The sequence below is a fragment of the Molossus molossus genome, unplaced genomic scaffold (genome assembly GCF_014108415.1).
Source record: "Molossus molossus isolate mMolMol1 unplaced genomic scaffold, mMolMol1.p scaffold_m16_p_2, whole genome shotgun sequence".
NCBI classification, from domain to species: Eukaryota; Metazoa; Chordata; class Mammalia; order Chiroptera; family Molossidae; genus Molossus; species Molossus molossus.
Genome location: NW_023425355.1, coordinates 97,338,682 through 97,478,603, shown reverse-complemented (window position 1 = coordinate 97,478,603; position 139,922 = coordinate 97,338,682). Strand labels below are relative to the sequence as shown.

The 139,922-nt window shown below is 38.1% G+C and overlaps 1 protein-coding gene, 2 non-coding genes and 2 pseudogenes across 3 annotated transcripts; 2 read left to right on the top strand and 3 right to left on the bottom strand.

Moving 5' to 3' along the window:
• Positions 1 to 21,362: 21,362 nt before the first annotated feature.
• WNK3 (WNK lysine deficient protein kinase 3) lies at positions 21,363 to 125,992 on the bottom strand. Its single transcript, XM_036271444.1, is given in 22 exon segments — positions 21,363 to 21,692; positions 26,891 to 27,093; positions 34,781 to 34,995; positions 37,344 to 37,966; positions 39,104 to 39,234; positions 39,768 to 39,858; positions 45,413 to 46,353; positions 46,955 to 47,092; positions 48,377 to 48,428; positions 48,510 to 48,665; positions 49,689 to 49,805; positions 52,835 to 52,982; positions 57,529 to 57,593; positions 93,763 to 93,900; positions 93,997 to 94,199; positions 95,940 to 96,234; positions 100,911 to 101,130; positions 105,298 to 105,386; positions 107,479 to 107,636; positions 108,341 to 108,561; positions 109,578 to 109,750; positions 125,468 to 125,992. Coding segments are annotated over 22 exon segments (5,232 nt in total).
• LOC118636886 lies at positions 27,911 to 28,082 on the bottom strand (annotated as a pseudogene).
• LOC118636854 lies at positions 63,603 to 63,725 on the bottom strand. The gene has a single exon (XR_004960819.1). It is a non-coding gene; the product is annotated as a small nucleolar RNA SNORA26 (small nucleolar RNA).
• LOC118636797 lies at positions 70,411 to 70,514 on the top strand. Its single transcript, XR_004960778.1, has one exon. It is a non-coding gene; the product is annotated as a U6 spliceosomal RNA (small nuclear RNA).
• Positions 82,890 to 82,974, top strand: LOC118636695 (annotated as a pseudogene).
• Positions 125,993 to 139,922: the final 13,930 nt, after the last annotated feature.

Sequence of the window (139,922 nt, the reverse complement as noted above, 5' to 3'; positions counted from 1 at the left end):
GCCTGGAGAACTGTAACGGAGGTACGTGCCCTTGACCTGAATCAAACCGGAGGCTCATTGGACCATGGGTCGAAGTGCTAACCACTGAGCAAACAGGCCAGGGCAACAGTGAATATTTTATTTTATTTTTTTAATATATTTTTCCTGCCCTGGCTGGTTTGGCTCAGCGGTTAGAGGTTAGCCTGCAGTCCACAGAGACTCGGGTTCGGTTCCCCCTAAGGACACTTATCTCAGTTGCGGTTTTCCCCGGCCCTGGTTGGGTCGTGGGGGTGGCAGCCACTTGATGTGTCCCTTTCACATCAATGTTTCTCTCTCTTTCTCTCTTCCTCTCTCTCTCCCTCCCACTCTATCTGAAAAAAAAAGAAAGAAAAAATGTCCTCGGGTGAGGATTAAATAAATAAATAAAGGACTAGCTTTTTTTTTTTTTTTTTTTTTTTTTTTTGTGGTACATGCCCCTAGCAGGAACCAAACTGGGGACTCTCTGGTCCGCAGACCGACACTCAACCATTGAGCCAAACTGACCAGGGCAAAAGGGGTTTCTTTTTTTTGTTTGTTTGTTTTGTTTGTTTGTTTCATCCTCACCTGAGAACATTTTTCCATTTTTTGTTCAGACTGAGTGGGAGGGGGAGAGAGAGAGAGAGAATATCTACGTGAAAGGGACACATCAAGTGGCTGCCACTCGCACACCCCAACCAGGGCCTGGAACAAACTGCAACCAAAGTATATGCCCTTAGTGGGAACCGAACCTGGGTCTCTCAGGACCGTAGGCCGACGCTCTAACCGCTGAGCCAAACAGGCCAGGGCTAAAGGACTAGCTTTAAAAAAAAAAGTTATTTTTCCTTTATTGATTTTAGAGAGGGAGAGAGAGATAGAAACATTGATGAGAGAGAACATCGATTGGCCGCCTCCTGTATGCCCCCCACTGGGGATCGGGCCCACACCTGGGCATGTGTCCTGACCGGGAATCGAACCAGCAACCTCTTGGTGCATGGGTCGACGCTCAACCACTGAGCCACACCGGCCGGACAACAGTGAATATTTTAAATATGTTTAATATTTTTGTTTTGGTTTTTTTTTTTATCCTCACCTGAGGACATTTTTCCACTTTTTGTTCGGGTAGAGTGGGAGGGAGAGAGAGGAACAGAGAGAGAGAGAGAGAGAAACATCGATGTGAAAGGAACACATCGAGTGGCTGCCACCCGCACGACCGACCAGGGCTGGGGACAAACCGCAACCGAGGTACGTGCCCTTAGCGGGAACCGAACCCGGGTCTCTCAGGACCGCAGGCCAACGCTCTAACCGCTGAGCCAAACCGGCCAGGGCAAAATATGTTTAATATTTTTTAATTGATTTTAGAGAGGAAGGGAGAGAGAGACAGGTAGAAACATCGATGATACAGAAACATGAATCTGCTGCCTCTCCAACGCCCCCCACCAGGGATGGAGTTGGAAACCCAGGCATGTGCCCTGACAGGAATTAGCCAGTGACCTCTCAGTGCATGGAACATGCTCAATCCACTGAGCCACACTGGCTGGGCAGGACCTCTGTGTTTACACCTCATTGTGAATTAATCTGTCAGGGAGGTCTAGCAAAATAATCACAAGTACTCTGATTCCAGATGTACAGAATCAATATTTTGAAATATATATATGTTTTTTTCATTATGTTTTCCAATTGATTCAGATGCAGCACCAGTCTTCTAACTGGCTTTTGGGGCCTATTCTTTCAGCAGGAGAAGGGCAAAAAACAAAATCTGTAACAGTGAGCAGTGACCAAATCTGGCTTGGAATTTAATGTAAGGTGGGAAATAATGGCAGGCAGCGTTAAAACCCAGAAGTGCAGAACCCAAGAATAGTCAAGATGAATGAAGTCTGAGGACAGTCTAATAGGATGCAAAAGCTGAAAAAGCTTCAAACTCAATAAAGGAGTTTATCATAAAAGAATAGTGGAGAGCCCTGGCCGGTTTGGCTCAGCAGTTACAGTGTCGGCCCGTGGACCAATGAGTCGTGGGTTTGATTCAGGTCAAGGGCACGCACCTCAGTTGAGTTTAGGCCCTGGCTCTGGTTGGGTCATGTGGGAGGCAACCAGTCAACGTGGCTCTGTCGCATCAACATTTCTCTATGTCTGTCTCTCGCCCTCCCTCCCACTCTGTCTGATAATAAGTAGAAAAATATCCTCAGGTGAGGAATTAAAAAGAAAAAAGAATAGTGGCGATAGAACAAGTCAGACTGGCAAAGAATAAGTAGATGGTGAAGCAGTACACTTAGGTAAGTCGTTTGAAAACTAGCAGTGAGCCTGGCTGGTGTGGCTTAGTGGTTGAGCATTGACCCATGCACCAAGAGGTCACGGGTTTGATTCCCAGTCAGGGCACATGCCCAGGTTGTGGGCCAAATCCCCAGTGTGGGGGCATGCAGGAGGCAGCTGATCAATGTTCTCTCTTATTGGTGTTTCTGTCTCTGTCTCCCTCCCTCTCTCTCTAAAATCAATAAAGAAAAAATGATTAAAAGAAAACTAGCAGTGAAAAGCAAGGATGAAGAATGGAAGGAATAGAGAGGTTTTTCTAGCATAATAAATTGTCTGTCCAGCTCTCCTTTTCTGGGAATTGACCCTCCACCAATTTACAGAGTTACAGCAAAAATGTCATATTCCTATAACCATGAATGATTGGGTCAGAGTTGAACAACTAAGCTAAACTGGATTGGTAGGAGTTTCATTCCCTAGAAATTTGGAATTTGACCAAAGAAATCCGTTTTCCTCTAAGTGTAAAACTTGGAAGCTGTCACCAATTTTCCCACCAGAGAGACAGAAGTAACAGATGCTGGTCTGTACAAAGAGAGGAAAAATGCAGCCTCTCAGAGCAGAGATGAGAGATAGAGTCTTCATTGTGTTTAAGTCCCAGGTCTAGATCATTCCTGAGGCATTCTTTTTTGTTTTTATCCTCACCCAAGGACATTTTTGCATTTATCTTGAGATAGAGTGGTAGGGAAAGAGAGAGAGACATCGATGTGAGAGAGACACATTGAGTGGCTGTCACCCACATGACACCAACTGGGGCCGAGGACAAACTGCAACCAAGGTACATACCCCTAGCGGGAACCGAACCCGGGCCTCTCTGGTCCGTGGGCTGACGCTCCAACTGCTGAGCCAAACTGGCCAGGGCTTCTGAGGCATTTTTGTCCTTGGTTTCCCTGTAGGTAACCCCACATCCTTACTATTACCAGTTTTGTGTAAGATAGAGTTCGATTAGAAACTACTCAATGACAAAATACGCTAACTCAGAAACTGGTACCAGAAATGGCTTATGGCAAATTGCAGACGCTCAAATAGACTGGCAGAGATCTCTTAATGGAAAGTTGGAATCAGCCCAGCCTGAGTGGTTGTGTCATCCTGTGCACTGAAAGGTTGCCAGTTTGATTCCTGGTCAGGGCACATCCCTGGGTTCCTGGGTTGCAGTTCAATCCCCTCAGTCAGGGTGCATACAGAAGGCAACTGATGGATGTTTCTCTCACATCCACATTCATCTCTCTCTCCCTCCCTCTCTTCTTTCTAAGCATATCTTTGGGTGAGGATATTTTAAAAAGTTGGGCCTGGCAGGTGTGGCTCAGTGGTTGAGTGTTGACCCATGCACCAAGAGGTCATCAGTTCAATTCCCAGTCAGGGCACATGCCCAGGTTGTGGACCCGATCCCCAGTGGGGGGCATGCAGGAGGTGGTCAATCGACGTTCTTTCTCATCAATGTTTCTCTCTCTCTCTCTCCCTCTCCCTTCCTCTCTCTCTCAAAATCAATGAAGAAAGAAAAAAAGGATGTATTTCCAAAAAACAAGGATATTAAAAAACATTTTTAAGCTGGCATTCCATGTTATTTGGCAGTAAAGCAGTTGCTTATTGTTCTTGGGACTCAAAACAGCAGCCCTTCTGTCTGTAGTAAGAGATATGCAGTTGCTGAGGGTCAGATAATCGTGGCTTTGCTGACTTACAGTAAAACTCTCACTTAAAATGTTTCACTGATTAGGAAACTGGCACAGGCAATTGGAATAAGGTTATCTGTATAAACCTCCATAGTATTCCTTGTTCTTCAACTCCCCCAAATGTGACAATGTCTCCCTCTGTAAAGGCAGTCAGCTGAAATGCAAGGAGGCGAGGGTAAAGTATAACATTCTGAGAAGATCAGAAAAGAGAGGCGTCCCAGCCTTGAACTCAGCCTATTATGTCCTGTCCACGCTCTAAACTGCAGACGTGGAGCAGGAAGCTGGGGAGAATGAGCCAAGTCCTCAGGCAGAGTGCTAAGAAACAGAAGCTGAAACAGGGTGAGCCAGGTTATTCCCTTTAGCAGATCTGAAGATGCAAAGAGCATAATTTGACAAGATTCATGGTGCTTGTTATTAGCACTTTGAATCCCCTCAAATGAATTATACGGGCAGTCAAATGAAGTGTCACTAGAAAATCATATCTGGTAAATAGGGACTATGAGCCAGAGTGGTGATTCTCCCTTGACCAGCATGTCAGCCTCGCTTACAAACTGTTGGAAATGTAAATTCTCAGGCCTCATCCCAGACCTCCAGAATCAGAAACTGGCAGTGCAGGCAAACTGTGGTTTAAGTAGTGTCAGAGATAAACAAAGGTGGATAGTAGTTAAAGCAGTGAAGACATATTTTATTCAGTCTCTACTGACAGTAGGAGAAAAGCTGAGCCCCATTCCCATTTGTGCAGGGGTGACTGGGCGTTTAAATTTTTTTTTTCTTTATAGCTTTTCTTTTCTTTTTTGCATTTATCTTCACACAGAGTGGGAGGGAGAGAGGGAGGAAGAGAGAGAGAAAAACATCAATGTGAAAGAGACACATCGACTGGTTGCCACCCACACAATCCCAACTGGGGCTGGAAACAAACTGCAACCAAGGTACGTGCCCTTAGCGGGAACCCAACCTGGGGCACTGGTCTGTGGGCCAATGCTCTAACCACTAAGCAAAACTGGCCAGGGCTCACATTTTTTCTTATTTTTATTTTTTGTTAATCCTCACATGAGGATATTTTTCCATTGATTTTTTTTTTTAGATAGAGTGGAAGGGAAGGGGGGGCGGGAGAGAGAGAGAGAAACATCGATGAGAGAGAACATCAATTAACCACCTCCTACATGCCCCTGACTGGGGACTGGGCCACAACCTGGGCATGTGCCCTGAACAGTAATTGAACCTGCGACCATTTGGTGCCTGGGTCAATGCTTATCCACTGAGCCACACCGGCTGGGCATGACGGCGTTTTAAAGGAGGGAGAGGAGCCTGGCCGGTGTGGCTCAGTGAATTGAGCATAGTCCCGTTAACTGAGAGGACCCCGTTTGGTTCCTGGACAGGGCACGTGCCAGGTCGCGGTCTCAATCCCCGCATGTGCAGGAGGCAAGCCGATTGATGTTTCTCTTTCACATCAATGTGTCTATCTCTCCCTTCCTCTCTCTCTAAAAAAAAAAACATATTTACAAAAAATAAAGGAGGGAGAGGAGAAAGCAGAGGCTCAGTAGAGTCAGGGAAGTGACAAATTACAAAGGGTCAGTGTAAATGCAGTTAGGCCCGCTGTGTCTGCTAGCTGTGGGTTATTGAAGTTGGGAGTCTATCCTCCCACAGAGATCAGGAGATAGAGGCCCTGGGCTTCCTGGTGGTTGCATTTCAAAGGAATGGTCCTTGAGAGAGACACAATGGAGTTGTAGGAGATACATCTCCATCTCAAAGGGACAGGGGAAGAATTCACAGTTGAAAGCCCCTTTTATTTATTTATCCATCCATCCTCACCCAAGGACATTTTTCCTTTTTTTTTTTTTTTTGTTCAGATCCAGTGGGAGGGAGAGAGAGGAAAAGAGAGAGAGAGAGAGAAACATCTACGTGAGAGGGACACATGCCACCCACACTACCAACCAGGGCCGGGGACAAACTGTAAGGGCAAACTGTAAGGGTTCCAGCCCTTAGCTGGAACCAAAGCTGGGTCTCTCTGGTTGGTAGGCCGATGCTCTAACCGCTGAGCCAAACTGGCCAGGGCTGTGAGCCCCCTTTTAGTAATGCTTTAAGCAAGGGATGCCAGGGACCTATGTCAGGTGTTGGCTAGAACAAAAGGTAAAAAAAAAAAAAAAAAAAAAAGTCTGTCTTTTGACACCCTTGAACTTTTCCAGATGGGAATTCTGCCTTAGGCTGCTAGAAGCCACACGGAATTTGGTCCTCTCTTAGAGCAGGTGCTTGAATGGAGTGTTTGTGTCAAGATTATGCAGGTCTCACTAACCCTCCAGGTGATTCTAAAGCACTCTCAAGTTTGAGAATCACTGCTCTTGTAGAGCAGGCCTTGGCCCAAGTACAGACTAGTTAAGCAAGAAGGTGCATCAATTAATGGACTCCCATACATTTTTCTATGCCTGTAATATAGTTCCTTTATTCCTAAACAGGTGGAAAAGGTGCATACTCACACCTGGTGGCTGATAATGGTATGCTCCTCTCCTTTCTTAAAAGAGAATTTTTATCATGGTTAATCTAATTAATTCTCTGCTGTTGCATGTTAGATCTATTGGTGGCAGTTAAGTTTATCAAATGTTTTAGGATCAAGAGAAGCCACATTTATTTATTTTTCCCTTTATTGATTTGAGAGAGGGAGGGAGAGACAGAAACATCGATGAGAGAGAACATCAATTTGCTGCCTCCTGCATGCCCCCCACTGGGGATTGGGTCCACAACCTGGGCATATGCCCCGACTGGGAATCGAACTGGTGACCTCTTGGGGCATGGGTCGACACTCAACCACTGAGCCACACGGGCCAGACAAGAGAAGCCACATTTAGATTGTCACTGACTCAGACGAGGAAAGGGCATGTCCATGCCATGCTGATGCTTCTGGATGCAGTAGTTGCATGTGACTTGCAGTTGTCCGTGGGTTATGTTAGATGTGGGCATTTTTGGAATTGTAGATAAAGGTGAAATGGCACATGTGTTTATGGACTATAAAGAGGATGACAATAGGTAAACAACTATTGCTTTGTCTCCCCAGAACCCCTTTTCTACCACCTTCTCTACCTTATCCTCATGGTTGCAGCAAGAGCTATCCTTCATGTACTTTCCAGAGAACTTGGGATTGAGCTGGAGGAGAGATGAGAAATCCTGCTGCGTTCAAGTATCTGGTTTACTGGTTCCTAAAGTCCATCTGCATTATCCCTAGCTTTTGTGACATACCGCCATCTTTATAATAAATTCATCTTTTTGCTTAAGCTTGTTTAAATTGGGTTTTATTACTTACAAACATGAATCTTAACATAAACACTCCAGGAGAAACTGATGCTGGACATAGGCCCCAGGAAGGGTGGAGATAACAAGCTGAAGCCCGGAAAGCAGAGGGGATGGGCGATGTCACGATGAGTGGTTGAAAGTGTTGGGCTTTGCTTCTATGTGTAATTTAATGAACAAAATAAACTGATGAACAAAATAGGTCCAGAGGCATGATCGCATGGAACAGACTGAGAGATCTCAGTGGGAGGGGATGGGGACAGGAAGACAGTAACCAAAGAACATATATGTATAACCCATGGACACAGACTAGTATGGGGAGGCCTGGAGTGGGGTAGGGGTGAAGTGGAGGGAAGCAAAAAGAGAGAAAATTGGAGACATCTGTAATATTGTCAACAAAAACCAAATTTTTAAATTTATTTTTTATTTAATAAATTTATTTTTGTTACAGATGTTTCTCCTTTTCCCCCCACTGATACTCCCTTCCCCTCTACCCCCTCCCCCGTACCCAGCTTTGTTGTCCATGTCCACTGTTCATGCATACATGCATATAAGTTCTGTGGTTTATCTCTCCTCCATGACCCCCTCTTCTGGGGATTGTCAGTCTGTACCCCACTTCCACATCTCCGGGACTACCCTGTTCCTCAGACTGTTATGTTCATTATATTCCACAAATAAGTGAGATCATGTAATATTTGTCTGTCTCTGCTTGGCTTGTTTCGCTTAGGATAATACTCTCCAGGTCCCTCCATGTCGTCTCAAAGGATAAGAGATCTTTCTTTCTTACAGCTGCGTAGTACTCCATTATGTATATGTACCACTGCTTTTTTATCTATTCGTCTACTGATGTACATTTGGGCTGTTTCGAGATCTTAGCTATTGTAAATAGTGCTGCTACAAACATGGGGGTACATATATTCTTTCTGATTGGTGTTTCAGGCTTCTTAGGGTATATTCCTAGAAGTGGGATCACTGGGTCAAATGAAGTTCAATTTTTAATTTTTTGAAGTAACACCATATTGTTTTCCATAGTGGCTGCACCAGTCTGCATTCCCACCAGCAGTGTATTAGAGTCCCCTTTTCTCCACACCCTCGCAAACACTTGTTGTTTGATGATTTGTTGATGGCGGCCATTCTGACAGATGTGAGGTGATACCTCATTGTTGTTTTCATTTGCATCTCTCTGATGATTAGTGATGTTGAGCATTTCTTTATGTCTCTTAGCCATCTGTATGTCCTGTTTGGAGAGGTGTCTATTTAGTTCCTCTGCCCATTTTTTAATTGGGTTCTTTGTCTTCCTTTTGTTGAGTTGTATGAGCACTCTATGTATATTGGAAATTAACCCCTTATCTGATGTATCATTGGCAATTATGCTCTCCCATAGAGTGGGTTGCCTTTCCATTTTGGTGGTTGTTTCTTTTGCTGTGCAGAAGCTTTTGAGTTTGATGTAGTCCCATGTGTTCATTTTCTCCTTTGTTTCTGTTGCCTTAGGTGATGTATCAGTGAAAATTCTGCTGCATATGATGTCTGAAATTTTGAGGCCTACATTTTCTTCTAGGATTTTTATGGATTCATGAGTCACATTGAAGTCTTTTATCCAGTTTGAGTTTATTCTTATGTATGGTATAAGTTGATGGTCTAGTTTCATTTTTTTGCATGTAGCTGTCCAATTTTCCCAACACCATTTATTAAAGAGGCTGTCCTTACTCCACTATATGGTCTTGCCTCCTTTGTCAAATATTAATTGAGCATATTGCCTTGGGGCCATTTCTGGGTTCTCTGTTCTGTTCCACTGGTCTATATGCCTGTTCTTGTGCCAGTACCAGGCTGTTTTGATTACAGTGGCTTTGTACTATAACCTGAAATCTGGTAATGTAATCCCTCCAACTTTGTTCTTCTTTTTCTTTTCTTTTCTTTCTTTTTTTGTTGTTACAGATATTTCTCCTTTTTTACCCCATTTGTTCTTCTTTTTGAAGATTGCTGTGTCTATTTGAGGTCTTTTTCGGTTCCATATGAACTTTTGAAGTATTTGTTCTAGTTCTGTGAAGTAAGTTGTTGGTATTTTGATGGGGATTGCATTGAATCTATAGATTGCTTTGGGTAGTATGGACATTTTAATGATGGTAGTTCTTCCAATCCATGAACAAGGTATGTGCTTCCACTTTTTTATATCTTCCTCTATTTTGGTTTTCAATGACCTGTAATTTTCTGCGAATAGGTCATTTATTTCTTTGGTTAAGTTTATTCCTAGGTATCTTAATTTTTTTTTCACGATGGTAAATGGGATTTTTTTTTTAGTTTCTCTTTCTGTGAGTTCATCATTGGTGTAAAAGAATGCTGTCGATTTCTTTTTTTTTTTATCCACACCCAAGGACATTTTTTCCATTTATTATTCAGATAGAGCAGGAGGGGGAGAGAGAGAGAGAGAGAGAGAGAGAGAGAGAGAGAGAGAGAGAGAGAGACAGAAACATCGATGTGAAAGGGACACATCGAGTGGCTGCCACCCACACAACTCAACCAGGGCCGGGGACAAACTGCAACCGAGGTACATGCCCTTAGCGGGAACCGAACCTGGGTCTCTCTGGACCACAGGCCGACGCTCTAACCGCTGAGCCAAACTGGCCAGGGCGCCATTGATTTCTTGACGTTAATTTTGTATCCTGCTACTTTGCCAAATTCATTTATTAAGTCTAGTAAATTTTTGATGGTGTCTTTGGGGTTTTCTACATATAGTATCATGTCATCTGTGAATAATGAGAGTTTCACTTCCTCCTTTCCAATTTGGAGCCCTTTTATTTTTTCTTCCTGTGTGATTTCTGTGGCTAAGACTTCCAGTACTATGTTAAGTAAGAGTGGCAAAAGTGGGCATCCTTGTCTTGTTCCTGTTCTTAAGGGAATTGCTTTTAGTTTTTGCCCACTGAGTATGATGTTTGCTGTAGGTCTTTCATATATGACTTTTATTATGTTGAGATATGATCCCTTATTCTCAGATTGCTGAGCGTTTTTATCAGAAATGGGTGCTGGATTTTGTTGAATGCTTTTTCAGCGTCTATTGATATGATCATATGATTTTTATCTTTCATTTTGTTTATGTGGTATATCACAATTATTGATTTGTGAAATTGTACCAGCCTTGCATCCCTGGGATGAATCCCACTTGATCATGGTGAATAATTTTTTTGATGTATTGCTGGATTCGATTTGCTAGTATTTTGTTCAGGATTTTGGCATCAGTGTTCATCAGGGTTATTGGCCTGTAGATTTCTTTCTTTGTAGTGTCTTTTTCTGGTTTTAGAATTAGAATTATGCTGGCCTCATAAAACGAGTTTGGAAGGATTCCTTCTTCTTGAATTTTTTGAAATAGTTTGAGGAGAATGGGTATTAGTTCTTTGAATGTTTGGTAAAATTGCCCCGTGAAGTTGTCCGGGCCTGGGCTTTTGTTTGCTCGAGAGTCTTGATTACATCTTCAATTTCTTTTGTTGTTATTGGTCTGTTCAAGTTTTCTATCTCTTCCCAGTTCAGTTTTGGGAGACTAATGTTTGTAGATATTTGTCCATTTTGCTTAGATTGTTGAATTTGTTGCCGTATAATTGTTTATAATATTTGTTAACAATCCTTTGTATTTCTTTGGTGTCAGTTATTATTTCCCTCTTTCATTTCTGATTTTGTGTATTTGGGTTCTCTCTCTTTGTTTCTTGGTGAGTCTAGCTAAGGGTCCATCAATCTTGTTTATCTTTTCAAAGAACCAGCTCTTTGTTTCATTGATCCTTTGAATTGTTTTATTTTGGTCTCCATGTCATTTATTTCTGCTCTGATCTTTACTATTTCCTTCCTTCTACTTGCTCTGGGGTTTTCTTTTTCTTTGCTTTCTAGTTCTTTAAGTTGTGAGGTTAGATAGTCTATCAGAAATTTTTCTTGTTTCTTGAGGTAGGCCTGTAGTGCTATGAACTTCCCTCTCAGAGCTGCTTTTGCTGCATCCCATAGATTTTGTGTTGTTGTGTGTTAATTTTCACTGGTTTCCAGGAATTTTTAAATTTCTTCCTTGATCTCCATGGTAACTCATTCATTGTTGAATAACATGCTATTTAGCCTCCCTGTTTTCAAATGTCTTTGCATGTTCTTGTTGCAATTAACCTCTAGTTTCATGCCATTGTGATCTGAGAAGATGCTTGATATGATTTCAGTCTTCTTGAACTTGCAGAGACTTAGTTTGTGCCCTAACATGTGGTCTATTTTTGAGAATGGCCCATGTGCACTTGAGAAGAATAAAAATCATTTTTATTTGAAAATATATTTTTTCTTTATTGATTTGTGAGAGGAAGGGAGAGGGAGAGAGAGCCAAACATTGATCGGCCCCTCCTTCATGCCTCCCACTGGAGATTGGGCCCATAACCTGGGCATGTGCCCTGACAGGGAATCGAACTGGTGATCTCTTGGTGCATGGGTCGACACTAAATCACTGAGACATACCAGCCGGGCCAAAAACCAAATTTCTAAGAAAAAAAGTGTGTGCTTTGGAGCTAAGATCTGGGCTCCAATACCAGTTCAACTCCTTATTAGCTATATAGCTTTAACAAGTTACTTAACATCTTGATCTCTTACTAGAGTGGTTCTCAACCTTCCTAATGCCAAACCCTTTGATATAGTTCCTCAAGTTGTGGTGACCCCTCAACCATAAAATTAATATTGTTGCTACTTCATAACTGTAATTTTGATACTTTCATGTCTTTTTTTTTTTTTTTTAATCCTCATCCGAGGACATTTTTCCATTTTTTGTACAGACAGAGTGGGAGGGAGAGAGAGGAAGAGAGAGAGAGGGAAACATCAATGTGAAAGGGACACATCGAGTGGCTGCCACCCGCACAACCAACCAGGGCCGGGGACAAACTGCAACCGAGGCACATGCCCTTAGCGGGAACCGAACCCGGGTCTCTCCGGACCGCAGGCGGACCCTCCAACCGCTGAGCCAAACCGGCCAGGGCTACTTTCATGTCTTAAGCAACCCCTGTGAAAAGGTCATTCGTCCCCAAAGGGGTCGCGACCCACAGGTTGAGAACCGTTGCCTTACTGTATCTGTAAAATAGGGACTCATTAATTCATTTAACATGTTTATTTGGTCCCTACTACATACCAGGAATAAAGCTGGGCACTGTGAGAAAGCAGTTTTCAAGACAGTCAAGGAGCTTAGACAGGAGAGATAGCAATGATAACCACAGAAGCTTATAAAGATTAAATGATATAATAAAGTGCTTGGCATAATAACTGGCACAGTAAGCACCTAATAAGTGTTCATTCTTATTATGAAGGTTGGAGAGAAGTATAAAGAGGTTTCATGGGGAGTTCACTTTGGACTATCTTCTGACATCTTCCACTTAAGTAGTAACTAGCTGTTAAGTTTCTGCAAGGGGCCCTCTAAACTTTCTCTATTGCTCATATCCTTGGAGCCTGTTTGAGAGGCTATAAGCTCATATCGTTATAGAAAATAATTAATTAGAAGGTCTAATGAGACTGCCATATTGCTTGAGTTTCTTGAATCAGCAACTGGCTAATAACAGAGCGGGCATTTAATTATTAAAGGAAACAATAATATACCTTGGGCTCTTAACCCTAGGTATAATATATATGTATGACACTAATATATCACCTGGGTAGCTTTTTTTTTTTAATATATTCAATCCATGGGGGTTAGACACATTGATCTTTATTTTATTAAAATTTTGTTAGAGACAGAAGAAGGGAGAGGGAGAAAGAGAAATCTCAATGAGAGAGAACATCGATTGGCCACTTTCTGCATGCCCCCCACTGCAGATCAGGCCCACAACCTGAGCATTGTGCCCTGACCAGGAATGGAATTGGTGACCTCTTGGCAACGCTCAACCACTGAGCCACATCGGCCGGGCCTGGGTAGGTTGTTTTTTTTACTGAATTTATTGGAGTGACTCTGGTTATTAAAATTGTATGTTTCGGGTGTACAGTTCTATAATACATCAGCATATTGTATTGTGTGTTCACTACCCCAAGTCAAGTCTTCCATCACTATTTATCCCCCCTTTACTCTTCTACCTACCCCACCCCCTTTCCCTCTGCTAATCACCATATTGCTATGAGCTTTTTTTCTTAATCCCTTCACCTTTACACTGAGCCTCCAACACCCCACCCTTCTGACAGTTCTCAATCTGTTCTCTGTATCAATGAGTCTGTTGCTATTTGTTAGTTTATTTTGTTCATTAGATTCCACATGTAAGTGAAATTGTGTGGTATTTGTCTTTATCTGACTGGCTTATTTCACTTAGCATAACACTCCTCAGGTCCATCCATGCTGTTGCAAAAGGTAAAACTGTCATTATTCGCAGATGACATGATATTGTACATAGAAAACCCTAAAGACTCCACAAAAAATGTAGAACTAATCGCCCATCCGGTGTGGCTCAGTGGTTGAGCATCAACCCATGCACCATGAGGTTGCTGGTTTGTTTCCCCTTCAGGGCACATGCCCAGGTTGTGGGCCAAATCCCCAGTGCGGGTCATGCAGGAGGTGGCCAGTCAATGTTCTCTTTCATCGATGTTTCTCTCTCTCTCTCTCTCTCTCTCTCTCTCTCTCTCTCTCTCTCTCAAATCAATAAATAAAATACAATAAAATAAAAAAGGTTAGAACTAATCATCATGGAAGCATATACTGTGTTCATGGATAGGAAGAATTAACATTAAAAATCCCTACATATAGGTAAAGTACTATCTGGGAAAATATATAAGGGATAAAATTTATACTGCTTTTGTGGTTTATACTTATTTTCTAAAGAAGGAAAATCATACTGTGGCTGGTGTTTCTCAGTGGTTAGAGCCTTGGCCCATGCAACAAAAGGTCATGAGTTTGATTCCTGGTCAAGGGCATGTACCTGGGTTGCAGGTTTGATCCCTGGCCCCGGTCAGGGTGCTTATGGGAGGCAACCAATTCATGTGTCTCACATGGATGTTTCTCTCTCCCCCTTCCCTTCCACCCTTCCACCCAATCTAAAATAATCAATAGAAACATATCCTCAGGTCAGAATTAACAAAAACAAAGAAAAGGAAAATCACTTTAATTTCACTGACATTTTCTCATATTTGAAATAAAGTACCAATTTTTAGTAAAAAAATATCCCTACCTAATCTTATTTCTGATAGGCCTCATTCTTCCTTCATAGCTGTTTCCATAAACATATGAATGATTTTTCTACCTAAATTATCAAATGAAGGAGTGATCCGACATCATTTGTTAGTCTCCTAAGTCACAGTAGTGTGGTGAATGAGATGTGGGAGATATCACATGCACTTTTCTCTAAAGGTGGACCATAATCATTGTCAATAATGAAAAGAAATACTCCTTAATAACTATATGCAGAGGGCACATTTTGAATCCTTTCTTGTACTATAAACATCTACTGCTGAAATTATGAAACAAGTACTAGATATAACCTCATGTAAGATATGTAAAAAGAGTATATACTAGCCCAGCCTGTGTGGCTCAGTGGATTGAGCATCATCCCATGGACTGAGGGGCCCCGGTTCGGTTCCTGTTCAGGGCAGGCGCCAGGGTTGCAGGCTGCTGGCTCAGTCCCCGGGGGGGGGGGGGGAGGCTTCATGAGGCGGCCAATTGATGTTTCTATCTCTCTCCCTGTCTCTCCAAAAAATCAATGAAAACATTTTAAAAAAAGTATATACTAATCCTCTTAATTTGATGAAAACCTATTGTAAATGCATTTGGATTATTTTTCATGCAATACATCTGAGAGTATGACAGGGGTTTCTTCCATGAGCTCTGGAGTCAGACAGACCTAGGTTTGGATCCAGGCTTCACCAAGTACTAGCTGTGTTACCTCGGTAAATTCTCTGATCTCTTTGATCCTCAAATTTTCTCTGTAAAGTGTAGGCAGTGACAGACCTAGCTTATAGGGCGTTTTATGAATTAAAATATCACAGATAAAAGCCTAGTTAACACAGTAGGTACTCAGTAAATCATCATGACTCTGACAATTACAGCTCATTGACAAGTGTGGAAAAGAGGTCCAATTCAAAATTTGTTGGGGCTATAAATCAAGAGGCAACACACAGCTTGGTTAGTTTATTCAGCCAGCATAATCTATAGGACTAAACTTTTTAAAATCTGCCAAATTTGTCCTGGCCAGTTTGCTTAGTGGTTAGAGCGGTAGCTGCAGACCAAAGAGTTGTGGGTTCAATTCTGGTCAAGGGCACATACCTCGGTTGCAGTTTGATCCTGGCCCTGGTTGGGGTTGTGCAGAAGGCAACCAACTGATGTGTCTCTGTCACATCGATGTTTCTCCCTCCCTCCCACTCTATCTGAAGATAAATGGAAAAATATCCTCGGGTGAGGATTTAAAGAAATAAAATAAAATCTGCCAAATTACCTTTGGTAAATGAAGAACCAGTTTAAGCCAGATGACTGCAGTGATTACAACAGCATTTTAATAAGATGACATACTCATTTTTAACACAGCCTTTATTTTCCGTTTGAAAACAAAATTTCCAGGAAACAAAATACTTACAATGGTTGGGTACAAATGAAATTAAAAAAAAAAATCACAGTTTCAAAGAACCAAAATAAGACAACTGCTTAAAGGCAGATCACTTGGTTTACCCCAAAAGAGAAGGAAAGAAAAAATGTTAATGTCAAGAAGGATTAAAATTAAGTTTAACAACATTCTATATAATGCTACATTCCCCGTTTAAGAAAAGAGAGTTCAGCCCTGGCAGGTGTGGCTCAGTTGGTTGGAGCATTGTCCCGGATACCAAAATGTTGCAGGTTTGATATCTGGTCAGGGCACATACCTAGGTTGCAGATTCAATCCCCAGTTGGGGCACATTTAGGAGGCAACCGAGAGATGTTTCTTTCTCTCTCTCTCAAAAAAAAAAAAATTCAATTAAAAAAGAGAGTTCACATATACAACTAAGTGTTAAACGTAGAGAAGTGACTGAAATTCTGCATACTTCATAGTAAATTATGCATGAAAGTTTATTAATTGCATAAACTTCCTGAGTGGCTCTCATGCTGCACTAGGTCTACATGCTTAATATTCATATCAAACAAAGCTTTATGTGATTGAGCATGACAGACCTTGAACAACTGCACTTTCCGATCAGTCACTATTTCTGCTGAGGGTATGTTCTGGACCACAAACCTCAATCTGAAACCTTAAGATATAGTGAAAAACAAATGCAAAAACAAACAAACAAACAAAAAACACAAAACAAAACTGGATGACAAGCACACATTTAGGAGTTTATTTTACCCTGGCACATTTTTTTTCTCAAGAGCCCAGTTTCTCTCTTCCCTTCTTGCTTGACTTTTTGCCTTTTTCTTTAATTTTTTTAAATAAAAGAAAATCTTCCAGAATGGGAGCTGGTGGTTATACTCTTTTAGCTATCTCAGTTAAAAATAACTTCAGTGTAACCTAGTTACTATCCCAGGCTGCCGCTTATGTTGGCTGTCAAGACCTGACCAATGTTTGTGTTCATCCTTCACGTGTAAGATTATTTCCAGGGTGACCTGAAAGCATTTGGCTCTGAAAACAATTCATGCTAATTTCTCTTCAAAAGATTCTAGCAAATTTGACTGTCACCATTTTATAGTCTGTATTGTTTTTAAAAATTTCAATCCCAGAAATTACATTCACCAAATCAATGGCCTTTTCTATATCACCCCCTTTTCTGGTTCATCTTCTAAACCAAGGAGGGTGGGGACACAAGTCCCTAGTTCACTATAGAATGAAATATGAACAATCTATTCCAGAAAATAGCCTACACATCATCTCAAGTATCTCAAGTTTTTCTGAACCAAAAAGATTAAAAAACTGAATCCCAAACTGATGACAAATATACCTCAGGAATGTACTTGTGCATGAAGCCTGAAATACAGTATTAATTACCATTAAATATGCTGTAGTGTTACTGTAAACATGTGAAACAAGGAACATGTGGTTTACAAGCATTTGCTGAGTTTTTTTGGAAAAAAGGAATGTATCATTTTCATCACTCAGAAAAGACAGCAAAGAAGAAAGTCAGTGCCTCCAATAAACTCTAGAGATTGGCTCAAGTTACCACCAACTAAAATTCAACTGAAAGCATACAGCTATTTTCAGGTAACAGGATATCCCTGCAAATATCTAGCAGTAGCTAATATGCTGAATGACAGGCCACTGCTGTAGGATTTGTCAACTGTTTCACTGTGGTAGTTAAAACAATTTCAACCCATAGCCCTTTAGGCACACAGATAAGAAATGCATCTCTCATAAAAGATGCAAAGTTACAGGCACTAGACTGTCTAATTTAGGTACTTTCTTATCATTTGTTTATTTTACAACTAATTCCTAAAACTAAGTCTTATATTGCCACCCGCTGGATCTATTTCTCTGCTCTCCATCCTCAACTCCCCAAAGCTTATTTCACAGAGGCATGTGGCTCTCATTGCTTAAAAACAGATTGGTGGCCGAGTGATGGCCCCTCTCATCACAAATTCATAGTTAACACTGGGACAAAGAGGCAGGCCAGGTTTATAACCTGAAAGAATACTGAGAATCAGGGGGGAAAAAAGCAAGTTTCACAGGCAGTGTTTACTTGTGCACCCCAAAACAGCACTGAAAACGAGGTAGATAAACAAAAGTAACTGGACTGGAATTAAATCTGGAGTTCTAAAATGATACATCCCATCATACTGCACACTCAATACACTCTACAATCAATCTAAAAATTGCAGCGGAAAAGTGCGTTTTAAACTTTCACAGATAATTTTGCTGTCAAACCATTAGAATTCATGCTCAATATAAAATTGGTAAAAAAAAGGATGAGAAACAGAATGGATATTTGTTATATTACAGCAAATTACCTTAAATAGGGATTCAAGACTGCTACAAATATACATAGGGTAATTTTCATTAGATTTACACCAATACTGGTTTCATATTCTTATGATGTTACACCCAACTTCACAAACATAGCAGCAGGTAATTCATGATGATATGCTCACATTACCACATATGGAGATACAGTACTATTCATCAGACTTGCACTTCGAGAAGTAAACATGGTGGTTGGACATACAGACTACCCCCCAAATAAATTTTACAAGCAGGATAACTTAATACAACCCTTTTCTCTTCTACAAGAAGGAAAATGAAAAGGACAGTTTGTATGTTTTTTGGAAATGGATAAAAGGCCCTTGTTATACAGTAGGCTCTTTGTTAAGTAAGAAGGGAATTTCTGAGCTTTACCCTCAAGAATTAATTATTTCTGGGTTGGAAAAGTACCTCAGCAAGGATGCAAATAGCACTATTATGTGATTTAGCAAAAGTTATGAAATAATGCAAAATCCCTAGGTATAAAACTAGCCAATATTTACAGTCAAAGTGACTATAAGCTGAATCAAACATTTAAGTAATGGAAAAAATAACTTAAATAAAAACCCACAGTGATGTGAATAACACTGTTTTCTTCATTTTTGCACAAACTCACTTTTTCTGTATTTTTAAACTTACACATGTTACATATACACAATGTATACATAACATATATGTTAACCCAACTACTGCGGTCAGCATGAAGACAGCAGTACACTATTCACCATCTTCAAACTTTAGAAGACTACTTTTCTTTCCAGAAAAAAAATCTGAAAAGATTCTAAATATTACAAGGCACTGCAAAAGTCTGCAGGCAAACAAATGATGAATTATACATAAAACAGAGGTGGTAGCAAAATAGGAGATACATGTGATATAGAGCAGCCATTAATAAATCTAATTGTGCATGTCATCCATGGAGCTTTTCTCATCTTGGGGTACACTGTTTAAAAGGATTGTGACTAGAGCCCTGGCCACTGTGGCTCAGTTGGTTGGAGCATGGTCCTGGACGCCGAAAGGTGGCGGGTTCGATGCCCAGTCAGGGCACATACCCAGGTTTCAGATTCGATCCCTGGTCAGGGCATGTGCAAGAGGCAGCCAATCGATGTCTCTCACTCTCTCTTTCTCCCTTCCTCTCTCTAAAATCAATTTTAAAAAAAAGGATTGTAACTAGAGAAGAAGGGATCTTAAAACCTGCAGTATTTTCACTTTATAGGTTATACTTCTCAATGTAATCACACAAAGCCAACTCTTATAATGAAACACAAGCAGTTTTAAAGAATTACGAATTTTAGGCACATTGTTTTGTATACATGGTAAACATTGCAATGCAAGCAATTTGCATTACACTAATGTCCTAAAATCACTTCAACTTGCAAACCAATACTGTAGAAGAAATTTAAAGAATCTGTACATAAGATTTAGGAAGACTCATCCAAACTAGAGTGTTATATGTAAAGAAACTTTGGCTTTTACCAACAGCAATTCTCAAAATGCTGCCCTACATGCCCCAAATGACCGTGACAGAATCTTCACGATGGTGAGTGTGATCCTCACATAAGCAGTATAAGACACATTTTTTTTGTGGGGGGGGAAGGGTACTGAATGTCACAAAGTAAACTGCAAAAAAAAAAAAAAAAAAATACACTCATTCAGTTTTATTCATTACCTGGCAAGCTCATGGGGTAAAATTTTTAGTGGAATATGGAGGAAAATCTTTCAACAGAAATATTGAGTGATAATTTGGAATGTTTACCAGTAGACAGAACTCGTTATTAAGGTATATGTGTACTAGAAACAACCTTGAAATTGTCTGAGTGAAAAGTATTTTAAACATGTATATGTGGTGGTCAATAAGTACCATTTAAGAATTCTACTCGGGTTTCACAGACTGAGCATTAGGTAACTCTGTGACCAGCCTTTCAAGATTATTATAGTTAACCTTCTTGAAAACCAAAAGTGTATATTTTGACATTGCCTCCCCTCCTCCTAAAACTGGATAAAACCCAGTAAAGTGCAACTTGACAGTGATCTCTCTCCGATTCTAAAGAGGCTGCCAAAATCATCTAAGATCTAAAAATAAGATGCTATAGATACTAAAGAAATTATAACAACTAAAAAAAAAATGGCAATCCAAAAAAAAAAAAGCTAAGGGCAATTAAATAGTATACTTCAAGGGTCTACTATTTCACTGCAGGACAGTGTATACCCCACATCTCTTAGAACCCTGTAAAGCCAGTGTTTCATGTGTAAGTCTTAAAACCTACAAAACCTACTATGTCAAGTAAATTTCACTTCAGAAGAATGGGTCAACAGAGGTGTAACTTGAATTCTCTTTGTTAGGAATACAAAGATTTCCCCCCAAATGAGATTCATATCAACTGCAATATATCCCTTGCAAAAGAATGCAAGCCAAACCAATGCCTCTCAGATGCTCAAAAACAATGTAGTGTGCACATGAGAAACAAGGAGATAGCTGCTTTGAATTACTATCGAAATCCTAAAACAGCTATATTATCTGCAGAATCAAGGAACTGTTACAGTTCTGTTTTTTTCCTTTCTTTCCGCCTCACCTAAAACAAGGCTTCACTCCTACAGCTGTGACGACGGGAAGAAAATCACATTAAAAAGGGCTCGTGTTCTATATTGGTTGACAAAAGTTATTCTAATTTTATACATCAAAACATCTCCTGCAGCATTACCCTGCCTTCTGTGAAAGGTAAACCTAAGACAAACATGTGAAGAATCCCATAAGACTCCGGCTGTTGGAGGATTTCACTTCATCCACATTTGGGGAATATCAATTTAAATAGTTTTTATACATTTTAAAGAAAAGTATCATCCAGCTGCAGATGGCAGCAGTAAAAAATGGAGGCTTTTCAGCAATTCATGGAAAGTGTCCTGGAAATGGTAATGCTCAAGCCGAGCTTATTTAAAGCATTCTGAACAGTATTTTTAAAAAATCAAGTATCAAAGAGGATAGGATTTGAAGTGAAAAAACATTTCTGTGCACAGTGTTCTATGTACAAACTGCACAGTTCTACAGAATGATGAGCTATATCAAATACTACATTGGAACAAACAAACAAAAAAATACAGTGGAGAGTAAACTCAAATGAGGGAAAATATGGCAGAACCCAAGAAGAAGAAATTTTAATATCTTAGGTGTCCCAAAAATAATTCTGAAAAATTTCCCTTTTCTTCATTCATCATCTACTCTGATTCATTTGGGACCAGGAGGGATCGTGGATGGATTCTGCACTGATGAAGCTGGAAACGCCTGCAAATTCATCCCTGGCTGGAACGGTCCCCCGGGTTGGGTAGGAATCACTACAGACTGTTGTGGTGGTCCTGAAATTCCTACCCACTGTACTGGGTACCCTGGCCCCCCTACAGCATTATACTGACAAACATGGGGCATTCCGTACGATGGCAACGGCCCGGGAAATGAAGGGAGTGAGAGTCCTTGTGGCGAGGAGGTTGGGACAGCTCCACGGATTTGGGACAGAGAAGAAATCCATGTTGGTGTGTAGCCCAGAGTAGATGGAGTATTCTGACAAAAACAAAAATAAAATCAAAAGATCAGTTTATTTGGTAGATGCTTTTACCCGTCTATATTCCTTCCGATTCTTTTTGGCTTACTACTCTCATGATCACTCGGAGCGGCTACCGTTTCTGCAGCACCTTTCTGTGCGCTAAGCATAGTTACACGCCTTGTCCACTTCATCTTCATAACTGCCCTGCAAGGCAGGCCTTCTCAGACGAGGAAAAAGCAGCTCAAAATTGGTTAACACCGCCCTGGCCGGTTTGGCTCAGCGGTTGGAGCATTGGCCTGCGGACCAGAGAGTCCCGGGTTTGGTTCCCGCTAGGGGCACGTACCAATAAATAAATAAATAAATAAATAAATAAAACCTAGTAAAAAAAAAAAAAATTGGTTAACACCTAACACACTAAGCAAATTAATAGTGAGGCAAGGATTTGAACCAAGTTTCAGCTAACTCCAATGTGCCTGCTAAATCTCTGTTCAGTTTAGTGTCTCTTTTCCTCACGTTAGCGCTACTCTTCCATTTTTACTTCCTTCTGCCCATCCCAGGCATTCGCTTATTCAGCACCAGACACAATAGCCCATGTTACTACATTACATCATTCTCTGGAGACAGAGGAGCATGATTTAGTGTGGCATGGGGGAAAGAGCCTGGAATGCAGTAGGTGCTCAATAAATGTCACCTCCTACCCCCTTCTACTCATTAGCTTAAATAAAGCCTGACATTTCTGTTAAATTTTTGAAAATTTAAACTCAATTATGTTTTTGGCAGTATTGACAAAATACATTCCTGTCTGACTCTTTTTTATCATATCGTACTGTGATTATGCATATGTATAAAGATTACTGAAATCTTTTGCACAGGGGAATAATAAGTCTAATGGAAGTAAGTAATTCTCAGTTAAAGGAGAGCTTAGTATCAGTCCCAAATTCTTAGTTCTTCTAAATTGAATGGTCAAGCTAAAACCCTTTCAACTAAACTGAAAGTTTCAAATTCAAGTTAGGGTAAAGGTTTTGAGCTTGACTCAAGAATAAATGACAATACCTCTTGAGGTAAAAAAACAAACAAAACAAAAACATTATTTATTTAAATTTCAGCAATCCCGTTTTCACATCAGTGTTTTTGTTCTGTTAAAATAAAATTGAATTTAATACTTCTGATTCAAAACAGCACCTACAGTATGATTGCATTCTTATAAATTTATTTTCATGAATCCATATACAGACATAGAAAGATACCTGAAATGATGTTTATCTAAAATTAGTGACAATTACTTTTGGGTGGTGGGATTTAGAGACAGTATTTTAAAATTTGGCCCTGGCCGGTTTGGCTCAGCGGTTAGAGCGTTGGTCTGCGGTCTGGAGAGACCCGGGTTCGGTTCCCGCTAAGGGCACGTACTTCGGTTGCAGTTTGTCCCCGGCCCTGGTCGGTCGTGTGGGTGGCAGCCACTCGATGTGTCCCTTTCATGCCGATGTTTCTCTCTCTCTCTCTCCCTCCCACTCTATCTGTACAAAAATTGCAAAAATGTCCTCGGGTGAGGATAAAATAAATAAATAAATAAAATAAAATAAAATTTGTACTTTTCTGCATTGATTAAATTCTATAACAAACATTATTTAAAAAATAATAAAGTGACTGAGTTGGAGATGACCTATTATACTTAATCTCTTGGATATTTCAAAAGCATCTCAGATTCAAATGACTAAAACCAAACACATGCTCTTTCCTCTATCAAAACACACTGCCTACTTATATTCTCTACCTTGGTGGTCAGTATGCTGGAATGATAGCCAGTAACACCAGCTAGAAACCTAGCCTTGATACCTCCCCTCTGCCATACATTCATTCCATCACCAAATATGGTCCATTTTATCTCTTAAAGATTTCTTGGAATCTGTTCATTCTCTCTATCTCAATCTCTCTTTATCTGAACTACTATTAGTAACTTAATTCATCTACCAACATCTACCCTTACCCCCAATTCCTGCTTTAAGTCAGAGCGATCTTTTCAAAAAGCAAATCTGATCATGTCAACCCTAGGACTTCAGTGGCTATCCATCTTCCTTAAAATAAAGACAAGTTCCTTATCATCACCACGTTTAAGACCTCTCCTACCTCTGCTCTCTTCACTTCAGCTAAACTGTCCTACTCTTAGTCCCTTGATGCTCCCATTCCCAATACAAGGCTTTGCTCATGCTGTCCTTTCTGCTTGGAATCATATTCCTTCCCCCTTCCACCAGTTAACACCTACTCGTCCTTAAGAGTTAAGATCTCTGCTCAGTCATCACTTCCTCAGGGAAGCCTTCCTTTACTAGCTCACATGTCCCTTACTGTATCTCCGCTGTAGGCCTTATTATAGCTGCAATTTTATGTTTATTTACACAACTCTATTCATGTCTAATGATCCCACTGAGTATAAGTTCCATAAGAATAGGGACCATACTTGTTTTTGCTCACATAATTGTGACAACATTTTCTTTTTTTTTTTTTATTCTCACCCGAGGACATTTTTCCATTTTTCACTCAGATAGAGCGGGAAGGAGAGAGAGGAAGAGAGAGAAACATCGATGTGAAAGGGACACATCGAGTGGTCGCCACCCACACGACCCAACCAAGGCCGGGGACAAACTGCAGCCAAGGTACATGCCCTTAGCGGGAACCGAACCCGGGTCTCTGTGGACCGCAGGCTGACGCTCTAACCGCTGAGCCAAACCGGCCAGGGCGACAACATTTTCTAAGTAAGGCAACAGAACAGTAACATGCAAGAACATTAGATAGTGAGATGGGCTCTTCACACAAAGATATAAGCAACTGAACCTAAAAACAGTTACTGTGTGTGTGTGTGTGTGTGTGTGTGTGTATGGTAATATGTGCTAGGTACTTTATAGGTATTATATCATTTTTTTAAAGAATAACTTTATTTTATTTATTGATTTTTAGAGAGAGAGGAAGGGAGAGGGAAACAGATAGATAGAAACATCGATGAGAGAGAACATCAATTGGCTGCCTCCTGCATGCCCCCTACTGGGGGTTTGGCCCACAACCTGGGCATGTGTCCTGACCGGGAATTGAACTGGCGACCTCTTGGTGCCTGGGTCGACGCTCAACCACTGAGCCACACCGGCCAAGCAGGTGTGTTATATCATTAATCCTCACAGCAATCCTGCAAGGCAGGCAGGTATTATCCCTGTGGTAAAGACATGAAAACTGAGGCACAAATGACTTGTCTAAAGTTACACAACTAGTAAATGACTGAGCTGACACCGGAACCTAAGTCTCTTTGAAGACCTTCACCACCTTCATTCATACTCCATTTTCTACTCACTCTCCCTTCAAATATAAACCTACAGGTCAACAAAGCCTCCATTCACACAGTACTCAGAGATACCTTACTGGCAGCAAAATGCATTTATGCCTTGAACTTTGCCTCTAAAGGCTTCTGATTTTTACAATGGTGATACTATCTGTGTATAAATCGGTGTCTGGAGTAAGATAAATATACAGAGCCCCCAAGCAGATACACTGCTTACTAGTTTGGGAAATCTAGGCTTTTGAAAATTTTTATTCAACATTAACACTAAATGTATTTTCAGACTTTTTTTTTACCAAACTATATGCAATGACTATATATACACACATATATGTACACAGACATAACACACAAACACACAGATATATCTCTTTCAATAATGAGGGTTCAGATTCAAAGCCATGATTCATTTTGAAAAAAATGACACTTCAAAACTTCAAACACAGAAAAGGACAAATTAAATAAGGCCCAAATTCTACCATCCAGCATACTGTTAATGGCTTTTCCTACATCTAATATATACAATTATATACAAATACTATGCAGGGGTGGGCAAACGTAGGTTTACAGTTGTTCATATGGAAAACAAGACAGTAATTAATAAATGATAATAAAAGAATAAACTTTCGTGTACTCACAACTGTAAACCTACTTTTGTCCCACCCTGTATATATACTGTGCTATAGGCCTCTATTCTATCCACTCCAGAACGTATTGTGGACATCTTTTTGCATTTCCACTGCTTGAACACCAGCCTGATTAAGGCCATATGTAATTAACTAGGCATCTTGTCCATAGACTTAAGGCATCGTTGATAACATTCTAGCTTAGAGAACTTTACAATTCTTTTTCATACTGAATAAGGTAACTTATTGGCTCTAATACTGATGTATAACATAAGATAGCTTTTTCTCAAAATCCAAACTATTTTTTCACCGTAAGATGGAGTTAAACAACCCTCACTCCAGATGCTTTTTTAAAAAAATATTTGATTGGAGTTTTATTTTTCAGATATATAGTCTAAAATGAGGGTCAGCAATCTAAGACCTGCCACCTCTTTTTGCAAACTGAATTTTGATGGAACAAAGCCACACCCATTATTATTATTATTTTAAATACTTGGAATATTATTATTATATTTTTTATCCACACCCGAGGACATTTTTGCATTTATCTTCACACAGAGTGGGAGGGAGAGAGGGAGGAAGAGAGAGAGAAAAACATCAATGTGAAAGAGACACATCGACTGGTTGCCACCCACACAACCCCAACCGGGGCCGGGGACAAACTGCAACCGAGGTACGTGCCCTTAGCGGGAAATGAACCTGGGACTCTCTGGTCCGTGGGCCAATGCTCTAACCACTGAGCAAAACCGGCCAGGGTGACACACCCATTATTTATGTATTGTCTATGGCTGCTTTTGCACTAAAACAGGAGTTGAGTAGTTGCAATCACAAGGCTTGAAAATAATTACTGACAAGGTCCCAGAAAAAGTTTGCTGATCCCTTGTCTAAAAGATAATTCGTTTAAACACTTAATGGATCTAGACAAGGATAAAAGTCTGTATGTTGTCAAGTCACATCACTCTCTCATGGTAATTGTAACCACAGGTATAGGTGAATCAATTAAAAAATGTTTTTATTGATTTTAGAGAGAGGAAGGGAGAGGGAGAGAGAAACACTGATGTGAGAGAGTAACATCAGTTGCCATCCGCATGCTCCGGGACCAAGGATCAAACCTCTAACCCGGGCATTTGCCCTAAATAGGAATCGACCGAGGACCCCTCCGTGCACGGGACAATGCTCAACCAACTGAGCCACATTGACCAGGGCTAGGCAAATCAATTTTATGGTTTTAATTATTGTAAATAAAGAGGATTGGGTATAAACAACTTACTTCATGCATTTTGTTCCAGTTGTCTGTCTCTAATTTGTGTTGACTCTGTTTAAGTTGATTTAAACTTGGCTTAATAAGAGAATTCCCTACTGTTTCCTTTGCCCAGTCATCCACCAGTTTGTGTAAGTCATCTGTGAACATCCCTTTTTTACTAGCTGGAGATTGCTGGCTTGATGCTGTATTAGTCTCCACACACAGTGAATCTATAAGGAAAAACAGGAAAACCATGAAAAGGAATTAAAACTGATAAATACCCTCGTTTGAACAGCAATGCAATTGACAGATAAAGTAACCAGACATTCTCATTTTTCTGGGGCAGTTCTGGTTTAAAGCTGTTGTCCTGAAATAATCACTACCAGTGCTCCCTCCTTTCACTCTCAAACACTTCCTCTTGTTTGGATGGCAAATTATATGGTCACTGTAGGTGTAATTCAAATAAAATAAATAGTAGTATCTCTAAAAAAGTTAGCATCAACCCTAATTTTTTCATCAGTTTCCTCAGATAGATACTTAGAAGAGTTAAAAAACCATCACAGAATGTTAAAAGTAAAAGAACCTTAGAAGTTTAATCCAAACCGGTTGTTTTATAATGAGGAAATGAGGTCCAGAAAAAGTAAACTCACATGCCTGAGTTCTTGCAATTAGTTAGCAGCAGAGCCAGGCCTGGAACTCTAAAGCCGAGACAAGGACTCTCTTTCTTTTCAGTATACCATACTGACTTGCAATAAGCTTCAAAACACTAGAATATCATTTAATTAAATTTTTTTTTCTTTATTGATTTTAGACAGAGAGGACGTCGATTGGCTGCCTCCTGCATGCCCCCCGCTGGGGACTGGACCCACAACCTGGGCATGTGTCCTGACCAGGAAATGAACCGGCAACCTCTTGGTGCATAGGTCGACGCTCAGTCATTAAGCCACACCGGCCGGACTCATTTAATTTTTTTAACTGATATTTCTGTTTGTTAATGAAAAAAAAGGATGTGTATCTAGATAGCAGAAACAAAGATGCAGCCAGTTTGTGAGCTTCATGGGGTCTGGAGGACAAGATGTCCGAAAACATGAGAGAAATCAATTACAGATATCTCCTCCACCAGCAAAGAAAAGTTTCCTAATCTGAACATCACACTAAGTCTTTAAACTGATAAGAACAGATACTACACTTGATCTTAGCCAAAAGGCCGAGAAGCAATCACACTAAGTCTTTAAATTATTTAGTACTTATTAACCAATGTTACCTCCAATAAATTCAATGAAAATATTTTAGTACTATTATACAAGCCTACTAAATCATTCTCATAGAAAAGATTCATGAAGTTCCCATTCCTCTGATTGATTACAAGCCAATATCAGAGTGGGTCTAAAATAAATTTTAGGAAATACATTTGTGAAATTTAAGCACAATAACATTTCCAGGAATTTATTTAAATAAGCAAGTGAAAAGTTCTTGTACATTTGTTATGGTACATTTTTTTTAATTGTGAAAAAAATACAGAAAATGCAAAGGATAATGCAAGAAGCCTCCACATTAACACTTTCAAAGGACTTTTCTTTACCTTCTTTGACACTTGTAACAGGTCTATGATATAGGCTGAGCAAGCATCACTGTTTTTTGGATGGAATGACTAGAATCCAGAAGGTAAACAACTAGGGTTATATACTGGGGCTGGAACCCAGGTATCCTGACTGTAAGGTCAGTGTGCTGTCCCCTGTACCATGCCAACCCATCCAATAAACTGGGAAATGGATGCGGAAATTGCTGAATACGGAGGAAATGATAACCTCAATGATTCCTTAGACATAGTCTGTAATTCTCTATGAACCTGCACTACTGAAAGCTTACACTGAAGGAGATTAAATATTAAATAGAAACATAATAGTAAAAACTGCTTAAGAAGAGTTTAATGAATTAATTGGAATATATTCACATATACAAAAGAGTTTTATAACAATAATGTATAGTAATTTGGGGCAACCATGATATACCAAAATGACATACCAAACTGTTGGAATTCCTAAGACTTAAAACCCAAGACAAACAAGTCAGCCTATAATAAAAATATCACTTTTTCCTGTTATCTCTCTGCACATTCATTTAATTCTCTGCCAACTCCAGTGAGGAAACAAAAGCACAACAATGTTGGGGAGACTTTGGAGCTAAAGCTTTTATACTGTCTTCCTACCCTGGAAAGACGCAAGCAGGTAGGAGTGAAAGGAGAAGACAGGCAGAAACACGGACATACATCAGTGCCAGCATTTGTGCCCGCCCAGTATTTTCGTGCTCATTTCCTTCAGTTTCTAAAAAAACCCAAACTGTTGCATAGAGCTCTTTGAATGTCATTCATTTAAGCACACCATGGACAAGATACCTAAGCTCATCAGTAAAATGCGGGTAATAACAGAATATTCCTCAATGGTTTGTTATGAGGATTACATGGGTTAATGTGTATAGCATTCTTAGAGCAATGCCTTTTGCATACTAAGTACTGTATAAATGGTTGCTAAATAAATCATTTTTAAAAAGAAAAAAAGAATATTTCTGCACTAAGGGAAAACTCAGTATCAGGATTCTTGTGCACAATTCTGGTGGAACAAGTGATCTTGAACACTCAGTTGGTGGTTAAAGAGGTGCAGCAATAGTGGTACAATAGCCAACAGTGGAGGAAGAAATAATTAACAAACCAAAACAAGTATTTAAATGAAACAGGGCTGGCCAGGCAGGTGTGGCTCAGTGGTTGAGCATCAACCCATCCACAAGAGGTCGCCAGTTTGATTCCCGGTTAGGACACATGCCCAGGTTGTGGGCCAGATCCCCAGTGATGGGCACGCAGGAGGTGGCCAATCAATGTTCTCTCCCATCAATGTTTCCATCTCTCTCTCCCTCTCCCTTCCTCTCTCTCTAAAATCAATTAAAAAATAAATAAATAAATGAAACAGGGCTGAGGCAAGACTCCTCCTAAATCGGCAACAGAAAGATAGATCTACATACATATACTTTCCATTAATTACCAAGAACAATGTGCCATATTAGAAAAAAAGGTGTTATTTGAATGTTACTCAATGCCTAACTATGCTTTACACATGGAGAAAACATTTATTGATTTCAGTTAAAAGTTATTCCTTTCGTACTATAAAAGACCACTTAGTTTAAATTTCACAAACCAGAAAATACCCAATCAATGCACATTAAAAGAAGTACTTCACAAACGTGTTTTATGATAGGTAGTAATATTACTTATTAACTTCAAAGGTGCTCTTCAATACTCACTTCTTATTGCTGAAATGAATAAAACCTGAGTTCAGTCCTTGGTGTTCTTTTTTTGTTTTTCCCCCCAGATGATGTCTACATTCAGATAGTTTCAGTGATTACCCAACTGCAAAGGTTTCCATCTCTTATCTCAAACCTTGACCTGTCTTCAAAGCAATTTCACAACCAACTCTCATATGTTTTTCTAGATGGATGTCAATAAACTATTCAATTCAATATACCTAGAGTGAAACTATCAAGGTCTTGGCATGACAATTCACCTAAATGTTCTTTCCGTTAAATTTTCTCCAAACCACCCAGATTCACAGTTAGCTTTGGGTCTCCCCACAAACACATGACAATTCATCCTATATATCTCTTGTCTGTTTTTATTTCCACAACTCTTTAAGCTCTTAATAATCTCATACATGGACTGCAATGATCTAAATAGACTCACCTCCTGGCTCTAGTGAATACATTTTTCACAATGCCACCAGATTAATGTCAGTTAAATGCTGTTTTTAGCATTTCACTCTGCTCAAAAATAAAAGTGTTTGCCCTGGCCAGTTTGGTTCAGCGATTAGAGTATCAGCCCACGGACCAGAGAGTCCCAGGTTCAGTTCCCGCTAAGAGCACGTACCTCGGTTGCAGTTTGTCCCCGGCCCTGGTTGGGGTCGTGTGGGTGGCAACCACTCGGTGTGTCTCTCTAGTATCGATGTTTCTCTCTCTCTCTCTTCCTCCCACTCTCCTTCCCACTCTATCTGAAGATAAATGCAAAAATGTCCTCACATGAGGATAAAAAATTAAAAAAAATAAAAGTATTGAATAGTTTCTTAATACTAACAATGATGAGTTTTCAACTTATTTAGGAAGCAACGTCCTTGGTAGTCATGGTTGTCTTTGCAGAACAGATATTTATTATCTTTATTATTTTTAAAATTTTATTTTATTTATTGATTTTAGAGAGAGAGGAAGGGAGAGGGAGCGTGACATAGAAACATCGATGAAAGAGAACATCAACTGGCCGCCTCCTGCATGCCCCCCACTGGAGATCAGTCCCACAACCTGGGCATGTGCCCTGACCAGAAATCAAAGCGGTGACCTCTTGGTGCCTGGGTCAATGTGAAACCAGAGCCACACCAACGGGGCAAGATTTTCTCTTTTGATGGTCACTTTGTACCACCTATAAATAAACTCAAAAAACACCTTTCTGCCCTAGATTTCAGTGAAAACACTAATAAAGAACATTTAAGTAAAAAACAAAAAGATTTTCTCTTTTTTATTTTTTATCCTCACCTGAGGATATTTTTTCCATTTTTTTGTACAGATAGAGTGGGAGGGAGAGAGAGGAAGGGAGAGAGAGTGAGAAACATCGACGTGAAGGGACACATCGAGTGGTTGCCACCCGCACGACCAACCAGGGCCGGGGACAAACTGCAACCGAAGTACGTGCCCTTAGCGGGAACTGAACCAGGGTCTCTCCGGACCGCAGGCCGACGCTCTAACTGCTGAACCAAACTGGCCAGGGCAAAAGATTTTCTCTTTTCTTGTTTGTGATTTTATAGAAATCTGACCCTTTCATCTAAGTTATCTAATTTGTTGGCATACAGTTGTTCATTATTATCCTATAATTCTTTTTACTTGTGTAAGATTTGTAATGATTTCTCCTTTCGTTTTTTATTTTAGTAATTTGAGTCTTCTCTTTTTCTTGGTCAGTGTAGTTAAAGGTTTGTCAATTTTGTTGATCTTTTCAAAGAATCAACTTTTGGTTTCATCAATTCTCTATTGCTTTTCTCATCTCTGCTTCATTTATTTTCACTCCAATCTTTATTATTTCCTTCCTCCTACTTGCTTCGAGTTTAACTTACTCTTTTTCTAATTTCTCATGCTAAAGATTCATACCTAGATACATTCACTTTAATCAATTTAATTATGATATGTGTAGTGTTGACATAAGAAATGTCCAAACACGTAAAGAATTTTTATAAGAGTTTATTTGAGCCCAAACTGATTACAGTTGCTGGGAAGCAAGATCTAAAATTCTCCAGAGAATAACTGTTTTGTAGTCTCTTTTATGTATTTGAAATTAAGGAGGGAACATAAGGAAGATTCCATGAAGGTGGGAGAAAGCAAGGCAGATATTGGATTACAGGATAGTTAAGATTATGTGCTGTCTTGAGGGTGGTTATGCCTTAGAGGGGTATGCATTCTGACATTTCAAAACTGTGTTCATCTAGATGCATAAGAACAATGGGTAAAGCTTGCTTAAAAACCTTTCACTAAAGAATTTATAGGCCTGGCGTGTGACTACCCACCATGACCTGCCCAGAACACATTTCAAGAAGCACTGCCCTAACATATATACAGAGATCCACAGCCATCCTTCCCTGCCCACAATTATGTCTGTTCTGTGAGAAACTTGAACTGATTCATGGTATTGCAATGTAATGGTATCCACAGTGTAGGTGAATAGTCACCTTATAACATGAGCACTGTGCTAAGCTGTAACAGAAAAGAGAACATAGCAGGCCCAAAGACTGCTATCTTTAGAAAGGTCTGCTTCCAAGGTTTGACCTTGGCTGGTGTGCATGAACTAGGTTTCACTCTCCTCCCTGATAAATATAATTCACTTTGCAAATTGTTGGTACAAATAATGTGATTTATGCTGAATACCTGCTTTCCTTCATAGTCTGGAATTTTGGTACATGCCAGGTAGAAGGTAACTACATGACTAGTCCATAGTAAAAACAACAACAACAACAAAAAACCTTGGGCACTGAGTCTCTAATGGGCTTCCCTGGCCAGAAACTTGCACGGATGTTGCTGCATTTGTTTTGTTGCTGAGAGGAGTATGCTCAAGTGTGTCCCTTCATAATAGGAAGAGAGCATAATGAAGTCTATGCATGAATTTCTCTATATTCCTGTGTCTTTTTCCCTTGCTAATCCCATTGTGCATCCTTTTCCTGTAATAGCCTTAGCCATGACATAAATACAACTATATGCTAATATCTGTGAGATCTTCCACTGAATTCATGAATCTTTGTGTGGTCCTGAAACATAATCACATTACATAAACTCAGTCCTCTAAACAACTCTAAGGTTGGTAGAAATTAGTACCTGTCTCTTATAAGCAAGGAGACTAAAGTTACTGAGGTTAAGCAACTCCCCTAGGAACTCCATTCATAAGATAGGGAATCCAGATCTGTTTCACTCCAAAGCCTTAGCTCTTTACTATTATACTGCATTGCCTCCCAATGCCACAAATTGTGTTTACAGTGGGTTGAGAGGAGGCAATGGAAGATCATCCAGGGTGATAGTGGACTGCTTAATATAGGAGGTAGGATTTGAGTTGGTCTTGAAGGATAAATGGACAGCATTAAAATTGATGAAGTGGCCCTGGCTGGTTTGGCTCAGCAGTTACAGAGTCAGCCTGAGGACCAAAGAGTCGTGGGTTTGATTCTGGTCAAGGGCATGTACCTCAGTTGTGGTTTGGTCCCTGGCCCTGGTTGGGGTCGTGTAGGAAGCAAATTGATGTGTCCCTCTCACATAGATATTTCTCTGCTTCTCTCTATCTGTCTCTCTCTCCCCCTCCCTCCCACACTATCTGAAGATAAATTAAAAAAATATCCTCGGGTGAGGAATAAAAAAAATTGATGAAGTGAAGTGGGAATAATATCATTAATAGAGAGAAATGCATGATATAAAGGTATGAGATGGTAAAATGCAAGAGTTATTTGGGAGAAAAGAATATAACTGTTGAGTGAAATGGAGGGTTTACATTAGAAGGTTTTTCTTCCATACTTAAAAAAAATTGACACCTGCCCCAGATGGTCTGTGCTCACAGTTTGGTGTAAGGTTATGTATCTGATCTAACACATGATTATATATATAAGTCTAATAAATGAGTAATATGTTTGTTTAAAGATAATAAATATCACCCAGCCAGTGTTGTTCAGTGGTTGAGCATCGACCCATGCACCAAGGGGTCACTGGTTCGATTCCTGGTCAGGGCACATGCCCAGATTGTGGGCTCGATCCCCAGTGGGGGGCATGCAGGAGGCGGCCAGTCAATGTTCTCTCTCATCAATGTTTCTATCTCCCTCTCCCTTCTTCTCTCTCTAATATCAATAAAATAAATAAATAAAATTGAAAAAAGAGAAATCTTAATAGACCTATAACAAAGAGACTGAATCAGTATGTTTTAAATTTCCAACATATACCACCAAGACCCAGATGGCTTAACTGTTCATTTATTTATTTAAAAAATTTTTTTCTTTATTGATTTTAGAGAGAGAGGGAGAGAGAGAGATAGAAACATCGACGAGAGAAAACATCAACTGGCTGCCTCCTGCTTGCCCCCCACTGGGGATCAAAACAATTTTGGGGATTGAAATTGTACCTTCAGGTGTTTGTTTTCCAAATAAAAACATGAAATACACTTACCTGCTCTCCAAAATCTCTCATCTATCCTAACCATTATTCCATAAAAGAACATTTAACACCAAAAAAGGTTTTAGAAAAGAATCTCAGAATGTGCACATCTTCAAATCATCTTAGCTTAATAAAAAAAATACATTATCATTAGTTTTCTAATTTTGCTGATCTTTGGCCAGTTTTTTTAAAGCACTTTTAAAATTGATTTACCTGTAGCAACTGCACCACTGTCCACATGTGTCAAGGACTGGGGGCGGCTTCGAAGCTTGCTTTTGAAAGATCTTGGTCTACGTGGTGGTGATACAGACGGCAGAGCAATCTCTGATGACTGGACTTTGCTATCTTTAATTGCCCGGAGGCGTTCATAGAGCTCCTGCAGCTCCTTATTCTGCTGGGTTTGAAGATTTACCACCTCCTGAATATGTCTAAATAAAAATGATGCAGAAAGCATTTTAATGGTACTGGTACCATACAGAGGAGCTAAAAAACTCTACACTAGTACAAGTAAAATTTAACAAGAAATTTAGATTAAGAATGTGAATATAAAAAATAAATCTAAAAAAGAATGTAGATATACATAATTTTTTTTACAATTTTAAAATGGGAAATGCCTTCTTAAGCATACCATTAAATTAATCAGACATAAAGAAGAAACCTCAACAAATTGATAGGAACCAATTTCTAAAACTTCAATATAGTGAAAGACAGTAAAACAAAATTAAAGTCACATAGCACTGGTAATATTAACCTTTTATTTATTATATGCTGCACGTATAAACAAGAAGTATTTACATTACATAGTAAAAGATCAATATTTAGAATATCTAAGTAGTTCCTAAAAAAATCAGTAAGAAAAAAAGAAACATCCTTATAGAAAAGAGGAGAAATATAAAAAGGAGACTCCAAAGAAGAGGAGATACAAATAGCCAATAAATACGAGGGATGATGCATAACCTCACTATTAGTTAGAACACAATTTTAAAAAAATTGATTCAACCCTGGCCAGCATGTCTCAGTGGTTAAGAGTATCGGCCCATGCACTGAAGGGTCACAAGTTTGATTCCCAGTCAAGGGTCCGTACCTGGGTTGCAGGTTTGATCCCAGGCCCTGGGCGTGTGCAGGAGGCAACCAGTTGATGTATCTCTCTCATATCCATGTCTCTCTCTCTCTCTCTCTCTCTCTCTCTCTCTCTCTCTCTCTCTCCTCCCTTCCACTTTCTCTCTAAAAAAACAAACAAACAAAAAACAAAGGAAAAAATTGTCTCAGGTGAAGATTAACAACAAAAGAAATTAATTCATCTGATTGGAATACAACTAAAATGATCAATACTATCCAGTCCAATGTTGTTAAGAAGTGAAAAAACAGGCACGTCATATATTTTTGTTTGGTGTGCAAAATGGTATAGCTACAATTGATAACATTTTTAGCAATATCTATCAATTTAAAAGGAACACATCTTTTAACCCAGCAATTCTACTTTTAGGTATTGATCCTACAAAAATACATGCATAAATATGTAAAAATAAGGATGTTCACTTCAAGCAAAACATGGGATAAAACTGAAATGCCTATTAAGGAGAGATTAAATCAACTTTAAATGGCTACATACTATTTTAGTGTATGGAATAAAGATTATTTATGCAAACATGAATATATAGGTGACACCGGTAAGTAAAAAAATTGTAGAATAGCATGTATATTATCATAACACTGTCAAAAGCAAAAACTATACATTTGTAAATGCACAGAAGAATGATAGGCAGTATATACACCAAACAGTTCATAGTGGTTGCCTCTGAGAAATTAGAATAGGTCATGAGAAATACAAGATCGTTTTTTGTGATTTTTTTACTGTTGTGATATTATGATTTTAATTTAAAAAAATATAAGGTCTTTGTTCCTGTTCCTAGCACATAGCCCCTGAAACTCTTGTAATTTCCTAAGTGATACGAGCAATGGGAGAATCTTTTGTTATATTATTTGGTCTTTTGTCCTCAAATAGCTTCGGTTCCTGAAATAGCTCCAGAGTGATAAAGGTGAAAGGAATTTCATTATTTATAGCAAGAAACGATGCACAACCTCACATTGGAGTCTAGGTTAATGGAAGTGACTTTTGGAAAAGTCCCTAAGGATGGGGGCTGGTTGCCAGGGGAACCAACCACGTGATTACAAGGTGGGAATTTTCAGCCACTCCCTTCCACCTCTGGTGAGGGGAGAGGCTGGAGATTGAATTAATCACCAATGGCCAGTGATTTAATCAATCATACCTATCAAGATGAAGCTTCCATCAAAATTCCTGTATTATGAGGTTCAGAGAGCTTCCAGGTTGGTAAACACATGGAGGTGCTGCGAGAGTGGCACTCACAAGAGGGCATGGAAGTCCATGTTCCTTCCCCTGTACCTCGCCATCTGGTTATTCTTGAATTGTATCCTTTTATAATAAATCTATAATCTACTAAGTGAACTGTTTTCCTGAGTTCTATAAGCCACTCTAACAAATTAATTAAACTGAGGAAAGGTTCGTGGGAACCTCCAATTTATAACAGGCTAGTCAGAAGCACCTGGACTTGTGACTGGTATCTGGGGGGGGGGGGGGCAGTCTTGTCAGACTAAATTCATAATCTGTCAGATCTGATGCTATCTTTGTAGTTTTCAATCATAAAATAGTTTTCCATTATTAAGATGTCACCAGTCCTAAATGAGCTAACAATCTAACACAGTTCTATAAAACCCAGGGTAACTAGATAGGTGACAAAAGAGAAACAATTCTTACTTTTCTCGTAATTTTTGAAGCTCCACCTTTAAGTCCTCATCCTCTATTTCTGATTCATCATCACTGCTCATTGGGGAAGATGGTGAATAGATGAGTGAGGTCTGTGTTTGAGCACAAGCTTTTTCTTCATGGAGTGATAAGCACTGATCACTCTCTGGATGAGTCTTTGCCACTGAGTTCCCTCTGCCAGGAAGAGTGGCTAAAAATTCACTATCAGAGCTAGGTTGTCTCCCAACAGTAAGACTCTCTCTCTCTTTAAGCAAAAGTTCAGATCCAGACTGCATGCTACTTCCTGCTGCTGAATTTTCTTCCAATTCCTTTTCTGGGGTTATAGAAGATACATCAGTCTCACAAGCTGTGCTGAAAGATGAGAAGTTGTCACTTTGTTTAGGAATTCTTTTATCTTCCTTAAAGGTTTCATGAAGAGCTTGTAACTTCTGAGGAGAAAATAAAGTTTGTGGATTGTGCGTGGCAGGTTCCATTTCTACCAACTGAACCTTTGCTGTTTCAATAAAGGCTAGAGCTTCTTCACTAGAATGGCTTGTCATTTCACTGAAGACTGGCCTGTGTTCTATTCCAAAAGATGTCACTTTCACTGACTGCTGCTGAGGAACCGTAATCACCTGAGATACAAAAAGGCAAAAATGGCTGGCTCTGCCTAACTAAAAGAGTAAACCCACAAAGAAATCCAACATCAATATATGGCACAGACAAGTGGATGTTCAGCTTGTGATATATACATATCAATAATACCAAAGCTTAAAAATCCCATCTATATTCCCCACATTCAATCTTTGTCTTTTTAATTTTTTTACTTGTTGATTTTAGAGCGACAAAGGAAGGGGAAAAGGGAGAGAGAAAGAGAGAGAGAGAGAGAGAGACTGACAGACAGAGAGAGAGAAAAAAACATTGATTTGTTGTTTCACTTATTTATGCATTCATTATTTGATTCTTTTCCGTGCTCTGACTGGGGATTGAACCTGTAACCTTTGCGTATGGTGATTACGTTCTAACCAACTGAACTACCCAGCCAGGGCCTCAAAGTCTTTCCATTGGTCCCTTAGGTAAAGAGGGTTGGCTTCAATTGCTCAAATAAAATTTCATAGTTAAAAAAAAATTCTGTAATTAAAGATGCTGAGATTCTAAAAGACAAGAAACAGATTTATAAAAAAGATGACTTAACCTCTTACCATAAAATAATGATCCCTTTCTGTGCTCTCTTCCAGCTACTAAAATCCCCATTTCTTTTTTAAGGGATGCCATTTATTTATTTATTTACTTATTTATTTATTTCCCATTACCATTTATCCCCCTATATAAAATCTCCATTTCTTTAGATACTTTTACTAGATGGCTTCAAAAGGTGACAGGATGCGCCCTGGCCGGTTTGGCTCAGTGGTTAGAGCGTCGGCCTGCAGTACAGAGAGACCTGGGTTCGGTTCCCGCTAAGGACACGTACCTCGGTTGCAGTTTGTCCCCGGCCCTGGTCGGTCGTGCGGGTGGCAGCCATTCGATGTGTTCCTTTCACATCGATGTTTCTCTCTCTCTCTCTTCCTCTCTCTCCCTCCCGCTCTATCTGAACAAAAAATAGAAAAATGTCCTCGGGTGAGGATGAAAAAAAAAAAAAAAGGTGACAGGATGCAAATTAAATATGACAATGATCTACATTTAAAATAACTATCACCTACAGACCAATGTCTTCAGTGTTGTTACCTATATAATACCCTCACACAGATAAAGATTTAACCAAAACCACAAACCTGGAACCGACCCCGCTGAAATGATCCGCTCATTGCTTTACATCTACTCAAAGTCCTGGTGTCAGCTGTGGACTCCCCGGCCAGAGGAATGGGATCGGGAGCAAGTGCTGATCTCGTATCTTCTGTTTCCACTGCAAGTTTTGCCAAATTGTAAACAGAAAAGAGAACATTGTTTAAGACTAAATTTGTTTACATTACCAAAACTGAAGTAAAGTAGAAAAAGCTTAACTCTGGCTAGACAATTAAAAAGTGTTAATGTAATAAGCAACACTGTAGAAATCCCTAACTCTAAATCAGACATTGCAAGATTTATCCCAAGACTTAGTATCTATATGAAATGAATAATTATAAAATCAAATTATTTATAAAAGGAGAAATAAAATGGCAATGGCATTAATGGGATGTGTCACATACATGGGCTACGTGGAAAAAGTGGCAACACTTGTGTATGAATAAATAACAAAACAGAAGTAAATGAAAAGTGATGTTACCTAGGCTATGTCCCTGACTGTAAGCACACTACCTTGACGGACTTTTGATCTCTTGAAAAAGCTGGATGACTGCCGTAGCCTGTATGCCCAGCTTTTTAATTTGCGAGTCCAGGATTTCTTGCTAATAGGATTTTTGAGACTAGGACAAGTAAAGCTTAGGCCAAAATATCCACCTCCTGTCTGCAGGCGAGTGGCTCCACCGCTTGACACAGCAGCAGGATAGGCCTCTGGATCCCCTGGAAGTGAAGCATCTGGGGACATCTCCTAATGGAGACAAAAAGAGAAAAACTCAAAATGATAATAATTTAAGTAAAGTGTAGCAGTTTGTTTATACCAGTGCAGTTTCTTGTATGGACTAATCAGTAATCAAAAATAGAATGCCATGTATACTTGCATTAATAGTACCATTCCAGACTGAACCTAAGTATTCAACTTGTAAGAATTAAGCCTTCCCCTTTCTTAAAAAAATATTTAGACATCAGGCCCTGGCTGGGTAGCTCAGTTGGTTAGAACATTGATCCCATACACTAAGGCTGCAGGTTTAATCCCAGGTCAGAGCACATACAAGAATCAAACAATGAATGCATAAATAAGTGGAACAACAAATCGATGTCTCTCTCTCTCCTCCCTCCCTGCCTCCCCCCTTTCCTGTCTCTAAAATCAATCAATTAAAAAAATATATTATTTAGACTTCAGATAAATAAAAGAACAAATTATTAATCTTCTACCCTAGAATATTTTTCCAATAAAGCAATTTTGAAAACTAAATATTAAAATTAAAATGATTTCCTTCATATGCACCAATTTACTAAAAAAGGTTACTGAAACTCTATATTCTTAAACTGAACATTTTTATTTCTGTTTGTTATTTAAGGGAGTTGAAAAAGGCTGACATAAATGAGAACATAGAAAGCCAAGATAACTAGACATTTAGATTTATAGGGAAATATTACCAAATCAAGTTTCTTACTTTATGTAAGCACACAGAAATTTACAACGGATCTCAAAATTATTTCAAATTCATGCTCTAAAAATTGTTAACATCAGGCCATGGCTGGCAATAAAATCACTCTTCCCTCTTCTTGACCTTCCATCCCTCTCCTAAAAAAGCCAGAATTAACTGTTATATTCTAAATGGGTACTTTAAAAATAAATTCTCTATAATAATTAATACAAAAGTTTAATATATACAATTAAAAATACTTTGGGAAACATGAGAATGGTCAGTGCTAATCTAGAAAGTTAAGAGTATTTGAAAGCACAAGGACTGGGCCCAGCTGGTGTGGCTCAGTGGTTGAGCGTTGACCCATGCACTAAGATGTCACCAGTTCGATTCCTGGTCAGGACACATGCCCAGGTTGTGGGCCTGATCCCCAGTGGGGGGCATGCAGGAGGTGGCCAATCGATGTTCTCTTGCATCGATGTTTCTATCTCTCTCTCCCTCTCCCTTCCTCTCTCTCTAAAATCAATAATGAAAAAAAGAAAAAAAGAAAGCTCAAGGAATGGGATTTAGTATTTTCTGAAGAAAGACAGCCCAAGTGGCACTAAGAATTATTAACACTTAGGGCAGTTATTGAAAATAAAACTCTGAACAATTAGTTTTTATTTTCTAAAGCCCCATTTTGGAATAGTAATAATACTACCTTTATGAAAAGGACAAATATTCTCAATAACATTACAATTTAGAAATGTTACATTGTTCCCACTGAAATTACAGAAAAGATTTTTCATAATAACTGGATCAATGTGGTAAGTTAAATACAAGTTCTAGACTTCTTTACCAATCCAAATTTATAGACATGACAGGAGAAACAGATGTAGACTTATGTATATATAATTAAAGAAGAAAAAGGCAGCTCATGAAATATGCAGAAACTGTTTCAAAATGCTGCAAATTTGAGTAGCAGATATGGGCAATGGTAGAGAGTCCTGGTCAAACAAAAAGATGAGTGGTTGGCTAGAATGCTTATAAAGTTCTACATGATCTGTCTTCCCTTTGCCTCTTCAACATCATCTCATAACACCCTCATACATACTGGCCTTCTTTTGATTCCTTGAACAGGTCTCCATCTGTGAATGTCACCACCAAATACAAGACCTTCCCTAACCAGCCTTCATAAAGTAATCCCGTAGTCTTTCTATCATAGCCCTTTACTTTACTATAATTACTTTATTTATTTTTTTAAGGTCAATCTTCTTCTACTAGAATGTGAGCTCCACGAAAACAGAGATCTTGACTTATTCACAGCTCAGCAGATAGTCACTGAGTGACAGAGTAAACTGCTTGGGGTACCAAAAAATGAACAGCCAGGCAGTTCTGGTCCTTCCCTCCCTACCTCCACAGCAAGCAAAAGACAGCAGAGGCATCTGCTCCCATGTAAGAGTGGTAAGAGGAAAATGTCTGTGGCCAAGAGAAAGGTCAGCAATGTAAGAAGGAGACAACATCCAGGAGAAAGGGGAAGCTCTAGCCATTGGGTCCCTTCCAGGCAGCATTAGAGACAAAGTACAATCCAGTGCCAGGAAACTTGTCCCATGCCTTTCTTGAAATTACTGGAGAAAGGCTACAGTAATCATGTTTAGTTTTTACAAAATGACAAAAAAGAAATCTTATGGGGGAAAAGATGAGTATACAACTAAGAATCACTAAACACTTATGGGAAATCAACATAATAAAAAACAAACAAACAAATAAAAACACTAGCCCAGCTGGTGTGGCTCAGTGGTTTGAGCACTGTCCCATTGACTGAGAGGTCCCAGATCGATTCCCAGTCAGGGCACATGCCCAGGTTGTGGGCCAAATCCCAAGTGGGGGGCATGCAGGAGGCGGCCGATTGATTTTTCTCTCTCATTGATGTTTCTGTCTGTCTCTCTCTCTCCCTTCCTCTCTCTTTAAAATCAATAAAGAAAAAAAAATAACACTAAACTCAACAAACAGAATAGCCAAGGAAATAGCATTAATAACATAGAATAAAACTTTAATATCTTCAAGAGATGTGTGAATATACAACATCCATAAGAAAAAACAATAAACTACATACAGTTATTAGACATTAAAAATATAATCATTGACATTAAAAAATAGCTGAATAGGACATTGCAAACAGCTTAAAAATTAAGAAATTCTCCCAGTACAAAAAGCAAAGGGACAGAGATAGAAAGCATAAAATGAAAAGTTAATAAGAAAAACAGGAAATGAAGAAATAAAACAATTTCTATTCACAGATGATATGATCTTATGTACTATATAGAAAATCCTAAATAATACACCAATAGCTGTTAGAACTAATAAACAAACTCAGCAAACCTGTAGAACACTCAAAAATCAGTTGTATGTCTATACACTAGCAATGAAAAATGCTAAAAAGAAAATTAAGAAAACAATTCCATTTGTCATAACAACAAAGAATAACAAGTGGTTCTGGAACAAGTGGATAGCCACACACAAAGTAATGACTCTGGACCCTTATCTAATACAATATACAAAAATTAACTCAAAATTATCCTACCATATGTACTTAATCAAATGTGAAGCAAAATACAGGCATTTTTGGACATTAAAAAAAACATTATTATTTTTCAACATGGTTTTGTTTTTTATTTTAAAAAAGTTTTATTGATGTATGTTTCACACACTCTCAAGTTCGCCCATTTAAACTATACAGTTTAGTGGGTTTTCTTAATTGAATTTATTGGGGTGACATTGGTTCACCAAACCATACAGGTTTCAAGTGTACAACTCAACAAAACATCATCTGCACACTGTATCATGTGCCCATCGCCCAAAGCAAACACACACACAGTAGTCTTCCATGCAACATATTTTAAAATATTACTCATAGAAACATTTTGGAGGGGCAGAAGGAATTTTAGGACACCAGAAACAATGGCAGGTAAGTTTTATCAAGATGTAGCTATGGACACTTGAAAAAAAATCCATTTGACCTTGACACTTGGAAGAAGTCTCCTTTGAACAACAAAGTTTAAATGACATAGAATTACATTTCATTTTTTATGGTTCTAATCACATTATGTGATCATTAGACAACACATATGATCATAATACAAATGCTTTTCATTTATTTTCAATTCTTTGAATCAAACTATAGACAAAGCACAATCAATTTTTGCAGGAAAAAATGCAGATGTTAACCTTTACCAATGTTATCAAGTAATATAATTAATAAAAATTAGAAGATGTACAGGGAAGAAAAGTGGAGGAAAGGAAGAGTATAATTTCCTCACCCTTCATAGCAGTACGTAAATAGGTATTGTCTGAAATAACTAAATAAAAAAATAGATGAATAAGTATATTATCTATAAGTTATTAGTGGCAATGAGCACAAGAATTAAAATAGGAACTTAACAGTGTTTGGGAAGTGCAGTGGGGTGTGGGAAGGTATTAACAAAACAATTACTTTAAAATTTCTATCCTTCTGAATTGCTTTCATGTTTATGTATTAATTGAATAATTTAAAATTACTAGTTTACCAAAAAATAAATATTTTAACTATATCTATTCAAGAAAATATTATGTCATTGTTTAAGAAAGTTAAGTGAGCCCTGGCCAGTTTGGCTCAGCGGTTGGAGCATCGGCCTGCGGTCCGGAGAGACCCGGGTTTGGTTCCCGCTAAGGGCATGTACCTCGGTTGCAGTTTGTCCCCGGCCCTGGTTGGTCGTGCGGGTGGCAGCCACTCGATGTGTCCCTTCACGTCGATGTTTCTCACTCTCTCTCCCTTCCTCTCTCTCCCTCCCACTCTCTCCCTCCCACTCTATCTGTACAAAAAATGGAAAAATATCCTCGGGTGAGGATTAAAAAAAAAAAGAAAAAAAAAAAAAAAGAAAGTTAAGTGAGGTGAAACTATATGTACTGACATAAATAGCACATAATAAGTGAAAAAAAATGCAGACCAGGGCACATATATAAAGAAGTATATATCAATAAATATATAACATGTATCTATGTCTTTGCAAACATATAATACATATAAAGAAACATATCTAGATAAATATGTGTGTGTTAATTAAAACCATGATTGGAAAGATTTATTAACAGTTACGTCTATAGGTTTGGAAGTGGGATGGATTTTACTCTATATAAATGTAAATACTACTTATATAATACTAATAAAAGATTTAGAAAGATATCTATAAAATACTGTAAACTGAAAAAATAAAGTTCCAGATCAATATGTATATAGCACAATCCTATTTTTGTGAATAAAAAGTTGCAGGTATGTAAATAGATCTGTGTTAAGCTTAAGTCAAGAAGGGTAAGTACAAAATAGTAGAAAAACACCAGATTGTGGTTACATCTGTGATTTGAAGAGACAGAAAAGGGAAATTAAATTTCTACATTATATAACTTAAAAAAGAAAGTTATGAGATTGTGGATGATTTTTATTTTGTTTTAAAATTTTCAAATAAAGTAAAACCCATGAAAACAAGATAAAATTGAAACCATAAAATTCTTGAAAAGTAAACTTATAACAGGCATTTTTAAGTAGAAATCTCAAAGTAAGTTCTTCCTACCCACTAAAACTGAATCTATAAGTCAGTCCTGTTCTTGTCATTAATACAAAAACAGACATTGTTTGCAAGTTCCTAGCTAATTCACCAGAGGGCTCTCTTACCAAAGATAGTTCTGCCATCTCTAGTGAGAAGTTCTGGGCACCTTCAACTAAGAAGGCCTTCTGAAATACCTGTGACCTCAGAATCTTGTGACACAGACAATTTCATTCCAAAGAATAGAACTTTAAAAAAGAATGTATTTCTTTAAAAGCATAAGGACAAGGAATTGGTTAGAAAGAATTATACTTACATGTAAACATAATTCGCTGGGTACAGAAGTTATCACATTCAGGTCCCTTTTGAACACTGATACGTTAGCAGGCTGACTGGCAGCCACATTGGACAGAATCTTAGAGCCTGTCTGCTGAAAATTAGGGGACTGTGCAGGACTGTCTTGAATTCCACAGTGACTGATGGCTATGACTTCTGGCACTGGACATGAGACTGTATCTTCAGCACAGGAAGAAAATGGAGAGTCTATGCTTTGGGTATCCTTCTGGCTCTCAGGATAGCTAGTTATGCTATGCTCCTGATAGAGCAAGTTTCTTAATTTTTCATCTAGAGTTTTAATTCGGTTATCTGCAAACTCCATTTTTGGAGGTCTTTCCCCATCTGATTCCAGGACAGTAGTGGGTAGAAGCGTAGTTGGTTCAAGGCCGGGGGTCTGAGTGGGAATGCCCATCTTAGGAGAACTTGCTTCAATGTTCACTGTGGATTCTCCTTCTTGGGAGGTAAACTCTGCATCCATAGTTGGATGCTGCAGTGATGAGGATTGAGGCTTCTGATCAGACATAAATGCTGAAGTTTTAAGAGAGTTACCAGCAATCTGAGTTGATTCGTCAGGAGGTGCCATAAGTACATTAGCCTGACTGGCAGCTTGGTGACATGGATACACAGGTAGAAATATTCCTGGTTGGCTGGTGAGTCCCTCACATTCAACTGGAACTGTATGAACTAAAGTAGCAGTATAAGTGGAACTACTAGCAACTGGTGCCATCCTATGCCTGTCATCTTCCACCTCATAAGGTACAGCTGACTGCTTAGTTTCTACACTGGCACATTCAGAAATCTTACCATCAACTAAATCCTTGTGTGCTGACTTGGAGGTGAAAAGTGCACGCTGGCATGGATTGTTTTCTAGAGTGAGCAGTGTGTCCTGTGATATTTCCTTATTATTTGTTTTTCTTGGACCTGGAACAATAACAAAAGAACAGCTAAGCACGTATTGGTAAGTACAGAGCATGGACTACTACCCAAACTCAAAATGGACAGGAGGAGCAAGGGGCAAATGAGAACTTTGTAAATAAGACTCAAAATACACAGAATTCAACCTGTCAAGGAAAAAAAAAACCTTTTCTTTTATTCATAAATATTAAATAAAAACGGCATGTTACACCCTAGTATTAACATCTAAAAAATGCTTATGAAAATGCTCATAAGCACAAAATACCAATGAAAACAAGTTAGAGGTATGGTCCAGCTCTGGCTGGTGCGGCTAGTTGGTTAGGCGTTGTTCTGTGCACCAAAATGGTTGCCGGTTCGAGTCTGGGTCAGGGTACATGCCCAGGTTGCAGGCTCGCTCCCTCACAGGGGCAGTGTAGGAGGCAGCCGATTGATGTTTCCCCCCTCACATGGATGTTTCTCTTTCTCTTTCTCTCCCCGCCCCCCACGCCCTTTCCCTTCCTCTCTCTCTAAAAATCGATTTAAAAAATCTTTAAGAAAAGGACATGGTCCATATTTTGCACCCCCGTCCTCCAAGTCTGGATAAAGTTGGCAGAGAATGAATGCTTACTAGAAAGTGGATATAGCCCAGGCACTGCAGACATGGACTGCTGAAGAGAAGGAGGAGATTGAGCCTCACGGTTTCTTATTGTCTGATTGATACAGAATCGCCACCGACCAACTGGGGACGACTGAGGAGCAGATTCATCTGTAGAAAAAATTAGCAAAATTTAATGTGCAAAGCAATTGTCAGTATGTTGACCCTAATGACTAAGGGAACCAGGTTAAAACATCAATTTTTCTTGTATCTCCATTTACAACACTAGCATGTGTGTAATTTATAAGACCTGAACCCCCCAATCCTGACAAATACCCTAAAAAATTAAGCATACGATGTCTTTAGAGAAAGATTTTAGATTTTACAGAAACAAACATATCAACAGCAGTTACAAGCAGGCACTTTGCGGGGGGGGGGGGCTGGATAGGAAGGAAAGCACTTTTACCATTAAGACCTACATTTCCTGTTCTGTATCCTAATTATGGTGATGCTTACAGAAATCTACATGAGTATTACAATTTACAGAACTGTACATTAAAAGAAAAAAGTCAATTTTACTGTACGACGACTTAAAAAATAAAATAAGCCCCTACATCTTTACTCCCACTTTGTAAACGTATTAAAATGAGTAATTCTATTTTAAACATTACCCTATTTGTCAGCCAGAAATCGGCTCAGACGCCTGCTACTGAGAAAAAGATAGAGGAAGACCCTGGCATTCTAACACAAACTCCATTTCAGGGTAATTGTATCTGGTTCCATGACTCGCACACCACCTGTTGCTTCTTCATGTCATTATAATTCCTTCAGAGTCCTCATTCGTCTATGCCTTTTCTCCCCCTCCCAGATATTCTAAATATACCCATGACCAGAGCTGAGAAGAATGGAGAGATAAAGTAGTGAGAAAGAAAACAGAGGACCACGTTTTTAGCCCCTGGAAGTTTATCTGGTATCTGATTTATAAAAACTTAGTGATCAGAGGAAGGAGAAGCACATCACTGGTGGAATGAAATCACAATATCAATGATAATTAAAACAAGAGGCAAACTTAGAACATAATGATTTTAGTTAGGAATGTTTCTGTCCATCTCACATCAGGGGGGGAAATAAAACTTACCGGTCAAGTTCAAACAGTAAAGCATTAAAGGTCATCAGTACTGTGACTACTTTTCTGGTAACATACCGTGCGGCAACTCAGAAATAAATTAATCAGATAAAGAAGAACCAACACTTGAAGGAAATTTGGAGAATGGTTTTACTTCTTATACTTTCTTCTGGGCTATGAAGTCCTTTCAGAGTGTGGGAAAACCTACATTAGCAATTTCTCAAATTCCTTTATTGGCTAACATCTTTCCCAATGAAGATGTGTAAATTAAAGTTTCCAAAATGTCTTGCTTCAAATGCCAAATGGTAAATTTTATTAAATATACTTACTGCTGGTTTGAGTGGATGCAGAATTTATCTGTACTTGTTCAGATGATCCTGTCTGAATTAAAAATGAATAGATAAATAAAGAAGTTCCTGATACATATCTCAGAAGACCTATTTGCTAAACAACTGCTCTTACTTGACTATTGTTGGATTCCACGGTAATAGAGTCAACTCCTATGGCTCTTTCTGCAGCAGAGTGGACATGAAGAATCTCCTGGGCTTGACCTACGATAGCCCTCAATTCTTCTACAAATTTTTCTTTCTCACTATCCAGCACAAAGTTATCTTCAACCTGTCAAAAAGTAAAAGTAAGTCTACTCAAGAGAATGAATTCAGTTTCTTCAAAATTATAATAGTATATCAATGGTGATTACCCTAAATTAAAATTATTTATTTAGATCCAAATGCCACAAGAGAATTAACAAAGACCAGCAATAAAATGCAACATAGCATATTGAAATATTCTTTCTCTATTGAGACCACTGACATTTGTCAAGTGGGCAATACCTACAAGAGAAGAAGCCAGGATTTAAAAAACTATCTGGCATTCTACAAATTGACTGGCGTGCCTCATAACTGAGGCAGTGTTTATGTTTAAAACTAGATGTCCAAACCCAAAAGCTTATAAATCACAAAACGAAGCATCTCTAAAGATGATAAAGTATGGACTGGAGACAGTTCAGAAAACACTATGTTCACTAAGAGTAAAACTGACAGCATTTTTATCTTTTAAAATGTTTAGTCCTGCTTGGTCAGGAATGTATGTCCAAAGAAAACTGGCAGAAACAAAAGCACTATGTACTCTAACCGCCGCCCCATCCCGTCTCCATTGTTTAAAAAAGGAAAAATACTAGCTTAAGCCTAACAATTCAAAGAAAATATGAAAACAAAATGAAATCATGAACATTACTTAAACACTTAAGTATAAGATGTTATATCAGTAGCTAACACATTAGAATTACCTGGGGAACTTTATAAACTATTGATATTTAGGCCTTACCCCCAAAGATTCTGATTTAATTAAGGACCTAGAAGATTGTTTAAAAAAAACCTCTTCAGGTGATTTTAACATGCAGCTAGGGATAAGAACCACTGGCCTAGAACACCTCTCAATGAAACACCTTCATATTTTGCAGATAAATATAATGAAATCAGAGGAGGTGCATCGACTTCCTCTTGATCATAACCAATTTAGCTCTGTACAAATTTTAAAACAGTACCCTAAAAAAAGAGGGCTCTGAATCAATGGGGGAAGAGTTACAAGGGAAAGAGAGAGAACACTAAAAGGAAAATAATTTGGTTTTACTGTACTTACCATATAGTCTGCAATATCCTCTGGTGCATCACCATCAACATCAAACTTGAAGGTGACCATCTTGTTATTGTGCGTCTCCAGTTGACACTCTACCATGTTGTCTCCAGAGGTTGACACCTGGGCAAACATTTCACCAACAGATTAGGAATCAATCATTGTCAGAAGAATCAACATAGTTAAAATGCCCATCTTACTGAAAGCAATACACAGACGTAATGTGATCTCCATCAAAATGTCAGTGGCATTTAAAAAATTTTGTTTCTTTATTGATTTTGAGAGAGAGAGAAGAAGGAAGAGGGAGGGAGAGACAGAAACATCAATAAGAGAGAATATTGATCAGCTGCCTCCTGCATGCCCCCCACTGAGGATTTGACCCACAACCTGGGCAGGTGCCTTGACTGGGAATCGAACTGGTGAACTCTTGGTGCATGAGTCGATGCTCAACAACTGAGCCACATCAGCCGTGCAGTCAGTGGCATTTTTAAAGGAATCATTTTCCCTCCAGATTAAGAATCAATAATTGTACGAAGAATCAACATAGTTAAAACGGCTATCTTACCTAAAGCACTATACAGATTTAATACAATCCCCATCAAAATCCCAATGGCATTCTTTTTTTTTTTTATCCTCACCTGAGGATATTTTTCCATTTATCTTCAGATAGAGTGGGAGAGAGGGACAGAGAAAGAGAAACATTGACGTGAGAGAGAAACATCTACTGGTTGCCTCCTGCACAACCCCAACCAGGGCCGGGGAAGAACCGCAACCGAGGTACGTGTCCTTGGCCAGAATCAAACCCATGACTCTTTGGTCCATGGGGCCGGCACTTTAACTGCTGATCCAAATTGGCCAGGGCTCCAAAAGCATTCTTTAAGGAACTAGAACAACAACAAAAATCATCCAATTTCTATGGAACCACAAACGACTCCAAATAGCCAAAACAATCTTCAGAAAAAAAGAACAAAGCTAGAGCAATCACACTCCCTAACTTCAAATTATACTATGAAATGACAATAATCAAAACAACAAGATATTGTACCCTGGCTGGAGTGGCTCGGTTGGTTGGGCATTGTCCCATGCACCAAAAGGTTGCTGGGTTTGATTCCCAGTCAGGGCACATGCCTGGCTGGATTCCCCAGTGTGAGACATGCTCAATGGATGTTTCTTTCTCATATCCATGTTTTTCTCTCTCTCCCTCTCCTTCCTGTCTCTCCAAAAATCAATAAAAATTTTAAGAAAGCAAAACAACATGGTATTGGCAGAAAAACAGACACACAGACCAATGGAATAGGATCAAGAGTCCAGAAATAAACCTACATGTATATGGGCAAATAATTTTCAACAAAGAAGCCAAAAACAGCCATGGCCGGTTTGGCTCAGCGGTTAGAGCGTCGGCCTGCGGTCCGGAGAGACCCGGGTTCGGTTCCCGCTAAGGGCGCGTACCTTGGTTGCAGTTTGTCCCCAGCCCTGGTTGGGTCGTGTGGGTGGCAACCACTCGATGTGTCGCTTTCACGTCGATGTTTCTCTCTCTCTCTCTCTCTCACTCTCACTCTATCTGAACAAAATATCGAAAAATGTCCTCGGGTGAGGATAAAAAAAAAAAAAAAAAAAAAAAAAATAACCCAAAAACATACAATAGAAAAAAAAAAGCCTCTTCAATAAATGGTGCTAGGAATATTGGAAAGTCACATGTAAAAGAATAAAACTAGACTTCTATTTGTCACATTACAGAAAAATAAAGTCAAAATGAATCAAAGAACTAAATATAAGACTGGAAACAATAAATTACAAACAAACAAACAAAAACACTAGCCCGGCTGGTGTGACTCAGTGGACTGAGCGCTATCCCATGGACTGAGAGGTCCCGGTTTGATTTCCGGTCAAAGCACATGCCTGGGTTGTGGGCTCGATCCCCAGTAGGGGGCATGCAGGAGGCAGCCAATTGATGTTTCTATCTCTCCCTTCTTGTCTCTAAAAAATCAATAAAGCCCTGGTCCGTTTGGCTCAGTGGTTAGAACGTCAGCCTGCGGACCAAAGAGGTGTGGGTTTGATTCCAGTCAAGGGCACGTACTTTGGTTGCAGTTCGTACCCAGCCCTGGTTGGGGTCATGTGGGAGGCAACCAGTTGATGTGTCCCTCTCACGTAGATGTTTCTCTCTCTCTCCCTCTCCCTCCCTTCCTCCCTTCCACTCTATCTGAAGAAAAATATCCTCAGGTGAGGATTAAAAAAAAAATCACTAAAAACATTAAAAATTTTTTTAAAATTATATCTCTATACAAAGGACTATTTTAAATGTTATTAAAATTACTTAATGACACAGTAAAGTATATATAATACATTAAGTTTTTAAAAGGCAATATATAAAATTATATATAAGGTTTAGCATCCCTCCAAAACATATACTATATTGATTAGAGATATGTGCTTTAAAGTCTGATCTGGATTCAGATCTGACTATTGCTTACTAGTTGAATCACCTTAGGCAAATTACTTTACCTCTCTAACTCTGATTTATAAAGATAAGTATACCACCACCTATCATACAAGGTTATTAACAGATTAAATGATAAAGCAAATGTATAACATTTGGGGTGTCTACCACAAAATAATTCAATAAATTTCCACTATTACTACTATAATCTTAATGTAAAATAGGACAGTAACATACAGAATAAAAGAGATGAAACAAATTAAAACATTAACAGGAACTATATCTGAGAGTACAAGTGATTTTTATTTTCTTCCTTACATTTCTTAAGTCTAACAATTAATACATAATACTTTTATCAGAAAAAAATTTTTCCCATTGATTTTTCTTTTAGAGTGGGAGGGAGTCGGGGGAGAGACAGAGAGAGAAACATCAATATGAAAGAGACACATCTATTGGTTGCCACCCCCTCGACCCCAAGATGGGCCTGGGAATCGAACCCACAACCAAGGTATGTGCCCTTGACAGGGACTCAAACCTGTGACTCTCTGGTCCACAGGTGGATGTTTTAACTGCTGAGCCATATCGGTCAGGGAAGAAAAAATGTGTAATGGAGGAAAAGTTAATTCACAATACCCTACTTCCACAGTAATATCACCCCTCTCTGACCCCCAGACGTCTACTCCCACTCTTAACCCACCCATATTTACACACTAACCTGAAGGACAGTAAGCTGGAATTTAGTCCCCTTCTCTGGTCGAGGACAGGAAGCTCTTCTCTGTTTGATCCGATCTTGTTTGCCATTTCCACTTGGGTTGTCAGGAGTATTGGTGTTTTCCTTCACAGCTGCCACATCATGATGCAAACTACTAATTAAAAACACAAAAGCAACTTCTATTCAATTTCTCAGAGCAGACATTATTCTGTGATTCTCAAAACCCAATATTTAACTCAAATCAGAGTTAACATACAAAATTCCTTCATGGCTAGAATCATTTCATCCTGATATTAAAATTCTAAGAAAACCAACTATAAAATCATAAATAATGAGTTTATGGAAAATAAATTAGTAATAAAATATCTTTTAAAAAGTTATGACTTCACAATTCTGCAAATACACTAAAAGCCAATGAACTGTAAGCTTTAAATGTGTGAATTTAACAGTATGTGAATTATATCTCAATAAAGCTATTTTTAAAAGTTATGGAAAAAAATTGAAGCCATATTGTATTTATTTGACAAACATCTCACAGTAGTAGAAGAGAAAGAAAAACACCAGTGATAGGCCTCACTGGAACATTTTATCAGAGGACCCTCTTGATCAATTCTTTTTTGTTTGTTGTGGGGTTTCTTTTTTTAAAATTTTTATTTCTTTATTGATTTTGAGAGAGAGAGGCAAGAAAAGGGAGAGGGAGAGGGAGATAGAAACATTGACGAGAGAGAACATTGACTAGCCACCTCCTGCATGCCCCCTACTGGGGATTTGGTCCACAACCTGGGCATGTGCCCTGACCGGGAATCGAACCGGTGACCTCTTGGTGAATGAGTCGACGCTCAACCATTGAGCCACACTGTCCGAGCCATTTTGGGGTTTCCTTTTTAAAATGTTTTTATTGGTTTTTTAGAGAGAGGAAGGGGAGAGAGATAGAAATACTGATGTGAGAAACATTGATCTGCTGACTCCTGCATGCCCCCCACTGGTGATCAAGCCTGCAACCTAGGCATGTGCCCTGACCAGGAATCAAATTGGGACCTCCCAGTCCATGGGATGATGCTCAATCTACTGAGCCACACCAGCTGGGGAGTTTTGGGGTTTCTTATTAATACATTCAAATAATACTTCCAGAAATCAATTCTCACTCAAAATACACCTTTTAATGTAATGAACTCAATAAGGGACAGACAGACCAGGTGTGAAAGAGGAATAATAGTGCAGTAGGGAAGAACAAGAAATGAAAATAAGATAAAGAAAACATGCCCTGGCTGGTTTGGCTCAGAGGTTAGAGTGTTGGCCGTGAATCAATGAGTCACAGGTTCAATTCCAGTCAAAGGCACATACATACCTCAGTTGCGATTCATCCCTGGCCCTGGTTGGGGTCATGTGGGAGGCAAGCCACTCTATGTATCTCTTTCACATCGATGTTTCTCTCTGTCTCTCTCTCCCTCCCACTCTATCTGAACAAAAGTGGAAAAATGTCCTCTGGTGAAGATTAAAAAAAAAAAGATAAAGAAAACATGGTGTGTATCATACAATGAAGTATCATCCTGCCATGAAAATGAATAAAATCTTGGCATTTGCAACAACATGGGTAGGCTTTGAGGGCATTATGCTAAGTGAAATAAGTCAGAAAAAAGAAAGACAAATACATATAATTTCACTTATATGTGGAATCTAAAAATAAAAACAAAACCCAAGGTGGAGAGCGGAAGCCCCGGCCGCTGCTGGGTCCCTGCGGCGCCCACGGAGTAGCTGGAGCCGCTGGTTGGCTCTGCTCCGGCCGCGTCGGGGTTCACCGGCCCGAGGCCGGGTTCCAGAAGCTGGCCTCCCGGAATGCCGGTGGCCTTCGCTCCCGACTGGCTGAGAGGCAAGGCGCAAGGCAACCAGGACACGCTCCAGCGGTCCTGGAGGAGAATGACCAGCTAATCGCTGTATCGTGGAGTATCAGAACTAAGGCCGGGCGAATGTGCGTCTAGTACCAGCATGTGTTACATAGAAACCTCATTTATTTGGCTACCATTGCAGATGCGAACCCTACCGTCCTTCAAAAGTAATGGAATAACCTTCCGCCTGGCTGTTGTGAGGAGTAATTGAATGTAATCCACTTCGTGTGGAATGGAGACAGGATCTTTACCAACTGAACTGCTGAAAATATGAAGGAAATCTCTGGCTCTTTTTAAAGGAAATGTGAAGAAAGCTACTAAATTAACTGTATTTCAGTGTAAATATTTATTTTAATGATTAAGCAGATTGCCTCAATTAAGTTGCCTCCAGGTATTTTCCTTCCTGAAACGCGTGTGTTTGGAGACCAGGTTTCATGGCAGGGAAACTAAGCCTGCTTTCTTAGTTTCAACCTGAAGGGGAAACCGAGCAGCTGCCTGGCAGTCAGGGACCGGCGAGGCTCCCAGGGGAGGCCCCGCCAGCTGAACACGTAACTGCTTCTCCCTTCGACCAGTTTGGAGTTCTGGACCCCCGCCTGCTCTTTTCAGGTTGCTTCAAAATAAAGTTTGTCTTTCCAGAAAAAAACAAAACAGAAACAAAACCCAAGCTCATAGATACAGAGAACAGATTGGTGGCTGATAGAAGCAGGGATGGCCAGGGGGATGGGTGAGATGTGATGGGGGGTGGGGGAGGTAGGAGGTAGACAAAAAGGAGTAAAAAGGTACAAACTTTCAGTTATAAAATAAATGTCATGGGAATATAATGTGAAGCATGGTGACTATAGTTAACAAAACTGTATTGCATATTTCAAAGTTGCTAAGAGAGTAACAACTATGTGAAGTGATGGATGTTAACTAGATTTATTGTGGTAACCATTTCACAATATATGCAAATATCGAATCATTATGTTGTATTCTTGAAATATAACATTATATGTCAGTTATACCTCCATATCAATCAATCAACTACATCAAATTTTGGGTTAAAAAATTAAAATGAATGATGTGAAAAAGGATCAACACGAGTAATTCTAAGTAGTTGTATTTTGCAGGTTCAAATCAATATGATTATGAAAGAGTAGACTAACTTTCAATTTATCTGTGTCAAGGGCATTTTTCAGTTTTCTTTTTCTTTAATAAGTTTAAAGAAGATATTTCAATAAATACAAAAATTCCAATAAATACATTTGAAACTCAAATGAGAAGATCTGTAAGCACCAAACATATATTTTAAATTAATGTTTGGGTAAAGTCCTCCTAAAAACTACTCATGAAGTATCTGCATAAAGATATATATAAAAAGACATAAAAATAATTCTGAAAATGTTTTCTATGTTCACATGAAAAAACATTTTGCATAAATACAAGTGGTGGTAGAACATGCATCAACATTGCTCTTAGTTTTTTTAATACACAAAGAAATAGCAATGACAAATAACACTTTCAGCATATAAAAGGGATATAATTCTAATCAGTGGGGTTAGATCATTTTCATTACAGAGTTACCTTAAAAAAACTGGTTTAGGCCTTGGCCGGTTTGGCTCAGCGGTTAGAGCGTCGGCCCATGGTCCAGAGAGACCCAGATTCAGTTCCCTGCTAAGGGCGCGTACCTCGGTTGCGGTTTGTCCCCAGCCCCAGGTGGGGTTGTGCAGGAGGCAGCCACTCGATGTGTCCCTTTCACATGGATGTTTCTCTCTCTCTCTCTCTCTCTCTCTTCCTCCCACTCTATCTGTGCAAAAAATGGAAAAATGTCCTCGGGTGAGGATAAAAAAAAAAAAAATTTAAAAATACTCTTGAAGCACATGAAAAATATATCTCAGAACTTACATACTTATATGCATAGCCCAAGGACAAAAGCAATAGTGTGGTGAAAGCCTGGGGTGGGGTGGGGGCTGGATGAACGGAGGAAGTGGGGAGAAATTAGGGGGAATCAGTAATAATGTCAACAATAAAAAATAAACTTAAAAAAACACAAAACTAAAAATAGTCTTGGCCGGTTTGGCTCAGTGGTCAGAGCATTGGGCCTTGGACCAAAGAGTCTCGGGTTCAATTCCAGTCCAGGATACCTTGGTTCCTGGCTCTGGTCAGGGTCATGTGGGAGGCAACCAATCGATGTGTCTCTCTCACATTGATAGATCTCTCTCCCCCCACCCTCTTCCTCCCACTCTATCTGAAAATAAATGGAAAAATATCCTCTGATGAGGATTTAAAAAATAAACAACTAAAAATAAATAGCAGTTTTTTTAAAAAAACCAAATGGAAATGAAAGAACTGTAAGTATAATCATTGAAAAACAATTCATTGAATGGGCATAATAGCAGAATGAATAGGACAAAGGAAAGAATCTGTGAACTTGGAAACAGAACAATAGGAATTATGCAATCTGAATAACACAGAAAAAAATTAGTTTACAACTACCAACTAATAATATAATTATATATCTGGTTATAATTTATTTCTTTAGATTAGCTGGAATTTTATTATAAATGACATTATTTCTTATTTCCTTTTTAAATTCTAAGCTTTTCTTAGAAACAGAATGTTATAATGAAAACAAGAAAATGGTCAATAATTTCACAATCCATATGATCTTTATTAAAATAAAAAATAAAAATAATACCTATTATTTTAATTGAACATACACACAAATACAAGAACACAAAATCTTCCCTAGTCATGATATGAGAGCCCCTAATGAATGTAAATATTTCAACATACCCTTGTTTCCATGGTATTAAATAGGAAGATACTTACCTTTGAACTAAATCCAGTTTTAGAAGAGTTGCTTGCTGTTCAACTCCAACTGGTTGGGATACAGGCTGTAAACAATATAAAAATAAAAAAACTTATAACAGCAAACTTCAGGCTAAAGATGAAATTTGTTATTATTTCAGAAAACACACGTTACATTTCATATTTTGGTTAACTCATAAACCAGGCAGAACATCTACCCTACTGAATGTCTTCATCAATCTTATTATTGATTTTACTACCAAAGATGAAGAAAAATAAAATGTAGTAATATTCATCAATCAATATTTCTCATTAAGAAAAGAGAACATTGTTTTATATGTTTTTTATCTTTATTGTTGACAGTATTACAGATGTACCCCCCTTTCCTCCCCTATTGCCTCCTCCTCCTGGTTTCAACAGAGAACACTGACATTCAGCTTCCAGTCTTGATTGTAAAACGACTCCTAAAATTAATATTCATATTAAATCATCTGGACTTGGTCATTGTATTGTGATTAAGAAAAATGTCCTTATTCTTACACAGAAATATTTAGAGGTAAAAGGGTATCATGTTTGCAACGAGCTGCCGTTATACAAACAGAAAAATCAATGACTCAAGCTTTAATATGTTGTATGGTCTCTCTTTCTTGCTCTCTTTTTCACAAAACTACAGCCAACTATCTCTTTGCGGCGTTAGTATTGGGGAGCTCCAATACTGATTTTTAGGAGGAAAGTATAGCCCTCTAAGAAGGCAAATGCCAATTCCGCTGGAAAATTATTTTAAACATTTATTTTAAACATATTATTTTAAACATCCTATGCATTGCCACTGGTGATAGTAGAGGGACCTTAAAAATGCAAGTCTACCAAAAATGATCACTTCCCTCCCCAGTTTAAACCCCCTATGATGGCTCCTCTTCTATAAGGTGAAGTTCTTTTGGATGGTAAATAAAGTCTTCATTGAACTAGTCCTGGCCTTATTTTCTAGCCTCTTCTCTGCTCAAAGTCACACTGAACTCTCTCTCTTAAGAATGAGTTGGACTTTTCCATATACTGTGACTCTAATTATGCTCCTTCATCTCCCTGGACTATTTCAACTCCTCCTAGTCCTGTCTATTTAGCAAATATCTGGACAGAACTCTTATATTTATATCTTTATTTATTTTTCTTTATTGATTTTAGAGAGAGAGAGGAAGGGAGAGGGGGAGATAGAAACACTGATGAGAGAACATCGATTGGCTGCCTCCTGCGTGTCCCCCACTGGGTATTTGGCCTACAACCTGGGCATGTGCCCTGACCAGAAATCGAACTGGCAACCTCTTGGTGCATGGGTCGATGCTCAACCACTGAGCTACACTGGCTGGGTGGAACTCTTATATTAAAAAAGCTACTACTGCCCGGGCTGGTTTGGCTCAACGGATAGAGCGTCGGCCTGCGGTCCAGAGAGACCCGGGTTCGGTCCCTGCTAAGGGCACATATCTCAGTTGCAGTTTGTTCCCGGCCCTGGTTGGGTCATGCAGGAGGCAGCCACTCGATGTGTCCCTTTCATGTCGATGTTTCTCTCTCTCCTTCCCACTCTATCTGAACAAAAAATGGAAAAATGTCCTCGGGTAAGGATAAAAAATAAAAATAAATAAAAATAAAAAGCCACTATTACAGTGGGTTCTAGACAGCAATAAACTTACCTTGGGGACTCTAAAGAACATATGCCTTAGCTCATATCTTGGTTTCTAAACTAAAAGGGATAAAGATTCCTTGGAGAAATGGCTGATTCCAACACTTAGGCAAGGAAAGTACAGGATGAACTTGGATTATCTTGCTATACCAAAAAGTATAGAACCGCTCAAAGAATGATGGGAACATATGAAAAGCAGACAGGAGCCAGCTTGAAGGGGTTCCCACTGCCCACAATTTGGCCATCAGAATAAATAATGATAGTAACAGAATATAATCCATTTAGTAAAGTAGGAATCCTTAAGGTCATACCGATATAAACAAACAAAGGAAAGGTCTGACAGTATAAAGCCAAGTAATAAATACAAGGAGTGATGAAGTTAGAAAAATTACCAATGAATGATAAAATTGATGGGTGAAAGTTGGATGAGGAACAGGATATTTACAGTTTTAAGATATCGCCTCAAAGATTGCTTATTAATTACAAAAGCAAAAATGATCACTTTACAGTAGAAGAACATGGCAGGCCCTACCATAATCAAGTAATCAAATTTGACCTCAGCAATATTGGGACAAATTGATATCACATGCCTCCTAATATAACACGATGTGCAAAGAACACAGCATTCCTTACATGTTATTCTTGACAAAAATGCATGATCTGAACCTGAACTTGAAGAACATTCTACAATTGACCTTTAGTCTTCAAAAATACTAATGCTATGAAAGACAAAGAAAGGCTGAGAAACTGTTCCAGATTAAAGGAGACGAAAGAGACAAACAATACAACTAAAGTCAATGTGTGATCTTCAATTAGATCCTGGATTAAGCTGAAGGGGTGGTGGGGGTTATCATTAAGGGGCAATTGGTGAAATTTTAATGTGAACAACAGATTAAATAATAGAATTATATTCATATTAAATCACCTGTACTTGGTCATTATATTGTGGTTAAGAAAACTGTCCTTGTTCTTATACAGAAATATTTAGGGGTAAAAGGGTATCATGTTTGCAACTAGCTCTCCCATGCTTCACAGGGAAAATCATATGTGGATGAATAGTAGATGGATGGATGGGTGGACAGATGGATGGATACACCAACCAACTGATGGACTGTCATCCAGTAATGTCTTTTATCATGTCCCTCTTTATTATATATGTTTAATGTCTGACTCCAGGGATTCTGTATAATTTATTTTTATATTCTCAGTGCCTCTTAATACAGTGCCAACACATTTTAGGCTTCCAATAAATGCTTGAAGGTAGAAAAAAAATAAGAAAATGGTGATGTAAGAAGAAAGGCTGTGCTGTAAAAATGTCTGTGATCCAGTATTATCAATCCTGGACATTCATCTGAAAGAAATACAAAGGAAGAAAAAGTACGTAGTATAAAGTTTGTTTCATAGTAAATGGCAAGTATGTCTGTTTTTATTGTGACAGTACATATAATAAATATTACTGAGTCATAAAAAAAATAAGGAGCCCTGACCTGTTTAGCTCAGCAGTTAGAGCATTGGCCCATGAACCAGAGTCCTGGGTTCGGTTCCTGCTAGGGGCGTTTACCTTGGTTGCAGTTTGTCCCCGGCCCCGTGGGATTGTGTGGGCGGCAGCCAGTTGATGTGTCTCTCTCACATCAATGTTTCTCTCTCTTCCTCCCTCTTTCCTTCCCACTCTATCTGAAGATAAATGCAAAAATGTCTTCGAGTGAGGAAAAAAAGAAATAAATAAGGAAATCTTACCATTTGCGACAGTATGGATGGACCTAGAGGATATTATACTCAGTGAATACGTCAGTCAGAGAAAGACAAATACCATATGATTTCACTTACATGTGGAATCAAAAGAACAAAATAAATAAACAAACAGAACTGAAAATGACTCACAGATACAGAGCAGACTGATGGTTGCCAGAGGGGAGGGTGGTTGGGGGACTAGGTGAAAAAGGTGAAGGGGTTAAGAAGTACAAAATGGTAGTTACAAAATAGTCATGGGGATAAAAAGTACAGCATAGGGAATACAGTCAATAATATTGCAATAACTATGCATAGTGCCAGTTGGGTACTGAGGAGAACAATATGCAAAGTATATGATTGTCTAGCCACTAAGCTATATACCTAAAACCAATACAAAATAAAATTGAAAGAAATGAAAAAGAAAAAAAAAACTGATAGTGAGTCAGTTGTCCAGGAACAGGGGAAGAGTCAGGTAATTATGATTACTTACTGCATTACTGTGTGACCATGGAAAACTAGCTGTGAAGTCTAAGTGATGGCAGAAAAAATTACTTAACAATGAATAAAAAATCAGAAAACAATATGTATATAATTACAACCACTTATGCATATGACAAAAACCTGTAATGCTGTAACAAATATTATAATCACTGCCATGTAAAGGAGATAGCAATCTAGGTGATTTTCCCCCATTTTCCTACTTTTCATAATGACAGTACGTACATTTTATAATTTAAAACTTTCAAAGAATAGCAAATACTAAATGTACATGAAAATAGGTACTTTCATAAACCACTGGAGGGATTATAAACTGGTCAGACCTTTCCGAAGGGTAATTTAACAAGTCTTAAAATGTCAAGCAATTCCATTTCTAGAAATGTATCTCAAGGAAATAATTAAGAGTGTGCACAAAGAGCCCGGCTGGGGCGGCTCAGTTGGTTAAGCATCGTCCCATGCACCGAGCGGTCTGATTCGATTCCTGGTCAGGCAGGGCACCTGCTCCACTTGCAGGCTCTACAGTCGGCCCTCGTTTATCGCGGTTAATCAGTTCCAGACTCTACCGCGATAAATGAATTTCCGCGAAGTAGGATTATTAATTTATACAGTTGTCCCTTGCCACTTTGGGCTTCGACTTTCGCAGCTTCACTCTTACCATGTTTTTTTCAAAACCGTGAAAGTCTAAGCGCGAAGTGGTGAGGGACGACTGCATTCCCAGTAGCAGGGGTGCAGGAGGCAACTGAGAGATGTTTCTCTCTCACATCCATGTTTTTATCTGTCTCCCTCTCATTTCCTCACTTTCTAAAAAAATCAATGAAGACATTTTTTTTTAAAGGACTGTTCACAAAGATTTAGGTACAAGAACGATCCTCACAACATGGAATAGTATAGCAAATAGCAAAAAAATTAGACACTTGTTTCCTTCACTTGCTCCATTAAATAAGAGTACATCCATACTAAAAGATATTATACAGCCTTTAAAATGTATTAAAACATATAAGATAATGTTATAAGGGAAAAATATTATAAAAGAGCATGCATAGTGCCCTGGCTGCTTTGGCTCAGCAGTTAGAGCGTCGGCCCGCAGACCAGACAGTTCCAGGTTTAGTTCCCGCTAAGGGCACGTACCTTGGTTGCAGTTTTTCCCCCCGCCCTGGTTGGGGTTGTGTGGGTAGCAACTACCGGATGTTTGTCTCTCTCTCCCTCCCTCTCTCCCGCTCTATCTGAAAATAAATGCAAAAATGTCCTCGAGTGAGGATTAAAAAAAAAAAAAAGAACATGCACAGTATGATTACAATAAAATTACACATATGTATCAGTATATGAAATGGTCTGGAAGAATATACACCAAAGTGTTAAACAAGCTTATCTATATTCATCTTGCTTTGTTAATAGGAACAAAAAAACATATTTAACTTTTTATAGATTTATCAACCCTCAAATCTGGTCATCTCAGGGCAAGTCCCCAGTATTTCAATGTATAACATTATAGTAGTTTTAGACAAAAGTAAAAATGAAACATTCCACTAAAATTGAAAGACATCTATAAAAATGGTCCGGCATCTATTTGTAAATGTTAGTTTTGAAACTCCTAGAAATATTATGACAGAAGTTGATTAGAAACTATTATATAAAAAAGCAGATGAACCAAACCATTAGCCATGATTCTGAGGGTTAACACAAGTAGCATTAATAGTCCTGTTAATAATTACAAGTGGTTATAAACATAATTCCAGATTGTTGTCATAACATCTACGTTTTGTTTCTCTTTACTTAATACACAGGCTTTCCTCCAGATTTATCCATCAGGACACCATGTTACTGCTCTATCTTGCTAGGACCCACCATAATTCTTTTAAAATTCTATAATACAAACATTTGTTATGTTGGCTACACTTTGCTGAATCTTGGGTGTACACACACACAAAAGAAACCTCTTTGTTCAAGTATTTTCTTTCAATGTTTAAACAATGATTATATTGAAGAGCTAACTACCTAATCTATAATTAGAAACTAATCTAATTTATGCACAAAAAAACCCCAAAAAAACCTCAGTATGGGTTGACTAGGTTGGAAGAGGAAGTAGAAGGTAGGAAATGATAAACTGTGTTCATCTCCCCACCCCCCATCCTAAAATCCAAATAAAAGACAGGAATCAATCCTTTTTCCTAATGAGACTTTTTTTCCCTCTGCTTGTGATTCCAGACAGGATCCAAAGAGGAGTTTTACCATCTCTTCTCTGGGTTTTATGGAGACTTTCTGTACCCTTCTCTGTTAGCCTCCTAAAGGCACTGCGTCAACCTTAGAAGGGCACAAGAAAGGGTGACTTGAGATTTTTTTACAGGGTTCCCTAGTTTCCTGTACTCCTCTTTCCCCAATACCCAGTGGATCTCAGCGGTTTAACAAGTCGGAACCCGCTACACGCAGCCCTGCCCAGCAGAGCCGAACCGCGCGGTTCCTTCACAGCAGAGCAGCTTCCTCTGGCCGCCACTGGCCACGTGCGCTGGGCACCGGGCCATTTCATTTCATCTCAAGGACAGGGACATACCTGCGCTTAGAACTTGGGCCGCTGCGCCCCAGCAGGCGCTGGAGACAAACTCTGCGGCCCCAAGGTCGGTCTAGAACCGGCTCTTGTCCCCACAGACCGAGTGGGCCCGGAACCCCAACCCGCTCCGCATCAACAGCTGTGCCCCCCCGCGGCGGGAGATGAGAGGCACCGCAATGAGCCTTTGTATCTGGACATCTGAGACCTCAACAACTTGCTAGCAAAGTTCAATAAAACTCAAGTACCTCTAAACACTTGCAGGCTGAGGACAAGGCCAAAATGAGAAGCAAAACTAGGCCTGGATTCCATGGGCCACACCATTGTCTCCTATCTACCTTGGTACTTACAGCTCTCTCTTGAACTTGTTTCTATATCTTTCGCATCCATGATTCTGTTAGTTCTGGGAGGGAAGACACCACATCTGTAAAATGTTATCGCAGTATTCCTAATGCCTTACCAATACCTAAATCAGAAATGGCTGCTCAATAATATCTTTCACTATAATAATGTTCTCATTTTTATTATTGTTTTTATTTTTATTATAGCAACAAAACAACCACTATTTTTAGTGTTTATTTAGTGCTAAGCACTTCATAAACATTATTTAACTAAATTCATTTCTTAATGACAACTCTAAGCGGTAGGTATTATCTTCATTTTACCAATGAGGAACCTGAGGCTGTAAGTGATGGAGGCAAAAACCGAGTCAGTAAAATAAAATGAATGAATAAACTCCAAAGGGTACTGAAGCATAGAACCCCTATGGTACTCCACACACCATAGGGACTTTTCTGTTAGTCTCTGTTAGTTCCTAACCCTTCTCTCTCCTTTACCATTATTTGCTATCCTCCCATCAGTGGTTCTCTGCCCTAGATGTACTTTATAATCTTGAGGAAAGGAGAGGAGGAATGGAGAAATGGAGGAGGGAATAAAGAAAAAGGAAAAGAAAATCTAAGCTCATGCACAACATTCCAGACATTCTTATTCAGTTATTTTGGAGTGAGGGAGACAGTAAAACTGGAAAGTATTTTTAAACATTTCATAAACTGCTTTACTGTATTGTCAACATTACAACACATGTCTCTTCCATGAAGTGCTATTTAACAACTACTATTTATTGAGTACTTACTATGTTCCAGGCATTCCTCACATTTATCTCATTTAATCCTAATAAGCCTGCAAGATAGGCATTTTTTCAGACAGAAAAGTTGAATAATTAATTGTTCTATATTAATTAATTTTACTATATTTGTATTATTATGTATATCCATCAATCCATCTTACTTCTTATGCTTTTCAAAGTTGCAAATACAAGATAGGCAATTTAAAACCTCACTTTATAAATTAAAAGAGGCAAAGCTAAAATGAATTAATACCTTTCAAACAGCCAGAGTTGAAACTCAGGTCTAACTAAAGGTATAAACTGGTTCAAACCTGTGTGTGTGTGTGTATTATATATATATATATATATATATATATATATATATAATGAAAATATTGCTTATTTAATTAAAGAAAATTATCACTGTGCATGATGCCCACTTCCATAGTTTTATATTTATAAAGAACCCTTCATCTATAAAGTCGCTGCCTATTTAAGCCCAATTCTTAGGCAACCTTAGATTCTGAATAATGTAATTTACCCTAAGAAATAACTGTTCCACAGCATACTTCCTTGCATACACTAACATAATGACACCCAGGCTATTAAACAGGCAGAGAAAGAAAAGATGAAAATACATCAGCATCACAAATACTGACAGACAAGAGGGACAGAAAGTAGAAAGAAATTTCATTAATTATAAGGCAGGAAGAACTGGATTGAAAAAAAATTTACCTTTGCTTCACTCCAGGTCTCCCTAGGGATCACCTCATGAAAGGAAACCTAACTGAAGGGAGATTTATACTCCACACTTTTCCCCTAATATCTCCCCTCAGTTGAGTTAACAAGGGTCTGTAACAACCAGAACATTGATAAGACATTGCTCTGGTCTCAGCCCTCTAAGCTTTTTACAGCTATTTAGAGAGAGCAACTAACATTGTTTTGTTTTGATAAATATTTTTTAAATATATTTTTTATATATTTTAAAAATTTTATTTTAGAGAAAGGGAGAGGGAGAGAGAGAAACATCCATGTGAGAGAAACATCGATCAGCTGTGCTCAACCAATTGAGCCACACCAGCCAGGGCTTAAATATGTTTTTCTTGATTTTATAGAGAGATGAAGGGATAAGGAGAGAGAGAGAGAAATATCAATGAGAGAGAAACACCGATCGGCTACCTCCTGTATGCCCCCTCTACTGGGGATCGAGCCTGCAACCCTGGCATGTGCCCTGACTGGGAATCAACCAGTGACCTCTCATTTCATGGGACAGATGCTCAATCAAGGGCCAGGGCTGTCTTTTGTTTTGTTTTGTTTTGTTTTGTTTTCAATGGCAGGAGTGAGAATGCATATTAGAGATGAAAAAGAGGGAATTAACTCAGCCATTTGGCATTCTGGGAAGTAGATTCCCTACAAGTAAAGCCAAATTACCAATAAAAAGGAAATTCTTTTAAATGTTAGTATGATCTAATTCTGATTAAACAAATACTAAAACCATTTATGTGCCCTGGCTGGTGTGGTTCAGTGGATAGAGCATTGGCCCATGCACCTAAGGGTCACAGGTTTGATTCCTGCTCAAGGGCACATAGCTGGGTTGCAGATTCAATCCCCAGCCTGGATAGGGCTGTCCAGGAGGCAAACAATCTATGTGAGTCACATCAATATTCCCCCCACCATGCCACCTTCCACTCTCTCTTAAAAAAAAACAATCAATGGGAAAAAATATCCTTGGGTGAGGATTAACAAAATAAATAAATAAATAAATGATCGTTGTTTTTTAAAAAAAGTATTTGTGTACATGAATGCATAGAAAAATACTATCTGGAAAACACTAAAGGTTTTGTTTCTGAGAAGTGGGATAACATAATTTTAACTTTCTACTTCTCTGTATTTTAAAAAAGTATTTATAAGAAGTAAAGTTTTATTATTTGTTTTTTTGTTAATCCTCATCTGAGGATATTTTTTCCATTAATTTTGGAGAGTGGAAGGGAGGGAGCGGGAGAGAGTGTGAGGGGGAGAGAAACATCGATGTGAGAGAGATACCTTGACTGGTTGCCTCCCGCACACACCCTGACCAGGGCTGGGGACTGAACGTGCAACTCAGGTGTGTGCCCTTGACAGGGATTCAAAACTGCAACCCTTTTCAGTCTGTGGGCCGAGATTCTAACCACTGAGCAACACTGGCCAGGGCAAAAGTAAAATTATTTCTAAAAGCTATTAAAAAAAAAAGCTATTGCTTGGCCAGTGTGGCTGAGTGGTTGAGCCTTGACCCATGCACCAAGAGGTCTCCACTTTGATTCCCAGTCAGGGCACATGCCCAGGTTGTGAGCCAAATCCCCAGTGGGGGGCATGCAGGAGGCGGCCAAGTGGTGTTCTCTCTCATCGATGTTTCTATCTCTCTCTCCTTTTCCCTTCCCCTTCTCTAACATCAATATAGAAAAATAAATAAAAATTTAAAAAGTGCTATTTTCATAAGAGGAAATAAAATATCCATACCAATACATAAAAGATATACACCAAATCTTTCACTTAGGAGGATAATAAATTCCACCTATAAACACTTAGGAGGAAAAAGGAGCCAAAAATATGACTGGCTTTAGTCTTCTCTTCTGTAGCATAAACTAGAAGTCAATAGAACAATATATCATTTTTTGGTAATTAAAAAATGTTATTTATCAATTTTAGAGAGAGAGGAAAGGAGAGAGGAAGAGGGAAAAGAGAAAGAGAGAGAGAGAGAGAGACATCAATTTGTTGTTCTGCTTATTTATGCATTCGTTGGTTGATTCTCTTTTTTTTTTTTATCCTCACCCAAGGGCACTTTTTTTTTGCATTTATCTTCAGATAGAGCAGGAGGGAGAGGGGGAGGAAGAGAGAGAGAGAGAAATATCAATGTAAGAGAGACACATCTACTGGCTGCCACCCACACGACCCCAACCTGGGCCGGGGAAAAACTGCAACCAAGGTACATGCCCCTAGCGGGAACCGAACCCGGGTCGCTCTGGTCCGCGGGCCGATGCTCTAACCGCTGAGCCAAATTGGCCAGGGCCATTGGTTGATTCTTGTATGTGCCCTGACTAGGGACTGAACCCACAACCTAGGCATATGGGGACGACATTCTAACCTACTGGGCTAACTGACCAAGGCAGAACAAAATATCTTGTACAGTCTTGGCCAGTGTGGCTCAATGGTTAGGGTGTTGGCCTGAGCACTGAAGGGTCACAGGTCCGATTCCCGATCAAGGACATGTACATACCTGGGTTTTGGCTTTGATCCCTGACCCCAGTTGGGGCACGTTTGGGAGGCAATATCCACATCTCTGTTTCTCTCTCTCTCTCTCTCCCCCTCCCCTCCTTCCACTCTCTCTACAAATCAATGGAAAAAATATCCTCGGGTGAGGATTAACAACAACAAAAATCTTATAGAAGGAAAGAAAAGTTTGCAAACATATTTTTTTCTACTCAGTCAAATTATATTTTATTTATGAATGTAAATGAAAGGTAAGTTTCATATACCCAAAGAATAAAAAATAGCACACAAAAGTAACCTTGAAAAATCACACAAATCCACTTTCCAAACTACAGAGGCACTTAGCAAAATTTAAGAATCAAGGATAGAAAGTTGTGGTATAGCTCGGCCAATGTGGCTCAGTGGTTGAGCATCGACCCATGTACCAAGAGGTCGCCAGTTCAATTCCCAGTCAGGGCACATGCCCGGGTTGTGGGCCCGATCCCCAGTGGGGGGCAAGCAGGAGGCGGCCAATCAATGTTCTCTCTCATTGATGTTTCTATGTGTCTCTCTCCCTCGTCCTTCCTCTCTCTCTAAAATCAATAAAGAAAAAAAAGAGTTGTGGTATAAAAACTGGTTGTATACCAACAATTAGTATTAAGTCCAAATTGTTAAAACTGTGTTTCAAAATTGACTGTACACATAAAAACTGAGAAGTTACATGTATAGTATAATAAAATAAAAAATACCTTTCATGCTATCGCCCCCCAAACAAGTTTGCCTTTTCTTTTTCTTTTTTTTTTTTTTTTTTTTTTTTTTTATCCTCACCCGAGGATACTTTTCCATTTTTTGTACAGATAGAGTGGGAGGGAGAGAGAGGAAGGGAGAGAGAGAGAGAAACATCGACGTGAAGGGACACATCGAGTGGCTGCCACCCGCACGACCAACCAGGGCCGGGGACAAACTGCAACTGAGGTACATGCCCTTAGCGGGAACCGAACCCGGGTCTCTCTGGACCGCAGGCCGACGCTCCAACCGCTGAGCCAAACTGGCCAGGGCTGCCTTTTCCTTAAATACCTTATAATAGTAATTCACAGATAATCAGTCTCTCTCTCTTTTTTTTTATCCTTACCTGAAGATATTTTCCATTTATCTTGGTATAGAGCGGGAGGAAGAGAGGGAAGAGAGAGACAGAAACATCGATGCCAGAGAGACACATCGAGTGGTTGCCACCTACACGACCCCAACCGGGGCCGGCAACAAACTGCAACCGAGGTACTGTATGTGGCCTTAGCGGGAACCAAACCTGGGCCTCTCTGGTCCATGGGCCGATGCTCTAACCGCTGAGCCAAACTGGCCAGGGCGATAATCAGTCTCATCTCATTCCACCAACCTCCCAAACTGAAGATTTCAATTGTGCTGCTATTTCAGAGGGTGGTTCCTTCCTGGAGAATGAGATCAACCAGAAAGGTTCCCATTCCTTCAATGTCCTCAATGCTTTAAATAATTTATATTCAAAAGGTAGAAGGCGAATAATGTCCCTGTAAATCAATCCAAATGATGGATGTCCTTGGATATTATGAAGCTATACTAAGCAACATGTGCCTTTGGGGAACATTTTTTGACAATGTTCAGCAAACACACCCACTAGTTAGATCAATTTCCCTTAAATTAGAATAAAGTAATTTCACATAAAACCACTATTATGCTAAATAGCATTTTTACATAATTGGTCTAATACCCTAGAAGCCAGAATCACTCTCTCTAGAGAAACCAGACATAACTTGAATGCTCAATTTTTACACAAGATTTTCATTTAATGGAGTTAACTACTTTATAGAGGAAGTTACAGTGAAGATTAAATGAGGTGGTTGCTTGGTCCTCAGTGTCAGCTCCCTATAAGATTTACTCCTTTAGAATGCCTCAGAAAAATGGTCGCGTGATACATGAAAACTGTCTTTACCAGAATTAACTTGATTGTTTTAATCATATTCACACACAGTAAGTCCATGGATGTTTCTCAACAAACTGATCGTAGAGATTCTTTTGCCAACTGATATCAGCATTATACACATGAACAAATTCCATTCTTCATGTAGTTTCCGTACTATCTTAGAAACAGTAAGAGTGCTCGCTTTGGCAGCACATACACTAAAACAGGAATGACACCGAGATTAACATGGCTCCTGTGTGAGGATGACCCGCAAATTCATGAAGCGTTCCATATTTCTAAAGAAGGACCTCTTACCCTTTGAGACAGCATAAACGAACCTGGAGATGATTATGCTAAGTGAAATAAGCCAGTCAGAGAAAGACAAATATCACATGATCTCACTTATTTGTGGAATCTAACAAACAAAACAAACTGACCAACAAAATTAAGTTCTAAGGCACGGAGGCATGGAACAGACTGACATCTCAGAGGAGGGGAGTTGGGGACAAGAAGAGATAAACAAAAGAACTTAATATACTTATATGCACAGCCCATGGACACAGACAATAGTGTGGTTAAGGCCTGGGGGGGTAGGAGCTGGGGGCAAAATGGGGGACATCTGTAATACTGTCAACATTAAAAAAAATTTTAAAAATACAATAGAAGAATAGAAACATAACCAGAGACAGAGTAAACATCTCAAAGGCACTGGTATCTTCAGTAACTACCCTTCTGGGTCTTAAACATACTATGGTTAGAATTAAAATCACCAAGTCTGAAGTGTAAAGATATTAATTACTTCACTGATTAAGAAAGTGGAGCGGAAAATTAGATCAGCTATGAAACAGTAGTAAAATAGGAATTGCTAATAAGAAGCACAATTTCCAGCCCCGGCAAGTTTGACTCAATAGTTAGAGCATCAGCCCATGGACCGAAGGGTTGTGGGTTCAATTCCTGTTCAAGGGCACGTATCTGGGTGTCAGGTTCGATTTCCCGCCCTGGCTGGGGTCATGCAGGAGGAAACCAATAAATGTGTCTCTCTCACATCGATGTGTCTCTCTTTCTCTCTTTCCCTCCTTCCATTCTAAAAAAGTCAATGGAAAAAATCCTCAAGTGAGGATTAAACCAAAAAAAAAAAAAAAGCACAATTTCCAGAGTGATCTTACAAATACATAACTTAGATATGCTAATATACAGATTTATCTGTGAAAACAATTAATACACGATAACATTTTATTGACTCCTGATGCATTCAAATTCTGAAGTCTGGACAATCCTGTCTCTGCTTCTAAAAACATATAAATAAAAACCTAAAGGAAACCTCGGTTCCTGGTTGTCAATGCTAAATGTTAGCAGCAACAAAAATCACTCAGTCATCTTTCCCTTATAATGTTAATCCATATTTATGTAGATAAAAAATCCTAAGAGATTGAATCAATATGATAATAAGGAATATATACATCTATTATAATAATTACAGCAAAACTAAAGAAGAGTGCCATCCACAAACCACTAATTGTGGAGAATCTCCAAAGGAAAAGAATCCAATAGATCACATCCATAGGGAAACAAAATCTATGGAAAAACTAAAGCTTAGAAAAAGATCAGTATCGAACTCAACAAAAAGATTAGGTCTTTAGAACAATGAACTTTAAGTAGGTACTTAATGCTACTTGGCAATCTTACTACCATTCCTTCTACCATTCTCCTAGAAAAACTACTTTGTAACTTTACCTCTTTCCTCAAACTTTTAATACCCACTTCCTTGCCCAAACTCATGCTCAGATGATGGCCTTGGATCTATTTCAATGAGAAAATAAAAAGCAACAAAGATAATTCCACTACCACATTTGCTCACCTAATAGCATTTGTGCCCATACTCTCTGCCTTTTCCTGTATTACGGAAAAAATCTGTTTGGGCTCCTATGCTAAGGCCAGCCCCTCTATTTAGAAACTGAACTTGAGCTCCTTTCAACTTCTCAGGGACATCACTCCAGTAATTCTCCTTTCTCCTATCAGTATTTTTTCCCTTCCTAAATCATTCCTCTTATAGATATGAGATTGTATCTCCATTAAGACAGACCTTCCCAACTAGGGCTTATCGAGATATGACTGATTATGAGGAATAGGACATGCCTAGAACATCTTGTGTAAAGATAAGTTCAAAGAATGATGGGGACATGCCAAAAAGACAAAGGAACCAGCTTGCAGAGGTTCCCACTAGCCAAATCTGAGATAGTTGGTGCATCAAAATACATAATGATACTAATGAATAAAATAAAATCTATAATTGTATTTTAATTAATTAATTAATTAATTAATTAATGGGGAAGAATGGAAAGCTCTATTCCAAATAATAAATATAGGATTAAAAAATCACCATTTGGCAATCACCAAAGTAACTGTTATAAGACAAGAATTTTCAATGGTTGTCTAAACTATGGGTAAAAGCTTTATGATAAACATAGTCTCAAAGTAACTCTCCACAAATTACTTAATTACAAAGTGAAAAATAACTTTTCAGTGGAAAAACCTCATAGATACCACCTTAACCCAGTGATCAAAATTAATATCACCACTAATTAATAAGAGTGGACACCATGTACCTCCTGATATGAAGCACTAAAAAGAACCCAACATTTTTTTGTAGTATTCCTGCAACAAATGTATAACCCGAATCTAACAATGTGGAACATCAGATCAAACCATTTTGAATAATACTTTACAAAGTAATTGGCCTAGACTCATCAAAAACATCCAAGTCATGAAAGACAAAGAAAGGCTAAAAAAATTGTTCTAGATTAGAAGAAACTATTGAGGAAGCATAACAATAAAATACAACCAGTTATCCTGGATTGGATCCTAAACCAGAATTTTTTTTCCTTTTGATATTAAAAAGAGTATTGATACATTTAGAAGAAATCTTTGGAGAGCAGTTAAAAATGAAGAATCTGTCCTGGCCGGTTTGGCTCAGCGGTTAGAGCGCTGGACCGCAGGTTCAGTTCCCGCTAAGGGCGCGGACCTCGGTTGCAGTTTGTCCCCGGCCTTGGTTGGTCATGTGGGTGGCAGCTACTCGATGTGTCCCTTTCACGTAGATGTCTCTCTCTCTCTCTCTCTCTCTCTCTCTCCCTCCCTCCCTCCCTCCCACTCTATCTGAACAAAAAATGAAAAAATGTCCTTGGGTAAGGATAAAAAAAAAAGAAGAATCTGAGAGACTTTTAGAACACCCCTTAAACATCTCACACAACACTACTAACTACAAAAGATCTCATTACTACTGCAGGAAAAGTCACAAAGCTTACACACTTTAATTAAGAAAGTTCAACTCAGCTACCAGTATTGACCAATCAGACCTTCATTTAAGTATTAAGCAACAACAAAAAAATGACTAAGCATGTTAGAAAATTTAGTAACCATCAAATTAATAATACATACTCTATCCCAAAGGAATGAGCCAGGAACATAGGAATAAAGAAGTGAATGGGCCCTGGCCAGTTTGGCTCAGCGGTTAGAGCGTCGGCCTGCGGTCCGGAGAGACCCGGGTTCGGTTCCTGCTAAGGGCACGTACTTCGGTTGCAGTTTGTCCCCGGCTCTGGTTGGTCGTGTGGGTGGCAGCCACTCGACGTGTCCCTTCACGTCGATGTTTCTGTCTGTCTCTCCCTTCCTCTCTCTCCCTCCCACTCTATCTGTACAAAAAATGGAAAAATATCCTCGGGTGAGGATAAAAAAAAAAAAGAAGTGAATGGAACAAACTCAATTGTATAGTAATGGGATAAAGGAAAAATAAATGAACTAGAGCTACATACATCAACATGGATGAATCTCATAAACAATGTTGATTTTTTTCAATTTTTATTAATTTATTTTTGTTACAGATGTTTCTCCTTTTTCCCCCCTTAGAAACCCTCCTCCCCATCCCACCCCCCACCCCAGCATTGTTGTCTATGTCCATTGGTTATAAACCAATGTTGATTAAAAAATTTTTTTTTCAGAAGAATGCAGATGCTAGGATATCATTTACATGAACTTTTAAATCTTGCATAAAAAAATTACAGGTATCCAGGGGACTACAAATACACTGATAATTTTTTTCCCTTAAGCCAAGTGATAGGTATATGCATGTTCCTTGTATTATTCTTGATATCCCTGTATACATTATAAAGATTTTATTATAAATATTTTAAGTCAAGAATGCAGGTTAGTGAAATATTTTAGCAATATTCAGTCATGTTCTACAGAGTTTCTACTCATACCAATGACGTAATCCTTAATATAAAAAAATACACCCGTCTTTTTATTATTATTATCATCATCAGAGAGCATGGAAGAGAGGGAGACACACACACACACACTGATTGGTTGCCTCGCACATGACCCCAACAGGGGCTGGGGATCAAACCTGCAACCCAGGTAGGTGTCCTTGGCCGAAACTAAACCCATAACCCTCAGGTCTGCAGGTCCATGCTCTAACTACTGAGCGAAATTGGCCAGAGCTACACTGGCCTTTAAATAGAAAAGAAACTATCAAACTAGCCTCATCAGTTTAGGTGAAGTTTGCTGCCAAATGAATTTGGCAACAAATATAGGAAAGTTCTTTTAGTATCCAGAAATGTTTCTTTTTCTTTCTTTCTTTTTTTTGGGGGGGCAGGGGTAATCCTCACCTAAGGATATTTTTCCATTGATTTTCTAGATAGAGTGGGAGGGAGGGCGGGAGGCAGAGAGAAAGAAACATTGATGTGAGAGAGACACATCAATTGGTTGTCTCTCGCATAACTCCAACTAGGACCAGGGATCAAACCTCCAACCCAGGTACGTGCCCTTGACCGGGAATTGAACCCAAGACCCTTCAGTCTGAGGGCCAATGTTCTAACCGCTGAGTTAAACTGGCCAGGGCAATATCCAGAAACTTTTAGAATTCAGGCATTAAGGACCTACAATAATAAGAAATAGAGAAATCCACAATGATAGTTGAATACTTTAATATATTTTTTTCTCAGAAAGTGAAAGAACAATCAGACAAAATAAGTAAAGATATTGAGCAGTGGAACATTATAATTAAGAAGCATGATGTAATAAATATACAGAGAACTTGGAATGCTCCTCCCAGAATAGAAAATATAAATCTTCAGCAAATAGAGCACAAAAATTCCAAAAAGTAGAAAGCATAGGCTAAAAATAATACTATAAATATAGAAATTAACAATAAAAATCTATCCAGTTCAAAATCAATAATCACTTAAAAATAACTTTTACGTAAGATGAAATCAAAGGAAAAATTTTAAATTTCTTATAAATACAAATAAGGTAATTAAAATACTGGAGCTTGGTATAAGAATAGATAAAAGTCAAAGGAACAAAACAGATAGTTGAGAAATGACCCAAGAATGTATAGTAACTTGAGATATGATAGAGATGGCATTTCAGATCAGTGTGGAAATTATGGACTGCTTAATAAATATGTTGGGAGAAATGTCTATTAACTTTGTAAAAACAGAGCTAGATCTCTACCTCATACAGTCCACACACACACACACAAATCCAAATGGCATATAGAGCTAAACAAAGACAAATTTCTCATAAATAAAGATAAAGTAATTAAAACACCGAGGAGAATGGTATAAAAATAGTGGTCAAAGGAACAAAACAGTTGCAAAATGACCCAAGAATGTATAGTAACTTCAGATATGATAGAGATGGCATTTCAGATCACTGTAGAAATGATAGACTGTTTAATAAATATGTTGGGAGAAATGTCTATTAACCTTGAAAAAAAAAACCAGCTAGATCTCTACCTCACAGTCCATAAAACACAAAATCCAAATGGAATATCAAGCTAAACAAAGACAAAATATTTTAAAGTATTAGAAAAAAATACAGAAAAATATTTCATGTTCATGATCCTTCTTAAGAAAGATGTAAGATCCAGATGCAAAAGACAACAAAAACAGACGAGTAGATTTGATCTTATAAAGAATAAACACTTCTGTGTGACAAAGGACACTATAAGCGAATTAGAGACACATGGGAAAAAGTAATTGCAATATATTTAACAAAGGATTAGTATCAGAATATATAAAGAAATCAAAGAAAAAAGAGGAAGACCTCAATAGACAAATAGATAAAGAATATGAATGGCATTTGCAAAGAATAAAAACAAATATTCAATAAACATATGAAGAAGTAAAAGTACAGTACAACCATAAAACAGAATAATATTCAACAATCAAAAGTAAGGAACTAATGTCTGGCCAGTCTGGCTCAGTGGTTGAGCGTCGACTCATGCACTAAGAGGTCACCAATTGGATTCCTGGTCAGGACACATGCCCCGGTTGTGGGCCAGATCCTCAGTGGAAGGCATGCAGGAGGCGGCCAATCGATGTTCTCTCTCATTGATGTTTCTATCTCTCTCCCTCTCCCTTCCTCTCTCTAAAATCAATAAAAGAAAATTAATTAAACAAAAAAAAAGTAAGTAACTAGTGGAGATGGGCAAAGTGTGTGTGTGTAGGGGGTGATGGAAACATTTGTAATAGTGCCAACAATAAAAATAAAGTAAAAAAGCCCTGGCCAGTTTGGATCAGTGGTTAGAGCGTCGGCCATCGGACCAAAGTCGTGGGTTCAATTTCAGTCAAGGGCACATACCTTGGTTGCAGTTCATCCCTGGCCCCGGTAAGGGTCGTGTGGGAGGCAACCAGTCCCTCTCAGATCAATGTTTTTCTCTCTCCCTCCCTCCCACTCTATCTGAAGATAAACAGAAAAATATCCTTGGGTGAGGGAAATAAAAAGTAAGCAGCTACTGATAAACATAACAACTTGAATGGATTTCAAGTTAATCTCAAAAGGTTACTACATGTTGTATGATTTCATTTATATAACGCTCTTGAAAGGACACAATTATTGTGATGGAGAACAGATGGGCGATTGCCAGGGGTTAGAGGTGGGGTTGTGTGATTATAAATGTTCAAAGGAGTTTTGGTGGTGATTGAACTGTCCTGTATCCTGATTGTGGTGATTATTATATAAATCTATACATGAAATAGCCCAGCTGGTGTGGTTCAGTGATTGAGTGTCAACCCATGCACACCAAGAGGTCGCCGGTTTGATTCCTGGTCAGGGCACATGCCTAGGTTGTGGGTACTATCCCCAGTAAGGGGCATGCAGGAGGCGGCCAATTGATGTTCTCTGTCATTGATGTTTCTATCTCCCTCTCCCTTCCTCTTTCTCTCTCCTCTCTCTCTCTAACATCAATAAAGAAAAAATTTTTTTAATCTATGCATAAAATAAATTCATAGAAATACAGACACACAAAATAAGTGAATGCATGTGAAAACTGGTGAAAGCCAAATAAGGTTTGCAGTTTTGTTAATAGTATTGTACCATTGTCATTTTCCTGGTTTTGATTACTGTGCTATGGTTATGTATCCATAATGGGGAAAGCTGAGTGAAGGGTACACAGGAACTCTCTATACTATTTTGTCAACCTCTATATAAGTCTAAGATCATTTCAAAACAAAAAGTTAAAAATAAATATATGAAGCCATGCTCATCATCTCTAGTAATTAGGAAATGCAAATTAAAATAAAATATTATTGTCTGCTCATCAGCCTATCAAAAAATATCTGAATTATCAAATATTGACAATAAGAGTATACTACTGGCTGATGAAAATTTAAACTGGTTTAGTGTCTTGGAAAAGCAATTTGGTAATATGTATTAAAATAAAAAATGTGCAGCCAGGCCAGTGTGGCTTGGTGGATGGAGCGTTGTCCCCTGGACTGGGAGATCCTGGTTTGATTCCAGGTTAGGGCACATGCCCGGGTTGTGGGCTTGATCCCTGGTGGGGGGGAGTGTGTGGGAGGCGGCTGGTCGATGTATCTCTCTCACATCAATGTTTCTATCTCTCTCTCCCTTCCTCGCTCTCTAAAAAATCAATAAAAACATTTTAAAATGAAAATAAATAAATAATGTATAGAACCTATAGTCCAGTAATTTTGCCCCAATGTATCATCTACCATGATCTACTATTGTAACATTAGCTTAAATAGTGAAACATTGGAAATAGCCAAAATGCCCATCAGTAGGAGGGATAGATAAATAAAATGCAGTGTGATCTTACAAATGAATACTATAAAGCAATTAGATAAAATCAAGTTTATCTCTATGTAATAACAGAGACATTTTTCCAGGACACATAATCGAATAAAAAATACAAAGTGACACATACGGTAGTGTCTCTTTTATGTGCTTAAAGACAAACACCAAACCAGAAACAGTACTATATGGTCTAAGAATACATATCTATGTGTGTAACTACACTGAAAAAAATCTGGAAGGACACACACCAAACTGATAACAGAAGAGACAAGGACATAGGAAAGGAAGGGGTTAAATGAGACTTATCTACATAGTTTTAAATTTTTACCAGGAGTATATATTGGCATATCACCTATGTAATTAAAGTAATTAGAAAAAGATTTTTTTAAATAATGCAAATATTATGGTAAAGAATCAAAGTGATATTCAAACACTGTACCGAGAAGGAATAAAATTGCATAGAAAAACGCTGAGGTTTAGTATTTCTCTCCAGAGGCTTAAAATAAAACCATCCAAACAAATGTTTGATTAGACCACAGTGTCAACTGAAAAGAAACCAATCTCAACCACCAAAAGTACTAATGCACTAATACTAACACATCACAGAATACGAGGTAAAAAATGCTGACCTTAGTGGTAGATAAAAATCAGAATAAGTGGTTTTCCATATTATTGGACAAAACCATCAAAACCATGATTGATACATCTGAACTCATGATTTGCTTTGTCTCTTATGTGCCCTAGTCCATTTCTATATGGGGAAATAAAATGGAGAAATAAGGACAGATGTTAGGTTGTCCACCAATACAAGTTCAATATCAATTTAGAAGTCCTGATTTGGCAGCAAGAATGATAAACATTGCCCTGGCTGGTTTGGCTCAGCGGTTAGAACATCAGCCCGTGGACCAATGAGTCTTGCGTTCGATTCCGGTGAAGGGCACGTACCTCGTTTGCAACTTGTCCCAGGCCTTGATTGGGGTAGTGCAGAAGACAATCACTCGATGTGCCCCTCTCATGTCAGTGTTTCTCTCTCCCTCCCTCTCTCTCCCTCCCTCCCTCCCTCCCTCCCACTCTATCTGAACAAAAATGGAAAAACATCCTCTGGTGAAGAAAAAATAAATAAATAAACATAAACAAAGAATCGTTCTCTCATTGACTGCAGGCTGATAGCAATGTCTACAGCCATTCTTATTTATTAATTTATTCAACAAACATGTTAACGAGCAACTATTTGTATCAAACACTGTGCTAGGTGCTAGGAATAGAGACAAATCAGGTACAGATCTCGCTGCAAAGAATTTTCAGTTTTATTGGGGACACAGGCACAAAAATATAAGCATAGTTTTCTATTTGACCGAGAGAGGAGCCCTCTCCCCTTTGCCTAGGCAGAAAACAAAAACAAACAAACCAAACACCAAAAATTCATTTCATTCTTTTGTCATTAACTCTTTAGGGTTTATTGATGGGCATATAGTGGTTACCTCAATTAAGTCCAGGATATTTTGCAGCAACAAAAATTAGGAAAGAGATTCTACTTCTGTAAGGATCCCATCAGACCAATCCCCTGTAGATAACAACAAAAGGTGCTGGATAAATATTTTAAAACTGCCTGAAGGCATAAGAGAGCAACCACAAGCAGGTGGAAACTGATAGAAAGGCGCCACTTGGAAGAAAGGAAGGACAGTGGATGGATAAATTTGCCATTTTTAGGCTCTTCCCCTGAGGGCAAGCCCTCTAGAAGCTCAAAATCAGAATAAAACCCATATTCTCATAAGACTGAAGAAAAAAAGGATGGAGTCTGGTAGTATAGAGCCTTCTAGATCTAGGAAGCCCCCGGTGCTTCACCATGCAGCAGAGAAAAGCCCAGGCCAGGCATCTCCTGACCCTTCACCCAACAGCAGAAGGCAACTCAGGGCATTATGTTCTACACCTCTAGTCAGTAGTAGAGAGCCATGCAGACCCCACAACTACCGGCCTTCTACCCTGCAGTAGATGGTGGCCAGGTAAATACTTCCATGCACCAGTGGTATCAGTAGAAATCAAGTATGAAGGGTACCAGCATCGGATGGTCAGAAAACAGGCCAAGAGCAACGCTCTCTATCCTGCGGGTTCAGGAATCCTCACTCCCCATATCTAACACTTGAAAGCCCAGAGGAGCATCTCCACTCCTGCATGTAGCACCAATAGGATCCAGAGAGTGCTCAGCCAAAGCCAGAAGACAGAGCTGACCAGAATAGCATTACAAAAGCTCTGAAAACTAAATTAACTTAGGAACTATAGCCCACAGAGTAGGACAGAATGTACAGGCTAAAGTTAACAGGGCAAGTGTCTGCTAAAATAGATTTAAATATGATCAAAAGTCGCTAACCATTGTATCTAAAATGTTCACAGTACAAGAAAAAGGCACTTGTCATATGAAAAACAAGAAAAAAATTACAACACAAATGAGGAAAGAAAATCAACTCACATCAATGCCAAGATAATTCAGATGTTGGAATGATCTGAAAAGCAACTATCAGAAAAAGAGACTCAAATGAGTAATTATAATTTATTTGGAAACAAATGAAATATAGAAAACCTCGGGAAAAACTGAACTTATAAAAAAAACCATATAGGAATGATTGAACTGAAAAATGTAACTTAAATTAAAAACTAACTGGGTGAGCTAAATAGTAGACTAAGAATGACAGAAAGTATAATCAGTGAACTTGAGGACAAATTAATATTTTTTTACTCAGTTTGAACAACAGAAAGAAAGCACTGAAAGAAAATGAACAGGGCCTGTTGAACTTGGGAATAACACAAAGAGATGGGAAATTCATATAATTGAAGCCTTGGAAGGAGACAAGAAATAATGTAGAGTAGAAAAAGTATTCAAAGAAATAATGGCTGAAAACTCCCCAAATTTGGCTAAAGACATAAAATACAGATGCATAAAGCTGAGCAAATATCAAACAGGATAAATCCAAAGAAATCCTTGCCAAGATACATCTTAATTAAACTTGTGAAAACCACATTTTAACAGCAACTAGGAAGTAACAACACAGCACTGATAGAACACAAATTTGAATGACAACAAACTTCTTATCTGAAAACATAGAGGCCAGAAGGAAGTGGCAAAACATTTTTCAAGTTCAGAAAGAAAAGAACTATTAACCATGAATTTTGTATCCAGCAAAATATCTATTCAGAAACAACGGAGAAAAAAGATATACTCAGACATAAGTAAACTAGAAGAATTTGTTGCTATCAAATTTATCCTTAAAGAATGACTGAAGGCCTTGGCCAGTTTGGCTCAGCAGTTAGAGCGTTGGCCTGCGGACCAAAGGGTCTCGGGTTCAATTCACAGTCAAGGGCACATATGTGAGTTGCAGGTTCAATCCCCAGCCCTGGTCAGGGTCCTGTGGGAGGCAACCAATTGATGTGTCTCTCTCACATCTATGTTTCTCTCTCTCCCTCTCTCTCTCCCCTCCCTCCCTTCCACTCTATCTAAAGATCAATGGAAAAATATCCTCAGGTGAAGATTAACAACAAGAAAAGAATGATTGAAGGAGGCTTTCCAAGAATAAGACAAAATAACAGAAGGAAGCTTGGAATTACAGAAAGGAAAACAACAACAACAATGCAATGGGTAAAAAATAAGGTTAAATGTATATTATTTTCCTTGTCAGTTTCTTAAATCATATTTAATGGTTAAGGCAAAATTTATAACAACAACTATAGTGGTGCATAACATATGCTAAGGAAATACTTGAGACAATTATATTTAAAAAGTGGGAAGGGTAAAGGGCTCTAGATGGAAGTAAGGTTTCAATACTTAACTTGAAGTGGTAAAATGTCCATACCAGTAGAATGTGATAAGTTATACTTAGAGCAACCACTAATAGACTATACAGCACAATATACTCAAAACAGTATAAATATAACAAGAAGGAATACCAAGAATACTTGAGAGTAGCTTACAGGAAGGCAAGAAAAGGGAAAAAAGAGGAAAGATAAACACAGGGAAGAAACAAAAAGCAAACACTAAAATGGCAGACTTAGTCTTAAGATATCAATAATTACTGTAAATGTAAATGGTCTAAATACACCAATTAAAAGGGAGACATTGGCAAAGTGGATAAAAATCCAACTATATGTTTTTAATAAGAAACTCACTTCAGCCCTGGCCGGTTTGGCTCAGCGGTTAGAGCGTCGGCCTGCGGTCCAGAGAGACCTGGGTTCGGTTCCCGCTAAGGGCACGTACCTCGGTTGCAGTTTGTCCCTGGCCCTGGTTGGGTCGTGCGGGTGGCAACCACTCGATGTGTCCCTTTCACGTCGATGTTTCTCTCTCTTCCCCCCTCCCACTCTATTTGAACAAAAAATGGAAAAATGTCCTCGGGTGAGGATAAAAAAAAAAAGAAACTCACTTCAAACACAACAAGATAAATAAGTTGAAAGTAGAAGGATAGAAAAAGATATGCTGACATTAATCAAAAGAAAGCAAGAGTAGATCTGTAATATCAGATAATGTAGACTTCAGAGAAAAAAAAATTACTAGGGATGAAGAGGGACATAATATAATGAAAAGAAGATCAATCCAAGCTTTGCGCAGTGGCAGTATCGTAGCCAATGAGGTTTATCCAAGGCACAATTATTGCTAACAGAAAAAAAAAAATCAATCAACCTAGAAGACACAGCATCCTAAATGTAGATGCACCAAACAAGAGACCTTCAAACAAATGGGAAAAAAACAACTGACCTAAAAGGAGAAATACATAAATCCTCAATTATAGTTAGGAGCATCAACCCTACTCTCAAGAACTGGTTGAACCTCTAGAAACAAAATTAGCAAAGATACAGAAGAACTGAGCTACCAACTAATATTTCTCATGAACTTAACATTCAAACAATTCTCCACAAAATATTAGTAAACTGAATCCACCAATGTATACAAAGAATTATGACCAAATGGGTTTATTCCAAGGATGCAAGTGTGTTTGAACATTCAAAATTAATCAGTGTAATCCACTTTTCAATAGGTAAAATAAAAATCATATGATCATATTAATTAATGCAGAAAAGGTATTTTTCCAGGAGTCAGGAATAGCGGGTTACCACCTCAACTTGATAAAGAGCATGTATGAAAAATCTTTACCTAATGATGAAAGACTTAATGCTTTCTCCTAAGTCTGAGAACAAAGTAAGCATATTCATTCTTAGCACCGTTATTCTACACAGTATTCAAAATTCTAGCCAGCACAATAAAAGGAGAAAGTAAGAACTAAATGGCATGCAGTTTAGAAAGAGATTAAATTGTTTCTACTTTGGAGATTACATGATTGTCTACATAAAAAAGTCTCAAGAATTCTATTAAAAAAACCTTCCTAAAACTAATAAGCTCAGCAAGGTCATATGATACAAGATACACAAATACACACACAAATCAATTGCATTTCTATGTACTAACAATGAACATGTGGAAACCAAAATTTTAAAAATACCATTCGACAATCCCTCTGAAGAAAATTAAATACTTAGGGATAAACTTAGCTAATAAAAGCAATCAAAATAGACCTAAATAAATGGAGAGACATATGATGTTCGTGTACTGGAAAACTAAACATAGTAAAGATATCCATTCTCCCCACTTTATATATAGGGTTAACCCAATTTCTATCAAAATCCCAGCAAGATTTGTTGTAGGCAAGCTCATACTAAAATTTATATGGAAAGACAGAAGTTCTAGAATAGCTAAAGTAATGTTTTAAAAAAAAGAAGAGGGAGGAATCACTTCACCAATGTTAAGACTTTTTATATAACTACAGTTATCAGAAGGATAGACACAAATAAATTAAACAAAATAAAGAGCCCAGAAAAAAACTCATATAAATATGCCCAACCGATATTTGACAAAGGTATAAAAAAGAACTCAACAGAAAGATAGTCTTTTCAACAAATGTCATGGCACAAGAACAGGCAAAAGAAAAAGGAAAGAAAAACCCTCACATTTTATAAGAAAATTACAAAATAATATAGGTCACATAGATCATAAATGAAAAACCATAAAATTTTTATGTAATCCTTATTAAAGTTCCACCAGACATTTTGTTTTTATAGAAATTGTCCATCTGATACTAAGATTTATGTGGAAGTGCAAAGGACCTAAAATATCCAAAGAAATGTTGCCAGGCTGGTGTGGCTCAGTGGTTGAGCGTCGATCCATGCACCAAGAGGTCACTGGTTCAATTCCTGGTCAGGGCACATGCCCAGGTTGTGGGCCCAATCCCCAGTGGGGAGCATGCAGGAGGCAGCCAATCGATGTTCTCTCTCACTGATGTTTCTATCTCTCTCTCCTCCCTTCCTCTCTCTTTCTCTAATATCAATAAAGAAAAACAAAGTTTAAAAAAATATCCAAAGAAATCTTGAAAAAGCATAATAAAGTAGAAAGATTTGTACTACTTAACCTCAAGACAACTATAAACTTATAGTAATCAAGATATTGTGGTACTGGCTTATGGATGGAGAAATAGATCAATGCAACAGGATATACAGCACAGAAACAGATTCATATATATATTTTTTTTAAGAGAGAGGAAGGGAGAGAGAAATAGAAACATCGATGTGAAAGAGAAACATTGATTGGCTGTCTCCTGCATGCCCCCTACTGGGGATTATGCCCGAAACCCAGGCATGTGCCCTGACCAGGAATCGAACCAGGACCACTCAATCTACAGGAGGAAGCGCAATCCACTGAGCCACACCGGCAGGGTGAGATTCACTTTTTTTTTTTAATCCTCACCTAAGGATATTTTTTCCCCATTTATATTCGGATAGAGTGAGAGGGAGGGAAGGGAGAGAGAGAGGGAAACATCAATGTGAGAGAGACATATTGATTGGTTGCCTCCCACACAACCCCAACCAGGGCCAGGGACCAAACTGCAATGGAAGTACCTGCCCTTGACTGGAATCGAACCCACAACCCTTTGGTCCATGGGCTGATGCTCCAACCAGTTAGCCAAACCTGCCAGGGTCAGATTCACATTTATATGGTTATTTTACTGTTGGCAAAGTTGCCAAAACAATCCGATGGGAAAAGGAAATCTTTTCAACAAATAGAGCCTGAACAATGGGAGGTTCATTGGGAGAAAAAAAAAGAAATTTGATCCCTTACTTCACACCATTCCTAAAAGTTAATTCAAAATGGACTACAGACCTGAACATAAAACCCAAAACCATAAAATAAGAGAGTATCTTTGTAATATGGGTGTAGGCAAAGGTGTCTGAAGCCATAGAAAGCAATAACCACAACAGAAAATTTTGATGAATTAGACTTCACCAAGATTAAATACTTTGTCTCATCAAATGAAACCATTACAAAAATGAATGAGCAACCCACAAACTGGAGAATATATTTCCAAAGTATATGTCTGACAAAGGACTAGCATCATCCAGAATATATAAGAATTCCTATAAGTCAATAATAGTAAGGCAAAGAATAACAAGCAAAATAAAATGGGCAAATGTCCTGAATACTTCACAAAGAAAGACATTCAAAGGCCAATAATTACATGAAAAAGTGCTCAGCATCACAGTCATCAGGGAAATGCAAATTAAAACCACAATGAGATACCACTACATAACCACCAGCAAAGCTAAAATTAATGTCGGTGAGGGTGTGAAACTCTCATATATGGCTGATTAATGCAAAATGGTACAGCCAATTCAGAAAACTGGCAATTTCTTTAAAAGTTAAACACCTACCTTGGCCAGTGTGGCTCAGTGGTTGAGCACTGACCCATGCACCAAGAGGTCACCTGTTCAATTCCTGGTCAGGGCACATGCCCAGTTTGTGGGTCTGATCCCCAGTGGGGGGCATGCAGGAGGCAGCCAATCGATGCTCTCTCTCATGGATGTTTCTATCTCTCTCCCTCTCCCTCTAAAATCATTAAAGAAAAAAGAAATAAAAAAAAAGTTAAACACCTATCCTAAGACCCAGGGAGTCTACTCCTAGGTATTATCCAGGAGAAATTAAAACATATGTTAACAAAAAAAGATTTATACAAGAATGTTCATGAATAGCAAAATGGATGAATAAATTTGGTGTATTCATACAATGAAATATTACTCTGCAGTAAAAAAATAAAAAGAACAAACTACTGATATACACAGCATAGATCAATCTAAAAAACATGTCAAATGACAGAAGCCTTACACAAGAGTACATATTATATGATTCAATTTATATGAAGGTTTAGAAACAGGCTATTCTATGGTGAAAAAAATCAACAGTGGTGGACTCTAGGGGAATGTGATGGGGACTGACTGGGAAGAGGCACGAGGGAACTTTCTGCAATAATGGTAGTATTCTATATTGGGTGGGCAAGCTACATACAGCCTGCAGGCCAAATCTGGTGCACCACCTGTTTTTGTGAATAAAGTTATATTGGAACACAGCCATGCCCATTATTTTACATTAGTCTATGACTGTTTTCATGCATGCAATAAGTTGAGTTGTTGCAACAGAGACTTGATAGCTCACAAACTAAAAATAGTTACTATCTAGATCTTTATAGAAAAGATTTGCCAACATCTGTTCTATATTTTGATAATGGCTTAGGTTATACAGGTGTAAGCACTTGTCAAAACTCACTGAATTATATTCTGTACATCTTACTGCACATAAAGGTAAAATAGAAAAGTATAAACAAATACTGAGTTCTAGTCAATGACATGCATGGTGAAGTATTTCTGGATGAAGTAGACTGAGGTTAGCAACTTTAATTCAAAATGTATCAGAAAAATAAGATGAATTGATAAATGCATAAAGGGATAGATAGAGCAAATATAGCAAAAGCTACCTGTAGAATCTAGTTGGTATATATATGGGTATTCACTTTACAATTTTTTCTATTTTTCTGTATCTTTGAAATTTTCTTAATAAAATTTTGGGGAAATTCTTTTAATTAAGTAAGGGAAGTATACAACACATGGCCACAGAAACAAATATTCCAAACCAAAATACTTTTGTGAATAATTCTATTCTAAATAAATAAATCCCCAAATAGCATGCTTTGTCTAAAGAAACTTCAGCTGCAAAGATCTATGTTAATCCTTGATCATTCCTGTTAGGAGTCAGGACACACACACAGAGGAATTCATTATAATTTATGCCAACGATTTTCAACTGGTGTGGCCTGCCGCAAGAATTTTTAAAACATGCAATACCTGATTATTTAGTCAGGGGCACTGACCTCTTTTCCCTTAGATTGCAAAAAAAAAAAAAAAAAAAAAAAATGTCAACAGCTAACACAACAACACTCATCCAGTGTTATTAAATCAAAATTATGCCTATTTTTTAAATTTATTTTATTTTATTTATTTTTTATCCTCACTTGAGGACATTTTTTCCATTTTTTGTTCAGATAGAGTGGGAGGAAGAGAGAGAGAGAAACATCAATGTGAAAGGGACACATCGAGTGGCTGCCACCCGCATGACCAACCAGGGCCGGGGACAAACTGCAACCGAGGTACATGCCCTTAGCGGGAACCAAACCTGGGTCTCTCTGGACCGCAGGCCAACGCTCTAACCGCTGAGCCAAACCGGCCAGGGCTATGCCTATTTTTTTCAGATCGGCAAAAAATATATTTTTTGGTGTGCTGCAGAATTTTAGTAAGTAGTTCATGTGTGCCATGATAAAAAAGGTTGAAAAATCACTATTTATGCCCTTGATAAAGAGAATTTTATAAACCACACAATACTTGAGATAATAGCTCTTTAAAACAGTAATATATCATAATTAGAAAACTCGTACAGTACAGCATACCTTTAATCTAAGAACTTCCAAGCATTTTATTAGCCAAATTCAGTAAATTCAGGGATTTTAGAGATATGTAAAGGAGAACAGAAGAGTAAGAAAATAATATACTGGATTCTCAGTTACTTCCTTTATTTCAATTAATCCTGAATTAAATAAATCTCACTGAAGTCAGCATACCCTTTTCTCCAATTCTAGTGGAGAAGATAGCTATCCTACAAAGAAGTGGAATGGTGTAATGATTAAGGGCACAGCCTCTGCAGCCAGGTAATCTGGGTTCAAATTCTGGCCCTTCTGTATTACATTGAGAAAGTAACAACCTCTCGGAACCTCAGTTTCCTTACCTGTAAAATGGGGGTAATGACAGCTACTATTCATAGGGTTGTTGTAAAGATAACATATGTCAAGCTGTTAGAAAACAGTATTTGGCACCTAGGAATCACTCAATAGTGATCATTAGTATCATTTCACAAAGGTAAATATTTTATTATAAAAGGAGAACAATAAGATAGGCTCCTAATATTTTAGGACTAACAACTACACCGGCCTCCTTGCTATTCTTCAAACATGCCAGACACACTCCTCCCTCAGGGCCTTTCCACTGGTTATTCCCTCTGCCTGGAATGAGCACTGTGAACTCCCTCACCTCCTTCAGGTGTTTGTTCAAATGAAGCCTACCCTGACTGACACCTTACTGAAAATTACAACCCACTTTTCTTCTTACCCTGCTCTACATGTCCCCCGATCTCCTTGTACTATATATTTTACTTTTTATTATGATTATTGAGTCTCCCCTCAATTAGGCAACAAAACTCAGTGACAGAAAGCATTTTTTTGTTTGTTTGTTTGTTTGTTTTGGTACGTGCCCCTAGCAGGAACCAAACCCAGGACTCTCTGGTCCGCAGGCCAACACTCCAACCGCTGAGCCAAACTGGCCAGGGTGCATTTTTGTTTTTTATTCACTGACATATCTCAAGTAGGTGCTCAAATATTTTTGTCATCATGATCGGGCATAATCCCATTACTTTATAGGTAAGGATAACCGAAGATAACTGGATCAAGGCCACCCAGTAAGTAAGGAAAAGAGCCAGAAAGAGAGACTGTGAGTCCCAGTTCAGAGCCATTTCTACTATAGCTCACCATCTCCCTGACCCTTGAGCATTACAGAAAAATTACAACCATCCACAATCTTCCCCCAGGAGGATTTACCTTTGGAATTTCTTGGCTTTGCAAATGCTGCTGTGTCTGTAACACAGAAATGCTCTGAAAGGTGGTGGAAGCCTGTACTGGGGTCCTAAGTGTTGATATGTAAACAGAAGAAGACAGTGGATTTGGCCCTGGCTGGTTTGGCTCAGCGGTTAGAGCGTCGGCCTGCGGTACGGAGACAGTGGATTTGGAAGGGCTATCTCAGCACTTTGATAGAGGGTCTGCTGTTATAATTGTGTTTCTGATGACCCAAAAACAAGTGCTAAGCTAGAATATGGCTGCCACTGTGGCTGGACAGGAGAATGGTGCTGAATACATGCTGGCTGGTGCTGTGCTAGGTTTTTCTGTAGAGGAACAGTTTGACTGCTGTCTAATACCTGAAGCATTTGAGGCTGCTCTAAAGGTTGTCTTATATATTACTGCATTGCTGCTGGTTGCAACTGTCCTGGCAAAGAAGGTATAACCTAGACCATATTTGTAATGGCCTTTGGAATACCTGGTAATGGCTGAACTTGGTTAGGTGCCTGTGCATGAGGTACCTGCTGCAGGAAAACAGCACACTGGCTAAGCAGAGAATGCTGTTGATTTACGTGACCTCCTTGAGGAGACGACTGATGGCTTTTCTGTTTGTCTATGAGATGAATGAATTATCTGCTGATGCTGAATGAAAGCTGAGTGAGAAACCTGGCTTGGTGTTAGATGTGACTCAGAAAGCTGTGCAGTAGAGAAGTACGGGGCTGGATCTAGGCCTGTGAGGAAGCCTGGTGATGAAGGACATCTGCGCAGGGTGTTGAAACTGTCCATCCACAGCCCTCTGAGCTGCAATGCTAGTTACTGGGCTTTCAGCTGCTGGTGTCCAAAATTGACATCTACTTGGGATGGAGCTTCTAAATGCTGGACATTAATTAAAGGCTCAGTACAATGTGTCTGGGTATCTAAGGTTGATGTTAAATATGTCTTTTGTTGAAGAGTTATTATCTTGAAGTTGTGTTAAATAGGCTTGTTCAGATCTGTGCTACATAAGGTGGTACTGAGTATAACTTCTGATCTGCAGTTTGTAATATGTACTTTCTTGCTATTAGACAGGTTTACAGTGTATATGTGCCAGGTTATGAAGGTTGCCTGTTCAGCTGTCTGAATAGTGTAAACAGTTTGTCCTGAATAAGAGGCATGCTCAAGAGACAGTGCCTGGTAAACGGGCTGGTCCATAGGTTGCACAGGGTAAGCTACTTGAATCCAATATTCTGCCTGGTCTGGAAAAGGTGACTGAACCAGAGGTTGGATTGGATAAGCAGGCTGCCCTTGGGCTGGAGCTCAATAAGAGGGCTATACCAGTGGGTGGGACTGGATAAGAAGTCTGCATAGAATGAGGTGGCTGTGATCCCAGTAGTTATACAGTGTCGAGAGGATGCTCGGGGGCTGTCAGTGCTGGAGCCTGGATTGGGCAAGTTGATTGTGATGGGTAACAAGCTTGTTCTCAGGATGTACCACAAAGAGCAGCTGTTCAGGAACCTTCAATGGGAAGAATAGAAGTTCTGTAGATGGTCCTGGATCAGTGTGTTGAACAAAATAAGATGGGGCTAAATCACACTTTCAATACCACCCTTTGGCCGCCACTGACTTGCATGAGCTTCAGAATCTTGCAGAATATAATCCTGTTGAACATTTTTCTGTGGTGATGTCATAATCTTAGGCTGAAAAATTAATGGCTGCTGCTGAATACATGCTTGGAAACAAAGCTTCTTCAAATGCATAGTCTGACTTTGTGGCACTGAAGAACCTGGAGTTACAGACTCCTGATATGCCACTGGGTAAGGCTGGGATACTGAGTGAATCTTTTGTGAAGGTTGATGGGCCTCTGAATAGCCTTCAATGGAACCAGAAGGGAATTATGCTACACCAGAGCATTCTGTGTTCTGCTCACATATTGAGCAGAAGAAATGATTTGACAAAGCTTGAGGATGATTAACCAGTAAGAAACTAGAAGCCTGATTGGATTTGGTGATTTGGTTAATGCCTGATTCCCATTTCTAGGACCAGGCTCAAGTTGAAGACCAACTGTTGGATGGTGGAAAGTAACATATGAAGCAGGCAATGTATGAGGATAAACTGTAGAAATGACTGGTTGTGGAACTCCACTAACTGGCAAGTCTAAAGTTATAGGTTGTGATGAAGTTTGTCTATCTGCTCCAAAGCTCAGCTGTAGTTCCTGGTGCTGGTACAAGGAAAATTTAATATATAAATCCATATAACAAGCCCATTTTAATGGGACTGTCCCAGATAGAGGAAATAATGCTATGTTCCAAAAATTTCATCAAGTTACCAAAATGTGCTGGGTATAACAGTAATCCTATAAAAATCCTAATACCATGAATAAAAGCTAGTTGAATACACTAAGGGTCTGAGACCAGTCCCAGCAATATACTGCTCATGATTTCTCATTTACTGCAATTGCCACATCACTCATTCAAAACCTGGCTGAGCCAGGCCAGTGTGGTTCAGTGATTGAGCGTTGACCCAGGCACCAAGAGGTCTCCGGTTCCATTCCTGATCAGGGTACATGCCCAGGTTGTGGGCCCGATCCCCAGTGTGGGGTGTGCAGGAGGCGGCCAATCAATGTTCTCTCTCATCGATGTTTCTATCTCTCTCCCTCTCCCTTCCTCTCTCTATAGTTTGGCTCAGCGGTTGGAGCGTTGGCCTGCGGTCCGGAGAGACCCGGGTTCGGTTCCCGCTAAGGGCGCGTGCTTCGGTTGCAGTTTGTCCCCGGCCCTGGTTGGTCGTGCGGGTGGCAGCCACTCGATGTGTCCCTTTCACGTCGATGTTTCTCTCTCTCTCTCTCTCCCTCCCACTCTATCTGTTAAAAAAAAAAAATCAATAAAAGAAAAAAAAATAAACCTAGCTGAGATTCAGAGTAACTGAATCTGACACTACATGGTAGAAATTCCAAGAAAAGGCTCAAAAGGATTTAAATATCATAGCTAAAATGAACATAGTAGCTTTCTCAAGGGGAGAAGAGAGAGTTGGCTGAATAAATATAGGTTAGCTACAATAATTTCTAGAACTTCAACCACTACACTAATAAAAATATCCCAATGGTCAAAGTGCTTCCTTATGTGGCTTCTATATATTAGGTAAAAAGGGCAGGCTGCAGAATGGTATGTATGTAATTAACAAAATTATGTATGTATACATAGAAAATGATAAATCTAGAGGCTCTACCCCTAAAATATAAAAAATAAATAGTCTCTAGCTGCAGGGATAGGTGATTTTTACTGTCTTCTTTATAGCTTTATGAGCTTTATTTTTAAATAGGTAAATAACACTGTTATAATAATTTTAGAACTTTTAAAAAATTTTGGAAATATATTTTAAAACACATACCTATATACTTAAGTGGTTGACCCTAGGTTAATTTAAAGATCCACTAAGCAGGCTTCACATTATAGTCTTAGAGACAAATCAAACCACAGCATGAGCTCAATTACAAATATGTACCATATAACCTACAAACACTAGCCAAATACTAGGCACTGCCAACTCTATCAGAGTAAGTGTACCCCTGGCAGACTTTAAATGCATCAGGAATTTGTCAAGTACATGTATGCTCTCCCCTACAAGACTATGAGCTCCTTGAGGGCAAGGACCATACTTTATTTTTAAAATTTTATTTTACAGCCCCAGAGATGTTAGTCATTAAAAGTTTACTGATGAACTGTGACAGACTATATATGAATCTCTCAGAAGAAACAGATGAACCAGCTGCTAACGTAATCATATACTGGTTAGGAGCTCAGATCATCTCATTCCCCAAAATATAAGGCACATGCAGGGGATGGTGAAGTTGAGGAAAGAAAATGAAGTGATGGAAAGCCCAACCAACTGTCCAGGGCCCATAACCTAGGGAAGCAGGATATAGTCTTGATATGTGAACTCTCACGAAGACTGTTTACTCATTGCCAGAAATGAATAATGCTAATTTTGAGAGTCTAAACACTTACTTCTACAGAAAAAAACATGAATCAAAAAAGTAAAAAATTTAGATGAAAGTGCTAAAAATCATAAAAGGCTATTAAGAACACTATTTTTAATCTATAAAAGAAAAGACATCCTTCAACCACATTCAAACCAGGCTGGAGAAATCCAATACAAAGAACAAACCATCATTACCAAGGGAAAGTGATCCAAGTCCTATATACATTTTTATCAATATACAGAGTTCACAGATTCTTTTCCAATTATACAAGCAGTGTCTCAAGACTCTAGTTACACAATGATAGTTTAAGTACATTCTCAAGAAGAGTGTCTTAGGTGAAGGAAAGTAGAAACTTTTAGCTTTCAGTGACTTTTATATAAACTAGGATGAATTTATGAAAGAGATAGCCTATGCCTGTCAGAAAATCTAGGTAGTGTTAGATATGTTTAACTGAACAGAGCCTTTAAAATGTATATTACCTTTATCTGTGAGACCTTCTGGACAGTTACTGGAGACTCCAGGGGTTGTGAGACAACTGGAGGTCCAAGGACATGTATAGGCAAAACAGTAGACTGACCTTGAGCCAAAGGCAAAATTTGGGGCTGAGTCAACTTTAGCTGCTTCTGTAACAGTTAAATAAGAAAGAAAAAAAGATTAAAGACAAACCCTCCCATTTACAGTAAATATATTGATTATATATTTAAAAATATAACAGTTCATCTCACCCCTGAAATCTGCTGATAATGTCCTACTAGCTGTTGGGGTGGATAAATTTTCCCTGGAACATTTATTTCAGCCTGTGGGATGTTAGAAACCATTTGAGAGCCCATCATCTTGTCTGAGGAATAGGCTGTACTGGGCTGACTTGTATCTGAGTGTATAACTGATCCAGCTCCTGCCTCAGACAAATTGTCACCTATGACAAAGAAAATAAGCAACAGGTAGAAGTGAAAACTTGAAGCACCAGGTCCAAATGGCATAGAAATGGTAAGTGTTTCTTTAGTTTTTTTTTTCACACTGACAACCTGCGACATCTTCAAATAAAATATGTACAAAGAAGAATTAACAACAACAAAAAAACTATCAATGTAAACTCTATGCTGACACGGTAGTATAACAAATTTTCTTAGCAAAAACTAAAACAAGGAATCACATAAAAGTCAACTCCATTTGCTTGGCCATTTCACATATATCCCTAACTAATCTATACTTGTCCTTAGGATTTCAGTAAAATCTAAATACCATATTTTTTCTCATTCTCCTAGAACTTGGCTAGAGAATAATACTGTCTTTGCACAGCAATTAGTCATTACTATGAAAATACTGTGTCCTTCTAGAGAAGAGAATGCATTACAATAGAAAAATTAGAGGAAATTTGTTAGTTTTATACTTAAGTCCAAAATACAAAGGAAGGGTCTTAAAGTCTAGAAAATGCTCAAACAACAAGTGCTGGCAAGGGTGTGGAGAAAAGGGGACTCTAGTACACTGCTGGTGGGAATACAGACTGGTATAGCCACTATGGAAAACAATATGGTGTTACCTCAAAAAATTAAAAAGTGAACTTCCATTTGACCCAGTGATCACACTTCTAGGAATATACCCTAAGAAGCCTGAAACAACAATCAGAAAGAATATATGTACCCCCATGTTTGTAGCAGCACTATTTACAATAGCTAAGATCTGGAAACAGCCCAAGTGCCCATCAGTAGATGAGTGGATAAAAAAGCTGTTGCACATATATACAATAGAATACTATGCAGCTGTAAGGAAGAAAGATCTATTACCCTTTGACACCACATGGAGGGACCTGGAAAGTATTATGCTAAGTGAAATAAGCCAATCAGAAAAAGACAAGTATCACATGATCTCACTTATTTGTAGAATATAATGAACAAAATAAGCTGATGAAGAAAATAGACCCAGAGACATGAAAGTAGGGAACAGACTGATAAACCGCAGAGGGTGGGGGCATGGGAGGGTGGGAAGAGAGAAACCAAAGAACGTATATGCATACATGCATAACCAATGGAGACAGACAACAATACTGTGTGTGTGGGGAAAACGGGGAGGAGGATGTCAATGGGGGAAAAAGGAGGAACATTGGTAACAAAGAAAGAGTCTAGAAAATTCCTCCTTAAAGACTGAATCATATCTTTAGTTCTTAATTTTTTTATTAATTTATTTTAGACCCTTAAAATGGTAAAAAGGTTATAATCCTTATGCCATTAGTACTTTGGACAAGTCACTTAACAGAACAATTTCTTAATTTTAAAATAAAACTAGCTGGCTTATCTATTTCAGGGATTTTGTAAAAGGACTGATAAAATGATAGATAAAAGAATGCTTTGAAAAAATACAAAAGTATTATTTAAAGATAAGGGAATATAACTACATATTTGTTTACTTTTATTTATTTATTTTTAATTTTTACTGATTTTTTTTTTAAGGAAAAGAGGGAGAAAGAAACATTGATGTGAGAGCAGAACATCGTTTGGTTGCCTCCTGCACAACCCCTACCAGGGATTGAGCCCGCAACCCAGGTATATGCCCTGACCTGGAATCAAGCCAGCAACCTTTCTGTGCATGAGATGACACCCAAACAACCGAGCCACACCGGCCAGGGTTTGTCTGCTTTTCTGAATTGTAACTGTGTTACCTATAACAGAGGAGCAGTGCTGCTGTGGTTTTCTTTGCAGAAGCTGTTGTCGAACTTGTTGATCAACTTCAGTTTCTTCACACTCAGCCATGGCGTGCTGAGCAGGAGCAGGGGGCAAAGTTGTATTCTGAGGCTGAAGGAGAACATTGCCCACAGACTTGCACTGCGAATCCCTGCGTTCTTCCAAACAGCCAGCCGGCTTCTTCTCTCTTGTCTTCTTTATCAGGGTCACCCGGTCTCTAATGGACTTAGCAACAGCTTTGGAATCACTTTCATGAAAAAATCCTGACTTGACCTACAAACAAAACATAATAAGCAAACTACATCTTTAACATTTAAGATTTTAACCCCCCCCTTCTTTTTTTTTTAATCCTCACCCGAGGACATTTTTTGTTCAGATAGAGCGGGACGGAGAGAGAGGAAGAGAGAGAGAGAGAGAAACATCGATGTGAAGGGACACATGGAGTGGCTGCCTCCCGCACGACCAACCAGGGCCGGGGACAAACTGCAACCGAGGTACGTGCCCTTAGTGGGAACCGAACCCGGGTCTCTCTACCACAGGCCGACGCTCCAACTGCTGAGCCAAACCGGCCAGGGCCTCCCTTTTTTTTTTTACTTAACCTTTTCTTTTTTAAACTAGTGGAGTTATTTTTGTGCCCCAAATTTCCAAATGCTATTAAATAGCAGTTAGTCTCTATGTTCTTTCTTAGTTAGACATACATAAATGTCAGAACCTTTATTCAGCATAAGAAAAACAATAGTATCACCAAGAATTGTTAAAATAACTCTGGCCTTAAACCAAACAAGCAAATAATTTGATGTTTCAGTATGTGCAGTCTTATTACAGGTCATTTATGACTGCCATTAATTTTTGTGACATTAAAAAGGTTTCTTCATTCAGCACCACTGAATGCCTACAATGGGTTCCAGAGACATATAGGTGACTAAGTTAACCCTTTGCCCTATATGAGCACACATCCTGGTTGGGAGGGACAGAGACAAACTTAACTGAAAATGAAATAAGAAGTAGAAACAAGCTGTCACAAAAGCCCCTAGAGGAGCATGTGCCTCCTAGAAGAAGTAGAGAAAGTGTCACAGAGGAAAGTAAACTCAGACTTGGATTAAAACCCAGAAAAGGAACTTGCAGGCTATTGAGTGGAGATGAAGTTTTGAGATCAACTCTCTAGGTAGAGGGAAGTATGCTAATAACAAAGTACTACAGCTTATTCGGCATCAGAGAAGTGAGAAGAGAAGGTAAGGACTTGTCTGAGAGGAACAGGGCTGAGTCACAGAAAAGACTGGAGGAGGTGCCAGGGCCTATCATTCCCAGTCCTACAATCTGCTTTGTAAAGCATGTCTTGGGGGGTCTGCAGACTTAGGGAAACTTCACGGTAGTTGAAAGATAATTAAAATATTAATTAATTAGAGTCCATATATTTAATTTCACTCCCTTTGAAAGCTAAAAAAAAACCCCATAGTAAATGGCTTTGTAAGTTATAAATCCATAAGGACAGGGAGAATAAGAGAAAGACAACAGTTAAATATTTTGGACTCTTTTGAATACGGAAAACAAATAGATAAGTATTAACTGACCTAGCTGACTTGAAAAAGGTGAACTAGGGAAAGCTGAAGCTCATTGCCATTTATGCTGAATAATACTCATAAGGCGCAGGGACCGGTAGTACCCCAGGTACTTCTAAAACTGGGTAAAGTCAAAAGAGATGATTAAAATAAAGAGGACACCCGGCCAGTGTGGCTCAGTGGTTGAGCATCGACCCATGCACCAAGAGGTCACCGGTCCCATTCCCAGTCAGGGCACATGCCCAGGTTGTGGGCCCCATCCCCAGTGGGGAGCATGCAGGAGGGGGCCAATCGATGTTCTCTCTCATCAATGTTTCTATCTCTCTCTCCCTCTCCCTTCCTCTCTCTCTAAAACCAATAAAGAAAAAAAATTTTTTTTTTTTAAGGAAGACTATGTTAAAGAGTTTTGAGAAGCAGATATTTAGGTCCTTGTGCCCCACCCTCCATTCCACACCTTTTAGTGATTGTTTCTCCTCTAATGGAGAAGACTAAAGTTTAGTTCTCTGGAGAGGGTAAAAGAGGATCTCTGGACTATGGAACACGAGGCACAGCTGAGGATATGGCTACCAAGTGGAAAACAAAGGTCAAATGACTGCATGCATGCTGAATGCCATATGCAGAAACTCCCACTTGGCTACCAAAATACCAGTAACCAGACCCTTACCCTCCAGGAAGTACATTGAAAGATGCTTCTCTAGGGATCTGGTCAATACAAGAAGAAAGACCTACAAATACTGATGTCAGAGATTCCCCAATTAATGGCCCACCCAGATACCCTACAGTAGACGTCAAAGTTAATAAGTCTGACAGAAGCAATCATATAGTCCAATAGGCTTGTTAGTCCCTGTGGTAGAAAAAATTATGGCCCCTGGAAGATGTCCCATCCTAATCCTCAAACCTGTGAATACGATGAGATATCACTGCTATGCACAGCTGATATTAAGGTAGGTAAGCCTTTTACCAACTGGTGACACTGGAAGGATACAGCATGCCATTGCTAACTTTGAAGATGAAGTGGGGACCTGTGAAAGGACTGAAGAACAGCCTCTAAGAGCTGAAAGTGGCCCCTGGCTAACAGTCAGCAAGGAAATGGAGACCTTAATCTTACAGCGGCATGGAAATACATTTTCTGCCAACAACCTGGATAAGTCCGAAAGCAGATTCTTCCCCATAGCCTCCAGATGAGAGCCTAGGCAGCCAACACCTTGATTTCAGCCTGTGAAACTCCAAACAGATAATAATCCAGCAAGCCCACCAGGACTTCTGATAATAAACGAGTGTCATCTTAAGCTACTAAGTTTGTAATAATTTGTCACAAAGCAGTAAAAAACAAATACACTCTCCCACTATTAATCATGAACAGCTGGCCAAGAATAACCAGAAATATGAGAAAAGCCTCTAACAAGAAGATGGAGCATAAAACTAACAAAGGAAAAAACAAGTTGGAGAAAAGAGACTACGTAGGGAGAAAAAAAATGTCAAAAGCACTCCCTTTACTAACATTACAGAAAGATGTGATAATATTGCATCAGCAAAACAAGGAACAGGATTTTTGTACTCTAAAAAAGAAACAGAACAAAATATAAAAGAACTCTTGAAATTAAAAACATGATAGCAGAAATGAAAAACTCAACGGATAAAGTTGATAATATCTGCCAGAAAGAAAAATAAAAAGACAAAAAGATGGAAAATAGAAAAGATAAGAAAATTGGAGAAACAGTTCAACAGGTCCAACATCCAAATAATAACAGTTCCAGAAAGAGAAAACAAGGGGGAAAATATCATCAATAAAACACTTCAAGAAATATCCCATATTAAAGGGCCCAGAGTATCCAATGTAGTAAGTGATAAAAATAGACTCAAATCAAGACATAGCAATGTGAAATTTTAGAATACTGAGAAGAAAAAGAAGACATTACAAGCTTCCACAGAGAGAAAAGTGGATCACATGTAAAAGATCCAGAAAACAGAACAACTTTATTTACACTTTACAATATCAATACTGAAAGGTAAAAATGCTTGGAGCAATGACTCCAATTTTTTTAGTTGCCAACCTAAAATGCCTTAGCTAGCAGAATAATCAGTTAAATATGAAAATAAAATAAAGACACTTTTTATACATGCAGGTCTCAAAGAATTATCTCCCACGTACCTTTTCTTAAGAAGCTAACAGAGGATAAGAAAAACAAAACAGATTGCAAATCCTTTTTTTAATGCCTAAACTACATACCAAATTTTTGGTCCATGTATTTCTGTAAGTATAGTTATGTTGAAATAAAGTTTTAAAATGCAAAAAATCAAAACCAAACCAAACAAAAAACAGCTAACAGAGGAAGTATGACAGTAAAACAAAACAGTAAGCCAAGAAAGAGCAAGATGAGATTTAGGAACCATGAAATCTAATATAGGAGAGAGGCAGAGAGGTCTATGAAGACAGTAAAGGGAAATACCAGGATGAGAGTTGTACACCAGATGTCCAAGGCAATCATTCCAGATTAGAACAGTGTCACTAGAAAAACAGATGTGTTAAAGGCTTTCATCTCCAAGATCCCCACTACCGCGGTCCCATTCTTATTCTTAACCTGAGGACAGGATGCCCAGGTGAGCCTGCCTTTTAGTGCCTGTCCTTGGCTAACCTTGACCACGTGCTGCCGAAGCTCCTGCTAGCCCTCCCTCCAAGCACTGCAGCAGCCTGGATCGGGGGTGGACACGCATCCACCCCACAGAAGTTACCTGCTGTCATCTACTCTTGGGGGCAAAGGGGGTATGGGGAGATTACAAGTAGATAGAGAGACCCACTTTCTGTCAAACCATATTGTAACCAGACAACTCATTTCTAGTCCACACAACAGCTCCACCGGTGCACTGACTGTGGATTCACGCGTGACTCACCCACTGACTTCCCCAGAAGCAGCTCTTGTAAACCCTTCGGGAAGCTAAACCAGACTATGACTGAGAGACTGTTCAGCTCATCCTCTCCTGGGCATCTTCACCTGAGAGTAATTTCAGTAACCAGCAGGGTGTGTGCTTGCCACTCAGCTTTTCAAAACAAAACCATATATTACTTCAATAAACTATAATGAAAAGCAAAGGAATGAAGAACACAAAAGTCAGAATAGATACTGCCTATGGTGATGCAGAAGGGGAATGCAACTGGGAGGAGCACACAGGTGGTTTCGAAGATACCAGTCGTGTTCTGTTCTGTATTGTCAGTCTTCATACTCAACATATAAATTTAATATACCCTGCTGTAGAGATACATTTCATAGTAAAATATCAATTTAAATAGAGAAAAGGAGAAAATGAGAAGAAAGAAAGCAATGAGAAAGAGAAAGGAAATCAATCCTGCTACCATAAGGGGTTAGGGAAATAGCAGTAGAATTCACTTACCATTTCATATGCTACTTCTTCAGGTGTATCTGTTTCTAAATTGAAACTGAATTCAATAGCTTCATTGTCTTTGTGCTTGCCTTTCAATTTCTTAGGGTCTTCAACCCAAAGTCTTAAAGCCAGGGATGAATTTGAGCAATCATCTTCCTCTGCTAACTCCACCCTCAGTCCTGTATCCTCAGCAAAAAATGCGTGGTTTAGTAGGTTCTTGATAGACAACCTAATAAACAAAATACATATCTCATTATCAATTTTTCCAATTATAAGCAAGGTATAGAACCTTTATAATTAATTGTATCAGAGTAACAATCTATTTTAAATTTTCTATTAATTAAACCATTAATCTGCCATGTCAAAAAATATTATTCCTAACTCATTATTACCAAGAATGCAAAAAAAAAAAAAAATCCTACTAACATGCATTTATAGTGACCTTAATTAAAGATTATTACTAGTAACATATCTAGATACTGAAGTTTAACATACCTAAAAGTATGCCTAAAGACAGCTGGAGCAGTGCTGTAGTACATGTTATGTGAATTAAGTAGTTTTCCTAAACCACTGGATTAAATTACTAACACTCAGATTCTCTGCAAAAGAAATGAAAAACTCTTCCAGATATATAAACTCTAAAGTAAATTAGAAGATCAAACTCTTTACAAAAGTTATAAATAGAACTTGTAGACTTCATTAGCAATAATCTATTCAGCATACGTCATTCCTTAGAGAATGCCATGGGTGAAGCTAATTTATAATTTAGGTCAGCAAAGTTCCACGGTTTTCTTAAAACACATAAGTCTAGCCAGCTGGTTTGGCTCAGCAGTTAGAGCGTCGGCCAGCGGACCAGAGTCCGGGTTTGGTTCCCCTTAAGGGCACGGACCTCAGTTGCAGTTTGTCCCTGGCCCTGGTTGGGGGTTGAGGTTGTGTGAGTGGCAACCAGTCAATGTGTCTCTCTCACATTGATGTTTCTCTCTTCCTCTCTCTCTCCCTCCTGCTCTGAGGATAAATGCAAAAATGTCCTCGGGTGAGGATAGAAAAAAAAAATTAAAACACATAAGTCTAGTGTTTTAGGCCAAAGTATACATACAATGGATACAAGACTAGTCTAGCCCTGGCCGGTTAGAGCGTCGGCCTGAGGTCCAGAGAGACCTGGGTTCGATTCCCGCTAAGGGCACGTACCTCGGTTGCAGTTTGTCCCCGGCCCTGGTTGGTTGTGCGGGTGGCAGCCACACGATGTGTCCCTTTCACGTCCATGTTTCTCTCTCTCTTCCTCTCTTTCCCTCCCACTGTATCTGAACAAAAAATGGAAAAAATGTCCTCGGGTGAGGATAAAAATAAATAAATAAATAAATAAAAGGGAGTCATCTTCTTTAAAAAAAAAAACTAGCCTAATATCAGGGATTAACCATCTCTGAAAAGAAAAAAAAAGTACAGAGGTTTAAAGGATTCTTTTACAAACTGGGGCAGTTAATTTCCTTTCCTTTGACAAACTTCTAAAACAAATAGATAATATCTAATCTGTCTGTATTACAGGCCAGGGAGAACTAAAACTGATGTATTTTATAATGTCTACGTAAAAAGCCCTTCCTGTGCTATTTAAAACAGATAAAGCATATTGATAACACATTATCCTGTAAGTTAAGGATTTAAACCCCCTACATTTTTAGTGATCAAAAGACAAATACTTAACTAAGACAGTGTTATATAAAGAATAATCTTGCTCAGAGTAATTAGTTTTTTTTGTTTTTGTTTTTTTTAATCCTCACCCGAGGAGAGAGAGAGAGAGAGAGAGAAACATCAACGTGAAAGGGACACATCGAGTGGCTGACTCTCACACGACCCAACTAGGGCTGGGGACAAACTGCAACCGAGGTACATGCCCTTAGCGGACACCAAACCCACGTCTCTCTGGACCGCAGGCCAACGCTCTAACCGCTGAGCCAAACCGGCCAGGGCCAGAGTAATTATTTTTAAAAGGTGAGATGTGTTTAAGAAGGCACAACCAAGTTAAGCCCTCTGCCTTTCAATGAAAAATTTGCCTAAGTATTTTACTAAGGAATAATTAGAGCAAAAGCAGATGATACTATTCATTAAATACGTATTATTCTTTTAGGTAACTTATATGCATTCATTATCTTTTTAATCATCAAATATTACCTGTTTTGAGTAACAGTTAAGTAACTTGTTCAATGTCACATTGGTTAAGTGAATCCAGATTTGAATTTTAGTCGCACAATGAAGCCTGTGCTCTTTCCAATAAACTAATATACCATGAATCCTTTTGAATATTCCAGTGTTCTTTGGTCATAAATCGCAATTAAAATGCTATACCAACAACAATCAGAATCTAAACTAAATTGGCTACTTCAACATAGTATTTTTAGCCTTGCTTAAAAAAAGCATGCCTAACCTTCTACAAGGCAAAAAGAACAAAAACAAACAACCCAATTTAAAAGGGGGCAAAGGACTTGAATAGACATTTTCCAAAGATATGCAAATGGATAATAAACACAGGAAAATATACACATCATCGGCATTAGAAAAATGCAAATCAAAACCACAATGAGATACCACTTCACACCCATTAGGATAGCTATTACAAAAAAAAAAACAAAAAAAAAAAAAACAGAAAATAACAAGTGTTGATGAGGATGGTGAGAAATTGCAACCTTCCTAAAATGCTAGAGGGAATGCAAAATGGTGCAACCACTGTGGGAAAAGTTGGGTGGCTCTTAAAAAAATCAAACGTAGTATTACAATATGATCTTGTAATTCCACTCCTAGGTTTATACAAAAAAAAAATGGAAAGCAGGGATTCAAACAATACTTGTACAGCAATTTTCATGCAACATTATTCATAATTGATAAAAGTAGAAATAACCTAAGCGTCTGGCAGCAGAAAAATTAATAAATAAAATATGGTGTGTGTGTGTGTGTGTAATATTATTTAGCCTTAAAAAGGAAGGAAATTCTTGCCCTGGCTGGTTTGGCTCAGTGTTTAAAACATCAGCCCACAGACTAAAGAGTTGTGGGTTCAATTCCAGTCAAGGGCACATACCTGGGTTGCAGGTTTGATCCCTGGCCCCAGTTGGGGTTGTGTGGGAGGCAAACAATCAATGTTTCTCTCTCACATGGATGTTTCTCTCTCTCTCTCCCTGTCCCTCTCTTTCTCTCTCTGCCCCTCCCTCCCTTCCATTCTATCTACGAAAATCAATGGAAAAATATCCTCGGGTGAGGATAAAAAAAAAGGAAAGAAATTCTACATGCTGCAACATGGATCAACCTTGAAAACTATGGTAAGTGAAATAAGCCAGACACAAAAGGAGAAATATTGTATGATTCCACTTATATGAGGTACCTAGAATAAGTAAATTCATAGAAGTAGAGGATAGAATAGAGGTTACCAAGGGTTGTGGGAAAGAGGAAATGAGGAGTTGTTTAATGGAAACAATTTCTGCTTTGGATGATGAAAAGTTCTGGAAACAGTGGTGACAGTTGTACAATAATGTGAATGCACTTAATGCCACTGAATTGCAACACATAATGACTAAAATGGTAAATCTTATGTTATATAAATATTACCATAATGAAAACAAATATATACCTAGATATGACCTGTTGGTACAAACACTAAGAATGTTCTGTAATAAAACTACAATTAAACAGGCCTTACCTTACTTAGTAGCTTTATGTATTCTTAGATAAGCAACACAAAACTTAGATAAAAAAATAATAAAAACAGGGGACAGTCGATAAAATGCTATGGAAATAATTTCTATAAAGGAACTGACACCTTATTAACCATAATCAATTTAAGTCATCAACTGTACAACATATAAGCTAAAGCTAAAGGGAGTCGTCCGCAAGACACGAATTTTGATACATATAATTTAGAATACTAATTCTTGAACAAAAAAAGCCCTATCAACTTTACCATCATCATATAAGGACACATGGTCAAAAAAACAAAAACAAACAAAAAACAAAAAAACCTAGTGAGTTGATGGTTAATTTTTTTTAAACTATCATAAAAAAAAACATTTAAGTCCTTACCTGAAGGTGATACTGCAGAAGCTCTCTACTTAATCAACTGTCAAAAGCAAGTTAACATGTGGGAAGGGGACCCACCGACTTAAACTGATGCCTTAATGTGATGAAAGCTTGTCACAATACACACAAACACAACCCAAATGTTCCTTCAAGGTAAATTTAGCAGATGATATCAAAGTCTAAAATTGTAAACAATATGCACTTTACTAAAGACAGTGTGGTTTGGCTTCCACTCAAAAGTCATACCAAGCATGAGTCAAAGGTCAGAAAATAACCCAGTGTAAGGAAGAGAAAAAGGCACCCATAAGTTATATTATTTTACTACATTTGCACCTACCTTTCAGATTTGTTTTGACGAATACAGCCTTCGATGATTTCTTTCACTTCAGGATCAGTGACTTTATTGAAACTGGCTGGTTTTATGCCCTGGGAGAAGAAATGATTTCTAGTCACAAATTAAGAAATTGAAAGCCCAAATCAATATAAAATTTATTAAAATAATGATTTTTTTACCAGTAAACTATATTCAGGTTTTAAATGAGATAAATATATACATACAGTATAAGTTTAACGTCTTTAAACAAAGATTTTTATCATAGTTCTACTGATAACAGTGAAATTGTAAATCTTAAATCAACGAGCCAAAATTACACGTTAGGCAACATATATGTGCTAAGAGTATATTGAAATTTTAAAGTTCTCAAAGTAATTAATAACATGGAGAATTCTCATATAGCAACATTAAGTAGGGAAAAAATATCCCAAAATGTACATACAGTATAACCCCAAATAGAAAAATATAATAAGTATTCTTTGAAATCAGAAAAAAGAAAATCAATGTTATTAAAAAACATTTTTGGCCCAGCTGGTGTGGCTCAGTGGTTGAGTGTAGACCCATGCACCAAGAGGTCACCAGTTCGATTCCCAGTCAGGGCACATGCCTGGGTTATGGGCTCAATCCCCAGTTGGGGGGCATGCAGGAGTTGGCCAGTCAATGTTCTCTCTCATTGATGTTTCTACCTCTCTCTCCCTCTCCCTTTAAAAGTCACTAAAGGGAAAAATTTTTTTTAACATTTCTGATGCCCAGCCAGTGTGGCTCAGTGGATTGAGCATCATTCCATGAACTGGGAGATCACAGTTCAATTTCAGGTCAGGACACATTCCCAGGTTGCAGGCTCAATCCCCAGTAGGGGGCATGCAGGAGGCAGCCATTCAATGTTTGTTTCTATCTCTCTCTCCCCCTTCCTCTCTCTCTCTAAAAAAAAAAAAATCAATTAAAAAAATACTTAAAAAACACTTTTGAAAATTCCTAAAAAGGGCTTCTCTATTGCAAATATTCCAAATCAATATTATTTCAAAGTCCTCTAGAATAGCTAGAAGCAATCAACAATCAAATTGACTTGTCAGAGAAACTAAATCACTTGTCCTATAGAATATCCCATATTCTGGACATTGGACTATTTCTTTTATTTTTTGAGGTTTTTTTTTTTTTTTTTTTAGCGAAGAAGGAAGAAGAGAGAGAAACATCGATATGAGAAACATCAATTGGTTCGTTGCGTCCCGCATACACCCTGACCTGGGAATGAAACCTGAAACCTGTGTATGTGCCCTGACCAGGAAGTGAACCTGCCACCTTTTGGTGTACAGGACATAGCTACAACCAACTGAGCCACACCAGCCAGGGTTGGCCTTATTTCTTATTGTCTCCCTACACAAACCTCTGGAGTCAGTCTTGGGGTCAAAATCTACCATTGGTAGTACCTGTGTGAACTTGGATAAGTCACAACCTCTGATTCTGTTTCATCATTTATAAACTGAAAATAGTATACAGCACACATTTAGGAACAGTATCTCTTAGCATTAGTTACCGGAAACACTCTAGCAATCTCTTTCCCAGCCTATCTTGAGCCACCCAGTTGGATAAGAAGTAGACCTCTTTTGAACAACCCTAACACTTTGCTTCTACCTCCATCACGTCCCTTAGAATACTCCCATCCTCTTATTTTTATAATTATTTGTGAATTTATATTACTGTCCTACTAAAAATGTAGGCTCTTTGTAGGTAGCAAACACTTATTCATCTTTGTATTCCTTGCAATTTTAAAAAATTTACGCATAGTAAGAATCAGATACTTTATCTGTTGAACCGTATTTTAAATGCCCTTTCATAATCAGGCTTTTAGAACGGAAAGAAATTTTCAAAACAATTTGGGCCAATCGTTATTGTTCAGCTTTGGAAAATGAGATCCACCTAATAAATATTTAAAAATTCTTTACAAACAAATGGATATAGATGATATATCTATGTTTTCCCAAAAATACTAATACAGAGCATTTGCTATGACCCCAATAGAGTATAGGTATGTAGCATGAATCTAAAGCTTTTCATTACAATTATATTTAATTTAGCACTGTTATACAGAACTAAACCAAAATTAGGTTTTACTAAATTGACTTAAACCAATTTCAACTGAAAATATGGCAATTTGTGAAATAAAAATAATAAAGTTATACCTACACTAGTTACTTTACGGTATATTTGAGCTGCATTTTGGCACTCTGAATAAGGGTACTCCGAAGTAGCCATTTCCAGCATACACATTCCAAAAGCATACACATCTACAGATTCATCATAGTGTTCTTCATACATCTCTGGGGCCATAAACTCAGGAGTCCCTACAAAATAACACCACAACCACATTTTTATTAAAGAGAAAATTTTATTCACAAAGATTACTTTCCTTTTCCCGTAAGGACTATCTGAGTTAATTTCTGCTCCCTAAAAGAAATGTATAAATAGAAAATTTATTGAATACTTGATGTATATACATAAAGCACTTAAAGAATGTCATTAACTTCCTGTACTATAAAGTACAATCTGTAATGGTCAAGATTAGAAATGATCACTAAAACTTGTTTTTATTTCTGTCCTTCTTAGTTATTGAAATTTTTCATAATTAAATTAGTAAATTCTTTCTTAAATTCTCAGAAACTTTCAATAATCTTAAATATATCCCACAAAAAAAATACACTAGGATGTCTCCAAAATAAGGCAATATATAAGATATTTCAAAGCAAATTCACATTCTAGGCCAGGGGTCAGCAAACTTCTCTGTAAATAGCCAGATGGTAAATATTTCAGGCTCTGCTATCCATATGGCCTCTGTCACAACTGCTCAACTTTGCCACTGTAGTTGAAGAGTATCCATAGACAATACACAAACAAGTGGGTATAGCTGTGTTCCAATAAATTTTTATTTACAAAAATAGACAGCTGGGCCAGGTTTAGCCCATGGGCTGTAGTTTGCTGCTCCCTATTCTAGACATATGCAATTAACAACGCTCTTTACCCAACCAATAAACTATGAAATGTTAATCACCAATGACACTCTTAGCAAATGATGTGCGCATTAAGGTAGCTAGGCCTAAATCACCAATCTTCACAGATCCAGTAGGTCCCGTGATGAAAATATTGTCACACTTCAGATCCCGGTGAATAATAGGAGGGGTCCTAGTGTGCAAGAACTGCAACCCCTTTAAAATTTGCCTGCACCAGCTCCTTAGGACCTTTGGTTTCATGACTTTAAATCGTTTTAAGTACCTATATAAAGAAACAAAAGACCACATGTTAATAAATATACCTACCTTATCATATGAGCACTATTATGGTAAATCATTTAAGCTAGCAGACATTGTATGTGCCATACTACAATTACCATCACTAAGTTGTTTTTTATTGTCTGTTATGGCAAGAAAAATTTTAAAGAAAATTTAAAATCTAAGGCTTCATTCTTAGAAAAGACATACTACCAAGTTTAGTATTTTTTAAAAATATTTTTTATTGAGTTTTTTTTTTAGAGAGAGAGGAAGGGAGAAGTAGAAAGATATAGAAACATCCATCGGCCACCTCCTGCATGCCCCCTACTGGGGATTGAGCCTGTAACCCGGGGATGTGCCCTGACTGGGAATAGAACCCATGACCTCTTGGCGCATGGGTCAACACTCAACTACTGAGCCACACTGGCTGGGCCCAAGTTTAGTATTTTTAATTCAAAACAAGATTCATTTCAATCAGAGTGGCCTTTTGTGAATGGCAGCACAATTTTAAAAAGAAAGTCCTTCTATACTTCCTAATAACTGCTTATATAGAGTCACCAGGGGGTTTAACTATGTAAAATTTTAGTGCAAGGATACTAGGAAACAGAAAATGTATATCTCACATTTAATAGTTACAAATAAGTGATTACACCACCAAATGAAAAACTGTGGTCAGAAATAAAACAATAGACTATAATGACATAGTATTGCTCACTAGACTTGTGAACCTGGCCACACCCCCAACTTTTTCGTATCTTTTACAAAATGACATTATATTATCTCTATAATGATTTCTAATTCTAAAATCCTATGATATCCCACAAATATTAATTTCTCAACATAGTATTTTCTAACAAACTTCATTAACATCCTAATTTTTTAACCTGCCCTGAAACACAGTCACTAGATTCAGATTCTACAAGTTCTTTAATCAAGTAGTGTTATTTTGCAAGCAACTTTTATGACTCCTTAAAATTATTTCCAAAAAGAACTCCATTAGCACTATCAGGGTCAACTTACGTCTTTAATGTTCCTGATGTCATAAGTTCGGTCACTAATACAATGCATTTCTTTCCTTTTAATATAGACTCCCAGGAATCATAAAATCGAACTATATTAGGATGTTGGAGACCCTTTAACATCTCTGCTTCTTCCTTAAACCTTTGCTGCTCAGCTTTGGTTAATTTCCGATCCTGGAATGGAGGAACAAATTCCAAATTAAAGTGTAGAAATTCTCATGCACATTTGTAATACCACTCAAATGGTTGCTTTACTTAACTATATTTACTTATATATGTATTTACTTTTGCTTGTCAATTCTTTTCTCAGGACCTATATAATCACTGATATCCTTTGTTAGTGACTTTGACTCCTCCCATACAGCAATGCAGCAGCGGCTACATTTCATAACTATGTTATAGACCCACCTGCATAATAAACCAATACTTTGAAAAACATATCTTGAAAGTTAACTTTTTGTGGTAATCATTTTGCAATATATACATATATCAAATCATTATGTTATACACCTTAAACTTATACATTATTATATATCAATTGTATCTCAATAAAACTGGAAAAATAAATAAAGTGTCCTTTGCTGGAAAAGAAAAACAATATCTAAAAATAAGAAAAGGGCACTGGCAGGAGTGGCTCAGTTGGTTGAGTGTTGTCCCATGCACCAAAAAGTCGCCAGTTCGATTCCCGGTCAGGGCACATACCCAGGTTTTAGGTTCGGGCACTGGGGTTAAGGTATGTACTGGAGGCAGCCAATTTGATATTTCTCTCTCACATTGATGTGTTTTTTTTTTCTCTCTCTCTCTCTCTCTCCCTCTCCCTGCCTCTCTTTCTAAAAAATAATTAAATAAAAACATTTAAAAATTAAAAAAGAGAAAAGGTAATAGTCAAAACAAATAATCAGGAAGTTCCCTTAAGAAATCCCTGAATTTTCCACATCTAAAGGATCTATTATGTCCAAACAGGAATAATCAAATGTTAGACACCTAGACATTTACTCTGGTCAAATATAAGAATTGCTAACATACTTCCAGACAGAAATATAAGGTAACCAACCAATGAAAGGCTTTCAAACAGACTTTGGACCCCTAATCTGCTATATGAAATGCTAGAACTCAAAAGAGCAATTTTTACAGAATTCTTAGGGAGGACTATGACCCTAAAATTCTGAACCCAGACAAGTATCAATCAAGTTTATAATGGAAAAATACACACATTTCCATGAAAACACAGAAAGTATATCATACCACAAACTCTTTCTGAAAACAGTACTCAAAGAATTTCAATTAAGCACTGGCCAAGTAGCTCAGTTGGCTAGAGCATCGTCCCTATACTCCAAGGCTGCGGGTTCAATCCCCAGTCAGGGTACAAATGAGAATCAACCAATGAATGCATAAATAAGTGGAACAACAAATCGATGTTTCTCTCTCTCTAAAAATCAATAAATAAAAATTTTTAGGATTTTTCAATTACATGTGGCTAAATAAAGTTTCTAGAAGAGAAGGGTATGGCATACAATAATAATAAATAAATAGTAAGACATTTCCACTAATGCTTACTTAGAGTTTAACCAAAGTAATCGGGGCTTTTATGGTTGGTAGATTTGAATGAATTTTCTAAACAGTATTAAAATAGAAGATATATACTACAAACAGGACAGTCTGGAATTGAAATTCCAGGTTACTTCATTAAAATATAGTAGACAAAGAAGAATAAAGATTTTTGTCTTCTGCAAAGGGGAACAGGAGAGAAGGGAGTGATGATAGAACTATTTTAAGTTTTGATGTGGACAAAGAAGTAATCAAGTATGCTAGTTAAAATCTATGTATGATTTCCATTTCAAGATAGTTGACAACATATTAATTTCCTTCCTTTCCTAAATCCCACCAAAATGACAAAAGAAACATATAAATAAATCCATAGTAGTGATGGAAATATGAGAAGGGTTCAGACAAAATACTTTTTAAAGATAAAGATATATACCTTGATAGAATTATATTTTTATGAAACTCAAGAAAGTAGAAGAAATGGCAATTGGATAGGAGCAAAAAACTTCTGTTAAAGTTTCTTCGTTAAGACTTCATAATAACCCTTATAAAAGCAGCATACCAGAGCTCTGGCAATTTCATTTTTGGTTACTTTTCACATTACTCTTTGATGTTTATAAGGAAATATGTAAAAGGATATTCAGTGCAGTGTGCTTTGTAATTGTGAAAGATTAGAAACAACAAAAATGTCAACAATAAAGTTTATTATATGCCAGGTACTGTTCATTTCTATACATGTAGTATTTTCACCTAGACAGTTAACCAGTTATGCTAGTAGCACTTAAACTATTCTTTTCACGCTGATTTAAAGAACATGTTTGCTTGGGAAAGCATAATTGCCAATGATATGTCAGATAAGGGGTTAATTTCCAAAATATATAGAGGATTCATACAACTCAACAAAAGGAAGACAAAGAACCCAATTAAAAAATGGGCAGAGGACCTAAATAGATACCTCTCCAAACAGGACATACAAATGGCTAAGAGACATATGAAGAAATGCCCAACATCACTAATCATCAGAGAGATGCAAATTAAAAGAATTATGAGGTATCACCCCACACCTGCCAGAATGGCCGCCATCAACAAATCATCAAACAAGTGTTGGTGAGGATGTGGAGAAAAGGGGACTCTAGTGCACTGCTGGTGGGAATGCAGACTGGTGCAGCCACTATGGAAAACAATATGGTGCTTCCTCAAAATATTAAAAATTGAACTGCCATTTGACCCAGTGATCCCACTTCTAGGAATATACAGTCATCCCTTGCCACTCCACACTTCAACTTTCGCAGCTTCGCTCTATCGCAGTTTCTTCAAATATATTCATTAAAAAGTTGATCAAGACAGTGAAAATGATACAGCATGTGCTAGTTGTCTGAGTCAATTATACACCCCTGTATTACAATTAAAATTAAAATTACTGTACATATGGACTGTAGGCCTATGCATTTGACACCCCCGCAAATCCTTCAATGCCAGGTGCAACTGCTCGACCACTCCTTGTGTGTGGGCAATAACTTTTAAATAAAGAATCCTACTTCGCGGAAATTCATTTATCTTGGTAGAGTCTGGAACTGATAAACTGCGATAAACGAGGGCCAACTATATCCTAAGAAGCCTGAAACACCAATCAGAAAGAATATATGTACCCCAATGATCATAGCAGCACTATTTACAATCGCTAAGATCTGGAAACAGCCCAAGTGTCCATCAATAGATGAGTGGATAAAAAAGCTGTGGTACATATACACAATGGAATTCTATGCAGCCATAAGAAAGAAAGATCTCTTATCCTTTGAAACGACATGGAAGGACCTAGAGGCGAAACAAGCCAATCAGAGAAAGACAAATATCAAATGATCTCACATATCTGTGGAATATAATGAACAAGACAAACTGAGAAACAAAATAGACCCAGAGACATGGAAGTGAGGTGCAGACTGACAAACTGGGTGTGATTCAGTTGATTGAACCACTGTGTCTAAGCAATGGATTTTTTGATATGATACCAAAAGCACACAGTTAAAAGAAAAAAATAGATAAATTGGACTTAATCAAAATTAAAAACTTTTGTGCATCAAAGGCACTATTAAGAAAGTAAAAAAACAATCCACAGAATGGGAGCAAATATTTGCAATTCATACCTGATACTCCCAAACGGATTAATACTTAGAATATATAAAGAACTACTACAACTCAAGAAACAAAAGACAAACAACCCAATTCAACAAGAGGCAAATGACTTGAATAGATATTTCTCCAAGAAGAACTAAAAATGGTCAATAAATACAGAAAAAGAGGTTCAACATCACTAGGCATTAGGAAGATGCAAATCAAAACTATAATGAGATACCACCTCAAATGACTCAGGATGGTTACTAAAAACAACAACTGTTGACAAGGATGTGGAGAATTTGGAACCCTTATATATTACTGGTGGGAATGTAAAATGATGCATTCACTGTGGAAAACAGTATAGCCATTCTTAAAAATTAAACACAGAATTACCATACAATCTAGCAATTCCACTTCTAGGTATATACAAAAAAGAATTAAACTAGACTTGAACAGATATTTGTGCACCAATATTCATAGCAGCATTGTTCACAATAGTCAAAAAGTGGAAATAAAACAAACATCCATTAGTGGATGGATGAAACAAATGTGGTGTATACATATAATAGAATATTGTTCAGACTTAAAAAGGAATAGAATTCTGATACATGCTACAATATGGATGAATCCTGAAAATATTATGCTAAAAATGAAATAACCCAGGCACAAAAGAACAAATATTTTATTAGTCCACTTCCATGAAATACCTAGAATAGGTAAATTCATAGAGACAGAAAGTAGAATAGTGGTTACCAGGAGCTGGAAAGAGTAAGGAATAGGGAGTTATTATTTAATGAGTACAGAGTTTCAGTTTGGGATGATGAAAAAGTTCTGGAGATGGATGGTGGTGATGGTTGTACAACAATGTGAATATACTTAATGCCACTGAATTGTACACTTAAAATGGTTAAGATGGTAAATTATATGTTATGCATATTTGACACAATAAAAAGTTATTTTAAAAAGATTTAAGGAACTCATACAGTATTTGTCTTTGTCTGTTTGACTTATCTCACTTAGCATGCCTTCAAGATCTATCCATGTTGCTACAAATGGCAGTATTTCCTCTTTTCTCATAGCTGAGTAATATTCCTGTGTGTGTGTGTATCACATCTTCTTTATCTTAAGTTTCCATATCTTGACTATTATGCATAATGCCACAAAGAACATAGGTGTGCAGATATCCCTCTGAGATACAAATACTGTATGATATTTACATGCGCAATCTTTAAAAACTGAAATTGTAAAAACAGAGAAGTAGAATAGTGGTTAACCAGGGGCTGGAGAGTGGGGATATTTGGGAGATGTTGTTTAGGGTACAAACTTACAACTAGTAGATAAATAAGTTCTGAGATCTAATGTACCACATAGTGATTATAGTCAATACTGTATTATAAACTTCAAAGTTGCTAAGAAACTAAATCTTAACTGTCCTCCAAAATAAAATGATAATTATGTGACATAATGAAGGTGCTAGCTAATGCTATGGTAGTAATCATACTGCAATAGATAAATGTATCACATCAACACATTGTACACCTTAAGCTTATAGCATGTTATATGGTAATTGTATCTCTATAAAAAGGCTTAAAAAGAGTTAAGGAACTCACAGAGCAAAAGCAAGGAGTGCTAAACTTAGATCTAAGAACAAGTGTTTATGATTTTCTATCTAACCTAAGATGACTAAAGAGTCCTAAATATCCCTAGAATTAGCTAGAAGTTTTCCCTTTGTGACAGACCCACAGATCTTCTCTGAAGAATAATGAATAAATTTTGATGCCCTCTGATTAAATTAGTAAGTGCAAATCTTTCATGTGCCAAGATAAACTACTTCACTTTATCCTTTGATCCTATGAATTTAAAGTAGTCAGCATTCAGAGTAAACAACTTTACAAAGTTACAACTGCTGTCCCAGATGCATTGCTAAAGGTAAAAATCCACAAAAAAAGGCATGGCCAAGTCCTGGCCAGTGTGGCTCAGTTGGTTGGGCACCATCTTGTGCACCAAAACATTGCCAGTTTGATTCCCAGTCAGGGCACATGCTTGGGTTGCCGGCTCGATCCCCAGTGAGGGGGCAGGCAGGATATGGCCGATCAATGTTTCTATCTCTCTCTCCCTTCCTCTCTCTCTAAAAAATCAATAAAAACATATTTTAAATACAGACACACACACACACACACACACACACACACACACACACTATTGTATTAATGATAACCACTTTGATAAGGTAACTTTCACACATTGCAAATGAAGAGTTCTTACACAAGACAGGAATAATGAGCCACAAATGGCAAACTAGAGAGCAGTGATAGCTAATGGAGTTGACATAGTCAGAAGCCAGGAAAATTACAGTCTACAAAAATGATCCTTTAATGTTACTGTCTCTACGTAAGGTTATCCCCCCCTCCCTCCAAAAAGCATCAAATATCAATTTTTCAGTTCTATAAATATTAATGTATTTGGCTGATAAATATAAGAGGTGAAATACAAATTTACCAAATAGATTTCAACTACTCCAACACTACTTTAAAAAGAATTACTGTCCTTCTATGAATGTTAACTAAACACTTAATCTATTATAATATATGGCATGCTTAAAATGTACACAAAACCTTTCCTGAGACAAGGCACAATACCAACAGGACTAACCTGCGTATGTATTTATTCAAGATAAGAAGCATTTCATTTCCAAAAGGTAAACTATGGCCTTATCAGCTATGTCTCTTATGCAAACACCAACAATGAAGTACAGAACCAGGTCAGAGGGTATATGGATCTGTTTCTGCAAACGTGAAAGGAGGAAGAAATCAACAATGTTATAAAAGCTGCATTATAAAATAACTTGTTCAAATAAGGATGAACACTATGAAAGCTTCAAAAATGGTGCTTACTTTACAAAGCAGTCTATCAATGCGTAGTCTGGATAAACATGAAGTTGCTCAGTATTTTATCACTATCATTTAATGAACACTCAAACATGTACCACATGCTTCATAAGCATTATCTCTAACTCTCAACATTTTGTTTCTCAATCTGAGTAGTGGGTACACAGATTGCATTGTGCTCTTATTTATTATTTTTTATATATTAAAATATTATATACATTTTTAAAGTGAAAACTAAGGCTTCAAATTGTTAAGTAGCTTAGCTTTCCCAAAGTTTCCAACTGACAGACAACATTGGAACCCATGTCTGCCATATTCTGAAACCCAAGCACTCTCCAGTTCATCACTCTGCCTCTCAGAAACAATATTCACAGCAATGATTGCAGGTACCTCACTCACGAGCCACTTTCCATGGAAAGCCTGTGTAGTGAAATGAAATAAACACAAACCAGGGCAATGGCAATTTGTAAATGGTAATACCAAAGAATTAATCAAGAAATCAGCATATAACAGTCATAGTCTGGCCATATTAGTATGTTAAATGGTATTAATACCTAAAGAAAAATGCTCATCAGCAGTGGTCAAGATAATACATGGAAAGGGGAATGAAATACATACAGAACCAGGTTCACTTATCTTCCAGTACTGTTGAACAAAGAGGATGTCCTCATCCAGTCAGGATGTGAGCATTCAATTCATTTGGTCGGTCAATTTTATTGTCTTAGCAGGAGGACACGGAGGAACATCTAGTTCCTATACTTACCAAGCCAACTTCTGATTATAATTTAGCTTCTCATGTATCTGGCCTACAGACCAACTAGAGCATTTGACCTAACAACTATATTCTTCATTCTGAATTAATAAACTTACATCCTAGATTTAGGCATTTAGGTTAGCATGAGTCAGTCCCCAGTGTGTCCAACCACCTCTGAACATTGATAAAAGGTGAAGGCCAGACTTTGAACCATGGCAACAAACCATGAAACTATTCCTCAAGCCAAGGAGTGTCCTTAAATGACATTATTAATTAGTACCCCTTGAGCTTCAGCAATTTAATGTTAAGAACCTTATTTTAAACAGGGTTCATTGAAACCTGGCCAGTGTGGCTCAGTGGTTGAGCATCGGCCCATGCACCAAGAAGTCACTGGTTTGATTTCTGGTCAGGGCACATGCCCAGGTTGTGGGCTAGAGCTCCTGTAGTGGGAGTGCAGGAGGCAGCCAATCAATGTTTCTCTCTCATTGATGCTTCTATCTATCTTCCCCTCTCCCTTCCTCTCTCTCTAAAAATCAAATAAAACCTTTAAAAATAAGCAAACAGGATCCATTTAAGAAATAATTTGATCAAAAATGGTTTAAGCCCTGGCCGGTTTGGCTCAGCGGTTTGAGCGTCGGCCTGCGGTCCGGAGAGACCCGGGTTCGGTTCCCGCTAAGGGCACGTACTTGGGTTGCAGTTTGTCCCCGGCCCTGGTTGGTCGTGTGGTGGCAGCCACTCGATGTGTCCCTTTCACATCGATGTTTCTCTCTCTCTATCTCTTCCTCTCTCTCCCTCCCACTCTATCTGTATAAAAAATGGAAAAATGTCCTCGGGTGAGGATAAAAAAAAAATGGTTTAATATCATACAAGATTTACTTACTCAAATAATTAATGAGGGGGAAATTCCTAAGTCATCTATGCCAATTTTTTATATGTAGCCAATAGAATACAAATACCTGCTCCGCCCCGTTGGCCAACTTACTTAATGTATTTAACCCTAAGTTCTAGCATCTGAAAACTTATTATCCCTACCTCATGTAAATACTGCAAGGGTTAAACAAAATATTCAAATTAAGTGTCTGTATAAGTGCTCGATTAATGTTTATTTTGATTAAAGGAAAGTGTATGATACCATTAGTAATAACAAGATATACTCAAGTTCCTTACCCACAAATTCCCTAATTTGGGGGGTTTTCAGAAACTCAACAGTCATATTTAGGAAGAGACCATATAAAACTAAGAGGTAATTCCAATTAATAAATGTAGAAAGAATGCAGACAATTGAAAATCACCATTATAACACTACAGTAATACTCACTACAGGCAAAATACACCAATGGATGCCAAAACAATGGAAGAAAGGTTGAGAAGAAACAGTTATCTGCATAGTCTTAAAGTTATCTACTCCTAAGATATTTATTAATATAAATAAAAGTATTTATTTAATGGTATAGAAAATCCACCCAGCCAGTGTGGCTTAGTGGTTGAGCTTTGATCCATGCACCAAGGTCCCCTGTTTGATTCCTGGTCAGGGCACATGCCCAGGTTGTGGGCCCAATACCCAGGAGGCGGCCAATCGATGTTCTCTCTCATCCATGTTTCTATCTCTCTCTCTAGCTTCCTCTCTCTCTAAAATCAAAAAAGAAAAAATATTTAAAAAATAATAATAGTATAGAAAATCTATCCTATGCTACCCTAACCAAGTGATCGAGATTATTATCACCAGTAATCCACATCGACATCATATCCGCCCTGGTATAATGCACTGAGATGGGTGCATCACTCTGGTGGTCTCCATGCCAAAATTCATAGCCTAAATCTAATCATGAGAAAACATAAGACAAACCCAAATCAAGGGACATTGTACAAAACAAATGAGCAGTACTTTTTAAAATCTCAAGATCATGAAACACAAGGAAAGACTAAAGAACTATTAACATCTTGGAAGAAACTAAAGGGACATAACTAAATGCATTGTGGGATCCTGGACTGAATCAGTATTGAAAAAGGACAACAGGGGAAAAACTGGTGAAATCTAAATAAGGTATATACTTTAGTTAACAGTGTTGTACTAACAATAATTTCTAAAGTTTTCATAAATAGTCTCTGGTTAAAATATTAACATAAGGGAAAACAGTGAAGGGCATACGGGAACTTTCTATACTATCTTTGTTACTCTTCTGTTAATACAAATTATCTCAGAATAAAAAGTTAAAAAGAGAAAACTAAGTAGTAAAGGAGTGTTATCCCAATTGCCTGCGACTCCCAACCCTACCATTTCCATCAAATGAACCTATATTTTAACAGCCCTTTCACCTGATTTTCACTAATTCCAATCTCCAAACCCTCTTCTTACTGACTATAAGCTCCCTCTACTTATGCTTTATGAAAATGGGGCCTGTGTCTACTTTTTCTCCATTATGTCCCTAGCACTTAGCACAGTTTTGGCACATTACAGACACTAAATATGTATTTGATGAATGAATGAATGAATAGCAGCTGTGTACGTGCATTGTATTCATCTCCTACTGCTCCTGTAATAAGTTACCACAAATTCGGTGGCTTTAAACAACACAAATGTATTACCTGCTAGTTGTGTAGATCAGAAGTCCAAAATGAGTCTCACTAGACTAAAATCAAGGTGTTGGCAAGGCTTCGTTCCTACTGGACACTTTAGGAAAGAACGAATCTGTTTTCTTGCCTTTTCCAACTTTTAGAGGTTGCCCACATTCCTTGATTCATTGCCCACTTCCAACAATTGCATCACTCCCACCTCTAGTTGCATCATCAGATCTCCTTCTGACTATGGCCATCCTTCCTACTCTAAGAACCCCTGTGATTATAATGAGCCAACCCAGATAACTCAGGATAAACTACCAAGATCTTTAATTTAATTGCACCTGCAACATCCTTTTTGCAATGTAAGGTAACATATTCATAGGTTCCAGGGATTAGGACACATATCTTTCAGGTGCAATTATTCAGCCTACTACATGTATCAATTTGTTATCTATCAAGCAGATAGCTCAAAACTAACCCTTTGATGTAGTAACTGGGAAAATGAGTATTTCACAGACCAAGTCTGTCTCCTGCCACTCTCACCCTGTCATTTTATGAAAGCATTTACCTTTAGTTTATACTTATTAAAGTTATTTAACTAGTTTTTAAACAGAGACTAGAACATATATATTTAAGCAAACTTTATCCCTCCTCCCTTCAATGAAATCATTCTCTGCCCATGAACATTCCACTTTGAAGGCTGGGTCTGATGAAGACGGTTGAAAATCAAACTAAATAACACAATATTTTGGGGTGTGCCTATATGTAATGGAGCATTTTCTTGTGTAGCTCAAACAGAATCTGGAAACATTTCCGAGAGGGTCATAACAAAAATGTTTTGAGAGCAAAAGTATCCCAGGGTGATTACTTTGGACAACAATATTTATTTAGAAACAGAGATTCTAGTATAAATTTTAAAAATTACTTTTCTCACCCTGGCCCGGTTTGGCTCAGCAGTTAGAGGATGGGCCCTGCGGGTTCGATTCCGTTCAAGGGCATGTGACCAGGCTGTGGTTCAGTCCCCGGCCCTGGTCGTGTAGGAGGCAACCAATCGGTGTTTCTCTCTCACAACTCTCTCTCTCTCTCTCTCTCTCTCTCTCTCTCTCTCTCTCTCTCTCTCCTCCCCCCGCCTCCCTCTCACTCTGTCTGAAGATAAGTGGAGGAATATCCTTGGGTGAGAATTTTTAAAAAATAAAATAAAATTACTTTTCCCTTTAATGGAAATTCAGCTGTTTTCACATTACTATTTAATTCTAATTTAACAATTAAATGTGGGGTTGATGTCTAAAAATATACTTCTCCAGCCCTGTCGTCCCATGCACCAAAAGGTCACCAGTTCAATTCCCAGTCTAGTTGTTAGATGCTACTTAAAGGATGCCTGTTTAATTACCCTGAGAAGCACACAATTACATGTGACCCCACAGTGAAGCTTATTGCAAGCACACTCAAATACATTTTAGAAACAAATAACAAAAAATTTCAGGTATCTATGACATTTATTCATTTGGAAAATAGCCCCATTATATGAAAACAAATGACAAATGTACTAGTGGAAATATATTTCCAAGTTATAGCAAAGCAAAAACTGGTTATGTTTCCATTTGTAAAAGCAGTGCTGCTAATTCTGAAGTTTAGTGGAGGAGGAAACAATTAAAAACACTTGGGACTGACTCCGTCCAAGCGTTTCTAAACAGGCCTTTCAGTAATCTGACCAGGTCTTTCAACATCATGAACTAAAATAAACAGTCTTCTAAACAGAAATTATGACTTATAGCCCTCACTCACAGTAAATTACCAATTTACCAAAGAATTATCAAGTAATTTACCAAGTTCTTTACAAAGAACAACAGGTCAAAGTCTTTCCACTAATGCATTAAAAAAATCAAGAATGAAAACCACAAAATATGACAAACTGTTGAAATGCAGATGTTTATGGCCTAATCCTAAATATGACCTACATCGCCCAGGCCAGTTTTGCTCAGTGGTTAGAGCATCGGCCTGCGGTCCAGAGACCCGGGTTCGGTTCCCACTAAGGGCATGTACCTCAGCTGCAGTCTGTCCCCGGCCCTGGTTGGGTCGTGCGCGTGGCAACGACTCGATGTGTCCCTTTCACGTTGATGTTTCTCTCTCCCTCCCACTCTATCTGAACAAAATATGGAAAAGTGTCCTCTGGTGAGGATAAAAAATAAAAATAAATAAATATGACCTATATCATCAAAGGGTTTATTTGTTTGTTTTTAACATTCTCAAAGTCAAATATCAGCAGTAAAATCTCTCTCCTGGTTCTCTGAACTGCCATAAAGTCAATGTATTCTAAAGAAATAGATACGGTGCTTTTAAGAATTGTTATACAGCCCTGGCCGGTTTGGCTCAGCGGTTAGAGCGTCGGCCTGCGGTCCTGAGAGACCCGGGTTCGGTTCCCACTAAGGGCGTGTACCTCGGTTGCAGTTTGTCCCCGGCCCTGGTCGGTTGTGCGGGTGGCAGCCACTCGATGTGTTCCTTTCACATCGATGTTTCTCTCTCTCTCTCTGTGTTCCTCTCTCTCCCTCCCACTCTACCTGAACAAAAAATGGAAAAATGTCCTCGGGTGAGGATAAAAAAAAAAAGAATTGTTATACAAGGCTCAAATATCCACAATAGAAGGGAAATGCCATGAAGAGAAAATGGTATAAATACCTTTTGTTGAGCTGTGAATTTCAAATTAAACACACAAAAAAATAAAATTTAAAAAAAAACAGGACTGCCTAATTTCAGGGGAGAAGACTTATTTAATAAGCAAGAGGTGCTGTGAATGCAATACAGTTTACTATTTTAATAATGTTAATAAATAGAATACATATCATGTTGTTAGCGGACATACCAATTTCATATATTACATACACATACATAAACAAAGATTGGGAAAGAATCTAGAATAATTTAAACATTTAAACTGCTCACTGGGATGTTTTTCTATAAAATTGTGTAATTATATAAAGACTTTATAAAAACATGAGAAATTTTCCATTACAAACTGCATAGTACTCACAGAAAAGTAATTAAAAGGTGATGCCCCCCACCCCCGGCCAGTGTGGCTCAGTTGGTTGGAGCGTTGTACAGTATAGCGAAAGGCTGTGCATTTGATTCTAGGTCAGGGCACAGAAAGCAACCAACTGATGTTCTCTCTCACATCCATGTTTCTCTTTCTTTCTCTCTTTCTTTCCCTTTCTCTAAAATCAATAAGCATATCCTTGGTTGAGGATTACAAAAAATAAGGTTATGCCCTTATTTTTCTGGTATTCTAAATGCTGGTTTTTCTTAGTACCAAATATACAGAAAATGAAATGATATCCAAAAATTTTATCAACTAAGTCCACTAATTCTGACATTCCTTTCATAATAGAAAATTGCAATTGTTGTTCTCTGTATACATTAAAATGTACTTTATATAATTTACAACATTTGCTGCACATAAGAGAGGAGTTCCAAATCTGGCTATGTATTCAATTACCTGGGGAACTTTTTAAAAACAAGTTTCTGGGTCCCATCCCCTGGAGATTTTGATTTGGAAAGTCTGGAGTGAGTGTCAGGAATCCGTATATATGACAAAATATAAAGCTCATGTTAGTGTACTCAGGGAATTCCTCCCCTGATTCAGCTAGTTCTTGGAACTAGACCCTTATTTCAGTGCTTTTCAAACTCTCTGTAAATGCAAACCACCTGCAGATGTTACTGAGGCAGATTCTCATTCAGTAGGTCTGGAATGAGGCCTAGGAACATGCAATTCCAACACGCTCCTAGGTGACATCCATGCTGCTGGTTCAGGGACCACACCTTGTGTAGTAAGACCTTATGGGATCCTACAATCTTCCCACAGGTGAATGATAGGAGGCAAGTTCTACAACTAGAATATTTTGTTCAACTTTTACCTAAACATCCTTTAGCATAGCTAGAGTGTACAATTTGCAAACACTTGACCTATCTTTACTATGTAGCCTACTCCCAAGGGAATGGACATTATCTCCCCCATTTACAGAGTATCACTAAGAGATGAGTGTTACCAATGTCATGATGCAGAGGTGAAACTAACATTTATATAATTTCCTATATACATACAAGGATGTTGACTACAACCATGGTTATAATGTTAAAATATTGGAGAAAAATCTAGATGTGCAATAATAGAGGACTGGTTAAATAACTTATAAGGGCATCTAATAAAATAATAATGTAAATGTACAATTACTAGTAATGAAAAGATTTTAGTGATAAGCTTAAAAAAGGTTTTGTAAAAGCTTATAGTTTGATTCCATTTGGTGGAGGAGAAAATGTACAAAAAGTCATATATGCATTTATGCAAAAAAAAGGGATATACTAAGTATCTGAAAGATATACTAAATTGTTTAAAGCATCCTCAAAGTAGTAGAATTTCAGGTGGTTTTGATGTTTGTTTCTACACATTATCTAATATTTCTACTCTGACACAGACCCTATAAAATTCCTAAAGGATAAAGAAGGGATGAGAAGAATATCAAGCAAACCCCATACCTGCACACACGTTTCTCTTTTTCTCCCTCCCTCCTTTCCTTCCTTCCTTTTTTGCACATACTTTTCAAGAACTACTAGAATGGCTCTACTGCTAAGTAATATGAATTTCAAACAGTCATCAAGGGACTGCCTACATTCAAAGCACCTGAAAGCCTATTAAAATTGCTATCTTGCATCCCACCTAAACTTATTAAATTTGAGTCTCTGACCATAAGCTCCGGAATATGCATAAGAAGCAGTGACTTTTACAGAGAGTCAAGTTTGGAAAACTTGGTGTAAACAAAAAAGCTTCCTAGAAATGTAGGGACTTGCACTAAATTTCAACCTATCTAAATGGCAACATACAGCATATTCAGAATGGGTGAAATCATACACACTCACAGGCACAGAGACCACTGGAATTTGAACAACAACAAGTCTTGAACTAATGGCTTTATTCTATGTTAATGTTAAGTATCTTATGTGAATACTGACCACTTCTCATAACATGATTGAGGTCACAAAGGTTTTCCTTATATTTGACCCACATCTGTCTGAAACTATTCTTATTATAACTCTTTCTATGATACTCGACCCCTATTTAGTCATTCATTAGTAAGAAATCTACATACACATTTATTATGGAACCAAATCTTAGGTGATTCAACCTCAGTCCTATTGCTTTCCTTTCTCTTTTCTAAACACATTTCATATGACTTACCTCAGCAGATTCTGCTGATTATTTCTTCCAGAGATCCTCTTTGATGTAAACACAAAGGCATGGGGGTGGCATATTAATAGAAGTCCTCAAAGAATTAAGAAAACCATTTCCTGTTCTAAAAAATCTACATGAACCCAAAAAAATGTGTTGAACAAAAGAGAACAGGGAGATATCACACAGAATATATGTCTATCATATCACAGTCTCAAGTACTTATTATAACAATCAACTCATAAGGCATGCATTTTTTTTTTTATCCTCACCTGAGGACATTTTTTTGCATTTATTTTCAGAGTGGGAGGGAGAGAGGGAGGAAGAGAGAGAAACATCGATGAGACACATCGACTGGTTGCCACCCACATGACCCCAACTGGGGCCAGGAACGGACTGCAACTGAGGTACGTGCCCTTAGCGGGAACCAAACCTGGGACTCCCTGGTCCACGGGTCAACGCTCTAACCACTGAGCGAAACCTGCCAGAGCACATAAGGCATAAATTTAGTAAAATTTTTCAAAATGAGATGTTAAGAGTTTCAGGAATTTCCTAACTTTAATAAATTAAGGGTGTTTTCCAAAAGAAAGCCACAATAGTTCCCCCCCTCAAAACAGAGGGGAAAGCAACAGAAGAGAAAAAAGTTGGCATGAGTTCTTAAGAGGATCTAGGAAAGAAACATAATTTCAGGGAGGTGGGGGACAAGTGCTTAATTTTATTTTAATCTATGATGCATTTTAATCCTGGATCACTCAGAAGACCAGGTCAACTAAAATTGTAATTTATTAAAATCAAGGAGATTATATACCTACCTGTAGCTCACACCAAGCAACCTCAACCCATGTTTCAGTGTCCAGTCCTTTATATACTGTTTTAAACGCTCCTCTTCCCAGCTCTATGTCAAATTTCAGGAACCTGCCACTAGGAGAAGTAGCTACAGCCTTCATTTCTGCTTCTTCTTCCATTTCCTTTTCATTTTTCTCCTTCAAACAATCTTTTAAGGATTCAGAAGTTGCCTTTGAACATTGTGAGTATTTAACATCTTGTTCACCTCTTAGCACATTTGTAGAAAGCTTTTCTACACTTGGAATATTGGTTGCAGTCTTTGTTTTCTCATCTTTGGAGGAAGATTCGATAACTTTGTCATCAACACTCTTTCGGAAGAATCTCTTCCTTTCTATAGTTTCTCCAGAAGCAGAGAAGGTACTGTCTTTTTCCTTTAGTCTAGCTTCCACTGTCAAAGTTGCTGCCATCTGATGAACTCTGTTTTCCAATGAAACTCCATCAGGTTTCTCAGAATCTTCTGTGCTAGCTGGCTCCCCTGAATCAGTAGCCATTGTAACTAGGGTTGGCACTAAAAATTTTCCTGTTCTACTCTTCAGTCCAGTTACATCTCAAGAATCAGTATTATCAGAATGGGCTTCCTTTTTATGTGGTCATGTTTCCATAGTAACCTGAAGGGGAAAAAATGATATTTTAAAATCACCTCACAAAGGAAATCATTAAGGAGAAAACAAGTCACCTGATTGTTTAATCCATTTTTTCTTAATAAGAAGTTTGTTCTTTTTTTTTGTCCAAGCTTAGCAATCAGCAGACTCCAGGGACTGTGTCTTATCTTGTTTACCACTGTAGCTCTCCGTGCCTAACAGGCTACTTGGTATACATAGCTCAGTAAGTCTTCATACTGAATGAATGAATGTTGGTTAGGAACCTAGTTCTCAGTCCCATCTATCAACCCATCCATATTTAAAACAAGTATCTAAACCCTGAGTTCACTTGGGTACAAGGTAACACATACAATAAGTAAAACAGGCACATAACTTCTCAGTAAGTGGTTCTTGTCTAAAATTCTGGAATTAATCCAATAGTAGTTTTTTTTTATTGTGGTTAAATATACTTACTATCAAAGTTACTATTTTAACCATTTTTAAGTGTACAATTCAGTGTCTTTAAGTATATATACAATGTTGCAAAATCATCACCATGATCTATTTTCAGAACTCTCCATCATCCCAAACTGAAATTCTGTATCCATTAAACAATAACTCTTCATCTCCCCAGTCTCTAATAATCTCTACCCTACTTTCTGTATCTATAAATTTATTTATTCTAAGATATTTCATATAAGTGAAATCATACAGTATTTGCCCTTTTGTGTCTGGCTTATTTCATTCAACATAATGTTTGCAAGGTCCACTAATTTGTAACATGTATCAGAATTTCATTCCTTTTTCAGGTTGAACAATATTACATTTATATATTTACCACATTTTGTTTATCCATTCATCTGGTCAATGGATTGAGTTGTTTCCACCTTTAACTACTAAGAATAATGCTGCTATGAACATCCAATAGTAGTTTTGAATAACACAAATACTTGTTTATGAGCTTGCCTCAGATTTTAGCAGAAACTACTGTAAAATATTAACACACTACACTAAAAATGTAACACACTTATACTAAATCATTTAAGAAAGACTTTAAAATATGCATCTTCTTGCCCTGGCTGGTGTGGCTCAGTTGGTTGAGCATCCTCCTATACACAGGAAGGTCGCCAGTTTGATTTCCAGTCAGGGCACATGCCTGGGTTGCGGGCTTGATCCTCAGTAGGGGGCATACAGGAGGCAACTGATACGTTTCTCTTCCCCTCCCCTCTCTAAAATCAATTTAAAAAATTTTAAAAATGCATCCTCTTGAACAAGTAATTCTACTTAGAGGAACTTGCCTTAGACATTCTCTATATATTATATAGTTAAACAAAATATATACAACAAGCTTTCATACATACATACATACATACATACATGTACACACAAGATTTATTCTGAATGGCGTAATTATGGACTTTCTTTTCTTTCTGCTTTTCTGTATTTTCTTTTTTTTATTGATTTTTTTTTTTAGAGAGGAAGGGAGAGAGAGAGAGAGAGAAACATCGATCAGCTGCCTCCTGCATGCCCCCCACCAGGGATTGAGCCCGCAACCCAGGCATGTGGCCTGACCAGAAATCGAACAGGGACCTCTCAGTCCATGGGACAATGCTCAATCCACTGAGCCACACTGGCCAGACACTTTTCTGTATTTTCTCAAGCTTTTCACAAAGAACATGTGGAAGTATGTGGAACATATAAGAAAAACGTTTTTGTTTCTTAAATTTTATTTTTCAATTACAGTTTACATTCAATATTATTTTGTATTAGTTTCAGGTGTACAGCAAAATATTCTGGGGACCATTCTATAAAGCATATGATTGTTTAAGGAAAAGGTTTTCAAATGAATGGTCAAACTACCAATAAGAAATTTGTTCTCTTCTCACTATAAACTGTATACCCATTATTATGTTATGCGCCTTAGAAGGCACAATTTGTCACAACAAAAAAAATACACAGAAATATGACATTTGAAAAACTGAGAATAACAACCCTTAACTAAAACAAACAAAATGGGGAGAAATACCCCAAGTTGTTCTACATATTCAACACAATTCCTATCAACATCCCAGCTAGTTTCTTTGGAGAAATTAACAAGCTGATCCTAAAACTCATAAAACTTCAAGGGACCTAGAACAGTCAAAGCCAAAACAATCTTGAAAAAGAACAAGGTTGGAGGACTCACGCTTCCCAATTTTAAAACCTACCACAAAGCTACAGTATTAACACAGTGCGGTACTGGCATAAGGATAGATGTATCAAAAAAATGGAATGAAAGTAGAGATTCCAGAAATAAACCCACATATTTATAGTGAACTGATTTTCAATGAGAGTGCCAATTTCAATTGGGAAAGAACACTCTTTTCAACAAATGGTGCTGGGACAACTGGATATCTATATGTAAAAGAATGAAGTCAGACATCCTAAAGAAGGTTTACTGGAAAAGATGCTGGAACTGAGTTTCAAAGAAAGAAAATTAGCTGATCCGAGCAGAGGGAACATTACAAGCAAAGTCATGAAACAGCATGGATTAAGTGTATGAATGGTACCATGAACAGTTTACTGACATATTAGAAACAGGTAGATGAGGACAGAGAGGCAGATAGTCACCAAGGAATTCTATAAAATATAAAATAAGACCAGTTAGAAATCAACTGCAATAATCCAGGAAAAAGATACTGAGGTTTGAATGAAAATATTGGCAAGAGGAATAGAGTCAAGATACGTACATTAAAGGAGCCCTGGCTGGTGTTGCTCAGTGATTAGAGCACTGACCTGGGTACCAAAAGGTCCTGGGTTTGATTCCCAGTCAGGGCACATACCTGGATTGCAGTTTTGATTCCAGGTCCTGGTGAGGGCACATGCTGGAGGCAAACAATCAATGTGTCTCTTTCACATCAATGTTTCTCTCTCTCTCTCTCTCTCTCTCCCCCTTCCCTTCCACTCTCTCTAAAAGTCAATGGAAAAAATATCCCCAGATGAGGATTAACAACAAAAATAAGATACATTAAGGGAAGTTCTAAATTCAAGATTTATTGCCTTAATGAATATGGTTGTGAGGGGAAAGGAAGAATTTATGATAATTCCCAGAAATCTGCCTATCAGGTAACACTACTTGGACATAGCTGTGTTAATAACAGAGATAAGAATTACAGTTACATATCACATAATGACATTTTTTGTCAAAGATGGACCACATACATCATATAGCCTAGGTGTCTAGTAGGCTATACCATTTAGGTTTGTGTATGTACACTCTATGATGTTCACGTAGATGAAATTGCCTAACAACGCATTTCTCAGAACATATTCCTGTTGTTAAATGGTGTGTGACTGCAAACTAAGGACTCATGAACCACTTTATGAGGTTACATTGCCAAATCAATATATTTCAAAAGTCACTGAATAAGACCAGTATTACCTGCAAGTAAGAAAAAGTAATTAATAATGCCTCACTTAGGTAGGGATTGTTTTCTTTAACTTACTTTGACACAATTTGGACTAGGGGAAAAAGTATACAATGAATCCAATATACCTTTCACTCAAATTCCCCAAATGTTAACATTTTAGGTGAGACATTCTTAAGAATAATATTATTCACTTCACTTCACTTCAGGTCACTTATCCTGAAACCTCAAAAGCAGAGATCCATAAGACAAAGCGACTTCTAAAAAGACAGAAATAAGTAAAATAAGAGAATTTAAGTAACTGCAGAACCTCTTAAAAAAATGAAATCTTACTCAGAACCGTAATATAAAAATAGAGGGGCAAGTAGTGCTGCTCTGGTATAATTCTAACATGTTTGGTCACCAGGTTCTCCAAACTATAGGATAAGAAGCCTAAGATAAGAGGGATTGGGAAAGGAGTGTTCCCTCAGTCTTTAAAAAAAACAACCTTAAGACAAAAAAAAATGTTACTAGAGACAAAGAGGGACATTTTATAAGTATTTTATAAGTATGAAAAGATTAATTCATCAGGACAATATAAGAATTATATACCTCTAACAACACAGCCCCAAAATACATTAAATTAAAGCTGACAAGACTGAAGAAGTAGGCAATTCAGTAATAACAGCAGAAGATTTTAATACCCCACTATTAATAATGGAGAGAACTAGACAGAGAACTAGCAAGAAATCTGGAAAACTTAGACAGTACTATCAACAAACTTGACCTAACTGCCACCCTTTCAACAAAGGTGCCACCCAACGAGAGAAAAATATACATTCTTTTCAAGTACACATTGAAAACTCTCCAGCACAAATCATATACTATGCAATAAAATGAATCAATAAATTGAAAAGGATTTAAATCAAACTAAGTTTACTCTACTACCACAAAAGAATTAAATTAGAAATGAACAACAGAATAAGGATACACACACACACACACACACACATGCGCATATCAATGCAATAAAATTGAGTCTAGAAGTAAATCTTAACATTTATAATAGATTTTCAACAAAGGTGCCAAGATCATTCAATGGGGAAAAAAATAATCTTTTACAAAAGGTGCTGTAACAGCTACATATCCACATACAAAACAAAACAATGAAGTTGGACCCCCACCCCACACCATACAAGAAATATACACAAAGTGGATCATAAATCCAAATGTAAGAGCTAAAACTATAAAGCTCTTAGATGAAAACATCGAAGCAAATCTTAGTGACTTTGGGTTAAGCAATGTTTTCCCAGATATAAAAACAAAAATACAAATGATAAAACAAAAAATTGAGAAGCTGGACCTCATCAAAATGTAACATTTTGTGCTTCAAGCCCAGCTGGTGTGGCTCAGTGGTTGAGCGTCTACCCGTGCACCAGGAGGTCACAGGTTCGATTCCCAGTCAGGGCACATGCCCAGGTTGTGGGCCCAATCCCCAGTGCAAGGCATGCAGATGGTAGCCAATCGATGCTCTCTCTCATGGATGTTTCTATCTCTCTCTCCCTCTCCCTTACACTCTCTCTAAAAGCAATAGAGACAAAAAATTTAAAAAGGGGAAAGAAAAAAAAGATATCACCAAGAAAGTGAAAAGCGAAAAGGCCTGGACAAAATATGTGCAAATCATGTATCTGATGAGACTGGTATTCAGAACATATAAAAAATTCTTACAAGTCAATAATGAAAAGATAAATAAGCCAATGGGCTGAAGATCTGAAAAGACATTTCTCTGAAGAAGATATACAAATGGCCAATAAACACATGAAAAAATATTCCTCATCATTACTCATTAGGTAAATGCAAATAAAAACTAAAATAAAATACTACTTCATACATAAACAGTAAGTGTTGGTAAGGATGTAGAGAAAATGGACCCCTCATACATTGCTGGTGGGAATGTAAAATGTTGCAGCTGCTTTGGAACATTATCAACAAATTAACATAGAGTCACTATATGATACCATCTACCCAAGTGAAATGAAAACACATGTCCCACAAAAACTTGTAAATAAGTGCTCATAGCAGCTCTGTTCACAAAGAACCAAAAGGTAGAAATGATCCAAATGTCTATCAATTGATAGCTAAACAAAATGTATTATATCCATGCAATAGAACATTATTCACAGTAAAAGGGAATGAGGTATCAATACCTGCTACAAGGATGAACCTTGAAAACATTATGCTAAGTGAAAGAAGCCAGAGGAAAAGACCATATACTGTATGGTTGCATTTATATGAAATGTCTAGACTATGCCAGTCTACAGAGACAGAAAATAGACTAGTTGTTGCCTGGGGCTGGGGCACAGGAATAGCACTGACGGCAAACTAGCACAAAGGATATTTTGGGGGTGATGGAAATGTTCTAAAATTATATTGTAATCAAGGTTATACAACTCTATAAATTTACTAAAAATCATTGACATTTATATTGGTAATTTTTATGGTATGTAAATTATATCTCAATAAAATATGATGTCTCTCTTTAATACCTTAAAATATTTTACTAAAATCAAAGCTATCACAATATGAAATATGCCTTTTTAAAACCATACTCTCTACCCACCCCTCTTCTGTCTATTCTCCTTATCTTCAGCCAGGCCTCGGGGTTGAGAATCACTGTTCTGAAGGGAAAAGACCTGACAACAATAAAATGTAATAGCTGGTAGCCTAAGGGTAAACAACAGATAAGAACCAAAAAAACTTTTTTTTTAACTAGGCTAAGAATTTCACTAAGCTTAGTATATCTGGAGCCTTTTCATTGTGGATCCACTAGCTTCTTGAACATGAAACAGATTCAGAACACAGGTTCTGGAGTGGAGGAAACCTGGAATCAAATCTTGGTTCTGCCTCTCACTTCTCAGAGTAGATTTGAGGCAAATTACTTAATCTCATTCATTCTTGATTTCATTTGTGAAATCTCACCAAGCTGATATGAAAATACAAATATAAATTACTTAGCATAGTGCCTGGCACAAAATAATAATCAGTAAATGGAAGTTTTTTATTTTCTATCTCTTAATAATCCCCAGTGGCAGCACTATATTAAAGCACTATTCAACAATACTAAAGAAAATAGTAAATGATTTTTAGAAGATTCTATTTAGTAAGGCCAAAAAGTATATAACACATTTTTAAAGTTTTCTAGTAATAAACCATTACAGGCTACAGGGATATGCCTCAGTAACCACGATAATCTCTCTTCTACACTCAGCAATGCAGAAACATAGCTCAGTGCAACAGTCTACAAAAATCAGGCCTCAAACCTAAGTCTCTTACTGAGTTCAACAGCTATATATCATAACCTATATGTGACTGTATTTTCCTTCATAAAATGGTAACACACTACTCTAAGCCATAGGAATATATGCAAAGATAACAGCAAAAGCATGTCTAGAGAGACTGAAATTATAGGGAAAACCTCACAAATTTATACCCTATATCCACTCCTTCAACATGTTTGATAATATAAGGTTGAAGATGACTTAAAAGTTTAAAATAATTTCCCTCCTGTAGCTTATCATGGTTCTATTCATGGAAAATCCAGCATACAATCAGTACTTTGTCTAATCAATGGCACAAGAATTTCCTCAACTTTTGGAACCAGCAATTGAAAGAATGCATATTTAGTCAAAATTACATAGTAAATTTTCATTAACAATCCTCTCTTTCTCTCATATATACATATTCACGCCAATAAAAATTTACCAAGTGCCAAGCACTGTGTCAGGGTCTGGGGAATAAAAGAACAAAAGTCAGTCCTTGTCTCAAGAAGCCTACAATTTATTCAAGTGTAAGCTATACTACTGTTGCCTTCTGGTTCAAGAAGGTGAACCGAACATCTCTATCCCTTGTACTTTCAAGACCTTGGAAAAGTGATGGTAAAAGAATACAAAAGTATAAATCTTAAGTCAGGGACATGAATGGAAAATAATACAAGATCTCAATGATTTCCAACAAAGAGCAGAAAGGAAAGAACTGGCTAATAACACAAATCAAAGGATGCTATAACCTAAAGTATGTATTAGAAAGGGTTCCAACTCAAAAGGGAGTGGACTAGCAGGGTAAAATCCCAGAAGGGCTCTACATGTAAAGAAAACTGATGCCAAAGAGGGCCTGAATGAGAAAAGGGCTGAAAATGAGGATTAACTGAAAGTCTGAATTATGCACAGTTGATGAATTCTCCCCATGAAAGAAAGAAATCCCTGCATGCAGAATCCCAAAATCAACAAACCAGGAAGCACAGGGCACTTCTGCGCAAAGCTCTCTGCACTCTGGCATTTGGGTCCAAATAACAGCCAGCTGCCCACCCATTACCCCCAGAATAAAGCCTACCTAGGTATATAGAACTCCCAGGCAGCCCTTCTACTAGCTCATTTTAAATAAGAAAAGAACCAGGAGATAATCATTTGAAGAAAACCTGTAACACAGAGAGAATGACAAAATGTCCTTGGAGGAGTGGAAATAATTCAAGAAAACATTTGAAATTTTTTTTTTATCCTCACCCAGACATTTTTGCATTTATCTTCAGAGAGAGCAGGTCAGAGAGATGGAGGAAGAGAGAGAGAGAAACATCAATGTGAGAGAGACACATTGAGTAGATGCCACCCACAGGACCCCAACCAAGGCCGGGGACAAACTGCAACTGAGGTACGGTGCCTTTAGTGGGAACCGAACCTGGGACTCTCTGGTCTGCGGGCCAACACTCCAACCACTGAGCCAAATCGGCCAGGGCTTAATTTAATTTTTTTTTTTTTTTTTAATCCTCACCCGAGGATATTTTTCCATTTTTTGTACAGATAGAGTGGGAGGGAGAGAGAGGAAGGGAGAGGGAGAGAGAGAGAGAAACATCGACGTGAAGGGACACATCGAGTGGCTGCCACCCGCACGACCAACCAGGGCCGGGGACAAACTGCAACCGAAGTACATGCCCTTAGCGGGAACCGAACCCGGGTCTCTCCGGACCGCAGGCCAACGCTCTAACCGCTGAGCCAAACTGGCCAGGGCTTAATTTAATTTTTAAAAATATAATAAGATTTGCCCTGGCCAGTGTGGTTCAGTTGGTTGGAGCATTGTCCTGTGCACCAAAAGGTGGTGGGTTCGATTCCAGGTTTCGGGTTATGTCCATAGATAGGAATAGTGGGGGGCAAATGATCCATGTTTCTCTCTCTCTCCCTGAAATCAATAAAAATAAATTAAAAAATTAAAAATCAAAGAGGTATATAATAAACAAGTTCACTCCCAACCCTGTTTCCCAACCATTTAGTTCTCACCACTCCAACAGGTAACCACTTATTCAATTCTTGTGTAGCTCTCCAGAGTTTCATTAGACAAATAAGCAAATATAAATACATGTTCTCTCTCTCCTTTTCTACACAAAAAGTAGCATAGCATATGCTAAACTTGTTTATAGTCACAATATTTTTTTATTGATTGATTTGTGAAAGAGATTGAGAGACACACAGAGAGAGATTTGTTGTTCCACTTATTTATGCCTTCACTGGTTGATTTTTGTATGAGGCTGACTGGGGATGGAACCCAAAACCTTGATGTATGGGGACGACACTCGAATCAACTGATCTACCTGGCCAGGGTTATAGTCACAATATTTTAAAATACTTTTTTCCCCTGTCAGTACATAGAGGTTCCTCATTCCTATTTTTACTACCTATATAGTATTCAATTATTTGCTATGACAGATAACATTGCACATTTCATTTTGCATATGTGTGTATACATATATGAAAATTCCCTGAAATGGGATTGCCGAATCAAAGGAAATTTGTATATTTAACTTGTACTGAAACATATTAATATATACAAAAAAGCACACATAATACAAGTGTATCTTTATATAAAATGCTGCCAAACTGCCTTCCACAGGCATTGTACTAATTTAAACTCCCCCTGCAATGTGTGACAGTGTTTTTTACCCCACAGCCTTGACAACAAAAAAGGTGTTATCAAATGTTTTGATTTTTAACACTCTGATAGATTTAAAAAAGGAATCTCTGTATGATTTGAATTAGCATTTATCTTATGAGTAAGGTTAAGCATCTTTCACATAAACAATAATTAAAGTCAGGAATAAGCCAGGAATTCCTATTATCGCTGCTACCACTTAAAGAAATAAAACAAGACCTATGACTATTAGAAAGTAGGAGACAAAACTCAAAATCTGCAGACTACATGATTATCTATCTAGAAAATCTAAGTAAATCAACTAAAAAACTATAATAGGAACTAAACAAGAGAGCTCAGCAGAAAGGCCAAACATAAAATCAGCAAACAGCTTTGCTAGATAGGTATCAGCAATAATCAATTAGAAAATGTAATTTAAAAGACAACTATTCATAAGTGAGGGCTGGGGCATGGGGGCAGTGGGCAACCCCAGGAGTGGGGCAGGAAGGGTTGGGTACCCTGGAAGGAGGGTAAGTCAGTGTGATTTGAAATATATATTTTTTAAAAACTATCCTGTTCATAAGAGCAACAAAACTATAAAATATTCATCTAGGAATAAACTCAAGAAATATGCAACACTTACATAAAGAAAACAGTAAATTTTTACTGAAGTACATGAAATCCACTTTTCCTTGGTAGAAAGATACAGTATCAGCATCTTCGTACCCCTCCCCAGATTATTCCAAAGCCAACAAGAACCCAAATCAAAATCTCAGAGATTTTTTTGCCCAAAATTGAAAAGCTGATTCTAAAATAATACAAGGAAACCCAAGAAAATCTTGAAAAAGAACAATGAGAACTTGCCTTACCAGATATTACACATAACTACAGTAAATTAAACAGTGTAGTTTCAGCACAGAAACAGACAAATGGACTAATAGAAAAACCACTACAGAGCCCTGGCCGTGTGGCTCAGTTGGTTGGAGCATTGTCTCATAGACCAAAAAGTTGCGGGTTCAATTCCTGGTCAGGGCACGTATGCAAGGCAACTAATTGTTGCGGGTTCAATTCCTGGTCAGGGCATGTATGCAAGGCAACTAATTGATTCTCTCTCTCTCTCTCTCTCTCTCTCTCTCTCTCTCTCTCTCTCTCTCTCTCTCATTTCCCTTCTCTCTAAGCTCAATGAGCATATCCTCCAGTGAGAATTTAAAAAATAAAAGAACAGGCCCTGGACGGTTTGGTTCAGCAGTTAGAGCATCAACCTGTGGTCTGGAGAGACCCAGGTTCGGTTTCCGCTAAGGGCACATACCTCGGTTGCAGTTTGTCCCCGGCCCTGGTTGGGTTGTGTGGGTGGCAGCCACTAGATGTGTCCCTTTCACGTCGATGTTTCTCTCTCTCTTCCTCCCACTCTATCTGAACAAAATATCGAAGAATGTCCTCGGGTGAGGATAAAAAAAAGAAAAGAAAAGCATCAGCCATGGCCAGTTTGGCTCAGCGATTAGAGTGTCAGCCTGTGGACCAAAGAGTCGCGGGTTTGATTCTGGTCAACAGCACGTACCTCGGTTGCAGTTCGGTCCCCGGCCCTGGTTGGGATCATGCGGGAGGCAACCAGTTGATGTGTCTCTTTTGCATCGATGTTTCTCTCCCACTCTCTCTTCCTCCCACTCTGTCTGAAAATAAATGGAAAAATATCCTTGGGTGAGGATTTATTGGAAAAAAGAAAAGAATCAGTGCAGAAACAGATACGTTATGTATGAGATATAGTCCATGATAAAGATGCATTTCAAAATTGTGAGGAACATATAGCATACTAAATGGTATCAGAATAATTAGCTCCCCATTTGTGGGAAAAAGTTAAAGCCCTATTTAAAATCAGTCACAAAAATAAATTTCAAATAGATTAAAGAGCAAGACATAAAAAGAAAAACTATATAACTATTAAAAGAACATATGACAATATATTTCTAACCTGAAGAAAGGCCTTCTTTAAAAGACAAAATGCTAAGATCATTAACAAAAAAGGCTAATACATTTTGTCATTTGACCATGAACAAGGTTAAAAGATAAGCAACAGATTGGAAGCCAGCATTTGCAACATATATAGCAAAGCATTAATATCTAGAATATATAAAAAATGAAAAAAAAATCAGTAAGAAATACAAATGGCCAAATACATGTATGGGAGGGGGATGGCTCAAACTCTCTAGTAACATGGAGATGCAAATTCAAATAACTCAATATCATTTTTTGTTCATCAGATGAGCAAAATAAAAAAATAAGTTAATATCATGTTTTGAGAAGTGTATGAGAAATTCTGCATTGTTAGCAGATAAGCTGAAATCGCCTTTTCATATGGCAATTCCAAGTATCTAGCGCATACATGTCACCTAGTATTTCTAGTCTACTTCTTAGTATTTACCTGAGAAATATTCCTGTATGTGTACAAATATATATATGTACAGAGATTTTTAAAAAATAAAACACTGTTTGAAATAGCAAAACAACAACAACCCTTAAATATCTATCTTTAAGAGAATGGTGACATAAACAGTGGTAATCTGTATTGTGTAAGAATATGCATGTGTTTAAAAAATGAGAGATGGATATACATTGATATATAAAAATCTCCTACACATATATTCTAATGAGAAAAGCAAGTTGTAGTACAACATATACATTACATCTATATATCATTTATGTAAAAAACCCACACAAAACTTTGTATTTCTATACATACTCATTTTTGTGTAAATACATATACAAAAGCCCGAAAGGATATGTTCTAAACTGATCCTAGTGGTTAAAGAAGCACGTAGTATGAAATACTATGTATCCATTGAAAAGAATGAAGTGAACATATACATAGTGACAGATGTATGTAAATTCAGAGAAAAAAGACTATACAAGTTCACAGTCAACTCTTACCAGTTACCCACTGGGACGGTAGGAAATTGGGTAAAGGGGGACCATAAGGTTTTAATCTATTTTTATATTATTTTAATCCTTTAAAGCAGAACTGTTCATTAACAACCTGTACAAAAGAACCAGTTAAGGATATCGTAATTTCTTAAAATAACTGAAGGAAGAACAAAACTAATAATTATGTACAACATATATTCAAATGAATATTATCAGTTAACACGCACGTATTGAATGCTTTGTGCCAAGCACTGTAAGCATTTTCTCATGTAATCATCACAAGAATCTCGAGGTAAATATTATTTTTATTCTCATTTTACAAATGAGGAAACTAAGCTCAAAAAATTAAGTTAACTTGCCTAAGATCACACAGCTAGTAAAAACCAGGGCCAGAATTCAACCCAGGCATTTGACTCCCAAGTCCAATCTTAACTACTCCTAATAGGGGGTCATGGATGACTTGGAGCTGGATGTACACACCATACAAAACCCTGAATTTCATAGACACATAGACTGCACAACCACATCACAGTCCTTGGGACATTATAATACTAAAGCTATCTTCTTACTGACTTCCATCTTCTAGTTTTGCTTTGGCAAGGCCATTTCCTCAATTAAAGATGTTCATTTTAGACTCTAGTGCACTGTTGGTGGGAATGCAGACTGGTGCAGCCACTATGGAAAACAATATGGTGTTACCTCAGAAAAGTTAAAAATTGAACTGCCATTTGACCCAATGATCCCACTTCTAGGAATATACCCTAAGAAGCCTGAAACACCAATCAGAAAGAATATATGTACCCCATGTTCACAGCAGCACTATTTACAATAGTTAAGATTTGGATGCCCTGGCCGGTTTGGCTCAGCGGTTAGAGCGTCGGCCTGCGGTACAGAGAGACCCGGGTTCGGTTCCCGCTAAGGGCATGTACCTCGGTTGCAGCTTGTCCCCGGCCCTGGTTGGTCGTGCAGGTGGCAGCCACTCGATGTGTCCCTTCACGTCGATGTTTCTCTCTCTCTCTCTCTCCCTTCCTCTCTCTCCCTCCCACTCTATCTGTACAAAAAATGGAAAAATAGCCTCGGGTGAGGATAAAAAAAAAAAAAAAAGATTTGGAAACAGCCCAAGTGTCCATCAATAGATGAGTGGAGCCCTGGCCGGTTTGGCTCAGCAGTTAGAGCGGCCTGCGGTCCAGAGAGACCCGGGTTCAGTTCCCGCTAAGGGCATGTACCTTGGTTTCAGTTTGTCCCCGGCCCTGGTTGGGTTGTGCGGGTGGCAACCACTCGATGTGTCCCTTTCACGTCGATGTTTCTCTCTCTCTCTCTCCCCCTCCCACTCTATCTGAACAAAATATGGAAAAATGTCCTCAGGTGAGGATAAAAAAAAAAATAGATGAGCGGATAAAAAAGCTGTGGTACATTTACACAATGGAATACTATGCAGCTGTAAGGAAGAAACAGACAACATGGAGGGACCTAGAGAGTATTATCCTAAGCGAAATAAGCCAATCAGAGAAATACAAATATCACATGATCTCACTTATTTGTGGAATATAATGCACAAAACAAACTGATGAACAAAATAG